Below are 127,737 nucleotides of genomic sequence, written 5' to 3' on the forward strand. Positions count from 1 at the left end.
AAAACAGACTTCCTGCTCTGAGGAACCGGAGCAGAACCACAGAACGTGGACCTGAACCAGTAACCTGCAGAACCAGACTAAGCCCTGTTCCGACTCGTCATCGTATCATCACTGAAGGGACAAGAACCCTGAGAGCAAACACGACACTACAAGCTCACTACAAGCTGCTTCTTATCAGATGCTTGGAGGAGCATTTTGTGGAATCTGGGTTGTGCCTTCATCGCACCGCCTTCCCTGAGGTCACGTTTCTACTGTTTAGCTGTTGCTAGCTCTGGTTCACCAGCGCTTACCTGCGCACAGCCAGGCCTCCGAGCAGCTTGTAGCGCAGAGACTCCGCCTGGGCGATGGCACACAGACCACGAGTGGCAACTTTCTCAGCATACAGCTGTCAGAGAGGAGAGAGGTCAGTCAAACACCTGCACGCTGCAATGAAAGCTACAGGCTGGGTCAGAGTGGGTCCTCCTGCGGCTGTAAATGAAACATTAATCCTCCTTGGGTCCATTTTTGGACATGCTACACACTAATGATGCCTCAACCCTTCTCAGACAAATGCCTCTGTGTCTTCATGTGAAACGGACTCCCTGCTCTGAGGAACTGGAGCAGAACCACAGAACGTGGGCCTGAACCAGTAACCCGCAGAATCAGAGTGAGTCCTGCTCTGTCTCGTCATCGTATCATCACTGAAGGGAGGACAAGCCTTTGAGCTCGCTTCACTTTAACAGACAGGAAGTCTCCATGTTAAACTCCACTGACACAATATTCAGTCCAATTCAGCGTGGACTGACGTTTTGCTTTAGATATCTGAGCAGCTCTTGCAGGGATATAAAAGGAGGGGTGATGAAAAGGTTTGACCAACATTTCAGGGGGGTGTCCTCACCTCCACGCTGCCCTCGGGGAAACCAAACCTCTTCTGGACCACAGCGGTCAGCTCTCTGATCCGACGGCCCTTCTCTCCCAGAACATTCTGGGTCCTAAAGACAGATTAAGACATGCAGGATTAAACGATGCTGCTGACCAGAAACTAAAAACTTCACTCATTTTGGTCATACGATGGCAGATCTGCAACTAACACTTATTTTCATTAGAGATGAATCTGACGGTTGTTTTCACGATGCTCGTGACAATTTCCCTGAAATGATCAATGAAGTCAAAGTCTAGACTTTCACCTTGTGGCCAGGATGATGATCTCTGTCCTGGTTGGAGTCACGCGCACCTCCACACCGGAGTAACCATCCTCTGCAAGCTCGCGAGTCAAGAACTCGTTCAGCTCAGCCTTGAAGATACCGTCTGAGACGAACTGAGAAGAGCACAGGGACAACAGTGATTATGACCAGAAGGAAAACATGGACGCTGCATTGTCAGGAGTATCAGCAGCACTGACAGTTAAACAGACAGATTATTTACAGAACTTCAGTTGGTGGTGGGTTGGAAGATGGCTGTCTTCTTTAATGGAGTCAATGAGCTGCAATTCATCACTTTAACAGCCACCCTGACACACTGCTCAGACCCGTTCCAATACTTCATTTCGATCTAGTGATGGCTGACCCGGTGTCTGGGTCAACTGTGCAGTTAGCCGACTTTACATGTGCAGTTTTTCCTTAAATTAGCACAAACACTGTAACCGCATGGCGAAATCTGTTTTCAGGTGTATTAATCTCCCATTCATCCAAACACGATGCTGCTGTCAGCCATTTACATCCATTCAAAATGAGCTGCACTGTCCAGCCATTAGATGGTTCCGTTAACGTTACGGACACATTAAACTGGACACACTTAAAGATATCTGTCGGTTAGCTCGTTAGCTGCCTTTCTGTCCCGTTCATGAAACAAACGCACCACTTTAACTCCACAAGACTTCAAACTACGTTTCAGAGGAGGAGAGTGAAGATAGTTCACACATTTAAAAGTCTGCTGTTATCGCTTCGCACACAACCGGACACAGTGTGAAATGAGTGCGGAGCTAACGTCCGAAAAACCTGGTTTACAGCTCACAGCCGGCTGCGGCGGACGTAGCCATGTTAGCTCGCCAAATGAGGAGGACGCGGCGCAGGTAGCATCTGGATTAATCCTCTCCGGACTGAAGGTGGACAAGCTCGATTCACACCGGGGCGAATACGATACGGCTGTATCCTAACCAACACGCCTCCATTTTTACTTAAATCAGTTGTCTATGCGTGTAAAACGGAGATAAACTCGTCCTCACCTTCCTCTTCTTTGAGATTGGCACCGCCATCTTTCGACAGGACGTAGACAGGAAAGGACCGCTGCCAGACGCGGAAATGTATTTATACCAAAAGGTCTAACTTCCGGTGACGTATTGTGAAGCAGCCGCTGGAAAAGGGTCCTTCACCCCATTTATACCTGGCATTAAAGTGATATTTGTTAATGGATACGTTATCCAGATAATAAAAGACCTTTCCTTTGTGTTTAACACCAGTTTTTTTTATTCGCTGTCCTGAGATCAGATCTCTGTCCTGCACAGCAAAACCTGCGCGTGAGTAATTTGAGGTGGCAGTCGGTTCCAGACTCCATTAGAAAATCACAGAGTTTTGTGAGTTATTGAGTTAGAGGAAAGTTTATGAATTTTGTGAAACGCAAACTGCGACAAATTCTTCTTTATTTGTTCGCTCTTGTAAATTCGGCAAACATTAAACTTAAGTTTTTCCTTTCTTTGTGTAGAAACAGTGTCAGTTTGTCCTGGTGTGTTGTAGTAGTGGTGTATAGGCTGACTACATTGAGAGAGGTGATAAAACTGTGCATGTGTTCTGGCATTCATGTGAGAGCCGGGCTGACTTTTTTGTACCTTCAGAGTGACTAATTTAGAAAATGGTTTAATTTCGGCTGATTTACCTTTCAATATAAGATAGGCTCACTGTTTGACCTCAGACCTCAGTAAATTGTAGTTTCTGCTGTTATATAACACTAGAGTTCAGTGGGGTCATTGTTTTGGGGCTTTAAAAAAGCATTAAAATATCACTACCACATCAATACATCTGCTTTTAGTAAACAGATGTCTGGTGATGCTTTACTGATTTTATCTTAGCCGCATCGTCACATGAAGCAGCAATTTGTGCAAAGAAAAACATGATGGAAATGATACCACTTTTTAGAACAAGATATAATAAGATTATAATACATTCTTAGTTTTAGGAGTTCGGGGTGGGGTTAAGCATGTAGTTGTGGTGGTTACTACATCATATGTGATGTCAATGAGGTCCACATCAAAGTACACAAATATGTGTTTGTTTGTGTGTTGGTGGCCTCAGGGTCAGCATGAGCTACTGGCTTGATCAATCCCTGCTGACGTGCTCAGAGCAGCACAAATCGCTAGCTGTGGTACACACACACACACACACACACACACACACCACCCCCAAATGTAGAAATCAACTGAACCAGACTCACCCCACCACCCCCCACCCCACCCCCCACCCCCTTCCATAGCCCATTAGATGTATTGATGATTCCACATCCAGTGTTTTTTTCCTCTAATTGGCTTATGCACAGCTGACCGGACAGTGATATCAATGAAGCCGGTGTACTCGGTGTTCAGAACAGGCTCTGTAATCCATGGAAATATGGACCGCTGCTCTCGGTATTCTTTCCAGCATCGATTCTCCCCCCGTTTCAGCAGCAGCACTCTGCTCTGCTGCTAAATCTCGCTCTCTCTCTGCCTCTGTTGTCCGAGGGATGACAGCGAATCTGCTTTAGTGTTGCTCACCTGCTTGTTCCAGCGTCAGCCTCTTAATCTGCAGGGATTCAGGTCACTGAGGGTCTCAGACATAACCAGGAAGTAGAGGTGCGAGGGAAGGATGAGGCCCTGGGTTCGCTCCAACAGGTCCAGATCAGTCCAGGTAAGACGTGTTTCTAATCTGTAATTCAGTCATGAATAAAATAAATCAGACATATATGAATGCAAATACTGAAGGATGTGAGTACCTGTGCTTTTAAGGCTTCTTTTTAGGGGTTTAAACTCTCAAATCAGATTTAAAATAAATATTTGTGTCTCTCTTCTTTGATTTCTCCTGATTTTCTCCACTGAGCTGATTAAGGCAAAAAACACCAAATGATCTCAAACTGGATGTAGAGTTTATGTTTCACTGAGGGTTTGCTGCCTAAAGGGCACAAGACATCAAATGATTCACAAATCAGTGCAACAAATGAATGAGGGTTCATGTTTACAAAACTGTGATGAATTAGAAAAGATATGAGACAGTTCAGGTGTTTGTTGTTCAGGTGTGTCTCGTCTGTAGCTGTGTATACGAGTTTCTCAGTCAGGAGGACCAAAGGAAATCTGTCCGACTTTCAGGCATTCTGTGGAGTTGATGGTGGAGAGGCAGAGGTTGAGATGCTGAAGACCATGCTGGTGGGTTTTAGGGCTGGAAGGAGGCTGTAAAAAAAAGCAGGAATGTGCATTTCCTGAAGAATATGAGAGATTCGACAGTTAAAGAGCAGCATGTTGTGTTTTACTAATGGCCACAAGGTGGGGCTGTTGCTGCCATGCTTCACTATGTCCTGCACATGATCTTGGAGAAATTGTTTATCAAGTTACATTTTTTTAAGTCAACAGAATAAACTTATAAAGTGTTCCACATTTGCAATGTGGTTCTAAGTGCGACTTTTTGAGATTTTATTTCTATCCAATAGTATTGAAGAGTTATAACCTGTTAAGTGTATCGGACCACGCCTTTAAAAGTTTGTCAACCAATGACAGATAAACAGAGAGTGATACCCAAAAACAACTTCTAAAAATGATATGATCTGAGTTTGCTGAAGATTAGATGAAAAAAGAAGCAAAAACATGTCTTTACCAAAAAAAATCCAAATTGCTGACAGACTTTGTTGCACAATGGACGTGGCCTGAGGAGCTAAGTAATCTGTGACCACGCTGTGTAAATCTTGTTTTTGATTCACCTCAGGGTTCATCAGTTATTAGCCTGTTAGCAATAACCTCAGGAACACCTTGAGGGAATTTCTTCAAATCTGGCACAAACGTTCACTCAGACTCGAGGATGAACTGATGAGATGTTTGTGGTCATAACTCAAGAATTCATTTCAATGACAAAATGTCACACAAATATCTCAGGACAAAATGATGAAGTGATGAGATTTTAGATCCAAAAGGTCCAAAACACTTTTTCAGCCATTATTCAGCAGAATAACTCAGGAACAGAAGGCAGGTTGTGGATGTATTTCACATTTCTGATTTGGTGACTCTAATCTTTGGCGTCCACCTTCAAACTGTCTGATTGTTCAGATCTTCTGTGCTGTCGGGTTGAACATGTGTGTGAAGAGTCCACGTTTTACAGTTTGGAGCTTCTGTGCAGCATCATCCACATTTGAAGCTTTGCCGTCCAGCAGAAGCTGATTGTTTGAGCTGATATTGATCTTCAGGTGATGGTCGTTGCTCCATGTGATGGAGCTGCTGAAGCTGCAAGGCCATAATTCTAGTTTAACATAAGCAAAATCAAATAAAAGTTCTGGGCTGCAGTGCAATCCAAAGCCGCCATTCTTACAGAGAAAGTGATCTTTTCAGACAGTAATAGATCAATATGTACAGAGGAGACAGGATGCGAGTGAAAAGCACCACAGAGGGAATACAAAGTGCAGCGTTGAATGCAGGTTGTCTTGATCTAATTATAATATGAGTCACTGAAGACTTGTTATATTAGAGCTTCAGGGAACAGTGTTATTATTTAAGGTCTTGATATCAGCCAAGGAATGCAAATGAGAGTGAGTGGCTGCTCTTTATACACTATTCCCTATTTCACATTTTGACCAAAGAAAGACACACATTTCTGTCACTTTGGGATGAGCCTTTATTTTCCTTGGTATTTTGGTGCATAGCAATAAACTTTGTGACAGAAATTAAAAAGTAAAGTACTGCAAAACTCAAGAATCATACATACAAAAACTGTGTAGAAATATGTCTGTTTTTAAATTAAAAAGAGCTGTACAATTGGATTCAATATGCAGCTTCTGAAGGAGGCAGATCCTGAAGTTATACACGAGTAATGGGCCCACCCAAGAATGAAATATTAAGAGTAATTGTAATGAAGGACTTGTTCATTTTAGTAGTTTAGTCACTGTGTTGGGTGGCAGGGATCTGCCAGTCAGAGGCTTTGTTATTGGTTTGCCTGCAGAAACTTGCAGGTCACCATGTTTGTTTAGTTGTAGTTAGCAGTGGAAAGTGTACGAGAGTAAAATGCATCTGATGCATACACTGAAAATAGTTTGCCATCCATCAGCCATCATAGTAGTACTAGTAGAAGCGTGTGATGTGTATTTCTGTGCGTGGAGGTGATGGTGTTAATGTGTTTGGTTTGAATCAGCTGTATAAGCATAAAGTCCACTGGCTGCATGCCAACACCTGCAATCGTAATGGTAAATCAGTGACTGCCATAGCGGAAACAAGTGCTCACATTTGTACTCCAAACGTCTTCGTGTACGCGCTGGGACACACTGATGTCATGATTATTATTGCAGTATATTGTAATGACAGCGCTCTCAGTCTAATGTGTGTTTTGCCTTGTAGTAGCAGTGACATGCTAATTAACAGCTTACCTTCTAGACTGAGTAATAGAGTCATGAGGTATGTTACTAGCATTGGTTAGCACTAGCCCTGTTTAATGCTTCCTGTTCACATTGTCATGTGTTTGTGTGCTAATGCTGTTTATTTTTGTGTTATTGTAGAAGCCCACACCTACCTGTTGTTATTAATAAACATTATTTTAAGATAACATACCTGCATTCTTACCAAGAGGTGTTTTAGTAGATCTTGATATGAGATCAAACCAACCAGTTTTTGTACATCTATGTGAAAATTAGCTGAAATTGTTTCTCTTTTGAGACCCACATCAGATTGCAATTTTCAATTCTGACCACTTGTGCTACCACTTCTGACATGAGTAAACCAAGGGTGCAAAAATATGCCTGAAGGCTAAAAGTATTTAGGGACCACCATAAGACCAACGTGCCATGCCCAAGATCAATGACCGCATAATAATAATAAGAAGAAGAAGAAGAAAAAGAAAAAGAAAAAGAAGAAGAAGAAGAAGAAGAAGAAGAAGAAGAAGAATAGAAAACTGACACTTTTTTCTCTCTTGAAATTGATAGATTTTAGCCGCCAGGGGGCAATAAAGATCTCTCAGGAGAAAGAAATACACCGTGTCTTTTTCCTGGAAATGAAATTTAAGATTTTGAAAATTAGTCCTTCGTTGCAGTTATGTGTATGTGGGGAAAATCTTCAGTTAATTGTGACTTTAATTCACAAGCAAATGTCAGTTACGACTTCGGAAAATCTGGAGACTGATTTCACGAGAAGAACGTGAAGGCAGCACGAGCGACAGGGGAGAGAAAAGGCGCGTGTGTGCGCGTGCGCGGCCCTGCCTATTCTTCCCGCTGACGTCCTCCGCCTCCCGTCACCGTGTTGTTCGGCAGGAGGAGGAGGGGGTTCCCGTTTTCTCTCGTCTTATTCACAGAAAAATTAAATGTTACGTCTCCGACTTACGGGACACAGGTCCTCACGTTCCGCCGCTGCTTCTCATCGACGCCGGCGACTTTTTACTCACCGCAGAAACACTTGGAACCAAGCCGAATGAGAGACGCTCAGGGCGGACTTGACTGAGAGGAAGGACCGAGACGGACCGAGAGGCTGCACATCCGCCGCTTTCTTTAATTCAGCCGCAGTTGGCCATTGATTCACGTCCCGAGGCTCCGAACCTCTCCTGTGATGTCGTCTGAGGCGGTTCCTGCTTCTGTTTCCGCGGCTCTTTCTCCGGGGGAGCCACCGATCTGACGTTTGTCACCCAGAAAATCTCATTAGCTGCCGGACAGGAAAACAGAAACTCCCTGTTTTTCTGAAGTCGACCCGCGGTGGTCGCAGGAGACCTCGGCTGTGTGTTTTTTTTATTATCCCGCATTAGTTGTTCCGGTGTTTGAGTTTTCTTTCCTTCCTCGTCAGAAGACGATGCAGCTGAAAGTGAAGCGCTGACCAGCGGGACTCTTTCATCAGCGGCCGGCCGGTGTCCACCGAAATGGTACGAAAGCGTCTGAGACGGATCGGGGGAAAGTGAAAAGCTGAGCGGGGGTGGGGGGTGGGGGGTCCAGTCTGGGCTGTTTTTTTCTTCAGTTGAGGCTGTTTTGGTACCAGAAACACCACGCAGACATGAGGTGGATGTAGCCGACCGGCTGGTTTTCTTCGTATCGTTTTAAGCTGCATCAATGACTCGGTGATCTGTGCTGCCTTCACGGACTGTGACAATGAGGATTGTATGAAAGTGAGGCTGTTTTTCTCCCGATGCTCAGAGCCTGGTGTGACTGACAAACAGGCTCATCTGGGGTGTTTTTTAACCCAGCGTGAACACAAACCCACCGCCCACTGCTTTCTTTTCTCCTGGACGGCGAAGCGCACTCAGGGACGAAGATGTCTTTACGCACGGCTCTACCCGGGAACGAGCGGAACCCGGACCATGTAAGTAGACCGTTAAAACACAGGGTGTCTGCCCGTCACCTCCAGCAGCGGCGGTAGGTTACCATTAGGTTTTATTGTTCTTTTGAAGAAAATGATAATAACCCACTCGAGCGTCAGGCCTGAGATTAGTCTGCCATGTGCAAAGAGCAGCTGCAATCAAGCAAAGCGACACAGACGCGATAATCCCCCCCCCCACCACCCCCCAGCTCATTTGGGACGGGTTGCAATTGGACACACAGGCTGGTCAGGATGGAGATGGAGAACATGGGCCGAGAGATGAGGGGCGGGGGGGGGGGGGGGGGGGGGGAGTGTGTGTGTGTGTGTGTGTGTGTGTGTGTGTGTGTGTGTGTGTTACATTGATTACGCACAGATTTAATCAATCAGCGAGTTGCCTAAAAATAAAAATCCCACCAGACTTTCACCTCCACCCCCTTACCCACCAGTGTCTCCAGTGCGCATGTTTGTCTCCCCCCAGCTGATCAATAATTAATGCATCTGATGCAAGGCCACCCAGCCCTTTCCGCACCCACCCTGCCCCGCACCTCTCCCTCCTCTCCATCCCTCCTTCTTTCCCTCCACTCCGTCACCTTCCTTGCGGCTCCTCACCTTCTCTGTCCCCCTCCACCCTGTCCACCCTGCTCTGTCCAGTTTCCCCTTTAATGAAACTATGTGAGAGGCAGCTCGGCGGGCAGCACAGTGTTGCTAAATGTGCTGTGTCAGGCTAGCCTGGGTCGCTCTGCTCGTGTTTTCCTGTGGCAGCCTCTGGGTTTGGGCAGACAGGACTCTGAGTGGAATGGCTTTTTGATGCATTTCACAGTTTTAATGTAAAGATTTTGTTTGGCGAGAGGTGAGACTGTCCATAATATCCCCGTGCAGCTGCACTGAGGATGCCCACCTTCATCTCAAGGGCACCTAGCTGACACCCACCCAGCAGCCTGTGTTTTTGAAGGGTGTGTCGTCACTTCTCCAATCCCTGCATGACTGATGTTTACTGTGTCCAGTGTGGCGTAAACGGCAGCTGGCAGTCGTGCTGATGAACAGCTTCAGTTATCTGCTTTCTTGGGTTTTGGCATTGATTTTTCACCAGTGTCGGCTGGAACAATCTTACCTAAATATAGACCTTCCTCACTGATCTGCTGTGTGACGATGACCTCCTGACTCCCGCTTTGTTCTAGTTTGGGGTTAATGTGGTGCCACCTTCAGAGGTGGAACCAGCAGGAATCTCGGTCTTCATATCTGAGCCTGTTGTGGACGGTTTAGACGCTTTTTGTCAGGCCACACCCAAGAGGTGACGCTGCATTCAGAGTGAGCCTTTCATCACAATAATGATCCAAACCAAAGTGCTCAGTCATGACAACAGGAGCCTCCATGAAGGACCAGTGTGCTGGACTCAGCGGCATCTTGTGGTGAGGTTGCAGATTGCAGTCGTCTGATCACTCCCCCCCTCCCTTTCTGAGCGTGTAGGAGGAACTACGGTAGCCTTCAGGTGACAAAAAAACGCTCTCTAGAGCCGCTGTTTGATGTGCTCCTTTAATATTTTCTGCTCACATTATGAGCAGGCTGTTTTTGGCCACATGTCATTTGGTGGTCCTCAGAGCAGCGGGCGCCTCTGGTGGCTCTTTTCCTCTTTACTATGAGCGGGAGTGATGAAACAGCTTCTGCTGAACACCAAATCAATGATTGCGCCTGTTAAACGCTTCATGCAGTTCAGTTTTTGGCAAAGGTTGCTTGTGGTCGAGCGCTGCTGTTACATATAACTGAAGAATCTCGTTATCAGTCACGTTAACACCTGCAGGAATAATCATCTGATCTGCCGTCGTCACTAATGTCACCATGTTTGGGTTCACCTGTGTTCTGGTTCACCTGTGTTCTGGTTTGAAACCATGTTGTGACCACGGTGGTATCTTATCTGAAGCGGTGGAGCGAATAAACGATGTGGCTGCGAGCTGGACGGCAGAGCGATGGCTGAGCTCGCTCAGTCACGAGCCACTCTTGTTAGCAACCTCACCAAGGCAACCACAGGGGGTCATCCAGACCCCACCGCCCCCCCTGAGGGCTGCTTGCGGCCTCTCAGTTCGTTTTCAACACTGGCACCAGCGTTGTGCTTCCTCTCGACATGAAGCTGTTTGGTTTTCATGATGGTGCACGTTATCAGTGGAAGCTGTAATGTAATTAAGAGGCTCACGTCTGATTTGAACCATTTTGATGAAAGAAACCACGCTGCTCTCAGCTTCAAACGGGACCGAGGACGTACATCACTCCTCCACGTCCATGATTAGCTTAAGAGCTAATCATGGACGTCTGTGACAAGAAACAAGCGATGTCTTCACCACGTGCTGATGTAGCTGCCTCGTCACGCTAACTTTAAAGCTAAATTTAGAGCTAAATGTCAGAAGTTTCCAAAACTTGTATTTGAAAATTCACTGTTTGATGTCTGAAGAAAGACGCAATAAAACGAAATCCAGCTGGTATTCAGCACATGACGTATGAATGTTGTACTCGTGTATTTTGCATGTAAAAGTGAAGGAGGCGTTTGGAGAGCGTCCTAAACACACTGTACCACCATTCGTCTCCTAATATTTGTCCTCCTGTGGCTTTGTCGTCGTCTTCTGAGCTCAGTTGTGGTTCAGTCATGGCGCTCGACACGACAGCCAAAGCGTCACGCCACAGTCCACAGTTTGCATCTTCATACCCTCCGTTGTCTCTCGTCTGTCTTCCTCCTCTCGTCTCAGACAAACAGATCTGTCCACACATCTACAAATCTCAGTCCACTCGCAGCCCTAAACGCCGATTTGGAGATTTTGTTTAACATGTTTGCAGGTTTCTGTGCACATCTTGATGCAGTTAAGCAGCTCTGCTCTCACATTTCTGGATCACATCAGCGTCTCAGTAGCAAACTGCTCTGCTCTTTTATGTATTTATCAAAAATGCAGGCCTGCCTCCACATTTGTCCCCATCTCCTCTACATCACTCATGTCCATCGACAGCCAGCTCATCACAGGTATTTTCCAGGTGTGTTTCCGATGGTGCAGAAGCTTGAGTGATGTCAGAACAGCTGATTCAGACTCTCATGAACCCTCTCCTGAGGCTACAGCTGTGAAAGTGAGCAGGAACGAATCCCTTCCTTCATGGCAAAGGACACAAATTGAACATAAACTTCAAAAATAGATTTAAGACAAGAACAACAAGAACCCGATACAGAAAAACAGCACAAAGTCCTCTTTTGAAGAAACGTTGAACCATGAATGAGTGAATGTATGAATGGAATTAGCGAGCGTCAGATTATTCAGGTCATGCATCTTGTGCCATATGTCACAGATGTTACGGAGCCTTTGTTTGGGAGCTTTAAGGGCTCAGTGTCCTCATCAGTTGAGGCTGACTTATTGATAAAAGGCTGCCATAAAAACGTTTCAAAAGTCTACCAGCGGCAGGGCTGGCGCAGGCAGGCTAGCTGGGCCAGGCTAGCTGGGCCAGGCTAGCTGGGCCAGGCTAGCTGGGCCAGGCTAGCTGGACCAGGCGAACCAGCAGGCCAGCTCATCCTGTTAGATCGAAGTCTGAACCAGCAGCAAACCAGGAGAACCAGTACGCAGCACTGCAGGTGTGTCTGGATCAGCCATGTGGAGCCGGTGTGCAGCCAAGCTAACGTTAACTAGCCTAAGCTAGTTTGCAGGCTTACAGGTGTCACACAGTCGTGGTCCAGGTGTACGCACACCTGAACCTAACCTGCATCTGTTAAAGGCCGGCCAGCGTTTGCATTCAGAGCGTGCAGTGATGAAGCTTTAACGTACAGTCAGTGATGGTCCTTACGAGTCAGCAGGTTTGATGTAGGCTGCTGTGCTGTGGGAGTGGGCAGAGTGTCATGCTCGGGGCTGGTCATGAGGTCTTCTGTGTGTGAGAGAAAAGGAAGTGTTCCAGTAGGTGTGGGTGAGTGCTTGTGTGCACTTGTACAGCTGTGTGTTCTCACAGAATAAAGTCAGCACGTCTTTCCGTGTGCCACCGCAGGGCAGGGCTTTCCTCCTCCCAACGCCAGCCCAACATTCACGAGCTCGCTGCCCTGACTTGTTACTCCCACCTCTGAAACCCCCGCCGGCGTTCGCTTCACCCCTGAACACACCACATACGTAAACAGCTCCAGGCTGCTAATCATCTGGTTCACTGAGGCCGGCTGAACCACATGTGATCTTTCTTCTTGGTCCAGCCTTTATTTCTGATAGAGCATCAGAGAGAGAGAAGCCATGCAGCCAACGGCCTCGCAAACATGGGGGCACGCTCCACCTGTGATCCACCGAGGCGCCCATGATCGCTGTAAAGTTAGGCGGGTTGATATAAAATGACATGTTGGCCACAATGCCCGCTGACGTGAGCTGTTCTGCACACTTTGCCAGCTTAACCCGGCTGAAATGTGTTTAGAGTTACGGTGCAACAGAAGCCCAAAGGTCGGAGAAGTAGGTCAGTTTTACGGCCGTTTCTGGCTTAATCTCTGGAGAGGTGATTGAGTTACCATCTGTTTAGCCTTAACGACCGCTACCGAGGTGCCCACAGGCAAGTTTCTGTGCTCTCGGCAGCTCCGGTGACTCTTCTTAGCGGCGACAGAGAGCAGATTGAGCTGTGAAGGAATGAAAGAGTGAACGTAAAGCAGGCCATTGCTGGGAAAAGAGCTTAAGAGATTTCGCAGACCTTCCTGTAAATGGCTTGCTCAACAGCGCGGCTCCGGCAGCTTTTTTAAGGGAAATTTAAGTATTTACTTTCCCTGCTCAGATTAGGATTCTTTGCTCAAGCGGCGTCTTACCTCCTCTCTGTTGTGTTTTGGCTTTGCTCTTTTAATGGCTTTTCCATCACGGCGCTCCTCCCTTCACCTGTGCATGCTTTCACTCCTCATAGCTGGATCTGAATCTGTCCCAGTAATATTAATTACTACTGTTGGAAATGTGACAGTGCTGTTCAGCAGAGTGAAGCATGTATATGTTGAATGTGTATTGTTGCATCAGTTATGAATGAGTAACAGACATTAAAAGGCATTTATGAAACATTACTTACTCTTTAACATACATTATGAATGAGGGGAATGTTGACGCTGTAAAATGAACGCCGGTGCACTCAGAATGAGCCTTAAATACGTTGGTGAATTGAAGACGAAGACTTTCCTGGAAGTCCTTTTGCAATCCGGTTTCAAACATTTGAGTAACCCAAGCAGCCGAGTGTGAAAATGAAAATCAGGAAGGTTCAAAAGGAAGGAACACGGTATCAGACACACGCCAAATCTAAATATTTGATGTCGTCAGCGTGAAGTGTTCCTGCCAGCTATTATCTAACTGTGGTGGAGAGGTTCGTCAGCAGGTGGCTGGTCGCAGGTTTTCTGGAGATCAGGCTGCCGTGTGAAGAATGACAGTTCCTGTTACCTGCCACACACACACACACACACACAGATACACACCATTACAGAATCAAACCGGCAGACGAGCATAAAGGACAGTCGCTCTGTTGTTTGCCATTTGTCGGCCTCTCAGGTGTCGGCTTACCGAGCTGCTGCTGTTTTACCTGCGCAGGTACAACATCTGCTCTCCCTGTTCGCTCGCGTCTGCAGTGTGAATGTCAGAATCTTGTCTGGTTGAAAAACAGTCGTTGTTTTCTCTGTTGATTTCATGAAGGATGTTTATTTTTTCCACTTGTTTCACGTAAACAACAGCGATGAATCCATATGATGCTTCCATGTGTTTGTCGGGGTTGTTTGTGCCTTTTGCTTCGTGTTTCGTGTTGTTTACTCTCAGCTGTGTGAGATAAAGATGCTGTCATGTGATCTGTGTGTGTGTGTGTGTGTGTGTGTGTGTGTGTGTGTGTGTGTGTGTGTGTGTGTGTGTGTGTGTGTTGTAATATCTGAGTCCTGTTATTGTGGTGTGCAGAGACAAACAGCCTCTGATGTGGTCTTTGTCACAGTGCTGGCTCTTTCTATTTGAGGACAGACTTTTGGACGTTTCGGTTTCGTTCGGAGGCTGAAGGCTCGTTGTAGGTGCTGCTGCCCGCTCTGTCACGACTTCCCCAAACGGTCTCAGCAGCTTCCTGCAGCAGACAGTCTGTAATCATCGTGAAAATCATCAGCACAGCCAGCTTGGTCAACGGTTCCCCTCAACATTTTTGGTTCAAACCAAAGAAATAAACGCACTTTTTCAAATACTGAGCCAAAAACTCCTGAATCCAACATTTAAATTCCTCATTTCAGCCAGTTGGTCAGTGGATTTGCACTAATCTTCATCCATGAAGCCAAAGCAAACATTAAATTTCATTCAGGACATGTTACTTCACAGATCAGGCCTTTGTTTTCACTAAAAAAAGCTTGTCGACACCCCCAAAGCTCGACTTTTCTGGCAAATTGCTTTGGTCATGAGGCAGAAACCTGATTATTGTGAGAGGCTGTGCAGACCTTGGACTGAAGTGAAAACAAAGACTGTGAGATGGGAGAACGTTAGAAAAGAGTAAAAATCCAAAAATCAAAGTCTAAAAACGGTCAGACAGCAGCGTCATGTGTCAGAGGCTGCTCGCTGTCTCGTTTCAGTAATATTTAGAACTGATGTATGAGCATCTTTCAGGGGAAATTATGGTGTAAAACTTTATTTTTGTAGTTTTGCTGCCACTCCTACCAATAATCACAGTGACTCATCAGCAGCATTGCTAAAAAGATGTCTGACAGGGCAAAGAGCACGACTGTACAGCTTTGAACCAAACCAGCGCGTCAGCCGAGCTTCAGGTGACCTGCTGTGAACGGTGGACTCGTGCACAACCCGTCCGATCGTCCGACCGCACGTTATTACAGCGGTAATCGTCCTGCATGAGACTACCGCCTCTGTTTGTGCAGACTTTTAGAGATGCATGTGAGAGCAGGCAGCGACACCGGCTGCAGGGAACAGATCATCACGGAGAGAAGAACCAGTGGATGCAGAGGCCGAAGCCGAGGAGTGACTCAGCGCTTTAATCCGCTGCTGTCGATCCAGACAGAATAAATCTGACCCTCGCTCGGCCCTGCAGCGAGTGATATGCTGAGTAATGTGGCACATCTCCAGAGGCAAACAGAAGGCGTTCGTGTGTGTGTTTACGTGTGTGTTTGCAGTCCCGCACTGTCCAGACTGAGGAATCCAGTTACACTTTACATACCGGGACCAGATAATGTCAGACTGGAGCACGAAGGCCTTTAACCCACAGTGACGGGTAGCCGTCCTCTTCAGCTTTGTGTCCTCTGGCTCGCGTTGGCTTTAATGCTCTGAGGTGCTCCAGACTGAATGTGGTCGAGGGTCTGAAATGAACACCTGCCAAGCCCCAAATGTGGGTAGATTTCCCGTTTGGCAAGTAAAGTCTCGTTAGTCAAAGTTCAATTAAAGCGTCAGTCAGAGAGCTGGCGATGAAGATGAAGGATGGCTTTCCTCTTGTCACTGTAACAGCTCCTTCTGCCTGACTCACTGAAGGAAGAACTGCTTATTTCACCACACAGTGTGCTGCCTGGTGAAAGCATGTTTTCCTTCACCCACAAACAGAAAGTCACAAAGATAGAAATGTAATTAATATCCAGCATGCAGCCGAAAGACTTCAGGATAATGGAGTAGTGTTTTGAGTGGCCGCCCTCCCCGGACACGCCCGTGAGTGTTGGAGCATGTTTTTTGACCTGAAGGCACTTTTGGTGATCCAGTTTTAATCCTCTCTCTCTCTCACACACACACACACACACTCTCACACACTCTCTCTTGTTAATGCTCGTCAGCAGTCATAATGGGGCTCCCCTGAAGAGTTGGAGCTTGTAACAGTGCTTATGATCTGTGCTGAAAGGAGTGAGGTCTGCTCATGACGTTGGTGCTTTTGAGCTGCAGAGCTTCACTCTCGCGACTTTTATGTGTCCCTGTGAATGATGATGGATCGTAACAGCTTACGGATTCATCGTAAGACGAGGCCCTGCGACGTCTGCGGTGCAGGAAACGCATCACAGAAATCAGAAAAGTTAAGTGTGACTGATATCCAGCACAGCGGCTAACAGGCGGTCAGTGGTCATCTTTTCGAACACATCCTTTACGTGGAGTGAAATGCTCTGTGAAAAGTCCAGATCGCACCGGCGTCGAGCGAAGCCAGACCGGAGCAGCTGGTGGAGCGGCGGCTCCAGGCGCTGACAGCCCGTCTGTCGTGGTCACTGACTGTTTTTCTGGCAGCTTCCTCTTCCTTCTCGGGCCTGCCAGGAAATGCGCGCCCAGTGTTGCGGCGCACATGTGACACGTCTGCTGTCATCGCTGTGACAGCTCAGTCCCCAGGACAGGAAGTGATGCAGGTTCAGTTCATGCAACTTCCTTCCGCTCTTGACACACACCCCTGATGGCTAGATGGGAGCAAGTGGCTTTGACTTTTAAAAAGGTGTAATTATTGGCTGCCATGTGCAGAAGGTGTAGAGACGCACTGTCTGTCCAAACACTGTCTGTCCTTCTGGTTTTCCTTTAGTAAGACGAAGCACAGTGCATTACCACAGACTGGAAGAAACTGTACGGACAACTCATGACATCAATGTAACAGGTTACGTAATTTAGCCAGCTGAGCCGCGAGGACAACGCCTCCTTTTCTTATTTTCAGCAGCGTTATCTCTTTGTCTCCTTCTGTTGTGTTGTGGAGACACTGTGTCTGCTGTGGCATGTGATGGAGGAGGTGTGTGTCAGGACACGCCAATCTGAGGCCACAAGGCCGAGCAGCAGGCCACAGCAGCTGCAGAAGGAAGAGGAAATTGGACTGCGTGTGTGTGTGTGTGTATGCATGTGTGTGTGCGTGTCTAAGGATCGTTCAAGTTTCCCCTGCTGGGGAGCAATGTCACACATCCTGTTTTTACCCAATACTAACCCACACTCGCTCAGATCCAGAGCTGCGTCCATCCAGGCTGCGGCAGCGGGACACCCCCTCAGGGCGTGGTCCATTGTCTGAGACATGTTTGTGTTCGTCACGCTGCGAGTCTTGACGTCGCTGTTGTCTCCCCTCCCTTCGCCGCTCCTTCGGCTTCTTTTAAAACCGGAAAGGGAAGAAAAATGTTTTACATTTATTCATGTGCCCAATCAGAGAGGTGACGTGGTGAATTCACGCTTGGTAGAGAAGCAGAAGATTATGGTGGATTTATGAAATTATATGCCTGAAGCACTTAAGATGAGCAGAATCACATTCAGTCAAAGAACTGGGAGAGTTTCCATTCATTCATTCATTCATTCATTCATTCATTCATTCAGTCATATGCACTTTTGTCCAGCTGTACGCACACACACAGCAGCACAGAGGAGGTAGCTGCTGTGCTGTGGAGCAGCATGTCTGGACCTGACGTGCTAATGTGCTAACATGCTAACGTGCACGCCGCCACATCACATTCACTCTTTCATACTGAGGAGGATGAATCATGTCTGTATATGTCACACATAAGATGGGACCAGATCGCTGATGCTAACAGACAGAATCCTCTTCTTCATCACCGCCTCCAGAGTCCAGCTCCTCCAATCACTGACGAGGCCTTCCTCACCAGCTGGCTGAGCTCGTTCACGTTTCTCTCGCACCCTGTCAGAAACATTTCATTACAAGCAGGACTGCTGCATTAGACTGCAGTAGCTTTAGCTCGCAGTCTACACCTCAGTGACCTCACTGGAGGTTTTTTAACAGGTTAATCTCTGAGCTGAGTTCGACGTGTCGACATGTTCGCTCGTGTTCAAAGAGGTGATGTAACCACGATAATGCCGCTGCTGTCGACAGGCTGATTGTTTTCTGATTCACGTCAAAGCCGTCCGACAGTCACGCTCCTGTTAGCGGCATTGTTGCTGAAATGACGTCAAGCTGTCGCTGCTGTGAGCCGCGCAGGAATGTGGACGACTGAACTTCCTGTGGACTGCGGTGAGATTCGTTCTTCAGATCGTAATGATGACATTCACGAGGAGGTCAGTGATCAGGATTACAAGTGCTGACTCATTCAGACAAAGACCTGGACTTCCTTCAGTTTATGAGGACAAGGTGCAGCTTGTGTGCTGAATGTGCAGATCACACACACACACACACACACACACACACACACACACACACACACACACACACACACACACACACACATCCAACCATCCATTATCTATATCAGATGTCACTCTACATGTATCTGGTGGAGGCTTTCATCCCCCCAGTTCCCACCCAAATACCTCTGCCTGCCCAGTATGCCGGCAGCAGAGACCCCATCACACACACACACACACACACACACACACACACACACACACACACACACACACAGAGGCCTCCTCCTGAATGAAACTGCATGATAATCAAAACGAGAAGGAGAATCGATGGACTGCGCGCCTTGAAAGGAGTGTGCTGGACGGGGGAGGGGAGATGGGGGGAGGGGGGGGCGGCATGGAGCTCCAAATGATGTGAGGTCGCTGTAAATGAAGATAGCAGTTCGAGACAAAAGGAGAGGGTGGGTCCAGGCAGGGAGAGGAGAATAGAGGGAAGGGGTGAGAATTGATTTATCTGGGGGATGGGATGAGCCCGGAGAGAGAGGGGAAGGGGTGAACACATGGGGGGAGGGTGACGAGGAGGTGGGAATGAAGGTGGTGGGAATAAACTGGAAAAGGAACATTTTCTGCAGGGTGGCTGTGAAACAACCAACCTCCTCAGTCTCTGAACGCTCACTTTAAGGCCCTGAATGCTGCTCCAGTGTTTGTTTTTGGTTTCAGTTTTGTTGCTTTGAGAGGTGAAAAGCTGGAAGATGAAGCAGATTCTGGTTGTTTTCTGGTGAACTGATTCACTTTGCAGTCTTTAATCACAGTTCTGATACTGTTGGCTGCAGAAAGCCAGAACGTTTTCCTGTAACTCATCAGCGACTCGAGTGTTTGTGTCACGCCGTGAGGCTGCAGACGCTGACTGCATCGTGCATGAAATGGACTCTTTCCTCGTCTTCTCTTCGTAGGTAAAAGCACGTTGATGCCGAGCTGATGGCTCACTCTGCTCAGCGGATATTTAGCTCAACCCTGTGATTCACGGGGCAGCGTTTTGGGTGAGATTCATGCTTTATCGCAAGTGTTTGGAGGTGGAAATGGACTGTGAGGATTATGACTAACGAGCTGGTTTCTCAAATGTGCGCCTGGTTGACGGATCGTCTCTCACAGTGGACGAGACATGACAGATTCATTACTGTTTGGCCTGGTTTCAACGATGAGGAGAGCTCATACAGAGGGTATGAGACGTTCAAGATCCCGAGCTGCACTCAAACGCACATTGTCATACTCTTGTTCCAGCTTCTTGAATCTCATGTTACACAATAATGTCCCTAAATGACCCTGAGGAAACAGGTCCAGGTACCTTCGACATCCCCTTGTTCACTTGTAATCTGACTCTGGGCCCCGATGCTTCCTGCTCGTTCTTGTTTCCCTGTTCCTCATGTCGCCTCTGCTCACCCTGGCCTGTTTCTGTGGGGGATTAGAGTTTGATGTTTATGCTGTGAGGTCTTACAGGGTTCAGGTCGGGTCAGGCTGAGGGTCTGAGACGACAAAAGCAAGCACATATTTAAGGACGTATGTCTTTTTGGGCGCTAGTGCGAATGTGCCTTTGTGGGAAATGTGCCTCTCCATGCATCCACATCCTGTCGACAGCTATGTCCTCTGAGCTTCAGCTTTCCTCGTTTGTCGCCGCCGTCCTGCTGCTCTCGGCGTCTCCGAGCAGCGAGGAGTTCACAGACAAACTGTTCAAGCTCAGCCGAAGCTGCAGAAGTTTTAAAACCTGAGTTGTCCGGCGTGCCAGCAGAGCGGCGGGCTGAATGTGAAGAATGCAAACTATGTCGGGTCAGGTGAGACTCAGAGGTGGCCCGGTCACTCTCGCTGTCCGCCTCTGGTTGTCTGGTACCAGGCTGCGTTCACATGACTCTGAACCCGAGTCAAGGTCACACGGTGTTGGTTAGCAGCTCTGACACGACATGAATGCACGTTCTGTTTTATGAAGACTGAATACTTAGTCCCTCTGGTGTCTCTCTCTGTCTCCACAGCATACCTCCCTGTCGGCCAGCCGCTCAGAGAAGGGTACCGGCTGGTCGAGCCGCTCGCTCGGCGCCCGATGTCGAAACTCCATCGCCTTGTGTTCAGACGAGCAGCCGCACATCGGAAACTACCGGCTGCTCAAAACCATCGGCAAGGGCAACTTCGCTAAAGTCAAGCTGGCGCGGCACATACTGACCGGCAAAGAGGTGAGTTTAGAGAGCGCAGGAAGAGACGATGCTCAGCACTGGACGTTCTTCCTCACTCCTGGGTAAACATGGCTGTGACTCAGCCCACAGATGGAGTTTTAAAGGGCTGTTTCATCGAGGTCAGAGCGTCTTCTGTCAGCCTTCACAGCCAGCCAGAGTCGAGGCCTCAGAGCCTTTAAAGGGAGGCAGCACGTGTTGCTGCTGCGTGGTGTGTTTCTGTGTGTCCCAGCACACTGTAGGCTTTCTTCTTGTGAAACCCTGACCTACATGAGCTGAGCCGATACCTCGATGAGGCTCAGGAGACTCTGTGTGTCTGCCGCTGGCTCCATCATGTGAGGGCTGTTGTGCTGCGCTCGTTTAAAGCAGAAGACGTCCACGCAGAGACGGTTTATGGCGGTAGTTTGACGCAGTCTTTGACCGGGTCACCTCCTGGTGGATGTTTGCTTCTGTAATCTTTACTCTAAAACATGTATATTATGAGCTGTTGGTGGTTTGTTTTCAAGCTTTCTCTGAGCTTTAATTAATGTTTTATTTTAATGCTCAGTTTGTACAGTCTGCACCAGTCGAAACAGCAGCAGCTTTATGAACTGAGTCGATGAATTGATTTAAAAACTTGATCAACTGTTTTGATAAATGAATGTTTGAAGTCAGTTTTCAAGCTAAAATACCAAACTTTTTACGTTTCTAACTTCTTAACTGTGAGGATTTGCTGCTGTATTAATTTAGGGTGAATTTGATTTACTTTGGTTGGACAAAACCAGATGTTTGAGCGCATCACATGAATTAATTGAGAAAATAATCTGCAGATTAATTGATAATGAGGTAATTAGCTGCATTATAATACAATACAGTACGATATGCCATGAATGGATACTACCTGAGATTCTGCCTTCAGTGTGGAGTAAACGTGGTTTCTTTTTCCTCTCAGGTTGCAATAAAGATCATTGATAAAACACAGCTCAACCCAACCAGCCTGCAGAAGGTGAGTGACCTGTTCCTGTGTGCATGTGATCTGTCTGACCCTGTTTGTCCTCTTATTTGAGGTTTTCTTAAGTTTGTCACTCTGAGATGACCCGTGCATGCAGCAGACCCTGAACTTTGACCTTTTGCTTTGTGAAGCTGCTACTGGCTGCAGGTGAGCAGCTGGAAAAGCTCTGCACGAGTTCAGGGACGCTTTGTTAAATGAGCTGGATGCTGTGGAAACGGTTTGTGTTGGATAAGAGGCTTATCCGTGCAGCTTTACGAGTGATTCAGACTTTTGTATAGTTTCATACAGACATTTGCTTTGTTTCAGCGTGATGTGCTCATCATTTGTGCACTCGGTCCTCTGGAATGAATCAGGTCAACGGCTCGGCGTGATCTGCGTCACTGTGCGCTGGTGTTGTGATATGTACCGTCATGTATTCACCACGCGTTGCGTTCACAGCCTTAATGAGATTAAGCTCTCTCCTGTCTGAACTTAGTCTGCTGTGGCTATTTGTGTGTGTGCGTGTGTGTTAATTGAGACTCAGCTAATGAAATAAAATTGAGCGACAGCGTTGCCTGCAGCCTGCGGACGTTCACTGTTTTCAAGCACATGAAGTTGCAGCGTTTTCCCGTCTGGGTGTGTTGGTGAAGTCTTCACCTCTGACTCGGGCGCTGCAGAGCGTCTTTGTTTCTCACACTTTCTTCTGCACTAGATCGCCGTCGTCTCCGCTCTTTGTCACTCAGACGTAGTTTTAAACTTGTGTATAGTCTGTGTGATAAAACTCTGTTCTCACAGTTTGTAAAGTGGCTCTTTGTTCAGCGGCGGCTCAGCTGACCAAACTCTGGCTTTGTGTGATTAGAAGTCTTCTTTATCATCACCTTGACTGTAACACGCTCTCACGTCATCCGCATCGATACCGTATCTCACACACACACACACACACACACACACACACACACACACACACACACACACACACACACACACACACACACACAGCCGCCCTATTGATGAGCGCTCAGCTGGTTAGCTAACAGTCTGGGTTTGGACTCTATTGATAACACAGAGTTGAGTTATCGATGGCGTCTGGCTCTGTGCAATAGTTGATTCACCAGCCTAGATACTGGCCAAGACAGCAGATTCATCTCTCTGCTGCTCAGATGTTAGCGTCCGTGGTTAACCATGGCTGCGTCTCTGCAGTGGACGCAGCCTGAGGAGTGCTAACAGATCTGTCGTGGTGCAGCCCTGTTTTTATTCCCTGTCCTGACGTTCTGTTTCAACTGCAGACATCATCAGAGAGCAGCATGAACGTGACGTTTCTTAGCTCATTCAAAGCAGGACGACACGTGGACGTTTGTAGCTCACGTGAGAAAATAAACACAGGAGGAAGAGGAAAGAAGACAGATGAAGAAAACAGTCAGATCACACCCAGCGGTGGTTGTGAAATCAACCTTTTAGGCAACTGCAGCTCTACTGTTATTGCATTTCAACCCAGTGTGCACTCAAGAAAAGATATGATCTGCTGCTGTGCAACATTGCAAATGACAAAGAATGAAAGCCAAAAGGCTGCACGTCAGTTTTCAGACAACCGTTGACAGACGGTGATCATTTCAGACAATGAGTCAGGATGTGTCATGAAGGACCATCGTCACGTCACGGGACACAGGACAGCTAAGTTTGTGCCAGTGTTATCACCACCTGATAAACTATTGGCTCTCTGTTTAACTGAGGTGAAGCTGTTTGTGTGTACGCTGTGTGTGCGGTTGATGGAGTGCTGAGCAGAGGTCGTGAGATTCACCGTTTTTCTCTGCTCACTTCAGTACGCCACGAATCCGCTCTTCAAATCGTTAAGCTAAGACCTTGGATTTAATGTGTGCGTGCGTGCGTGCGTGCGTGCGTGCGTGTCCTGCACCATGGTAGTGGTCTGCTGCTGCATAGCGCAGAGCTCGGCCTGCCAGTTGCATCCTGTCCTGTCAGCATTATTGTAGTTAGTGTAGGACTCTATGCATGCTGCCAGGTGACACTGTCTCTCTGTCTCTCTGTCGGTCTCACTGCCCGTCTTTCTGTCTTTGCAGCCTTTACTTTCTCTGCATCTACAAACTTCATTTCATTTCATTACACATCAGCTCGGTGGCTTTAAACTGCTCGCTCCCTCCAGATTTTTGGATTGTTGAAGACGTGAAAAGCGTCCGGCGTTAGCTGACGCTGAGGTGTATTTGTCCAACATTAATCAGACTTTTGTCTTTCATGGGAGATTGATTTATTGCTTCAGTGTACCTGATGGAAATGAGCATCATTTGCATTTTAATCTTCACACATTAATATTCAGAAGCTGTAGTATTCACAGCTGGTTGAAGGAGGCGTGCACACAGAACCTCGCTGCTTCCTCTTCTTCTTCCTCCCTCCATCCTGTTATGCCTCAGTCTATATTCTGTCATCTTCTCCCTTTTATTAGCTCTTTGTTTCACTCTCCTGACTGTAGCTCTAAGAGCCTCCTCTCTCTCCTCTCCCCCAGGCGTCGCAGTAGTAGGTCTACTGTAATCACAGCTGTACTCTCGTTTGTCTGCTGCACTATTTTAAGTCCCCTAAAACCATTTGGGGGACGGAGGAACTGTGAGGGTTTGGTCTTTTGGACAGTTCTGTGACACTGAGAGCAGAGCAGGGAAATGTGATCTTACAGCGCAGTTGTTGTGAGATGTCTCTGGTCTTAGATCTGAGTAGAAACCAGACATAAGCAGGTGTTCTTGTGTATAACCTTTATTTAACCAGGTAACCTGTTGTTGTCACACAACAGCAAATGAGCCACACGGTTCATGCAGGTGCACGCTGGGCCAGTATGACGAGAGCCGTCACTGGTTTCACTGGAATCCAACACGTGTCTCTATCTGAAGTGTACTCAGAGTGGACAAAACAAATGTCTTCTGCTGAAGAGCGTGTGGTGGACTGCATACTCTGCCAGTACTGAGCCGTTCTCCGCCCTTTGTAAACACTTTATGCTTGTTTACTTTGGGTGTTGATTGTCTTAGAAGTGAGTAAATAAATCCATTTTCTGTGCTGTTTGTAAGCAGAGGTCCTGAAGGCAGCAGGACAGTCACAGACGGTGGGACACGTTCGATGTCCACTGATTCTGAACGCTGGACTAAAAATATTCTGTTCTGTATTCTTCCCTGTTTGATATCAAGTCTTTTTATGCACTCCTGCCTGCCGTGTGCGTTGTTCGATAATCTACCAGATGATGCAGGCGCTGTCAGAAACCCGTTGTTACTTTGAGAGCAGGAGACTTTTGCAGGCCGCCGTCCAAATTTGTGTACATGCACAGAAGTTAAGTGTATATGTGTGTATGCAGGACAGTGTTTGGGCACCGTGCAGCGCTGTGAAGTCTGTTTTGTCCCCCGCCCAGGCCCCCTCAGCCGGGAGCTGAATTCCAGACAGGCAAACAAAAGGGGCGGTTGAGTGGTGGTGGAGTGGGGGTGGAGTGGGGGTGGAGTGGGGGTGCTGTAGGGGCTTTGGCACTGGAGCGGAGACCCTGAGAAAGACAAGATACAGAGCAGAACCGCAGAGAGCAGACAGTGTGTGTGTGTGTGCGTGCATGTGCACATGCAGGCCTACGTGTTCGATAACAGGCGGATAAACCGGCCGCCCGACACGCTCTCTGCTCTGCCTTTGTGTGCACGTGTAATGCCATTATCTGCGTTGCCATTGAACGCAGCATATTGTCCCTCTGTGGGTGTCTGTGCATAATCGTACTGTTGCTCCTCTGTGCATTGTTTGTTATTGTGCCAGAGTGTAAAGGGAATAATTAGACAATAAAGGAGCAAGAGGGTGGACAGAATGAATTTCCCACGAGCTCGTCTTCAAAGCGGCGTGGATAGAAGAAAGCAGCGTTTGCACCGCCATCGCCTTCACTGTCGTACCTGTGAAACCTGCATCTAACCCGGACCTGCAGGAGGCCGTGTAAACGGAAATAAAAACAAAATGCAACAGGGACGGGATGACCGGTGCTCTGCTAATAACGCCGTCTCCCTGTGCCGTCTTAAGCTGCACTTTACTTAAGTGTACTAGAAACAGTGTACTTGTCTTCAGTCCCTTGTAGTACTCTGTTAGTATACTTCAATGCTTCTCTTGGTATTCGCAGTAGTTGCCAGATGCTGACTTAAGCGGCATAAAATGCTTCTTCTCAGCCACAGTCAGTAATGGACTGTGTCTCATTCAGAGTTCACACACACACACACACACACACACACACACACACACACACACACACACACACACACACACACACACACACACACACACACACACAGAGGGTTATTCACAGCACTACTCTGATGTGGGAGTAGAGAGACTTCTGTGTGTTCCTTCGTCTCTCTCAGTCTGTCCCTCTTTGTCTTTCACTCTCTTCCCTCTTTCTCTGGATCGCTCTGATCTCGTGATTGGCTGCGGCCGATAACAGGAAGTGTGCTGCATGTCGTGTGTTTTGAGCTGCGTCCTGCAGTGGAGATGTGACCGGGCTGGATGTTTAAGCACATCAGCCAGGCGAGCGTGAGCAAAGCCTTTCAGCTTCACAGTTGTTTTCACGCTCCCTCTCTCTCTTTGTGTGTTTGTGTGAGCGAACTTGTGTCAGAAGAAGAGGAAAAACATGCACACATGGCGTAGATGAATAGGTCAAAGGTCAACAGACTGGCAGGCCAGACAGATGAATCAAACCCACACAGCACCGCTCTCAGCGCGACAAAGAGAAACGGGGAAAAGCAGTGGAGAGTGGCTCATTAAGTCTCTTTGTGTGAATCCTTGTAAAACGCAGTGAGAGCTCTGACTTGGCCGTCGATTCATAAGAAGAGGAAGAAAATTTTATAAACCTGAGAGTTTAAACACTGAATTTGATTAAAGGACCAGGATTTATTGGCATCTAGCAGTATCTGAATACCTCTGAAGAGCCAGTAATCAACACATTTCCCACATGGCAGCAGCTGTGTGTGTCCACGCATGCAGCTCCTTCATGAGCCTGCATTCCACGACTTCCCACAACCCCCCTCTCAGCACCAGGGAATACCTGCGTCGGCCTGAGTGAACCTATTCTGTCGGCTCACTGGACAAACCGCGATGAAAAATCACCGAATGCACCAAAAGGCTGATCAGATCCACAGCAACACATCGCAGCAGCTGAGGGTCGATTGGATCGTTGATCAATACCAGTGACTCAGCGATTTCCCGGCCAGCTGCTGAGGTTTGAGAGGAAGAGGTGAATGAAGAGGAGAGAGCGAGAGGAAGAGGAAGAGGGAGGTGAATGGGTGTGCAGGAGAGGGAGGAGAGGCTAAGCTGATAATTCTTCCTAAAGCTCAGATGAACAGCTGATGCACCATGCACTTAATTCAATTACACACCCCCCCAGTGGACTCGGGCGTGTGTGTGCGTTTGTCGGTGCAGCTTCCCATTTTAAGAGCACGAGTAGAAAAACTGACAGTGTGAAAGCCTCACCAGCACGGTGTCAGAGATAACAGATGGGGTCGCTGCAGCTGTGCACATCTGCCTTTTTACGTGACATCACATACCATCGTCGCACCTTTATTCGAACATCTTTTGAAGGAACACAAAGCTCACGTTTGGCTGTACAGTACGGCCGAATCCGTCAGCGAGGGAGTGTGTGTTTGCGTAGGCGAGCTGAACTGGTCTTTTTCCTCGGGGTCCACTGGATACCAGGAATCTGCCTCCGCCTGTGTGCAGGTTTTCACAGATCTCATACATGCAGCACCTCGGGCAGAGGTGCAGTTACGTCATCGTGAAAGTGAAAACACGCGTTCTCATGTGAGCTTCCTCTGCCATCGTCTGCTGGTCGCGCTGAGCCGCTGTCACGTCTGAAATGTGACTAATTCAGCTCAGTGCGGATGTGAAGCAGGACGTATGGAAGCACAGTCTGACTGTCGCACACATAATCTTTACAAGAGCCCAACGATCACTGACTTACTGTCAGAGATCAATCAGCTTGTTCATCTTCTAAGCGCCTCTTAACGTGCTGCTGAGCATGAAATCAAGCAGAGATAACAGATGAACGTTTGTGAGTGTGACATCACGGCTTCTTATTGAGCTGCAGAGAAATGAGAGATTTTACCGGACATAAGGACACGTAGCCAGAGGAAGACAGGGATTGTTTGTGGGTTTCACAGTGAATTTCTGCTTTTGTATTCTTGTTTCAAAAAAGACAAATGTGCAGTGAAACATGTCTCCTGATACAAACACTAACAGTCAGCTTCACTTCTCGCTGTGCGTCTCCTTTCTTACTTTCTTATCGTTTTGTTGTGTTTCCCTCCCTCTGTGCGCCTCCTCTCCTGTGCATTGTTCATTTGCTTCATTTTCTATTTCTGTTACAGGTTCCTGCTGACAAACCCTGCTTTATTTTTCTATCATGCACTCAGTGTACGCACACACACATTTCCCCTCCAGGGTCAGAAAGTCTCACTTTGTCACTAATAAACAAACCGAAACCACCAATCATGGATGCATGTCTTGACTGCATTTGTCCGTCCTCACAGAGGGTGTGTGGACCCTTAAACCAGACCAGTGTGTAATTACTTGGCAGAGTCACAAACTTTTACAGCATGTTTCATATATTTCACTTCATATTTTTCATTTCCGTGGGGAAATTATGGCTCAATTTACTGTAATTCCAGCCGTGTTAGAAACATCCCATAACCGCCCATCAGCTTTCCGCTGCGATGCATCTGGCCCTGGCACTTCCCTCTGTAATCTTCTAAAATGGGGTTCACAGACAAATACATTACTTTAATTAGACAGTGAGAGAGAGCGAGCGAGCGAGGCAGCGTCACAGTGACAGCATGAGGCAGCAGTCTGCAGCCAGTGATGGATGGGGGGGGGGGGGGGGCGCACTCAGGGGAGGAGGCCGAGTCAGCCGAGCACCAGTGAGACGCTGCCCCGGGTGGCCCCAGGTGTAGAGGCGGCCATAAGAGTGTGTGTGTGTGCGTGTGTGTGCGTGTGTGTGTGTGTGTGTGTGTGTGTGTGTGTGCGCGTGTGTGTGCGTGTATAAGATGGATGAAGGGGAAACGCTGTCTGTCTATGGATTGTATGAATTAACTGACACCTGATTCATTGAATGAATGAATGAATGAATGAATGAATGAATGAAGCTGTGAAAGGTCGAGCACTGAGAGAAGAAGAGTTTCTGCTTTAAAGCTGACTCACATGTTTGTGTACTTCATCACACTGTAGTACTGTTCACTGTGTCTCTGTGTATTTATTGTACTATACGTTCTTCATGACGACCGATGTGTAAATAAATGACAAACAAGTTAAATTCTACCAGAATCTCCAGCAGCACGACGTTCAAAGGAGTGAACATGAGTTTAACTTGAATGTGTCAGCGCACTGAGGTCCAGATAACGCTGCATTAATCGTTCGTTATTGTTTCGTGCCAGAGCGAGTCGTGTTTTCAGACACTTTAAGAAACCTTTGAATATTCTGTGTGACCTTTGTGTGACCTTTTCTCCTTTAAATGTTTTCCAGCTGTTTCGAGAGGTACGCATCATGAAAACTCTCAACCACCCCAACATCGGTGAGTTACACTCTGTGTGTGTGTGTGTGTGTGTGTGTGTGTGTGTGTGTGTGTGTGTGTGTGTGTGTGTGTGTGTGTGTGTGTGTGTGTGTGTGTGTGTGTGTGTGTGTTAACCTCTCTTCCTCTCTGTGTTACAGTTCAGCTGTTTGAGGTGATTGAGACCGAGAAGACTCTTTACCTGATTATGGAGTACGCCAGCGGAGGTGAGTGACACCCCCGCCGCCCCCACGACCCCCGTCACCACTGTCCATCTGAATGGTGGCAGTTAGATTGATTACTTGGACTGAACTGTACTCTGCAACCAGTGGACTAATTCATTTAGGGGGTAAAGGTTGAGTTCAGTCCTTTGTCTCCGTCTCATGAGTGAGACGTCCCATCTGTCCAATCACTTTGCTTTACTGCTCCGCTGTCTGGCTCTGTGCTCAGTGTTTCTCATGCTCTCTTCTATTTTTGCAGCTTCTCTGTTTTCCTTTGTTGTCTCGTCATGATCCCTTAGTCTCTCTCCGCTGCTCTCTCTGCATGTTGTGTTCGATGCCTAATAAGGCTGCAGCTCACCGGCCGACACGCTGCTCTGCTCAGCTCAACCTCGGACTCAAAATCGTTTTAGACTTGTGTGTGATGCAAGTGTTCAACACATGAGATGTCAAGCAGTTTGGGAATATCATGAATTTTGGACAGCAAAGGGTTTCATACGTGAACTGAACTGGATAGCAGAATTTAGCTGTTTCATTTTCTTTTTCTGAAGAATAAAACCACAAAGGAAAAACATTTGAGGACGTAGTTTTGGAAAGTTTTTTCATTCCCACACATGTCTACATATGCTTTTACTCTTTTCAGCTTTTTATTTTGAGATAGTACAGCTGTGAAGCTGAAAACAGACGTGAAAACAGGGAGAGGGAAAGGACGAGGCGCAGCAAAGGGCCCTGGGTCGGAGTCGAACCCGGAGGACTCGGCCTTGGTATAAGGGCTCATGCTCCACCAGGGCACCCGATCTGTGCACGCTCGACGCAGACCTGACTGGACTCATAACCCCTGCAGACTGTTTTGAGTGGCAGAGATTTAGAAGAACTTAAACACACATGGACATATACTGAGGCAGCAGTGCTGAGCACTTACAGCCCAGAGTATCAGTACATGGACTGCATTGTTCTAGTATTACCTACCACTAGCCAGCATTCAGCCATTCACACACACAATCACTGGTGTCTGAGCCCCTCACACACCAACTTGGGGTTCAGCATCTTGCTCAGGGATACTGCTCTTCCTCCTGTTTCACAGCTTCCTCTGTTTGTGCATGCAAGGTAAACTCTATTTAATTTTAAATCTTCATACTCTTCTTGCTTTTCCAGGCGAAGTGTTTGACTACCTCGTAGCTCATGGCAGAATGAAGGAGAAAGAGGCCAGAGCCAAGTTCAGACAGGTCAGCTCGATCTCATACCTCACCTCACCTCACCTCACCTGTCTGTCTGTCTGTCTGTCTGTCTGTCTGTCTGTCTGTCTGTCTGTCTGTCTGTCTGTCTGTCTGTCTGTCTGTCTGTCTGAAAGCTGCTGCTGTGTTCACGTTCCAGTGGAAAACGACATAACCTGCTTTTCCCGTTCATCACAAGGAGCTCCCAGTCAAGCTTCCTTCGACCTGTGAATCCAAACGTTAGAAGCCGTTATCTTCCTTTATTCGACGCTTTTCTTTTCTGTCTCTCCTCAGATTGTCTCAGCGGTGCACTACTGTCATCTGAAGAACATCGTTCACAGAGACTTGAAGGTGATTACGCAGTGTTAGAAGAACCTTCTCCAGATAACCAGAAATCCGTGACAGTAACTGTCTGTCTGTCATTAACACTTCTGAAACAGGCTGCATGTGTTGGTCTTGTGCATATTAATCAACCAGATATCTGTAACTCGGCACAATTTGTCATTCTCTGTGGCATCAAGACGGAGCTGAAAACAAATAATCTATTTCTCCACTGAGGTTTTCAGGAACAATATATGATCATAGTTTTCTGTATTTCTGCGTGTCTCACTGTCTGTTGTTTGGTGCAGGCGGAGAACTTGCTGTTAGACGCCGACTCCAACATCAAAATAGCCGACTTTGGCTTCAGTAACGAGTTCTCTGCGGGCAGTAAACTGGACACGTTCTGCGGCTCCCCGCCATACGCCGCCCCGGAGCTGTTCCAGGGGAAGAAGTACGACGGTCCAGAAGTGGACATCTGGAGCCTGGGTGTCATCCTGTACACGCTGGTCAGTGGGTCCTTGCCCTTTGACGGACAGAACCTGAAGGTGGGTGACGTGGAGGATATTTTATTCTATGAGAAATGTCACCTGAGGCGACTGAAAGGTTTTGGCTTACAGCAGCAAATACTGTTTTAGCTTAAACTCCTACAGCCGCACAGTGAAAACTAGTTTTAAATGTCTCCTCTCTCAGTATGCTTAAAATCAGAATTAAGCTAATTAGTATAGCTAACAAGTGCTTTCAAAATTGACGTACTGGTTTTCTAATTTAATCTGTTTAAAGAGCGTCTGTGGAGTTTTTCTGCAAACAAACCAAAGTTATGTTTGCATTCACAGTACGTGCTGAATGTATTTCTTTCCTCATAATTTTTTGAAGTACTTTAAATCCTGCATTGTTAACCAGCATGCAGTCGTCTTCTTCTGCCAATGTTGACCAGTGGTTTAGAACCTTAAATCACATAATGTGCATCACAACATGACAGACAGACAGTAAAGATCACTGATATTTAAATATGTCCTGAACCCAGTCGTTAATGGCTTCAGTGTCACTGCAGCAGAAACTCAGCGTGTGTCGTTGCCTGTTGGTCGTGTTCAGGAGCTGCGAGAGCGAGTGCTGAGGGGGAAATACCGCGTGCCCTTCTACATGTCTACAGACTGCGAGGGGATCCTCCGCCGCTTCCTGGTCCTCAACCCTTCAAAGCGCTGCTCGCTGGAGGTGAGGAGGAAACTGTACAGCTGCATGATGGGAAAGCACACGCTCAAAGCCTGTTCTGCACCACATGGGTCTACATGTGGAGCCGTGCAGTGCAGTCTGATGAACAGTCATATATCATTGCTCTCCATGTCCAATGTCTGTAAGGGGTCTTATGTTTCAAGGACAGCAGCAATGAATGAAAACAGAGGTGATGTGTCTCCAGCAGCTCTCGGTTGTCTTTGTCTCTGCTGTCCTGCTGTGTTTGTCAAGGCCTCTCTCTGCTTCTCCTCTCTCACCAGCAAATAATGAAAGATAAGTGGATGAATGTCGGCTTTGACGGCGAGGAGCTGAAGCCCCACACGGAGCCCGAGGAGGACTTTAACGACACCAGCCGCATTGGTGAGAAAGTCTTCGGCTCTCACCTTCTCACAGGGATTTAAAAAAATGGATTTAGTGAGATGTTTGAGGACGTGGAATCTGATTGGGCCATGTTCAAAGCTTCCATTATGGACACCTCACTTGACCAATTAGGATCCTCCATGTCATGTCTGCACCCGCCATCGAGAGTTTCATTGACAGGAAGTGCCCAGTTCTCTTCTCTCATATAAAGACTGAGCCAATTCTAACAATGAATTATTGGTGCTTTTGTGTAGCCAATGAAGTTTGAGAACAAGGATATGTGGGTAATTTACAGCCAGATCAAGCAATTCAGTGCAAATACAGATAAAGGTGCATAGGGTAGAAAAGATGAATATAATGAGTGGCCTAAATATAAACCTTCTACCCTTCAACAAATAAGGAAAACATAAGACCAGCCTGTCATTATTGAACAGAAGCTCAGCCTGCCTGGTTCCTGTGTAACGTGTCGCTTGCTTGTGAAATGACTTTCCAGATGTGATGGTTGGAATGGGCTTCACGAGAGACGAGGTCAGAGACTCGCTGGTCAGTCAGAAGTACAATGAGGTCATGGCCACGTACCTGCTGCTGGGACGCAAGACTGAGGTGAGCGTGTCCGCTCGCCTTTTTATTTGTTTGTTTGTTTATTTGCAGATCTTCCTCTGTCCTCCTTTAGGTAAGATTTAAATCTTTTTGTTGTCTGTGTCTGTCTGTCCCGCAGACGGAGGGCGGTGAGTCTCGGTCGGGCAGCAGTCTGAGTCTCGCCCGAGTCCGACCCAGCGCCATCACCAACGGAACCAGCAAACACACCACTTCCTCTGGTGCGGCTTCTTCCTCCTCTGGCCACAAGGCGCAGCGCAGCGCCTCCACCTACCACCGCCAGAGACGACACTCTGACTTCTGTAAGGCGGAACACCGAGATCAGTGACTCTGAAATGCTGAAATGTCACAGAAGTCTTCTTCACTGAGACTATTTCCCGTCTCTCAGGTGGTCCAGCAGTTCCAGGGTCGACACACCCCAAGAGGAGCCCCAGTGGTGTCGGTGAAGGGGCGGGGCTGAAGGAGGAGCGGCTGTCCATCCGCAAGACGAGTACCAACACCGCTGGCTCGCGTAGCATCCCAACCCCCTCCAGCCCCATGGTGAGCTCTGCTCACAACCCAAATAAAGCAGAGATACCCGACCGGCGCAAGGAAGTCAGCTCCACCACGGTACGCCTTTGTTTTGTGGGTGTGTGATGCGTCATCCAGTGGAAATGACCTGTCGCATGTAATCCCTTATCAATACAGCAGGTACAGATGGCACAGCCCTCACAGTCCTCCTAATCCCATTTCCTCAGATTACAGCACATAGAGGCGACACTGACACAGATATTATGGAGGCTGCAAACATGAGCATCCTCCACATGTCAGAGAAGAGCCGAACAGTAAAACACTTCCACACCTCGACACGAACAAACTGCAGAGGAGCATGGAGATTCTAGTTATCCAGTGAGATTATCATGAGACAGAAATGAAAGTTTAAAGAGTGTGAAGAGGTGAAGACGGCGCCCAGATTAACCTGAGATTAACCCTTTAATGTTCTGCACAGCAGACACTTGCAGAGCTCATCTGAGGTCGAGGAAGGAAATGTTGAATATTTGTAAGAAGTCTGAAGAAGGTGAAAACAGGTCGTTCGCTGCAGCTCTCCTTTCATTGTGTGATGTGGTGAACCGCGCTCTGCCTCCACATCAGACTAAAACGGGCCGTTTGACTTCAGTAATATTCATGTGGTTGTGGGTTTGTGATCCTCTGCAGAATAACATCCCTGCCAGCGCCATGACCCGAAGGAACACGTACGTGTGCACAGACCGATCCAGCACTGAGAGACACTCACTGCTGCAGAATGGCAAAGAAAACAGGTGAGAGGAGCCTAGGTGTGTGTGTGTGTGTGTGTGTGTGTGTGTGTGTGTGTGTGTGTGTGTGTGTGTGTGTGTGTGTGTGTGTGTGTGTGTGTGTGTGTGTGTGTGTGTGTGTGTGTGTGTGTGTGTGTGTGTGTGTGTTTACCTTTCACAGCATGCATGCGGACAAAAGCTAGCTCAGTTTGGGATGTGGAGATAGAAAGTTTAAAAACAGAGAGGCGAACACGAACACGATGAAATCAGCTTCACACAGTGACCTTGAATTGTCCTTCAGTCCAGTGTAGTTGTATATTCGTAGTGAGTGCGGTGTGAAAGCGTTGGTTAATAGAGACTGGTTCCACTGGTACAGTAGATAAAGGGCTTGTGTGTGTGTGTGTGTGTACAGCCAATATGAAGTGTCTGTTGTTGTGGCAGATGGTTGTCTGCCTGTCTAGTGTCAGAGCATGGCAGGCACCATCTCCTCTCTGTCTGTCTCTCTTTCTCACTTTCATTCTGGCTGACCTGTTTTCCATCCTTCTGTCTCTTCATCACTCTGTAATTCTGCCCTTCAGAGGGAGAACCACACAGTTCCTGCCCGTCTGACCTCCAGTCAGATGTGAGGGGTTGAGGGTTGATCGAGTGGAATAGAGACTGACTGGATCGAGTCCACTGAAAGCAGTGAAGAAAAATATGAATTCATTAGTGTGAAAATTATCCTTGGTAGAGTAAAGCTGCACAAAAAATATAACCAACCGTGATGCTTTATTAGATACCGGACAGAAAAAGGACAGAAAACATCATACGGAGCTCTGACTCACCGCTGGAAACACAGTAAATACGTTCAGGGAAAGTCCTGCACTGATTATAATCAGGAAAGAAAAATACAATATTTCCCTCTGAAATGTGGTGAAGTACAGGTAGAAAGTGGCATTAAAAGGAAAGACTCAGGAAAGTACTAGTATATAACTTTAGTAAATGTACCTCTGTTGACAACATAACCAACCGTACTACATCATCCTCTGGAGCCGCTTCCTTTAGTGACTTAACCTGGCGCCGATGAGGGACGGAGGTGAAGAGCGACAGGTGAAAGAGAGGGTGCGTGAGAGGAGGAGGAGAAAGGGGAGCCGAGCAGGAGCGAGCGGCGGGATGAAGGGAGGCCTGCACTGTGCCAGCGTGACCTTCCACTCGCCTCAGAGGCCTTGTCAATGTGATGCCATGCCAGAGTGGTTGATGGGAGAAACACGTGCGTGGACACACGGTCACATTTGGGAACGTATGTGAGGCTCGAGTCCCTGCGTTAAGCGCACAGATACACTCTGCACAGACGTTAATGTGTGATGGCGCTAACTGAAGTTCTTAATGTACCCTGACAGAGAAATGCTTGTTTAGGATTATTCGATTCAGATCATCTCTGTCACTGGAGAAGCGTCCTTATTGTTGGTTGTGGTGGTCATCTCAACCCTCATGCACCTAACTTGTCTGACCATCGCGCTGTAACACAAACAGTAGAAGAAGAAGAAGAAGAAGATCGGTAGTTTCTCTCGTCCTTTCTTTGCTTTTCTTCCCCGCTTCTGTTCCAGCTCACCCTCTCCTCTTCCTCCTCTCCTCTCTTCTTTCAGTCTTCATCTCTCCTCTCTCTCACGCCTCTTCACCCCTCTCCTTTGCGCCCCTCCCTCCTCCCCTGGTGTGCCCCCCCACAGTTAGCTGCAGTACGCAGCTCGTTCACATTGACATTAAATGATTTTGCGCTGCAGCGGCTGCTCCTCAACTTAACCCGTCTAATGGTGCGCTGCACTCGAGCCCTGTGTGTGGGTGTTATCTAGAGCGTATGAAAAGCAGCCTCAGGCCACCAGCCAGTCAGAGTCAGGGGTGAAGAGGTGTGCGTGTGTGCGCACGCACGCGCGTGTGTGTGTGTGACAGCCTGCTTTCTGGGGAACATTTTAGGCTAAAGAGCAGCTAATTGGGGATGAAAGTCGTGTCCCCAGCTGGGAAAAAGTTGACTTTTGCTCGGTTCAGGTTGGTGGTCATGGTTAGGGTGAACAGGAAGTCCATTTGATGTCCTGAAGTTGGTGTTAAACCTTAATTCAACTGGTTTGCTGTAAACATAAATGTGCTTTAAAGAGTAAGGCTGGTGACCGTCTTCACTTATTGCCTGCGAATCCAATGAAAACACAGAAAAAGCTACAATTGATCGTATTGACAAGTGTTGTGTGTTTGTTTGTTTATTCCTCTGTACGGTTGTTGTCCGAGCTTTGAGCTCTGTGATGTCTGGAATATGTGATTCTGAGTTGGTTTTCCTCCTCTTCCTCCCCCCTCCAGCTCCTTATCCCACCGCCTTCCCCCCGCCTCCCCGTCAACCCACAGCATTGCCGGCGCCTCTGGAGCCTCCTCCTCGTCCTCCACGCCCTCCTCCCGCCTCTCCAGGGGGTCCACAGTGAGGAGCACTTTCCACGGAGGGCAAATTAGAGACCGCAGGCCTCCCTCCCACGCCCCCCCCGCTTCCCCGACACCGTCCCACGATGCCAGCCCGCTGCCCCACGCCAGGACCCGGGCCACGACCAACCTCCTAAGCAAACTCACCTCCAAGCTGACTCGCAGGTAAGGGGAGAAGCTGGGAGAAGAAGGGGAGGAAAGAACGGGAGGTTTCTGTGTGGCTTCCAGCGACGGGTTAGCATAAAGAGGAAGAGCGTAGAGACGGATTAGAGACGACAAACGATCCTTTAACTCACGACTCATTCGGACATTTTCCATTATTTCCAAGGACTGTGTGTTTGATGATGACTGCTAAGCATCCAGATGTGGTGAAGCGACAGCAGGCGGCCCGTTTGTTCTAAAGCTGCACATGAAGATGGTTTAGCTAACCCTGCTGCCTCACTGTCTCTTCCTTCACCAGCACTAACCTACCAGCCTTCCTTCTCTAATGATGAATCTTTACAGGCCTCACTGTGTGTCCTCCTTCATCTCAGACCTGGGTCGAATCATTCCTCCTGTTTGTTAAACTGGAGGTCTGTTTTGTTTTGTTTTTCAATCCCACACCTGCCAACAGGTGAAGGATCTCCACCCCCATGCAGCCACTTTAGACAGTGGACATGCTTGTTATCATAGAAATAGATCAATCCCATAACCTTGTGTCATGGAGTGTGTTTACCTGATGCAGGTAACCCACCCAGGTGCTGCTTTAAGTGGCCTGTTTGACCCAGGTGTGCAGGTCAGGGGGACATACTGTACGTCTTCACAGTCATTTCTTCTGAGCTGCTTATTGTTGCTTTATCTGTTTGTTTCTTTCTTCGTTTGTTTGGTCCGTTTAACTACTTTTGCTTTCCTTACCGGTCACCTGCCAATCTTCTATCCTTCTTTTTCCTGAACGACAGAACACACGGTTTACTGTGTCTCTTCTTCCTGTCGTCTCTGTTGTCCTCCCCCTCACTGGCTTTCTCTGTCATTCGATGTCTCTCTGACTCTCTGCGGTTAATTTTCCTTTTTCCATTCCTCTTGCCCTCTCTTCATCTCCTTCTCTTCTTCCTCTCTCCTCCTAGGGTCACTCTTGACCCTTCTAAACGTCAGAGCTCAAACAAGTCCATGTCGGGCTGCACCCTCCCACAGGGGACAAAAACAGTTAGTAAGTCTTCCTTTCCCATGTTTTCTGGCTGCTTCTGTCTGCCTGACTGTCTGCCTGCTCGCCGGCGCCCCGTCATCCCCTCTGCCCCTCATTCATTGTCTGTCGCAGGTTGGAGTTTAGTTGTCCAAACATTGTCTGAGGCAAAGCTTCTCTACAGGCAGGAGTTCAGCTCAGCGTGTTTCTACCTGAAGCTTGAAGAGCGCGCTGTAAAAACATCTGATATCATGGTGGATTTTCTGCTTGTGGTTGACTCAGTAAGTTAAGTTTGTGGAGCGTGTCTGCAGGTCATGAGAAGAGCTGCAGCTAAAGTTTTGAATTGGATTTGTGTGGGAGACGATGCACATTTCAGACTAAATCTGGGATTCAAACATCAGACCTGTAGTGAACACAAAAAATAGGATTTAATGATTTTCAATTGGTTCATCCATCCATCCATTTTCTGCTACTTCATCCAGGTCCAGGTTTTGTTCAGTTAATTTGTTTATATCGTTAGGATTTATTGTTATATACGGCCTGAAAGAAATGCAGTCTAATAAATAATTCTGGGCCGTGAAACAGACATAAAACTTCACTCTGCGTGTTATTAAGAGCTCTTAAAAAGTATTGCAGAAGCTCAAGGTCAAGGTTCTTCATCACATTAATGCGATAAATGTGTCACATTGCAATATGACCATCTGAATATGCTGAAGGGTGAGTCGCCTCAGTATAAACAGATTACGATCATCTCGTGCTGAATAGAGCAGCGTCATCACGCTTACTCATGCTTTCTTATGCCAAGGCTTAATCCTGACCAAGGAGGAGTCTAAACGCTGGAGTCGAAGCTTGGAAACCAAGCTCTGGTCCAGTTTAAAGTCCAGTTTAAACCCACCTGTGACCAACACTCTCACCCAGAAAGCCGAGTTTGTGGGACTGTGACCATCAAAGTTTAACTTCCTGTCGAGCAGCTCGATCTCAAAGCATGTTTGTGACTAAAACTCTAATCAGCAGGTGTCTGTCTGTCTGTCTGTCTGTCTGTCTGTCTGTCTGTCTGTCTGTCTGTCTGGACTGCTTGTGTCTCTGCTGGCTGGTCTTTATGCTGTGTAGCGCTCCCTAGAGGCTGTAGGCGGCTCTGCACCGCTGTCTGCTTCCAACTAAACAGCTTTGTTTTGTGAAACAAAAACAGGTGAAGTTAGATTTTTGGGTGGTGGTGGGTGTTTTGAACATTAGCCTTCGGTGTAAAGGAGTCTGGTAGCTCATGTAGGCGATCACAGTCACACACACACACACACACACACTTATTTTCAGGATAAACAGCTCGATGACGATGTGTGTGTGTTTGTGTCCCGTGGAGTGTGTGAGTTTGTCTCAACTGTACTCGTCTGAGTCATGTAATCAACACCATATGTTTCCCCGTGCTGCTAACAAAGCAGCAGTCCTGCGGCAGGGCTGTGGGGTCCGGGACACTCAGGAAAGAGGGGGATGGGGCTTTATTAGCGTTTTATACGAGACAGAGGTCCAGAGCAAAGGATGAGAAAGACAAGAAGTGATCATAGACATCATGGCACCACTTTCACACACATCCAGACGTCCACTTTGAAGTTGTTCAGTGTTTGTTGTCGGTCCTGCAGAATCAGAGAGCAAAAGCTTCTTTCTCCAGCCGGCGTTTCACAGGAGGCAAACCCATCAGAGAGGTGACTGAAAACTGAAATATGAGCATATTGAAGGACAGCAGTCTTCATCATCTGCTCATCAGTTATCCTCACATTTAATCACTGACTCACTTTCAAACGCTGTAACATGTCAGAACAGGTTGAAAAATGGCCAATACAGTGGATCCAAGGGGACATTGTCTCATGTCTTGTTCTGTCTGACCAACAATCCAGAATCCCATATATTCAGTTTACAGTCATGGAAGATGAAGGACATGTTCTGAAATCAGAGAATTTGGGCATTTTTCCAACTAATCGATAATTCTTGACTGATTTGAGGTTAGATCGTGTCCCGTTTGTCCTCACATGGACAACACCGACAGTGTAAAGAGACTCGGTGGTAAATGTTCGGGCAGGTGAGCTATGAGTTTCATGGCAGCAGTACAGAACAGCGTGAGTCCTCCTGAGGAGCACATGCCTGTAAGAAGCAGCAGTCGTCCTGACTGACTGACCCAGCGTCACTGCCGTTTAAATCAGGATTAGTTATGTAACCAGGATTTATCCCTCTCTTAAACAGGGATCTTGCACAGCTCTCCCTCAAGATACAAGCAGATTGTCCTCTTACACTGCGTCTAGCTTCTCTCACAGCTTCTGCCTGCCTCATTTCTTCTTCTGCTCTCTCCCTCTGTCACTTTCTGCTCTTCTTTCTCTCGTTGGCTCAGTTTTGGGCCTCTGTGGCCCTCAGCCTTCATACAGGTTACACAGAAACTGTACAGTTTGTACACAGAGGGTAACAAACTCAGTCACTCATTACTCTTCATTCATAATACACTTAGCTGGATGTCTCCCACTGTTATTCTCCCACAAGGATGTGATGCCACTTGTCTCGCTCTTGGCATCAGTTTCCAGTCAAGAAGGTCATAATTTCCATAGGACACACTTAACTTAATTACAGAATACATGCATGCATTGATGCAAGATTTGGGACGTCTGCATGTGCTGTAAGAGAGGTGGCACATTAGACAGCTCCTCAGCCAGAGCCAGTTTCATTTTCACTGAAGAGAAATCTGTCAATGAAATCTCACTGCTCTCCTCCAGACCACCCCCAGTTCCTGGAATAGAGATAGGTTGCCAGGTTGGTGGGAAAGAAGCCCTCAGTCTACACACAGAAAATAGCAATAGCGGCCCCTGGTGGTCATGAGTGGGAGGCGCAGCATGCCGCCCCACACTCAGCAGTACCTGTTGGTAATCCAGAGTACGCTTCGGCTCCCCCGAGCCACACCCTGGCAGTGTGTGGCCTTTTAGTGCGCCATGTTCATGCATTAATCTGCTCTGAGTGCATATTAAATGCTCAGAAGAGGAAGAACCCACACGACTTTAAAGAAAGTACACGAAATGTATGATTGGATGTTAGTGACTGTATGAGTGCATGAATGAATGAATGGATGAAAGGTGTGCTGTGAGACTTCTGTGTGCTGCAGGAAAATCAGAAATAGAACAAAGCGAACAAACACAAAAGACACTGAGAAGAAGGAAAGTGGAAACTGACGAACATCAGTTTAATTACTGTGTCCAGACAGAGGCTCTTCAAAGGGTTTACTCTCTGTTTTGTGTCAATATATATTAGCAGTTTATGTAATTATGGGATCTGGTGATCTTAGCTAATTATCAGTAATTACGTTTTGAATTGAAACCACATATTCAATGTTTCACTCGCAGTTTTATTCTCAGACAATTTCCCACGTCATCGCGAAGGTGTAACGTAACAACACCTGAGGATCGGCAAACCAAATGAAACGGTCTGACACTTTCACAAAGCTGTGAAATGCAGACGCTCAGAGTGATCGAACGCTTGGCAGGTTTTAGAGTGTGGAGTGCGTCAGACACAGTCAGCAGGACTAATATCAGCTGATTCCAGGTCGGTTTGATTGGCGTGAGTCTGGTCAGGTCACGCCTTCCGGACAGACTCCGTGTCGTCTGCTGGGACGAGGCTCGCGCTCTGGATTCACTCCCTCTGCGTCTCTTTATCCCTCATTTGTTCCGTTGGTGGTTTTGTTGTTTCACATCCATCCAGTGTTGCGGTGCAGTGACTGTAGCTCGGTGATGATCCATCTGTGATTTGAAGATGAGTTGTCGTGTTCTGTGTTGTGATTGGTCGATGTGGATTGACTGTTATAGCCATGCTGCTAATTGATGCATTAAAACAGGAAGTGGGGGGTGGGTCAGCTGGGGGGCTTGGTGTGGAAAGACGACGGGCCGATTGATTCCTAACAGATACCTTTGTCTTCCTCTTGAGGGTCACAGACGAACCTGAGAGAATCAGCAGATCTCCGGTCACAAGGTGAGTACATGTCTACATTTTTCCAACCGGAGAGCAGCAGAGGAGTCATTTCATGTGTCAGCAGCATGACGAGCAGCCTGTTTTCCATCAGTTTACAGTGCACTCAGCACTGCTCAGTGCGAAAGCAGAGCCAAATCTCCTATTTTCAGTGTTTATGCTAAGCTAAGCCAACAGCTGCCGCCCCGACAAACAGCATATTTCTGTAAATCTCCGCCTGACTGCGACTCTGAAGGTGATTCAGTTGTAGCGCTTCAGTTTCAGGCTGTGCTCACACCGCATGTGGAAATGTTCTCATCCTTCATTCTCTCTCTTCATGTGGTGAGGGCTCATGGAAATACAATAAAATTGATGTGAAAGTGCTCGTACAGACAGCGAATGCACACCGTCTGCTCAGTTATCTAAATCCAGCCTCATGAAAGCAGACAGACTTCTCTTCTCTGTCCTCGAACCAACAGCTGATTAACATTAAGAACCAGGAACTGCTATAAACGCTCAAACTCAAACATTATTACTGTCATATCCTCCCCACGAGGCTGCAGAAGAGGAGGAATGAAAGAATAAAGAAGCAGATTATATATATTCAATTATTTGGCTGTTCAGTCTGTAAATACCTAAGATGCTTTGATTGGATCAAAGCTTTAACACACAGACTGTAACAGACATTAAGCATTAAAGCACACACACACATATTTCTCACTCACAGTCACTTATTATTGCCTTCATTTATGGGTTACATCCCAAAATATGTCTGAACAGTCGCAGCTAAAGTCTTTGTAAGGCTTGTGAGACCTCTGGATTAGAGTGAACATACTGTATTTTTTCAGTCATCAGTGTGTACTAAAGGTCTTGTTTACTTCCTCTCAGCTGCTTCAGCCCAGTCTCACTCTCAGATTAAAAGCAGCAGGTAAAGCAGCAGCAGCAGCAGCAGCAGGCTAACGTTAGCCCGCAGACTGTGGCGTGACCGTAGACGCTGAGCGTGACCCCTTGTGGTAGATGGTCCCTGTGGGTAGACCCCCGTTAAGTCAGTCGTTAAGACAGAAATCACTGATTTATGGATTTATCTATGTATTATGTCATTGATTATATACGTTCCATCACAGACTGTTTGCTTTGTGTTTCCCTTTGATGTTGTATTTAAGCTGTATAGTGTGAAAAACGAGTTTATGTGTCTGTGATGTAGGCAACTGTGTGGAAACGTAAAAATCCAATAATGTATGACACTAATCTCTCTCCCCCCGCCCCCCTCCCCTAACCTCCCATACATCCACATTCATACAACATCCATGCAACACATCCATCTCACTTATACCCATATATCCATTCCTTCCTTGTCCCCCCCACCCCTCCTGTAACATCCCATATCAAACCTTTGCTTTTCCTCCTCCTTCCTCTGTTTGCATCGCTCCTCCCCTCCCTCCCCCTCTAGTCGCCATCTATCTGGGCATCAGAAAGCGGCCGAGCCCCGGACCCCCCGATGCGGCTGGGATGTGAGGGTGCGGAGCCCCCGCGACCCGGCAGAGGTGGTGCTAGCGTTGCGTGAGGCGGCGCAGGGCTGCGGCTGCCAGGTCCACCTGGCCGGGCCTTTCCTCCTGTCCTGCACCCACGGAGCAGCCGGCGCCCGCGTGGCCTTCGAGGCCGAGGTCTGCCAGCTGCCCAGCGGGCTGGGCCAGAGCAGCGGCGTGAGGTTCAAGCGCCTGTGGGGGGCACCGTTAGCCTTTAGAGACATCGCCACCAAAGTGTCAAAGGAGCTGGAGCTCTGAGGGTGACAGGAGGCGGGGCAGAGTGATGATGGACAGGACAAGTTGATGAATGAGGAGGGGCGGCGAGGCAGAAACGACCGCCTCCTCTTTCTCCCCGGGCTCCACCTCATGTGACGTGGCTAGCGATGCCTTGCCTCCGCTAAAGACCCTCTTCTTCTGATGCCACCAATCACAGCCAGACAGACGGATGCGCAGACGCAGACAGGCCGCCATCGGCAGACTTATGATGACCCCTTGACCTTGGAGCTGTCAGAGACCTACGACCCCTGCTTAAAACACGCCACCACCTCCACACTGAGTCAAATGGTTGTTTTCTTTTTTCATGGTTTAATGTTTGATGGTAAGGATGGTGTGATGAGAAGGATGGAGATTTGTTGTTGTTGACATTGTTTTTCCTATTGTATCATATTTGTCATCATTCCTTTTTAAAGAGCTGCTATTTAAAGAAATGTTTTAATTTTTGTGTATTAAGTTTATTTTCTTTCTCTAAAGCTTTTAAAATGGGCAGAAGTTTGACGTCTGTTGTCGCTCTCAGAAGCAGACGTCACGTTGAAGAAGCGAGGGTGCAGTCTGACCTCCGACCCCTAGAGGGAGACATGCAGAAATGCAGACGTGACAGACAGTGAAGCATCGCAGCCTTTCTGCCCATCCATCGAGAATGCCCGTTTTACTGTTCAGTTGGGATTTTGATGTTTGTTTGTCCCATTTCTGGTCAGATGTCGGCTCTCCACCTGCTGTCCAGGTGAGCCGCTTACCGCCGAGCTGCCTGATGACCTGACCTGATCAGCTGAGCTTACGCTCTGCCCCTCACAAATACTCAGCTGATCCCAGCGTTTTGTCACCTGACGCCTTCATTAATGAGCAGAAGGCCTTTCTAAAACTTTCACATCATCACAACATCTTATTGGTTTAAAGTCAAATTTATTTCCAGCAAATGAAAAAACAGGATCTCAAACTGGAATCATGATTTCATTGAGTTTCTGATCTGACGTTGGATGTTTGCAGGAAAGAAATGGCCCAGATGACCACTCACATTCGACTGTTCTGTCCAAATTCTTCTTCTGGGATGGAAATTTCACGTAATATGATACGAAAAATCAAATGTCTATTCACAGTTTAAAAACTCGATCAAATGTGAAGCTAAAAAGCTTCTTCGTGTTGTTTTTGGTTCATTGTTGAAGTCAAGCAGCCACAGATTTCACTTCAGCTCTTAATGCCAGTGAAGGCATCATGTTTTCAGGCTTTTTTTTATTATAATTCTGATTTGATGTCTTCTTTCAAAACCACGTTTTCCACTTGTGATTACAGCAGCTCATACTGGTTTAGAGTAACGTGAAGTCTACAGACATGAAGTAGTTTTTCTGGTAACTCTGGCTTCACAGTGTCTCTGAACGCCATCACTTTCCTCAGATGTAGTGCAATACAGCCACAAAGCCAAGAATCGACACTTGAACGCGCATCGATTAACACTTAACGGGCTCCTTGTTGATTCTTTTCTTCAGTTTTGGTTTTGCTGATTTGTTGTTAAATTCATCGAGCACTTTTTTTTGCTTTTCAGCCGGGTTTGCGTTGTGCTGTACTGGCAGATATTTTAATGAACCTGTATTTTAATTTTGTGAATTCTTAAAAATCACGTTGTTTCACACGTTCAGAGCCCGCTGAAGTGACTAGTCGACATTCTGAATGTCTTTCTTTTCCTTCACTTGCGCCTCTTTCACTTCCCAAAGGGAAACCAGCCGAGGCGATGACGACCTCCATCAGGTTTTGTCAGATTTAACAGTTTTCTTTTGTCCAGTCTTGCATTTGTTTTTCACGTCTTAACCTTTTTTGATAGATAGGAACTGTAAGCTTTTCCCTCTGTCGACCAATCAGGCTGCAGCACTGCTGAGACATGTACGACTGTTGACCAAACAGGTCTGATTATGACTGTAAAAGGTGTATGACTGTTAATCAGACTCCTGCCTCATCGAGCCACCGTATAATGTCAGCGCATGCGGCATGAGCCAGTGTTTGAAGATGAGGATGTGACCTTCAGTGACCTTTGATTTCCCTTCCTAAAAACTCAGCTCATTACAAAACAAAGCGACCAACAGAGCACACCAAGTGCTGCGCTGACCACACACTGACACTGACGACTCCAAAATCAAAAGGTTGTGGTACGTCTGAAGTCTGCGGCGTCGAACGAGACGGACGCAGCAGACGCTGATCTTTACGGCCGTGAGGTCTGCAGGAGTTTATCTGTCGAATGGGAGATGTCAGCCGAGCAGGTATCCACCACTGTCTGAAAATGTGAAGCTGTGATGTAGGGCTAGACTGTGTGTGCGTGTGTGTGTGTGTGTGTGTGTGCGTGCGTGTGTGTGGGTACAGCTGGGCCTCACTCTCCGAACCTCTTCTGTAGATACAGCTAGGGCCACGCTTTCAGGCTGCAGTTCTGTTGTATAGTGTGTTTGAAGCTGTTGCTGTTATCGACATAACTTAACTTATGGGCTGAAATTACAGAAACGACTGACCTGCAATCCTGCATGTCTCCTAGGAAATAATGTGTGACACAAAATAAAGACTTTCAACCTCTTTTGTATTTTATGCTACTTTCTTTGTCTCAGATACGGATTTCATGTCTTTGTGGTGACGTCTCAGCGGTTTCTTTCTTATCATTGAATGCTTGTGTGTGTGCAGTGAGAGCTTTTTTTTTTTTTTTTGCACATGTTAAAATGTGCATATCAGTCGATCTGTTGTGAGCGGCTGCAGAAGAGCCGCTTGTGTTTCCACATTAAGAAAACATGAGAGAGAAGGTCTGATTGTTACATGGGGCATAATTTAATTGTCCTTTTATACTTTACAACCAAAAAAAAAATCTTTTGGTGTGTATACATAGCCATGAGCAGACTATGCATGGATTGATCCCAGGATGTTACAGAGAAGTTGGGGGGAACGATGATTTCAGTGATGGGAAGTGAGAAAGAGGAACCAAATACGAAGCAGGAAAGGAAAAGACAAATGAGGGTAAAATGAGTAAGAAAGAAAGGAGCAGAGAGAAAAGTGGAGTGTCTTCTTGATGGAAAGAAGTAAGCAGAAAGCAGCCAGTTGGCCGAAACCAGTAAAATAACTTTACAGCAAGGCTACCCGTTCATTTTTTTCTCATATAAAAAAACAAACACAGACAGTCACTCAGTCATTGGTTGTCTGTCCACTTTACTTCTGGGCGGGGATCATGCCGTCGATGGACTCTCCCTTCTCCAGCTTCTTCTCCATCTCGACCATCAGCTTGACACCGTCAACCACCAGCTGGACCTGCTCCACCTCAGAGGAGCCCAGACGGTCAGCGTTGGAGATGTCGAACACGCCGCCCACGGAGGCTGTGTCCACACCACCTGGAGGGGGAGAAGCAGGAGAAGCTGAGCCCCGTCCTCTCTGAGATACACCGGACGTCTTATCCCCACAGATCAGTGCAAATTCACACACAGACGGTAAGAGAGGGGGAAGACGGCAATGCTGCTGCGTACTAACTTTCCACCTTCTTTGAGATCCCTTTATCCGACTTTATTTGTTTCTGAGGTACCTGTGCCACGCTTCTGCAGACGCAGCCTGCCCAGGATCTCCTCGAACTTGGCGTGTGTGCTGAGCTTGGGCAGCTTGACGTGCACGCCACCGCGCAGGCCGGTTCCCAGGTTGGAGGGGCAGGTCAGGATGTAGCCCAGATGCTCGTTCCACATGAAGCCGTGGTTGTGCTTCTTGAAGATCTCCTCAATCTGAGCAGTGAGGAGGAAAGTTTTACAGCGTCATCGGGGGAACTGGCTCTGACTCATGTATGAACGAGATCAGCTGTGTTCATTGAAACTCTACATGCACGTTTTACCTTCTGCAGGCCAACGCAGAAGCGTCTGAAGACCTCCTTCATGTTGCCTCCCTTCTGCATGGAGATGACACGCAGGTGATCCTCCTCGTTCACCCAGACCAGGAAGGTCTTGTTGTCGTTGTGCCTGGAGAAAGAAAATCCAGCTCAGTTTCGCTTCATTTACACACAATCCACAATCCTGATCCACACTAAGGGGCAGTGTGTGCTGCAGCTGAACACACTGCGCTTTGGTATTTATGACACTGACAGATGTTTGAAAACTGGAATAATCAGGATTGGCATATTAGAGATTAGGAGAGAGAGACAGATGGTGGAAGTTTTAAGGGTTGGCTTGAGAAAGACAGATGTCTGATTTTAGCTCAGAGGGAGATGGTTTGTTTACTGACTGTGTTTGTTTTCATGTAGGCACACAAAATCTGCTTTTACAGTTAATTATAGCACATATCTGATCATCTTTGGGAAACCCCAAAAAGTCTAACATGTACTGGAATGTTTTATTTCACTTCCAGTCTGTGCGTCTCTCACCAGATGCCTCTGCCGTCGGGCCAGTCGCGGGCCATACCGGCACAGGTCAGCAGGGGGGACACGGGCTTGTCGAACAGGAAGTGATCAGCAATCAGCTGGTCCTGCTCGGCTTCGGTCATGCCTGTCAGGGGGTAGTACTTTCCCTTGAACTCGCCCTCCAGGCTGGCCAGAGCTGAGAGGAGAGAACCCAGGAAGGTGGACAGGTTGTCAGACTGAGCTCTCTACAGATGCACTGATTGATCGGCCTTATTGTCACGAGTTTGACGCTCACCCTCAATGGACAGCTTCTCAATGCCTCTGCGCTCTCCACGGCTGTTGTGGGGGGGCAGGGTGAATCCCTTGATGCTGCGGCCGGTACGAACACGGCTGGACAGCACGTAGTTGGGGTCCAGGTCATCACCACCCTGAGCGAGGAAGTAAAACACACCAGACACGTTATCACGGTATTGAAGCCATAATCTCTGATCTGCAAACTGAATCTTACATAGTGGACGGTTTATTTATAGAATAGCTTGTTGCTTCAGAAGATGAATTAAATAATGTGTCAGTATTTTGGGAGAATGTCCAGCTAGTAATCTTAACCTTGAATTGATGTGGTGCTAAACGTAACCTGCGGTTTATTTGTTGTGCACGCTCACTAACAGACCAGCTTCCTTCCATCTTTAAGATGCGCTGATCTAAATCAACACTGTCTCTCCTCACCTTCAGGTTCTCGAAGTTCAGGTCGGTCTTGTGCTTGTCGGTGGGCTTGTATCCACCGTGACGGTCGGAGATGATGGGGTCCAGCAGATCCTTGAAGACCTCATAGGACTCCTCATCACCAGCAACGCAGCCCACAGTCATGATGAAGGGGTGACCTTGGGAACAAGAGGGAAGATGAGGATGAGGATGTATGTTTGTGGGGGATACTGATAGTGTTTTTGTGCTCCTGTTGTGTTGACTATGAGGTCCTCTTGTCCTGCTCCTGAACCACTGTGTCATGAGGACTTTTCAGACATAACTATTTACTGAGTAGAGCAGAAAACTTGCCAGACATTTCGCCTTAAGCCCATAAAAACTTCTGCTTCACCTTATGATGGATGCTAGCATTGTTAGCTTTAGCAGCGATCCATAATCATAACTCATGTTTCACGACATGCGGCGTTTGCCTCTGTTCATTTATGTCGCCTCAAACCTCTCTTTGCTGCTCTGTGTTCATCTCTATGCTGACGACTTGCTCCTTCTTACCAGGGTTGTCAACACCAGTCTGGATGACGTCATCCAAGGTGAAGCCACTGGGGGTGGACTTGCTCCTCAGCTTGCCGTAGATCTCCTTGGTCAGCACCTACAGCAGATGACACCAGTGCAGGTCAGTCAGATGTTTTCAGTTTCAGTTTTCAGTTGTTTTCAGTATTCTGTCATGCTTACGTAAAAATCAGTGTCAAAATGCAACGTCATGCTGAAAGTGACTGCTGTCTGTTTGGGGTGTGTGCTCTGGGCGTGTGGTCGAGGGCAGACATGTCAGAAGAGGATCTGTACCTTGGACATGTGGTTGTTGTGCTTGCTAAGATCGGGGAACTCCTCTTCCAGGGAGAACTTCATCTTGTAGTCGTTGTGGCAGTTCTTTGCCATGGCTGCGGTTCTTACTCTGTCTGAGGAGAGATGAGAAGAAGAGGAGGGGGTCGTTATTTCTCACAGTCTGAAACAACCTGAGGGCCAACGTCACGATCTGATCAATACCGTTTCTGTTTTCTGGCACTTCTCCAAGTTTTTCAAGCGTCTTGTCTATGAATCCTCTGGTGAGGACGAGACACCTTCTCATTCTGTCTCTGTTGTCTTCCTCTGCTGTCTACATGCTTTCCTGCCCGTCTGACTGTCTCACCACCTGTCTTCCCCTCACAGTGCAGATTATAAATAGTGTGGCTGTGCCCCCTCTTGTCCTCCACCCCTCCCTCTCTGTGGAGAGCTGCAGTTTCCAGGACATTAAGATGAATGAACTCAGATTAATGCAAACCTGGTGGCCGAGCTGTGATACATCGGTAGCAGAGAAAGTGCTTTGATAACAGAGGCAAGAAGACCTTTAAAGACTGAACAGCACAAAAATGTTGATGTTTAAAACTACAAATGGTCAATCTAATGATATTCGAGCTTGAATTGAACTGAAAAAGCTTGGTTTATTCCTCCCCAGCACTCAGACATCTCAAATTCATGACCTAATACTTAAATAGAAATGACTCAAATACAGATTTCTAAACTCTGCAGCTGCAGAATCAGTCAGAATAGACTCGTGGCATCAAGAATAGATTTACAGCCACCTTCACAAGCCGATCTCTCTCTCTGTCAGAGGTCAAAACTCCTTCAGTTGCCTGGGGTGTAGTTGATTGATGACACCTGGTACACTGAAAGGTCAAAGCATTGCATGCCTTTTAGATGGCTCCACAAGTTCCATGACCAAATCAAGCGCTCCTGAACTACTCAGTCACATCTGAAGTCTGCCCTGCAAGCGTCAGCAACAGCTGATAGATAGTCACAAGTGTTTCAGGGACACTACACTGCTGTATGCTTAGCTAACCCTTTCTCAGCAGACTAGTAGAAACCAAGAGCATCAAGTCTCTCAAAGAAAGTCTCACTACAGAGCGCACACATAGTTTCCATGTCCGAAAAATCTGCCCAAAGCTTTAGAGGAATCCAAGACAAAAATGAGCGAAGAGGAGAAGTTTTCATGGCTCCAGAGTTCACCAATGGAGGAGTCTGTCTGACAGATTTTTGGTTAAAAAATGGTTTTGTCAGGGAGAGTTTTTGTCCATATTTGTATGGAAAAATCACCACAGTCATTCCCATGGGTTTCTAAGAAGACTGACTAAAGTATTGTTTTCTTTTTTACCTGCTTAGGAGAAAAGAAAGGGGTAAAAGATCCCGGGATCAGGTCCTCTCCACCAAATGTAGGGGTTGCCCAACTCTGCCAGGGGATGGACTTAAGCATTTATACCCAGACCTCTGTCCCTATTGGCTGACTAGACTTGGGGTCCCCTCGTTTGATTGGTCGCAGGGGGTCTTCTGTGCCCGGGCGAGTTTCTAAAAGGCAAAAATGAACATCACACAACACTCGAGACGAGAGACAAGACAACAGCTGCAGCTGCTCGGTCCAACCTTTCGTCTTCTGCCTGCTCGTAGCTGCGTGGTAGGAGCTGCAGGACAGGACGGGGTGGACGGACAAAAGCACATGCGTCCTCAGACATTTATACATAAGATGCATGCACATGTCATAACTGGACGTCGTGCGATGAAAGAAATATTTCAGCATAGCTATAGTACACACGTCCAGCACGCACCGTGGGGAAAATGAGACTGAATGCAAACTAAAAGGAACATGAAAGTTTTCGCATTCTTGTAATTTTCATTGTGATTACATAAACCCACCTCACCCCCCCGCCCCCCCGCTGTCTCAGCTTCCTCAGGTTTAAAAGACATGAACTCATTCTGTTCCTTATAATTAAAGAAATATGTTGTTAATTCTCATAAAAATATTCACGTATCGTCTTTGCTGTGATTTAAATAGCATCGCTTCCAGGGGAGAGGGTGACAGTGTGCAGCTTTATTTTGATGAGGGTTTCACCTGCTGTCACCTGCTCAGGTGGCTCTGATGCTTCAGACACTGAATCTCTCCTCAGTGTTTCATAAGTGTCCCCGCTGAGTCGATCAACAGAGCGGCTGCACTTTTGTCTGGCATCATACGGACCAGCTAAAATAACCGCTTTGTCTCAGATTACATCATCGTAATATGGGAGATTACAGATTGGATTACACTGAGCTGTGGCCCTCACACCTACCAATTTGCTAAGTGGAGATGTCTGCGTGTGTGAGTTTAAGATATGTGTTAGTGCCGCCTGTGTTAATGTCATGCAGTGATGCATAGTGACAGGCTGTCTAAACTTCAGACATTTGGCCTGTTGGACGAGGAGAAATGTCAATTCTGGCATCTTTTGTATCTTCAATCGAAGCATGTGAGTTTGTAAATTCACAGTTTTCTCTGCAGGTTTTCAGTCATGTGATTCATTGATCACATTATATATCCAGTATCCTCAGTTTTGGGTTTGAAGAGCTTTGTGTCCAGTGCAAAAGGCCAAAACTCAAGTGAGAGTTGTACTCAGAGTCAGATCTGACTGTAAAACCTCGAGTCCAGCTCTGTGCGACACGAGTGCCAGCACCATTACCCCCCTCTGGTAATGTGATAGGCCTCCATAATCTACCCGCCGACAGATGTTAAATCATGAACACATCATGTGACACAGTAGAAATTGCAGGAGGCGCACTGTGACGCAGACAGCAGCCTCACATATGATTCAGGTTTCCCCGAAACACAACAGAAAGTAGAGGTCAGATTCAGTTTCTGCACATTTAATCACAGTGTTTCATAACGACTCATTCAGGATTTTTTTAGATGGAGATCAAATAGAAGAGACTGAAAACATTTCTTAGAAAACTGGAGCTTTTAAACATCCATTACCCCCTCAACATGTTGAGTGCAGCAGTGTGACCTGATGGCTGTTAGCGCACACATGCAGTATTTTTCTTTATTGTTGTACATTTCTGCATTGCAGACATTGAAGTGTTTTGTCCTTGTTTTGCTTAGCCCTTTGCAACGGTAATTGTGAGCAGCTCGTTATTCATAAATATATCATTAAGGTCTTTTTTAGCAGAAATGCTGGTGTTAAGGCTTAAATCTGATGGGGATCTGGGTGGAGAAAGCGCATACAGGACAGAACTTGTATTTCTAGGTGTGTGTGCAGGTAAAATTGGGCGTTGGCTTGAAAACAAGAGTAGCAAAACATCAAGATTTCCCAAAACATGCAAGATTAAAAAAGCCATCAGGATCACTGTGTCACCTGTTTAATGATCCACAGGTGTCGTTTCATTGCTCAGCTCTCCGCTCTGCTCTGCTCTACACCTGTTGGATGTTCCTCAACGTTACTTAAGATATGTGAACAACTTATTACGTGTTCACATGCACGCAGCACATACTGACACACAGCACACATCCTGCAGGTGTGTGTGTGTGTGTGTGTGTGTATTTATGGCTGTATCCATCCTGTAACTGCAGATCTGCAGATGACTGTTGTGTTCATGCGTGTCGGGATTTAGAGCCACTCTGAGTCTCAGCTCCTTTGCTCTAATTCAACACTCGAGCTCCAGTTTCACAGCTGTGGCCCGACTGTCCACTGCCACGAAATCCAAATTAGTCTCTCCATGTTGCTGCATGTTCCACATTGAACACACTCACATATGCATGAACATGCAAACACACACACCTACTCTTCATCATAAGAATGAGTCAGAGAGTGTGCACAGAATGACAGAAGCAGCCGCGTTCACAGAACCTGTCATTAGGGACCAACTGTAAAATCTCATTAATGATCACAAGAAAGTAAAAACCATGAAGATGAAAAATGTCTGAATAAACTCTGTTTTACTTCTAAAAGTTGAGTTTTACCCTCCACTGCATCCTTTACCCACAATCCCCCATCAGTGGCTCTCAAAGGTCATGCTGACTGACGTGTGATATGTGCTGTGTGTGTCTTCTGCCCATTCAGACCAGTTAGTTCTGTTGCTTGTATGCCACTGTGGCGCAGATCCAGCATCCCAGTTTAGACTGTCATTCAATCCCCCAGCACTCCCACCCACGCACACCCATACCACCCCCCCCAACAGCCCCAGAACCCTGCAGCTGCCCCGGGGAAACAGGCACCAAGGACAGTTATGTAACAGGAACACAGTGTGAATCATTTCTAATGATTCTATCTGAGTGGGCACAAAATCAGATGCTTCAACGCTCATCAGGACTTACTAAAGACTTGAAACTGTTTTAGTTTTCTGGTGTGTGTGTGAGGACGTGTCGTTAGAAGAGGTGTGAAGTAGTCCTGATCCACATTAGGCAGCAAGACGAGGGAGGAACTGGTTTACGTGTCACATAAGAGACTGCAGAGCTGCCGCAGTTTGTTTATGTGCATTTGCAAACGTGCGCACGTCCATCCATGCAGACATGACACTGGACTGTCAATGTGTCCACCACAGAGTAGATAAATGTATGTTTCTGTTCATGTGTTTTGAATGTGTGTAAAGAAGCATACACACATGCAGGATAGTTTTGCAGAACTGAAGAACACACAAACAAACTGCTGTTGTTATTTATTTGTGTTTGTGTTTCAGTGCTGTTTTTTTAAGTTATGCATCCTGATTCCTAGATGGCATTTTAAGACAGCAGGAGTCATTGAGACACACACACACACACACACACACACACACACACACACACACACACACACACACACACACACACACACACACACACACACACACAGAGTCACTCACACACCTTTCGTGCGTTCTGTTAGCAGATTCTTGTTCACAGCGAAGGCCTGGGGGAGCAGTCGAGGGTCTCATGCATTCACACATTCACACATTGGGGTTGCCAGGAACAACTGGCAGTCCTGTTCGCTGACGGCTTCCACTAATGCACATTTGTAGTGTTTCTGTTGACATTACCCAGCATCTTATTGCTCTGGAGTTTGTCCTTGTGCTTCCTGTACTGAGAGTGAAATGGAGTTATAAGAAAATCGAGGTGTTTTCCTGAACTTCAGATGTTTTTTGGTGTTATTTATCATGACGCTAGCTTCAAAGACTTAACTCATGTTGATATAAAATCACCTTCAACCCCACATCTGAACTCAGGGGGAGGTGTTTCTCTTATGAAAGCTCTCAGGGAGCAGCAGCAGCAGCCTTCATGCCTTCTTTGGATTCCTCAGATTTGACCTGGACTGAGGTCAGAATGTATTTCAGACAAGTCCTGAAGCGAAGCTGAAAAGAGCATGTTAACAGTGTGAGGAGCCCACGAATAGAGGCAGGCATTTGTAAGAAGACTGCATGTTCGGTCTGTCACACGGTGAAGAAGGAGTGATGATGGTTTGGCCAATGAGACGTGAGGAACAACACTGAACCAATGACAGGCGGTGAAAGAGCTTCAGGTTTTGTGCAGACTCTTTTCTGTGGTTGGTTGCAGCTTTATCTCCTCATCATGTTTATACTGTCTAAGTGATTTACCAAATCTGCTGTGGAGGAAACATAATTGCTGCCTGGCTTATCAGGGTGGATCGCTGGACGTACCTGTGCTGACTCACCTGTAGAAATTTTGATTTTATGCCTCAAACTCTGTTTATAGATGTCGGGAAGTTTTACTGTGCATTCAGCCTTTTGTGGCTCCAAATGCAGCTACGTGAAACAGATGAATTACCTCAAGTGATGTCACTTGAGGCTGAAGACTGTAAATTTGAGAATGGAAAAAAAAATCTGAGTGCTGAATTAGAAAGAGTGGAGCTCACCAGACCTCTGAAGCCTGTTCCTCACCTCTGAGTTGCATTGTGGGTAATGTAGGCACCGTGTTTTGACCATAGTGAGTCCAGTGCTTTAGTGCCAGTGTAGAAAAACATACTAAATGTTTGGAGCGTGTTTTGTGGAGGTGATGGCGGCGAGCTCACAGTGAAACATGATCCACCTGAGTAACTCTGGAGGGGGAGGCGGACATGCGCCGGGCGGTGAACTGTGGATTTCTATCTTTAGTGCGGCCTCACCAGGTCCCCCGATCTCCAATACCAGTTCTCCCGATCGAATTGCATCGACTCAGCTATCAGTCTGTCTGTCTCTCCGTCCATCTCTCCGTCCATTCATCTGTTCATCCACCTTCACTTGACCACACTGATGAAGTTGGGATTTGATCCATGATGAGCAGTGCAGACATGCACGTTACACCTGGGATTCACTCACATTATTTTTTTGATGCGTAAACAACTTCATGTGTCGTGCCTTCACTTCTATCACAGCGCAGAGCTGAAAAGTAGTTCCATTAAAGAAAATCAGCTCATGTTTATCAAGAAGCTCCTCAGAAACGCTGCAGACACAGACTGACGTCACTTAAAGCTGCTCTGTTCGGCTTTTGCTTCAAAAAATGAAGCAAAAGCAACACACAGCGACAAAACTGTGCACTCTGTGTGTGTGCATGTGCATGTGCATGTGTGTGCGTGTGTGTGCATGTACGTGTGCGCCATTGTTCCCATTCATTTCATTCTACGTGTCATTTCTAATTTCACATCATTGGGACACTGGCACAGACAGCTGTAATGTTTTAACTCTGTGTGTGTGTGTGTGTGTGTGTGTGTGTGTGTGTGTGTGTGTGTGTGTGTGTGTGCACTGACATATCGCACATTTGTGTTAGTTGTTGTTAGTTGTGTTGTTTTTTTTAACTAATATCCATGCAGATGTTTATGCACACATCTGTCTGTCTAATGTAATTTAACATGTGTTTATGTGCACATGTGTGTCTGCAGGGTACCTTCGTTCCTTCCTGTTGTCAGCAGCAGTGTTGTGTTGCCAGTGTGAAGTCCCTCCGCCTGTCTCATCTCAGCATTGATCTGTGCTTAGCAGCTTCTACCCAACACACACACACACACACACACACACACACACACACACACACACACACACACACACACACACAGATAAATGATTAAGGATGCACCGTCATGATGGGCTTATTTTTAGTGTTGACATTGTAATGATAGACAGTGCTGCTGATGTGTCCTCAGAGTGGGACGCAGCAGCTCTGTGAGGTGCTGTCTCATTCGTCTGTGTGTGTGTGTGTGTGTGTGTGTGTGTGTGTGTGTGTGTGTGTGTGTGTGTGTGTGTTGTGTAAAAAAGATTAGCTTCAGATGACGCAGTAAGGTATCATCACAAAAAATCAGTAAGTGATTAGAAATAAGAAATTAAACATCTCGAAGTGTTTTCAGACATTTTTAAATGAGTAATAAAAAGAAGAATAAGAGTCAAAACAGCAGTTTGCATTGACTCGAGTCCATAATGAGAGAATAATACTTCACTTAAGGAGAAAGGCTTAGCAGTCATGATGAAGGTCGGGGGGCTTTATGAGGAGATTTAGAGGACTGAACTGATTTAACGAGGCCCAGCTTTTCACTCAGGGGTCTTTATGTCGGCTTTGTCTCCTTGGTTTGGACAATCTCATTGCAGTGTTGGACATTAGAGAACAATCAGCAGAATAAACGAGGGTCAGTCCAGCTCTTCGTTTCACTCAAACACAACAGCTGTGGTCTGAGGACTCCAGCCAGAAGTCAAGAAAGGGATTAGAAATATTTCCCCGACCACACATGAACAAATAAAGTGGTTTCTATTTTCTGCAGCTGGGTGAGAGGGTGAGGAGAGGGTGAACTCTGACCCGCAGAGCTTTATGGGAAATCTGTGGCGTCCCTTTAAGCAAAGCATTCACACTGATGCTGTCAAACGGAGGACGTGTCTTCTCTTCATAGATCCCTCAAATAAACACCCTGTGTTTGTGTACACTGTGTTCATTCAGTCTGAATCTCTCTTCAATCCTGGCCTCATATTGGCCATAATGTGTCCACAGCGCTAAAAACTGAAATGTGAAACTGTCAAATTCATCATGTTTTTATCAGATAGTTCCTGATTTCAGTCACGATTTTACCAGTTTTAGTCTCTATGTTGGTTTAAAGCGTGAGGGGTTTGTGTTGAATGTAAAAAGTGTGTAGAAGAACATTTATATTTCTGTTTCTCAAAGCACAGAATAAAAAGTGTTGAGCAGTTTCTAGAGCTGAATGTATAATTCATTTACAGCCGTTTAACTCTACAACTAACAACATCACAGTCAAACAGTTCTGTATTTTTTAATTACTATGCATCAGCTTCTCCCCTCATGAAACACGTAGACCTGAAATCACTTTCCCATAATCCTCCTCTCCCTTCTCTGGTCGCTGCAGTGCCTCAGCGGTGTACAATCAGGACTAAAAGACTCAGTTTGGGTGAAGAGTTTCAGCTGCCAGCAGTCCTTCAGGGGGTTAAGATGAATCTAAGTGACTGTTTACACTTTGAATTATCATTAATGATAATCAGTATTTAATATCTGAGTCTTATTGCTGGCAGATTTTTGATGACGTTTCACTGGTAACCCTTCATCCTGCTGTCCGTTAATTAAAGTATTCAACACTGATTAGCTGTGTCACAAACCACTACGTACGACTTCTCGTTCAGTCTCAAAAGACCAAAATCATTTAGTTTTATTATCAAACGAAGACCATTTTGAAGCCAGTGATCTGATTTATCAAATTCTGTGTTGTTTTCTCTTTCTTATCAGATCATTTCTGATTTAAAATCTAATTTTGTTACGACATTGAACACCACGTAGAGCTCAGGCTTCTTCTATCACATAAGAAAAATGAGTTTTTTGTAGAAATCATGTTCAGAAAAAACGTTAATTGCCTCCTCTTCATGTTTCCTGTTCAGACATCACCCGAGAGCCGGTGTCATGTTCAACCTGCTCTGAGCTGTGACTTTTTCAAACTTAACTAGAACCTGATCACTGACCCCGACGCCAGCGCTGACCCCTCTGGGTGAATATGTGGCGAGCAGCAGGTATTGGAGGGTTGTTAGCAGGAAGCGCAGAGGCCTGGAGGAGCTTCCCCGGGGGCCGGTGGCCTTATATGGCCGGGCCCTGCCGGCATGGCCGCCGCGGTCAGTTGCTGGTGGTTCTCTGCTACCTGACAGCTGAGCCGTCAATCAACCTGCTCGTATAGCTGTCACACACAGGCACATGCAGGAGACACACACACACACACACACACACACACACACACACACACACACACACACACACACACACACACACACACACACACACACACACACACACACACACACACTCTCCTGATGAAGGTAACAGTAGCTCCCTCTAGTTTTAGTTCTGTGCACACCAGCTCCATGACTGAAAGGATGAAGAGGGAAAAAGCGCCATCTACAGAAACCAACAGAGGCATGGATGGACTGAAACGGCCCACTGGGACGAGGCCTGAGCGGGACGCATTCAGATCATGTACTCGAGTAAAAGTAGTGAATACCATACAACTGAAAATACCCCAAAATGTACAGCTGAATACACTGAAAGAGGTACAAGTCAAATGAAATGTTGTGTCACTGTTTGTTTGTTTTATTGATCATTAATATTAATGCATCAACCTGTGAACAGCTCTTTCATTTTAATTTAAAGGTGGTGGAGCTGTTTAGAATTACTTTGTTTATTGTTGGGTAGTAAAATCTGGAACAATACAGCATGTTTTTACAGATTTATCATGTTTTATATGTAGAATATAATCTTAAAAACAACTCCAGCTCTCAGATTAAAGTAGATCTTCTTCTGAAATATAGTGGAGTAATAATATGGAGTGAAATAAAAAAAAATACTCAAAACAAAATGCAAAGTACTTCAAAACTTCAAAAGTACTTGAGTACTGAACTGCCCACTGACCAAATCTGAGAGAGTAACTCACAAACTATCATTGATTATCTGTCATTGATAATCATCAATTATCTATCATAAATTATCTGTTATTAACAATCTGTTATTAATTCTCTGTCATTGATTATCCCTCATTGATCACGCCTCATTGATTATCATCAATTATCTGTCATTGATTATCTATTACTGATTATCCCTCACTGATCATCTGTCATACTCGTGTCTCCTGCAGGCAGTTCATCTCTCTGACAGATAGGTGGCCTTGTCCCAGACAGGACATCACGGCCAGCCCCGGTGCCGCGGTGCATGGTGGGAAATATGGGATCAGGTAAGCTCCTCAGCTGCGTCAAGCGATACACGCATAACGGGACAAATACAGGAAACCACGAGACTTTGTCTTCAGAATAAAAGCACTGTTTTCATATAATTTTAAGGCGATAGACTTGTTGAGTTCTACTTAAATTTAACGTTTCTGTCCTCATACAGGCCTCTGCAGTCAGCCACAGATCAAATACTCATGTGTACCATTCCTGGAATTTAGAAAATATTTATAATATTTGGATTAGGTGCAAAAATGAAGCCTTTTCACAAATGGGCGTCACGTTTTTTAATAAAATGCATGAATATTGTGCTCCATGTGTTTATACTTTTACTTTGAAGGACATAACCGGAAGTTGAACTAGCTGTTTTGACTGCTGATGAATACGGGAGGAGCTGACAGCCGAGGAGGCAGCAGGTGAATCATTTACAGCTTCTAGTTTCTACAGTCTCACCTGTTCACCGTGAAATAAACAGACAGACAGGCTGAGCGGAAATGTTTCGCGGTAAATGACCGTTTCCGGTTTCCAAATAAAAACAATAACACTCGCTGCTGGTGGACAGACTGACGCTGCCACGCGGAGCCGGGACTTAGCAGGTAGGCTATAAATAACTTTTGTGGATGTGAGGTGAAGCCTGCGTGTTTGTGCGTGTGTTTACATCCAGTCAGAAGATTTTCCTCTGTTTGGGAACCACCTGTGTGCTGCAGCCGCAGGTGTTTCACCTGAAGTAACGCGGACGTGTCGTCACTGAACCTGCCGAGACGTTCGCGTACATTGAAATTTGCATAAAAGTCCATTTTTTCCTGAGGCCTGCTGCGCCGCCCAGAGGCTGAGAGCAGCTCGCTTTCCTTCAGCCTGACACTTCATTTCCCCTCACAAGCTGGAAGAGACCGAAGCATCGACATCGTTAAGCTTTGACCGAAAATCTGCGTCTCTGCCACAGAAATATATTTAGCTGCGCATTTGTGACAAATCCAAACCAGCAGAATCAACGTATGCAAAGCGCTCAGGCTGCTGCTCTTAAGATAGCATGAAATAAGGTCCCTTCATTGATCTCCACTGAGGAAATACAGTAGTGACTGATTCTGCTAATAGTATTTGTACCTCTTCTACAGGTAATATTACTGCTATTATGACATTACTGCCACTACAGCCCTGATTCCAAAGTTTGGACGCTGTGTAAAACAAATAAAACACAAACACGTTGGGAAAGTTGTGAAATGCTCCAAAAACACCTGTTTGGATCGTTCCACAGGTAAACACAGGTAGGCTCATTGTTAACAGGTGAGAGGATCATGATTGGGTGAGAAAGCGAGGATGGAGTGAGGTTCACCACTTTGTGAACACATGAGTGGATGAAGGAGATGAACACATGAACTCAGAGAGACTTCAAAAAACTGTTGTCAGTGAACACAGTTTGTTTGGAAATGATTGACTTTGTTTTTTACCTTTTACATGACCTCTCTTCTACTACACGTTACTATAATGACTTCTTCTATTCATGTGGACCCTTTGTGCTGTTCCCAGGTCAGCCGTTGTGAGAGGAGGAACCTCGAAGTCGCAGCCATGTTGTCGGCGGAGGAGATTCTGTGCAGCACGCAGCAGGTGATCGCCGGGCTGGAGGCGCTGAGAGGAGAGAACCGCGGTCTGCTGCAGAGCCTGCAGGAGGCGCCGGAGAGCCAGCCGGCGCCAGAGAGCGGCAGCGTGGAGCAGGAGAAGAGCGGCATCGTCCGCCAGCTGCTGGAGAGGATCGAGCTCGGGCTGAGCGAGGCACAGGTACGACCCCGAGAGCAGGACGAGTGGCGCTAATGAGACCAGAGGGAAGAAAGGTCAAAGGTCACTGTGGCCTCACATCACACGTTTTTGGCCGTGACTCAAGAATTCATTAATTATGATAATTTCACACAAATGTCTCAGAGGACAAAATGATGGTGTTTTATCTCCAAAAGGTCAAAGGTCAGCCTCACTGTGACGTCATAATGTCGTGCAGAAACACCTCTGGCTGTTGTTCAGCAGCGTCACTCACATGTTTCACGTTTGGTTTTCATGCTTCACTGTTTTGGCTCATCTTCATCGCTCTTCGTCTGTTCGGCTGATGTTTGATCTTAAGTTTTAATTAAAGCTCTACATGTTGACGTGCGCCGTGTTTCTCTGTCCCTCCAGGTGATGATGGCGCTGTCGGCTCATCTGGGTTCACTGGAGGCGGAGAAGCAGAAGCTGCGCGCTCAGGTGAGTTTCTGCAGGAAATGTAAAAAAAAAAAAGAGGAGTAACCGAGGAGGTGAAGAGGAGATCCTCCTTCACGTCATTTCACCATTTCTCCCTCTTTCTTCTCCCCGTTTCTATTTTCCTCCCATGTCTTCCTCCTCTTCCTCCACTGTCTTTCCTTTCCTCGCTCCTTTCTCCTACATCCTATTTCCTCCTCCCTCACCCTTCCTCACCTCCTCCTCCTCCTCCTCAGGTGCGTCGGCTCTGTCAGGAGAACCAGTGGCTGAGGGACGAGCTGGCTGGTGCTCAGCAGCGGCTGCAGGACAGGGAGCAGGAGGTGGTGACCCTGGAGGAGCAGAACAAACACCTGCAGTTCATGTCGTCCATACGCAAATACGACCAGGAGGAGCCGCAGCTGGTGAGGAGGCGCACGCAAACACTGACGTGTGTGTGTGTGTGTGTGTGTGTGTGTGTGTGTGTGTGTGTGTGTGTGTGTGTGTGTGTGTGTGTGTGTGTGTGTGTGTGTTCAGGAAGTGTGTGCTGTCGCTCTGGTGCTCCAGCAGGTCGCACGCGGTCGGTTTATCTCCATGAAGCTGCAGAGTTGGTCTGAACTCCACCATCGTTCCATCTTTGTAGTATCAGCTCCAACACATTTGTTTCTCCCTTCAGGACGACAAAGACACCTCCTCCACCAAGGAGTCTCTGGATGATCTGTTTCCCACTGAGGATGAGGAGCAGTCACAGAGTAAGGCTGTGCCGTGTGAATTTATTTATTTACATGTGAATTTATTCCAAGCGTGTTGTTTAATGGAGGCGTGCAGCTGACGAGCAGAACGTTCACGCTGTGGACCAGAGCTTCACTCCACAGATGATCTGAGTGGTTCTGCTGCTCGTGACTTTGAGTCATGACTCTTCACACACAGCGAAGACAATTCAAGCTCTGATGTCAGATTTTAGCATCTGCCGTCACATGCAGTGATGATGAGTTTGTGGCCTGTGAGGGACAATCAGCTTCAGGCGAGAACATCGCGATGTCTTCGTCTGCAGAGAGGAAACTGACAAAGCTTTGAAAAAGAACTTGAACCTGTTTCGCTGAACAGATCTGATGTCACTCACTCATGTTAATGACTCGTCTGTGTTGGTGCTCAGTGTCTCAGCCTCACCACAGCAGTGCAGCAGCTGCAGCTCAGCAGGGCGGCTACGAGATTCCCGCCCGCCTTCGAACGCTCCACAACCTGGTCATCCAGTACGCGTCGCAGGGACGGTACGAGGTCGCCGTCCCGCTCTGCAAACAGGCTTTGGAAGACCTGGAGAAGTCCTCAGGCCACACCCACCCAGATGTGGCCACCATGCTGAATATACTGGCGCTGGTGTACAGGTGAGGCCGGTCACAAAGGCAGCATATCAGCACCACAGAAAACATGACTCTTTGAAGTTTCATCTGAGGTTTTCCTCCACAGAGACCAGAACAAATACAAAGAGGCAGCCAACCTGCTGAACGACGCGCTGGCCATCAGGGAGAAGACTCTCGGGATGGACCATCCGGCTGTGAGTCACCTCCTTTTCATAAAGAGCTTTGAGCCGCGTTGTTGCCGCCGCCCATCCGTTACATAAAGGATCACACTGTGTACACTGTGTGTGTTTGTGTGTGTGTGTTTGCACAGGTGGCAGCGACGCTCAACAACCTGGCGGTGCTTTATGGGAAAAGAGGAAAATACAAGGAGGCAGAGCCGCTGTGTAAAAGAGCTCTGGAGATCAGAGAGAAAGTGAGAAAACACACACGTTTCCATCACTTCTGAGGTCCTTCAGGGTTCACACAGGTCACTGTTTCTACTGCTGCACAGCAAACCTCAACACCGAGTCCCTCATTCAGTTTAAACACCAAGTTTATTCACTGAATCCTGAATAAAGCCCCTCTGAAAGGAGGGAAGTCACTCATTCCAGCCCTTCTTCTGCGTCCAGGTGTTTCTACTGTTGATTTTGCTCGTTCTCAGCTTTGCCATCGTTACAGAAAGACTGCTGTCGTGCTCACGGTGTCGTGTCTGAACGCCCCCTCAGGTTCTGGGCACGGACCACCCAGACGTGGCCAAGCAGCTGAACAACCTGGCTCTGCTGTGTCAGAACCAGGGCAAGTACCAGGAGGTGGAGCAGTACTACGAGCGCGCTCTGCACATCTACCAGAGCAAGCTGGGACCGGACGACGCCAACGTGGCCAAGACCAAGAACAACCTGGTGAGAGGCAGCCGAGACGAGCCGAGTCTCCAAACTGAGACCATGAATGCGAAAACCGCCCACGTGTGCTTTGCTTTCCTCAAGCCTTCTCCTTCTGTCTCAGGCGTCCTGCTATCTGAAGCAGGGGAAATACCGACAGGCTGAAGCTCTTTATAAAGAGATCCTGACCAGAGCGCACGAAAAGGAGTTTGGCTCTGTAGAAGGTAAAACAGCCGCTGATCCGTTTATTACAGGTCCACCACCACAGGCTGTGTCTCCTTACTGTTTCATTTAAGAGCCTGAGTCCTGGTTTTATAGTTAGTCCTTCATTTTTATTCATTATGAAGACATTTACAGTGAGTACACGACTGAAAACTGTCCTCCAGCGTTCTCCTGTGGATCCTCTCTGAACCAGCTCTGGGCTGCAGACTGTGCTTCAGTGTTGGGATGCTCTGAGAGGCGGCTTGTTTCATCATTCTGTCCCTCTGTCCGTCCTCCAGGCGACGGGCGGCCCAGCTGGGCCGGTGCCGAGGACGGCGGCTCTGGACAGGACGGACTCAGCACCCTGAAGCGCAGCGGCTCCTTCACCAAACTCAGAGAGTCGATACGGCGAAGCAGCGAGAAACTGGTCCGCAAGCTGAGAGGAGTCGGAATGGAGGAGACAACCCAGAGGAATGCTGGGTAATATCCTGCCACTGAGGGTCTAACTGGAGCTGGATCAGTCAGTCTGAGCCTGTTTGTGTTAAAGAACGTCATGTCTCTTCACGTCATGTCTCTGATTTCTGTCCCGTCTTCAGGATGAAGAGGGCGAACTCTCTGAACGTGCTGAACGTTGGAGCCAGAGACAGCGAGGACGGCGTCCAGGTGAGGACACTGATGACAGTCAGTCATGTGTTCAGAGCTGAACTCTTAAATGTCTTAAATGTTTTCTTCCCAGCAGCAGCGTTTAGATTCCCTTCACTGAAACACGGGACTGTCAAAGACTCGACCACAGATGTCAGCGATTAGCTGAAGCCGAATGTTGGCGTTACTCAACGAGGCGACCAAATGATGAACTTTATAAAGAAACCAAACGTGCTGCTTTCGTCCCACAGTTCCATCCTAACACTGACACGCTTTAGCTTCAGCTGTGACGTCCAATCACAGACCTCTGACGCTTTAACCTCCGCTGTGTTTGTTTCCTCAGCCGAGCCGTCTGACGGACGCTCGAGGCCTGAGCTCCAGCACGCAGAGCCTGACGAGACGAGGGTCAGTGGGCGGGACCAGCTAACACACGCACGCACACACACACACACACACACACACACACGCACACACACGCACGCACACACACACACACACACACACACACACACACACACACACACTGCTCTGTCCGTAGAGTCCTCTCGAGGAAAACTGAGACTTTGTCAAAACGTCCCTCTTTGGAAAAAGTAGTAAAGTGATATTTTGTGTTTTGTGAACCTTTGAGGAAACGTCACGGCTGCTTCATGGTGTCTGGTGAGGACACGTGTCTCCATGAAGTGGTGAGAAAGGTGTGGTTCACACATCGACGTTGCACTAGAACGTTTCCTTCCTGTTTGCTTGAATTGATTATCATTCCTTCCTGGATTCAGCTCCAGCGTCCTGATGACAAAGTGAACTTCTACTGACGGCAGCATTGAAGAAAACCAAGTTTTCACACTGTTGTGACGTTAAATCAAGCGACCTCGTCATCAGCAGGTTAACAAACATTCCTCTGTCTTCGACATGTGAGGCGTCTCCTCATGCTAACGTGTATGGCAAGACAACTCTGCCAGAAACACCACATTCAGTCATGTGTCACCTTTATTAAGGCAAAAAAATGCTGTTTTTTCAGATTTCGCAGCTTTTCTTTCGCCGTAATGTGCAAAAAATGCGCCGCTTTTCAGGCTGCAATGAAGTCCTTCAAGAGCTTTCTAGTATGATAATGATCTCCACCCTTCTGCGGCCAATCGCTGATCAGGACAAGCAGAACAAAGCAGTTCAGCTCAGATCTCCTTTGTGGCAAAGTTTGTCCAAACCTACCTTGTAGTTTCTCGCAGGTTAATATTTTGGCTGATAGGCAGGAAAATATCCCATAAATTAACTTTGTCGTTATTTTAAATTAAATTAAATTAAATTCCTCTTCCATGCATCGTTTCATGTTTATTTATTTTTTTGGTTCATACTTGTGTCTTGTTGATTTTAACTGGTTTAGTCCCTGGGGAATGAGGTGAAGCAGTGGTACAGTGGGTAGAGTAATAAAGGTGAAAGGATGTGGTGTTTTTCTGGCAGAGTTGGCTTGCCGTACACGTGCCCTCTGTAGGCACATTTCCGTTAACAAACACTGGAGTTACTTAAGGTTTTACGTCTGTAGAGATGAAGCGGGCACACGGATGTTCACTTATTTACATGACGATCAAAATGTAAATGTTACATTTGGTTTACGAGGGAGACGTTCAGGACGTTATTTAATGTGTTTTGCCTTTAAAATGTTCGTCATTGATTTTAATTTCATGTTGTCAAAGCTACGAGAAACACAGGAGTGTTGACTTCAGCTGTTCTACAGTTTGTAATGTTTGTACTTCCACATGATGAGAAGAAGGACCAACTCTTTAAACTTTGACGTGGACCATCCGGAAACAGGCGACAGCAGCGCGACAACAGAAACGCACGTCTGAGTTAAAGACGGATATTTTTATTTACGGTTTCCTTTAACAGCCAGTCGAGTCGATGTTGCTCTGGTGACTTTCAGCCAGTCTGGACTGAACTTAGAGTTGTACCATTTCCTCCCAGCTGCTCTGCAGGCGTGGACACAGCACACGGTCGCGTCCTACCACAGACTGAACGCTCACAAAGAGGCGACATCTAGACGAGTGTGTGTTAAACATGGACGCAAAGAGCCAAAAGCAGCTTTACGAGGTCAGAGGCGTCTGAGCCGGCTGACTCCTTCATCTTCTAACATCTACGCTTATTCACTGAATGCCTGAAATCAACAGCTCGCTGTTAGGAGTAGTAATAGTTTTGTTTACTTCAGACACACAGACTCGTCACCGCTTCCTGTTTGTGGATTCAGTTTAAAATGACTCAGATAAATGTGACACTAAGAAATCCTGAATCCCTGAAAACAACCATTTATTCTTTGGACTCACTTCCATCTTTTTTTTTTTGCGTTTATCCTGTTTTTTGTTCATGGTGGAGAGCATGACTGTACGTTTGCTGTGGTAGAAGGTCGCTGCTGTTTGTCGTTTGAAAGGGCTGAAAGTTAGTGACTGTAGACGCTGCAGTTTGTTCATGTAGGAGCTGGAGGACTCGTCTCTGACGCTGTTTATTCTGCTAAATATGGATGTTTGTATTTTATATTTGAGCTGAAATAAATAACACTAAGACTTTAACGTCCTTTCAGTGTGTGTTGTTTGCTCAGATGTGTGTGTGTCGTGGCTTTAAAGGTCAGATTTCCTTTTGTATGATGTGTTTGTGTATTGTGTCTGTCAGGGATGAGAGCACTCTAAAAGAAACTCAACACAAATAAACGGTTAAATACAAATATTTATATTCCACCTTCCTGGTTGAACACAGACAAATATAAAAGGACTGTCCAGCTGCAGAGGAAACCATGTGGGATCACTGCAGTCCATGCAACATGTCGACCCGTCAAACGTTCGGACCAGCTCCACAAAAACTGCCAAATCCTGAATCAGTTGGACAAAAAACTGAACTTTTGTGCCTTTAATGAGGCTCAAACTGGCCGATATCCAGTCAGGAATCCTTACTGGAACCAGAGCTGGGCCTACGTGAGACTGAATCCTTTTCAATCCACAGAAACAAACCGCTTCTTAGAAGAAATTCAGTTTCTAGTTTTGTTTTTTGATAATAAACTACGTCACACCTGCTGTCAGACTCAGTTCTAACCATCACAGCAATGGCGTCATCGTAACGCCGTCATGGGCGTGGTGGCGACACTATGCAGCGTACGTCACCTTCAGGTCTGATGAGCAATCTGAGTGATTTTCTGCAGCATCTCCTCCGACTCCAGCTGCTCCAGAGTCAGCAGAGACAGACCCAGCTGGTCCTCCTGCAGACAGACAGGCAGGCAGGCAGGCAGGCAGGCAGGCAGGCAGGCAGGCAGGCAGACAGACAGACAGACAGACAGACAGACAGACAGACAGACAGACAGACAGACAGACAGGCAGGTTAGCAGACAGGTAAACAGATGCTGAGTAGAGTCGTCACAGACCGCTGACGGTCTGAGGATCTCTGGTTAATCCTCCTGTTCACTGTGCAGCTTCAAACTTTCTCACTATTCTCTTCATTTGATCTCACCCAGCTCAAAAACCTGAATGTTCATGAAGGACGTGAGACTTGCTGCCTGGGATGACAGTAACTTCATGTCCTTTCTGGACTTTTCATCTCATGATCATGAAATATTTCTTCTGAGATCACAAGAAAACTGCTGACTCGACTAAATATGCTGGAAAGACAACACTCTGAAGGACCTTTAAGCTTTTATTGGCAGGTGCGAGCGTACCTGTCTGAAAGGCTGAGCCATCTGCCGCAGGAAGTGCTTGGACAGCTGGACGGCCTCGTCCACGGTCAGGTTCAGGCTGCCGTCATTGATGTGCTCCTGAATCCAGCGAGGAAGTTTCCCACGTTTGTCGGCTCGGGCATAACGCTGAGGACAGAGGACACACCGTCAAATCAGACGACCGGCTGTGCAGCGAAGGTGAAGCTGAGGAACCGTGTTGAGCTTACAGGCCAGCTGTTCTACGGCAGGACCAAAGGGTCATTCAGACACACACCTTGTCAGCAAAAATCATGAGTCCGTAGTCAGTCTTTCCTCTGATGGCTCGGCCCACGCACTGAGCCGCGTGACGCATGGCGTCGAACGTCAGGAAGTCGTTCTCTCTGATCTGAAAGTGATCCCGAAGGTACTCCAGACGAGCCTGAGACGTGAGAGCCAGGAGGGAGAAAAGAGCCATGAGCAGAGCGCCGACAGTAAGACTGAGAGGTCAGAGTGACGAGGAGACGAAGAGGACGAATGGGACGAAGAGGACGAAGAGGATGAAGAGGGCGAAGAGGATGAAGGAGACAAAGAGGACGAAGGAGAAGAAGGAGACGAAGAGGATGAAGGAGACGAAGAGGACGAGGGGGACGAAGACAATGAAGAGGGCGAAGGAGACAGAGAGGGCGAATGGGACGAAGAGGATGTGAGATTTATGAACATGAAGAAGATTCATGGGAGCGTCTGTGCTCGTTTAGGGTCTGCTCAGAGACAGATGTGGAACAAAAGACTGTTCCTCGAATCGATAATCACATCTTAGATGAGCTAATAAATGAAATCATCTTCAGTCAAACACATTATTCATGCTGTTAATTAAATAATCGTACATCATCAGTGATTCACGGCCTGCAGATGATCAAATAAACTCTGTCAGCAGATGTTCGGGTACACACAGCTGGAACTAATGAAGACAACAGTGGCATAAATCCTCCTTTCATGGAGGGTTTTGTTGAAACTGCTTCAGTCTTTCTTATTTAAGCTGCTCTTTATTCACAGAAACGAGTGACAGCCCAGTTTTTAACCAGGTGTCCCTAATAAACTGGCAGCTTTATGTGTTCAGTATGTCTGGTCCACTTTGGTCTTTGTTCTGTCCTGTGGCTGACAGTGAAGACGTTTTCTGTCTGAAATCATTCACTCCTTCACTTCTCTTCAGTTTATTCTGCAGTGAGCAGCACGCTGACGTCACACCCCCTCCTCCGTGGGGGTGTCAGAGGCCAGCTGCGGTGCGTTCGTGGTGAGATGAGTTCTGGTTCTGACCTTCAGGATGCGGCTCTGCGTGTAGACGTACGGCACCCCGAACATGATGACCGCTCGGCCAAAGTGATGCACTGGACACAAAACACAACACAACCCAATCATTACGCTGAAAACTGGACACGCCCACACACACCTGACCCCCCCACAGGAAGCGTCACCATCACTCACCGAAATCTATTCCTTCAGAGACCTTCCCTCTGGCCACCGAGAGGAGGATGGCGCCTCTGCCGTTCTCACAAGCCTGAGGAGCAGAGACAGAGAGGTCAGAGGTCAAACGGTTTGCTCGTGCCGTCCTGCTAACGCTAACAACAGCCACAGGTGTGAAGCACCATGGCAGCTCTGACGATCACAATCATCCAATCAGCTCTGACCTCCTGGTACTTCTCCAGCGCCATGCTGGTCTCTGCAGCGTCCGGGGTCTCGATGAAGATCAGCTTGTTTCTCTGGATGTTCTCCAGGATTCCCTGCGCACACACACACACACACACACACACACACACACACACACACACACACACACACACACACACACACACACACACACACACACACACACACACACACACACACACACACACACACACACACACACACACACACACACACACACACACACCTGTGAGCGGAGACTCGTTCATGTGCAGAGAGATAAAAAATAAATAAATATACTGCACACACAGCCTCCCTGTCTGTGTGTGTGCATGTGCGTGTGTGTGTGTGTGTGTGTGTGTGTGTGTGTGTGTGTGTGTGTGTGTGTGTGTGTGTGTGTGTGTGTGTGTGTGTGTGTGCGTGTCCACACTCTGACCTGTTCGTACCACGATGCCACAATGTTCTCCATGTAGACGTAGCTGGTGAAAAACGCCACGATGCCGTCGGGGACGATGGCCGACATCTCGAGGAGGAGGTTGCCATAGTTACGAATCACAGCTGGAAACAAAGAAAGAGAAAAGGGACGTCCTGATGAAGAAGCAGAGAAACGGCGTGTTCACACATTCATGTGCTCATGAATAACGACGGACCGAAGTCTTCTCTGGTCTCAAACTTGGAGCTCAGCGCCACCTGATCGTTGCCCCGGCCGACAATCTGAGGAGGAGAAAGACGAAACACGGTGAGATGAAGGACGTCTGCACGCGATGAAGGACGAGTGTCTGAGCTACACACCAGAGGACAGAGGCAGGTCCTCGCCAGTGTCATGGTGAACGACGCCATGGTGACCGGGCGGAAGTCGAGGATTCTGGGATAGATGTCGAGTGGGGAGAGCGTCTGAGGAGGTGGAACAGGAGGAGGTGAAGGAAAGACAGCGTCAAGGCGGCAAGCTGACAATGAACATGTCAAAGATTACGAGAAGACTGGAGGATCAGATTTAAGAAGCTCGTGAGTCTAACTCCACGTCCTCGGGACTGAAAACGAAATGTTGGGCCTTGATTACAGCGCCACCATCTGACCGACTGGGCTCACAGAAAAATAAAGCAGCACAAAGGAGACAGAGGTCTGAACCCTGGACTCACCCCCGAGGTGATGATGACTGACTGAAACCTCTGGAAGACGGGTTTGATGGCGATGGACGGGTCCATGCAGCTGAGAGACGAACAGAGACAGAAACAAAGATCAGTTTTCATCTCACAGGCTTCGTCCTGCGGCCGCTGCGATCAGCTGTCAGAGCTGAGATCCGAGCAGACGTCTAACAGCTGCTGGTCAAGGCTCGCCGAGGCTCGTCAGGCTGGTCGAGGCTCGCCGAGGCTCGCCGAGGCTGGCCGAGGCTCGCCAAGGCTCGTCAGGCTGGCCGAGGCTCGTCAGGCTGGCCGAGGCTCGTCGAGGCTGGCCGAGGCTGGCCGAGGCTCGCCGAGGCTGGCCGAGGCTCGCCGAGGCTCGTCAGGCTGGCCGAGGCTCGCCGAGGCTCGTCGAGGCTCGTCAGGCTGGCCGAGGCTCGCCGAGGCTCGTCGAGGCTCGTCAGGCTGGCCGAGGCTCGTCAGGCTGTGCAGCTGAAGCGTTTGTGAAGCTCCTGCGCTGAAGTCTGTGCCGCTGATCAAACACCTCAGAACGACCTTTAGGTTCAAAGGTTTTGTGTCTCTCTCACCTGAAGTGCAGCACGGGGTTGGCGATGGTTGGAGTTCTGTCTTCAAAAGGCTCGATGATGATGGTGAAGCCTGCAGGCAGAGAGAGGAGGATGAAGATCAGATAAGACGAGGCAGACTCCTGAGCGAACGGCGCGTGCTTCAGGTGTGCACAGGTGCTTTGGGACCTTGGCTGTAGGTGCTGACCAGGGTGGCAAAGTTAGAGATGAGCGTAACAGCTGAGAAATCTGCGATGTCGGCGATCTCCAGAGTTCGGAGCAACGACTGTAAGCGCTCGGCACAAAACCTGGAGACACGGAGGGAGGGTCAAAGGTCAAGAAGAAGCGAACACTGAGCACACGATCCTCCCTGACCGAAGCCTCTGTCACTGACCTGAGGGGCTTGCGGTCGATGCAGACTTTGTCGAAGATGTCTTTGAGGAACTGCGGCGTGCTCTCCTGCACCACGTGCTGGACCCTCAGACGGGACTTCAGATACTCCAGGAAACGTCTCAGGAAACCGACAAAGTGCTCTGCTGTGCGAATGGTCCCGGGGACGGCCTCTGAGAGGAGACGACACACAAAAACGGGCGTCTTCAAACTCTCTGAAGACTCAGTTTTATGTTTGTTTGGCTGAAATGTCTAAAGGATGAAGAGGAGTCCTGCTGACGGCACCTTGAAGAATCTCATCTGGTAAGACAGGATTCGAGAGGTAGACGTCCGTCTCTCTGGCCACACTGGCTTCCTTCAGCCCCTCCACCAGTCGCCTGTACTCCTCCTTCAGTTTAGCAGCGTCTGTCTCCTTTATTCTGTCAGGAGACGCCACAGGAAGAGGAAGCTGACGGCGATATCGAGGACCAGGTTGAAATAAAAATGGTGGATTTGTGTAACGTGATCAACAAGGAAACAATGACTTCCATCATTTCTCTTTTTAACTGACAGGAAATGACATCACTAAGAACTCTCTCGTGGCGTGGGAGGAGCTGAGCTGAGTTCGATGGTTCAGCCCGCCTGCCGACCTCGGCCTGCCTCTTACTTGTGAATGGTGTTCTGAAGTGTGTCCACGTTGTTGTGGCAGCGGTCGAGCGTTCGTCTCGTGATGTTCACACTCATGGAGTCGATACACACATTATCTGAGGAGGACGGGAAAGAGACGGGAGAATGTTGCTTCTTTATTGGCAGACTGAGATAAAGTGATCTTTACAGCTTCACTCGTATGTGCATGAAAAGCTTCACGACTAAAACGCCAACGATGATGATGAATCCATGTGACTGCACTCAGGTCACCTCCTCACCGATATTATGAGCCTCATCAAACACCACGACGGACTTCTTGGCCAGCTCTTTGGACACCAGGTCGGCTATCTTGGGGTCCAGCAGGTAATGGTAGCTGTACACCACAATGTTAGCGTGAAGGATCTGAGAGGGACGGAGACAGGAGAGACAAAACAGGACGAGCTCAGAGATCCGACGCCGGGCTTCATGACGCAGCTTCACACATCAGTATCGCACGTCGTGCATCATACCGAGTAGCGCGCCAGATAGTACGGACACCAGCCTTTCCTCCTGCCGAAGTCTTTCAGGTCGTCCAGGTTGTAGATGCCAGCAGGAAGAGGCACCTGTCGGCCGACGGCATCGAACTCCTGCACACACAGAACAGAAGGTGGTAAACGCTGCTGACACTGAACACCTTTGAGTTTGACACAACGAGCTCTTTGAGTCACAGAAAACAGACCTAAACCAACAGAACAGCCCTTCAGCATACTGCCACCATCAGAACAACCTTCACAACCTTCATCCCACATTTTCTACATCCTGGTCTGTGGATGCGTTCAGGCGACCTCTTACCTCGAAGAAGCGACACGCGGGCAGGTTGGGGTCGCTGTGGCGTTGAGCACGAATGTACGATGCAGTCAGGCTGTGACACTTCCCATCAACCTCCTTACCGAAGCGCAGAGAGCTCACCTGCACAGAAGCAGACGGTCCTGGTTACAGCAGACAGACATTTACACACAGACCTTTAAATGGCGTGTTCATGCGAGCTCCTGATTGGTCCTGGACGGCAGCTGTTTCTACCTCTGGGTGGATGCAGAGGTTTTTTCTGGAGGAAAGGGCCAAAGCCAGGAAGTTGTTGCTCTCTCCAGTCTGCTTGGAATAAAACTCCATCAACTTCCTGAGCTCCTCCACCACCTAAACAGACAGGGATGAAATATAAAAGACGAGATTTAACGTTTTGTGAAGTTTTTCTGAAGTGTTCTTTTAACTTTACAGCATCTGAGACGTTTATGTCCTTTCATGACACCTTTCATCAGCTTGTGCAGTGTGACGTTATCAGACACTGACTCACCTTCTCGATCTCAGGAACCGTTCTGGAGCAGTATATTAGTTTGGTCACTTCCAAAGGAAACATCTGAGAGAGAGAGACCCCACACATTAATGTGTTCATAGACGCTGGCTGATGAGGAGCCGCAGTGGCCTGAAAACACAAGACATCATGCGAACACTCACTAATCATAAACTCACCCTTTGGTAGGCGACGATGAGGGACAGCAGAGAGATGGTCTTCCCTGTTCCTGAAGGCATCTCCAGGACTCCATGACCCTGATCAGAGTACACACACACACACACACACACACACACACACACACACACACACACACACACACACACACACAGAGAGTGACCTCTAGTCTGAGTGAAGGCAGCACCTGTATTAACATGTGCATGATACCATTGTCAGGTGTGACAGTGTTATGGTCGCCTGCGTCCTGTACAATAGACTGAGAGACACCAACACCGCCCACCTTAGCGTCCAGCGTCCTCTTCAGCTCCAGCATGTAGGAGTACTGCTCAGGGTAAATGTAGTCATACGGAAAATACACCAGCAGACCGTCGATGTTGAGCCTGGAATCAGACAGCAGTGAGTTCACACAGCAGAGGCTACCTGTTTCTATTAGCAATGATGCTAACTTCGTGTAGCAGCTACATCGCTACAAAGTGGACATACTGAACGAAGCGCGAGCAGCTCAGCTAACGTGGACACCCCACAGCAAACTACACCAACACACAGACGAACGAGTGTCTTTTTAAAGATGAGCTGGATGAGCTGCAGGGAAAGCTTTCATGTTACCTTAGCTAACTTATCTCAGTTAGCATAAGTACCGTTAGACTTAATGCAAACAAGCTAGCACGAACAACACACAATGCCTGCATGAGTAGTTTATTTCCTGTCCGTGTTGATAGAAGTACTTACTTCATTTTGTAAAACGTGTAGCAGCCGTTCCCCTTATCTGTCAGTCACTTTTGGTCCTTTTGAATTAACCATTGATAACTTTGGTGTCGAGTAAAAACACCAAACACACTGCAGACGCTTCTTCTTCTTCTTCTGATTTGTGGCAGTTTCCGGTCGCTGGCATGCGCATTACCGCCTTCCGTGGTGTGAATAATTGATCACTTGAATCGTTATTTCTACAGATAAACCTGTTGCGTGGACCTGAATAACTACCTTTTTATCACGGAGAGGTTGACTCGGATCGTCTTCTCCGATCATAATATTGCCAATCACAGCGCGTATATTTACACCTTTGTCGATTTTAAAAGGTTTATTTTGACCGCCTTCACCGGAAGTCATAGTATGCTATCATGTCTGTTTTGACGATAGCTGATAGTTAGGTTGCTATTCCCAAATGTAGCCGCTAGAGGGCACGATGTTGTAGACATGCCCGGTAAACTGCCAGGCAGCTTCACCCATAGACAAAATACAATATACTATAATAATATAATATGACGTATATTATGTCTATGGATTCAGTAAGAGGAATGTCCGCATTTGAGAGGAAAACCTGATACCTATGAAAAACACAACTTTCTAACTTTATGCACTGGTTTAGGCGAAAGTACCACCATGGGGCAATGAGTCTGATTAATTTCCTGCCTAGGACACCGGGCCTCGTGGATTACAGTACTTAAACTTATCTGATTTTGGTGAAATTGGATTATATTTTAGTGAGAACATTTTCTGCTTTTCCCCATGATGTCCTCCGGCCGCTCTGCCTCAACTCTCGGTGAAAATCCGTTTCCTGATGACAAACAGCTTTGCTTGTTGCTAAAATAACTGCTAGCTGCCTCTAAGTGTGTTACTGCCTCCCCAGTGGTAACAATATGGAACTGCAAGACATTAAGTTAGTAAAAATAGCGTCACTTCTAATACTTCCAGTGAGAATTTTCAAAATAAAATGTGCCAGTTTGACCCCAGGTGGGGAGGAGTAAGAGAAATCGCCGCAGTTGATAAAAAAAAATCACCTGATACCGAACAAGAACTTTACAACTTTATTCACTGGTTTTGGCGAAAGTAACTATATGTGTCACTGAATTTGATGAATTTACTGCCTGGCAAGACCAAATACACATGAATTAGGCTGGAAAAATGATAGATGATGAAGGGAGACTGGCCTCACCGATTACTGTAGAAAAACACAATTGGTTTTTGGTGTATCTGGATCATATTCTATCAAGAATGATTTCTGTTTTTTATGTGGAATGTATGAATGTTTACTGCCCTCCAGTGGCCACAGTCTGGAAACTACAGCACTTTACATTAGTAAAAACAACGTCACTCTATTACTTCCAGGTAACACTTTCAAAATAAAGTGACGGCATGGAAGTGGCCAGAAGCCATCTCAGAAGTGATTATTCTCACGTGGCCCCTTTCATTTCCGCCGACTGTCAGGTGTGACACTCGGCGCTACCCGCTCAGATGACAAATAGAGGAATCTAATATGTTAGTGGTAATTTATACTGAAGGTGATTTTTGGTGGTTGAGGAGCTCGGAACTGCTACCTGGAATGCCCTCATCGATCACGTCGTCCTCGCCGTAATCGAACTCGATTCACCCGGAAGTGGTAGTACGCTATATAGCTGTATTGACGTAATTTTACTAAATTCCCAGATTGCAGTTCAGAGTGTGGCCACTGGAGGGCAACAAATCCTCATAGATCTAATGGTAATATAATTATTTTACTGCCCTCTGCTGGTCACAGCGAGAACGGCAACGCCTTAAATTAGTCAAGTCGGTGTCATTACATACAGTATACATTATAGATGGTTGCCATTGATTGTTTTCAAAATAAAGAAACATAATTAGTCTTTTATTATCAAGCACAATTATGTCTGCACTTGTGTGTTTCATGTGAACACAGAAGTTTTGAGATTATTAAGCCTGTCTTTAAAATCTCAATACAAAGTGTTTCTGTGTGAAGGATTGTCCACGAAGCCTCAGTTTTCTTTATAGGAATGTTTTATTCTTACATTTACAGTGACATATATACAGCATACATGACATTTGAATAATAGGCTACTGTGATGATGTAGACAGTGAATGTTAGGGAGGCCGACGGTGAGCCACAACATGGAAGAAGAGTGTTTCCAAAAGACCAATATTCAAATATGACCTAGAAAGCAGCACCTTCCACTTAAAGCATCTCATGAGTTGAACTACAAGAACAAGTTTCCTCAGTTTCCCTCTGAAAGGTCAGAGCTGCTGCTCTGGACGGCAGGTAGAGACCATTTCAGCCGACGTCTTCAGTGAATTCAGTTCTTCACATTTCATCTGGCATCGAAGCATTACAGTAAACGAGTGAAGATATTCAGTCTCCTGACACTGAATGAGGACAGAATATGGCCTTCAGCATGAAACTATTTATGTTTGTAGTTCTGCTTAGATCGACTGAGAATGTGTCCTTTTAATTGTGCAGAAATGTTCATCTGAAGCTGTAAGACGTGAACTCGGTCTGTGACTGAGTCCGGCTGCTCGTGGATTCTGGTCACAGCTGCTGCTTTCTCCCCTTTTCTCTGGGTCAGTCTGCAGACGAGTTTGTCTGACTCAGCTGGAAATGTGTTAACCATTAACGAGCAGGAAACTCTCAGCTCAGTCAGATGGTGTGACAGTGTGTCGTGGCTGGAGTTTGTCCAGAGAAATGAGGGACGTGTCCTTCAGTTTAAATATTTGATTCTTCAGTTCAGCTTTGAAAAAGGCTCCTCAGGACCCGCCTGTTGCCTCGGCTGTTGTCATGTTGGGCAGCATCGTCCTGCTGCCCCCTCTTCTCTTAAGTCTCTAAACAGCTGGAAACACAGTGTCAAGTCTTCTTGAAAAGACATTTTGGTGCAGTCCTCCAAGCCGTGTCCTCCTTTAGTGTCTTTACAGAGTTTTTAAGGATTCATTAAACCATGTATAAAAACATGTGTGCATCACATGAATCTGTCCGTCCTCACAGCTCACAGCGGTTGTCCTCGGTCTTGTAGCGGTCCATGATACTCAGGACGTCCTCCAGGATGGACGGGCCCAGATCCAGGTCTAAACCCGCCATAGAGTCTGAGCGCTGCACAGCAGATGAGGCTGTGAGAGCGGCCGGCTGGAAGGCAGCGCAGGGCGACTCGCTGCGCTCGCTCCGCAGATCCTCGTTGCTCAGGCCGGCGTCGGAGTCCAGGCTGAGGCCCCGGCGGACGTCCAGGGGCCCGCAGGTTTCGGACATGGAGTCCTCAGAGGAGATCTCCGAGAAGGAGCCAGAGGAGGGGACGAACCGGCGGAGGGTAGGGGACAGCGAGATGTCGCGGCAGGGCTCTGACGCCAAACGGCCCACCATGCCGTTCTCAAAGAGCGCCAGAGTCGGGTGGTGCCGGCTGTGGTCGGCGCTGTGACCGTTGGCCTGCTTGTGGCTCGTCTCTGTGGGATGCTGATGGTGGTGGAAGTGGTTTTGCTGGGGAGGCAGGGAAGGAGGGGAGGGGTCGTCCAGGTGGAGGCGTGGGGGTTTGGGTGGAGCCTGTTCGTGGGCGATGAACACAGGCATGGAGATGGTGGTCTTCAGCAGGCCGCTGGGGGAGTGCTGATAATGGTAGCCGTTGTAGGCGTAGCTGCGTGAGTCGTGTTTGGCGGCGTAGCCGTCGTCCAGGCGTCTCTCCACGCTGTGCGAGCGCGAGTGTCCGTTCTGCGTCCGGCTCAGCGACGGCAGCATGTTCATCTTCCCCTGGAGGAATCCCACGTCTCCGAACATGTCGCCTTCGCCTTCGGGCCCCACGTGGGCGCTGTGGCGCACGTCGCCCAGCGGCGGGCTGATCATGTCACCTGAGAGGACGTCACGCAGCTTCAGCTTCTTTCCCTTCTTGGGAGTTGTAGTTTTTAAGTACATCGGCGTCTTCGCTGGCATTTTGCTTTGACAGGTGGAGGTGAGGCGATTCAGACAAAGCTCTGTTTACTGGAGAGGAGAGGTTCGTCCCCTCAGCTCCACTCCCCAGGCGGAGCAGGACGCTCTTTAGGTTGGAGCAGAAAGTGAAGCTGAATCCAGAGCAGACTCACTCGATCAGAAGCTCTTCCTGCTTCTCCAGGTGAGCGTCAGTATTTAGGTCAGTCAGCGGCGCCGGCGGCCTCACGCTGACATGTGACTCTGAGGAGGAAGACCTCGACCTCAGCTCAGCTCCCTCAGCTCAGCTCCCACACACAGGAAAGCCACATCCCAGCGTCCTCTCCTCTTCCAGACGGGATGAAGGGATGAAGAGCGGGATCTCTGGCAGCCTCGCCGTCTGCTGTCGGCTCACGTCCTCACAACCTTCAGGAATGTGACATCAAAACGCCGGAGATCTGTGAGGAGAAACAAGAGAGGAGTCAAAGAGATGAAGGGAGGAGGGGGAGGAAAAGCCAGGGAGATAGATGGGGTGAGGGGGAAGGGAGGAGGCAGGAGCGGGGGAGAGAGGAATGAAGGCGGGAGGAGATTTACGAGCTTCTTCTCAGAGAGCCGCGGGACACATGACGGAAAACACTCCAAGAATCCGAGTGTTTGCTCTGAGGGTCTGCCTCCCCGAAGACCCTCGGCTGAGCGTTCAGAGCTTTTATCACCGCCACATCTCACAGCCTCTTTCCTGACACAAACACGGTGAATCATGGGATGCCACGCCTGAGGGCTCTGTGATCTTCTGAGCCGTCACTGTGGAATTTCTCCCTTTAACGTAAACAAGTGTTTGTGTTCAGAGTTCAGAGGTTTGGTCATGAAAACAACTCGACAAACACCCAAAAGAAGAATGACTCGATTTCTAAAACCATGAATCGTACATGAAGTTTCTGTGGGAGGAGATCCACTGAGGATCCTGACCTGCACACCGACACGCTGAGCGTTTGTCTGCGGTGAGTCTTCTGCACACAACGTGAATGTTCCTCTGAAGACAGAAACGGGCTGAAGTCAGAGACGTTTTCCAGCTTCAGAAAGACGGAAAACCAATCGAGTCCAACTCTCACGGACAAAACAAGTTACCTAAAAAGAGCAAAGAAGTCCTGACGGGAACAGTCGTGTTTTTCATGGCAGCGGTCGCTGGATCGCAGCTCGTGTTCGTATTATCAAAGAGTCGATGAGTTATTGAAAAAATGAAGGAGGTTCGGCCGTTTTTGGTGTTTGGAGTGTTTATATTAGACGAAGAGGCCGTCCTTCATCAGCAGAGCGGTGATGATGTGATGTTTACATCTCAGGTGTTTTTCAGGCTTTTAACCAAACTGACTTCACAACAGACACAAGAGGAAGCAGAAGTTTTAACCTGATTAACCTGTTCAGGTGTTCTGAGGACGTGTTCGAACCTGAGGAGGTCTGACTGTCCTGGATGAAGACATTCTCCTCATCACAGACGATATCAACACCAGGAAGCTCAGTTTCTGATAAATCCACCAGAGACACGTGACCACTGCGACCAAAACGCAGCCGCTGGACGCTCTGTGACACTGTCTGTCCACACTCAGCAGGCTGCTGTTAGCATTTAGCTCAAAGCTAAGCGTGCAGCTCCACAGAGCTGCTAGCATGGCTGCAGACGCTTCATCTCACTTCAGATGATGTTTATACTGACGGGTCGATAATCTGTAACAGTTCATCATATTCTCTAATCTGAAGTCTTAATCTGTCAGACAATAATATTTCCATCTGAATTTCACTGAAAAACTAGAAAATGAAGGTTAAGATCAGAGACGGATCATGTGGATAAGATGAAGGTCGGTTAAAGACAGAAACAGACGAGTCCATTAAAACTAAATAAAACAAATGACTCAAACTCTGACGTCTGAGGACGAGAGGACAAGAGGACGAGAGGACAAGTGTCTGCTCTGAAGCTTCAGACTGCAGACTGAGTGACACCATGATCACAACGACGCAAACACACAGAAAAATGATGCCAACACACCAGAACCAGACAGAACTGGTTCAGTCCAGCTGGACTCTTTCTTCCTTTAAAGGAACACTTCGTCCACATGAGGAGAATTAAGTCAGAAATCTGCGTCTGTGGAAACCTGCAGGACGACCGACCTCAGGCCTTCATCGCTCCTCTTCCTCCTGAAACAACAGACGTCACGTCTCACTGATCTGGAGGCCAAAGATCTTCAGCTGCTCAGCTGAGAAATGCCACAGAGGTCCCGAAACAGCAGAGATGGATCCGTTCACTGATGGTCGACTAACTTCCCTGTTTCATCTCATTAAAAACTGCCATGAAGTTTCACAGACAAAATGATTCATTGATTCATTGAAAAAACTGAGGAAATGTCTTAGTTTTCCATGAAAGACAGATGATATGAGGACGCCTGGAAAAGGAGTCAAACACACAGTTTAATCTGAGTTCACACACATTTCTTCAGTGTTTTCTGGTAAATGTTTGTGCCAGAGATGAAGAATTGTTGGACCTTTTTCCCTGTAGCACCACCTCTACCATCACTGCCCTTAACCCTAAAAGCTCCCTCTCACTAAATGTCCCCTCTGTCCCATAAAAATCCAATTCTTCGCGCCTTCCGGTCGTCACGTGTTAAACGCTGATCACAGATCGGATCTTTCGCTGCTGCTGATGCAATCAGCCCCATGAGGCTGATCTGACATCTGTTTCTGCTGTTTGTCTCCTCTGCAGAGACAGAGAACCAGTGAGTCCTCTCTGTGGACAAACGCGTCCAGAGGAAGACGCCTGAGCGCGCGGCGGCTCCGCTGCTTCCACTCTTCGGTCTCCTGCGTCACGCGTAATTGCGCACAGCAGGCCAGCGTCACCAAAAAGCCTTTTGCTCGTCTGCTCATCCGTTTGTTTCCACCGCATCAGGAAAGATCATATCGGCTCTCATCTGGCTCACTGGATTACTCATCTGACAGCAGGTTTTAGGGTCGCAGCTCTGACAGACAGACAGTGAGTCTGAGCGCAGAGGCTGAAGATGACAGACAGTAACTTCTCTTCCTCTTCCTCCGTGTGTGTTATGTAACTGCAGCTCTGAGATCACCTCGGTTGGCTGACTGGTACCAGTGGAACAAATCTGTCTTTCCACACACACACACACACACACACACACACACACACACACACACACACACACACACACACACACACACACACACACACACACACACACACACACACACTAGTACAGATGAAGGCTGCTGCTCTGATTGGCTGTGATGAAACGCTCAGTATCGACCCTCATTCTTCATCAAACAGCTGCTTGTCAGACGAGGATCTTCTCTTCATAATTAATGCCGCCTCATTCTTCTGCGCGCTGAGATCAAATCAGAGGAGTCTGCAGAGTCTGCAGCTCGCACTGTGTCACAGAGCAGCGGGACACTGGCGCCCTGCCGACTGCTGTGACCTCCTGCCTCTGGCAGCAGTGAGCGGTTTATTCCTGGAGGGCTGCAGTGACTTCAGCAGCCGGAGTCACTGGATACGTTTTGAATTGTGTAATATTCCTCATCTCTGCTCTGCTCCGTCCTGCCTTCGAGTTGAAGGAAGAACCAGGACGCACCACATCTGACCGCTTCTGTAACGCTTAATCTGCTTAGAAATTAGATCAGCATAACCCAGATTAGGTGTGATTCTCCATTATAGTCTGAGGAACAATGAGGACTGCGGGATAAAACAAAGCTCCTCACGTAGGAGCTGAAGTCACCTGTGAGGCCAGAGAAACCTCGCGCTGCCTCCTTTCATGAAAACCTGACATCGTTATTGAGTTAAAGTAAGAAAAATCAATTAAATTTGGTTGGTGGATTAAAATAAAGTTTTTTCTCGCTCCATTCTGTCTGTTTGACAAACTGCGCACGTTGGAGGCAAAGGGAGTGTCTGAGGCAGCGCGAGGGAGGCTGTAACAGCTTCTGCGATGACAATAAAACGTCCAATCGTCACTTTTCTGCTTTTTCTGAGTAACACAACAACAAACAGAGAGTCTGTTCAACAGGTAGAGAGCGAGCACCGAGCCCGTCTGAAGGCGTGAGCGAGCTCCACAGAAGAGTCCGAAAACACAGATTTCAGGTGATATTTACCTGCAGACGCGCTGCTCCGTTTCTCTCTCACAGGTAAAATCAGTCGGTTAATCAGTGGAGACGATCCACAGACACGAGCCTCCGCGCGCGCAGGTAAACCTCTTACTGACGAGCTTTAGAGCTTCTGGACGGAGAAAGTAAAGGGGGACCGGCTGCTGGCCGAGGAGCCGTCAAGCTGCTGGAATGAGCACGAACAACATCCGGTTAAGAGTTTCAAAGTCAAATCTGTGAACGTTTCATGACGGCAGTATTGAGGGGGGAGGGGTCACGGTCCATCTACTGGGGGAGACATTTTCATTTAAAAATAATTTATTTATTTTAATAGGACAGGATACAAAGTTAATGCTCTGTATGTTTTTATATTTCCTTTTTCGCCACTTATATGAAAACGGTGATATTAAATTACATTTATTGAAAGTCTTATACATTATTATAAACCAGAGAGTGTGTGTAAAAGCCATTAGGTCACAATAGATAAATATATTAAGGATCCATTATATCAAAATGGAAAATCCAACAATAGTTTCACTACTCTGAACTTCTGTTGTCCGGCGTCAAACAGGCTGGTAGGCTGAGGAGACAACTTTCCAATTTAGAAATAGAGAATAAAACCTAATTCCATAGATGTCTGAAATGGAAATAACGGCAGGTGTGTTAAACTGCCAAATCTAAACATGTGTTTTATTTTAAAAGGGAAGGAAGACTGAACTTCCGGTAGTCCTTTGGTCGACACTCACTGGTTTGACGCAGCAGACCCCTGAGTAAAAAGAGCAGTTTAACAGGTGTTTGAGTCGGTCTGTGATGGTCAGACCACCAGGCGGGCTCTGATGAAGAGTTTAAGGACAGGTGAGACCAAGTTATTGATCACATTCACCATCAAAGACGAGAAAACCTCTGAGACACTGTGGCCATGACGCAGCACCTCCAGCAGCCTCTTGATCAGCTGTGTGTGAAGCCTTAAATGATCAAAGGTGAAAAGGTGTGAAGTAATGTCAGATTAAAGCAGATTCATGGTTTTCTTTGTTTTAGGTGCGCTAAGGCCGACGCTGCTTCGAGCCTTCTTCTCTGCTTTGAAGGCGGCTGTAAGTGAACCTGATAAGTCCTGGTGTTCTGTCCACCTGTCCACCTGTCCACCTGTCTGACCGTTCATCTGCCTTTGAATGATTGTAGGTGTGCATTTGAAAAGCCAGTCTGCAGAGTGCAGTTTGTTTAAAGCTGCACGAGTTCAGCACCAATCAGAAAGTGAGTCTGAGCGATGACGCTGTGCAGGAAAGTCAAGAAACATTTCAGGCTCAGAGTGACTGAAAACACGATGTGATACACAGTTCAGTCTCAGACCAGTTTCACTGTCTCTCCGTCATGTCCCTTTGGACAGGAGTGTGCTTTGCAGCTCACTGCAGCTTTGAATCTGGTGTTTGTCTGAAGTCAGCAGCAGCAGCAGCAGCAGCAGCAGCAGCTGAGTCCATCAAATACAATATTAAGCTTGTTTTCTCCACAGAGCTGTAAAGTCTGTTACGGGGAATAATTAGACGTATAAATGGGCCTTCAGATTTTTACTGTTGGCTCAGTGGAGACCTGCCGGAGCGTATTCTGGTGGCCTCAGCAGGGTTGGCACTGAGCATAATTACGGCGAGGTAACGAGGATTTAACGAATAGAGAATGCAGACGTTTGCTGTTCGTGGGTCAGACTGCAGACACGTCTTGTTTACAGCTCCTGCGGGACGCCTGCAAAACAAATTAAACCCGTTCCCTCTTCACTCATCTGCTGGTGTGTGCTTTGTGGCCGTCTGTGAGGGAGGTGGGCGTCTTTTCCACTGAAGCAGCATCACACGATAACACTGCACACGAGCAGAGCAACACGACACGGGACCTTTGGGCTGAGGGGCTTTCACAGCTTCACCTACTTCTCCTTGGACTCGGGGTCCTGCAGCACACATGAAAGATGACCCTCAAAGTTTAATTCTAGTGGAATTTCCTTAAAACGAGACAAATATAAAGAGAACACACACTCTCTGTCCCCGTATCACTGACTCTGTCTGAGGGCGACTGGAATGTGTAAACTAGATAAGAAGTGAATCTCTAAAAGATGTGGTTATACACACACACCCACACACACACACACACACACAAACACACACACACACACCCACACACACACACACACACACACACACACAAACACACACACACACACACACACACACACACACACACACACACACACACACACACACACACAGATATGACATCATCTAAGTAAATCAAGATGTAATCAGTGCAGTATGGGGTGGGTCCACATGAGGATCCATGATGATCTCTCTCTAATACACACACACACACACACACACACACACACACACACACACACACACACACACACACACGCACACACACTCCAGTAGGCCCCATGGCGAGGCTCCAGCCCCCCCAGGTGTAGCCCCATGCTAAGACCCCCAGAGAGGCTGGTGTTTCTCCAGCTCTGAGAGACAAAGTGGGGTGTGTGTGTGTGTGTGTGTGTGTGTGTGTGTGTGTGTGTGTGTGTGTGTGTGTGTGTGTGTGTGTGTGTACTCTGACAGATTACCAGCCCGCGGTCCCTCAAGGTCACCGAAAAGTTGTGCCTGAACAAAAAGAAGCAGAGAATCAAAGATGGAGGAGAAAGGAAGGCTGACCGGAGGACGGGAAGAGATTCTGTAACATGGCACCGTCTCGTTGGACAGGACTGCAGCCACAGCCCATCTGTCCTCGCTCACTGTAAGGTCTTATGCAACAGGCTGACTCAGCCAGGTGGGAAGACTGTCCCCACGAGACACGCAGTCTCACAGATTTCACAAAAGGCTGAGTAAAAGTTCGCTTCTGCTGAATCACTTCCATCTCCTTCCCGTCCTGCTGCTTTAAACGTGTTGACAGACTCAGTCATTTAAGAGGTCGTGTCATTTACTTTCCCAAAGTTCAGGATTACATTCAGTGTTTAAATCTTTAGATGCTGACGATGTTACCTGAGACGAAACAAAGAACGATCTGTGAGGGACACGAGGATTCCTGTTAGCTGACAGAAGATGATGACTGACTGAAGCTCTGTGTCAGGGTTCATGCTGCTCATTGGTTTTTGGTAAAGAGTTTCATTGTGTTGTGATCCCATGCGTCACCACTGGATTAAGATGAAGCCTAATGTTGTTGTCTGCATAAATCTGACTTGAAGACCTGAAAAATTCCTTGGCCTCAATAGTCCTGACCCACATAACGCCCGGCGCTCGGTGGCTCCGGGTGAACGTGGGTTTCCATTTCCGAGCAGCCAAAGTCACGAGCGACACACAACTGTGACACAGAGTGATCTCATCGCCAGGAATTCTGGGAATCTGTGAGTAAACGAGTCTTCATGTGTTTCCACTTAGTCCGCTGTGATTGAGGCAAACTGCAGAGCCTCAGGGGTGATAGGCTGGAGAGAGAAGAGGGAGGGGAAAAAGAGGAAAAGAAAAGGCAGAAAGCGAGAAAGGAGAAAGAAAAAATGTTTTAACGAGCATTCTGCTCGTGTTTCCAGCTTGTATCTGGCACAGAGACACACAGCTAACAGCAACCAGAGAGAGAAGCATGGAGAAGACAAGAGAGGCCCCCAGATCAGACAGGAAGTGCTTTCCAGCTGTTTTCTTGCATTAGAGGGACATCCTGCAGCATGAAGCCCCCCCCCCCGCTGACTTCTGACCTACAGTCATCCCTCTTTCCAGCATCTGAATTAAGAAGAGCCCCATTTCAAAATGAAATGTTCATTAATGTTAATTATTACTCATTTCTTGTCCAAGCTGCACTGTGGTGACATCTAACAATCTCTGCCTGAGTTACATCCACAGACAACATTTCTTCAAGTGAATGAAGCACTGCAGTCATGCTCTGCCCCGCAGGGAGGTGGTCTGAGTGGATGGGCCTGAACAACGTCCAGGATTTGGACAGTGAACTGTGGTTTGCATCCTGAGTCCCTCGTGGTTTCAGGCCTGTGGTTACAGCCGGTGAAGATCACCCTGTAAACCTCACCTTCGTGTGGCCGGTCTGAGTCTGCTCTCGACGTCTTTTGGCCTTGTTTAAAAAAAACTTTGACCAGAGATCCAGTTTGAGGTTTTAGACTTGAAGGATGAAGAGTAACCGGCTGGTTTGCTGATCTGTATGCATACAAACATGACCAGAACGACGTCTAACAACGCTGCAGCTGCTACGAACACATATTGCATTGTGAGATCAGATAATTAAATACGTTGTCAGTGAATACGATGTTCAATATCAACAGTTTGACCTGCAGAGATGTTAATTAACTCCCCGTTATAGAAATAGAAAACTGGGAAACATTCCATTTCTTTGCAAACATATTTGCTCTTTAGTTGTGTATAAATCTGATTTCTAGGAGACATTTAAAGCTCGATCCTAAAGTGCTCAAACAAATCTGTTCATGCAGGTTTAAGAAGGACATTCAGGCCTTAATTACATTCAGATTGTGACGATTGTGTTTTCTTGAACGTCTGCGTATTTTCTATCAGACTAAAATTCTGATTCTTAAAGAAATGAAGCATTTGAATAATACATTTCCATTTCTGACATTTTTTTCTTTGCACCATCCTTTGGTGACTTGGTTGAAATCAGCCAGCTCAGTCTTCCCAGCTTTGACCCCTGAGGGACACCGTAGTGGCTGATCCGCTGCTGGTTCTCCTCACACACTGACGCTGTGAACGCAGCGCAGCTCTTAGATTTTCCAGCAGTGTTTTCCAGAGAGCGAGCGGGCGGGTTGGAAAGCAAAACAATGAATGATGTAAGAGGAGCGAGGGCAAAAAAACACAGGACACCGTAAATGTGTCAGCCCAGCCTCAAAATACTGAGCGATTAGCATCAACGCTTCACAGAAACACACACAGCAGCACTCCCTCGACTGCAGAGTGCTGTTAAATCACAGAGCAAGAACACATGAAGTGCACCTTCTCCACACACACACACACACACACACACACACACAGATGCACAGATGCACAGTATCAACATGTTGAACCAGCTCCCTCTCCCTCCCTCCTCCTCCTCCTCACACGGGGCCAGTCCTCCCGCCTCTCTGGCCTCCTTCCGTTCCCACAATCCTCCCCTTCTCTCCCCTGGCCTCCCTGCATTTCTCTCCCCCCCGTCAAGGCTCAGGGGTCGTCCGGAGGGTCAGAGCTGCTGCCCGCTTGGAACAAACACACCGAAATAGACAAAGGCAGAGAAAGAGAGGAAGGGATGGTCACCTCTTTACTTATGGCCGAGCCTGAGTCAAGCTGGGACACCGTGTGCATACGTGTGTCCATGTTTTTAAATCTTTAGAGAGGAGTAGATTGTTGGAAAGTGTGGACATTTTGTCCACACCTCTTTTGCACAAGACTGTTTGAGGGCTAAAGCAACAGTACGGCATGTTGAAATATGCTAATTCATCTTCCTGCAGAGAGGCTCAGCTCCGGGGGAGCATGGCATGAATCCCCCCACCAGCACCTTTAAAGCTCATTAATGAACATGAATGTCTCGTTGCTTAAAAACAGCCTGATGCTAAGCTAAGTTACACACATGAGAGTGGCATCAAAGCGTAAGTGCAATCCCAAAATGACGAACTTTTCCTTGAAGGCCTGGTTTAGAGTTTAAGGTCAGTTAGTGTCAGGGTGAGGGTCTGTATGGAGGGTGGTGCACAAACACACAAACACAGTGTGTGTTTGTGTTTGTGTGTGTGTGTCTGACTGACAGAATAGAGCTGGGAAGCTGCATGGCTAAACTGCAAGGCAAACAAATACTGGACTCATGCCTCATTGATGTTGGAAAGCTTCCAGCAGGGCTAAGGTGCATTTGTGTGTGTGTGTGGGTGTGAGCGACAATTTGTGTGTGTTGTGTTTGTGTGTGTGCATATTTGTTTTTTGACAACAGTGGGAAACTTGGCAGATAGAGGACTTAAAACTCTCAGCAAATTTTATCTCGGTGAAACATCAGGACGGAGGAGGAGTGTGTTTATGTGTGTGTGTTAGCTAACGTGTGTGTGTGTGTGTGTGTGTGTGTGTGTGTGTCTGTGTGACATTGAGAATAAGAAGTGTGTATCTCCATTCTTAAATAACACCCAAGAGAGGTGAGTTCAAAATCCGGTGCCAATGTTTACTTCAGCACTGAGTAGTGTGTGTGTGTGTGTGTGTGTGTGTGTGTGTGTGTGTGTGTGTGTGTGTGTGTGTGTGTGTGTGTGTGTGTGTGTGTGTGTGTGTGTGTGCGTGCGTGCTTGTGTTTCGTAACATGCCAGCCGTGACCAGTTTTAAATTTGTCCCGTGGATTGGTTCAGTCCGCTCCACAACAGGAAGTGAAGATGTTGATGTTGGACTCTCTGGGAACAGAGACGGCGAGGCCTGACACACCACCACAAGCTGTTTCCACGTCACTGCAAATCCTTCCCCCGAGTTCAACAAAACTTCTCAACCGAAACTCATCAGTTAGAAAGATTAGACGGCTCACGTTTCTGGTTATACTGCTCTCGTCTGAGTTCACAAAGGATTTCCCACCGGGTTTGTGTTCCTGTTCCTTTCAGAAATGTGAGTCAACAGTATTATCAATGAGCAGGCTGAATAATAATACCAATAATAATACCATTGGGATGGTGTGGGGCGCGTTAGCTGTGCCAGGCCACGCTAACATGTAAAAAACAAACAATGTTTGGATCCAGAGGAATTTCTGACGTCTCACTTAGCTTCAGGAACAACAGAGGTGTCACGAAACAACAGAAGTAACATCCAAAATGAATTTAATATTAACACAAAAAAGCTGAATCAGAATCAACTGAATCAGCTAATTAAGAAGACCTACAGTGTGCAGCCTTGCTAGCAGCTCTGTGAGGCTGTACGCAGACACAGCGGTGCTTTGAGCTACGTTAGCATACTAACATGCTTACAGAGGAAAATGCTAAAATCCTCATGTTTTTGGGTATAATGTTTACCACCGTCACTATCTGGACAAATGAAAGTTTTGACAAAGCTATTAATTTACATTAAAAATGTGATGGCCCTCCAAAGATGTTGTCAGATTTAGCTTAGAGTGTCCTTGGCTAACATCATCCTCACAGTTTTTATAGATTTGGGGTTAAATTTAATTTCTTCAATATGAATAAATAAATCACAAATGTTCATTCTTCAGACAGTCTGGAGCTGCACCGAGCATGCTCTGTTGATTGCAGCTGTGTAAATAAACAGCATGAACACCAGCACCGCAGCCCCATAAAACCTCTCAAGTTCCACTCACCAGATGTTTAATAAGCTGACTTCATAGAGAGGGCAACATCAGAACAAAAACAAGTTATGCAACTGTAATTATTACTGACCCATCAAAAGCAAGTGGTGCAACAGCAGCAGCAGACAGAGAAGGAGCGTGTTGTGCAGATGTTTGCATAGTTTCTGACATATTCTGCAGCATTTCAGCAGGTTTCATCAGTTCAGGCCTTGAATGACATTCACTTTCAAATCATGGAGGATTACATAAAAGGAAAGACTTCAGCGTTCTTCAGCACAACATCAGGTTTCCTTTGTGTTTGACAGGAAGGCACAGCATTGTTTAGTTTGTTGGTGAAGTGATCCATCAAGGAGGAGAAATGGGCTCGTCCCACTCTGACCAATATGGAGCATGAAAAGGAAAACAGGAGGAGATACGGAAAGAATTTGTTTTGATGAGGGAGGACAGTGACCATCAAACCACGAGTGGAACACGCAGACCTGCACTGCAGTAACCTCAGTGCAAGCAGAGAGAAAGGAAAGGAGAAGAGAGGGACAGGGAAGGAAATGTAAAGAAAGGAAAGGAGGAGTCTTCCCAGGACGAGAGCAGAGATGGCTGGAGTCCTTTCAGCAGGCACAGGAAGCTGTGTGTGTGTGTGTGTGTGCGCGTGTGTGTGTGGGCCAAGGCCGCATGGGAACTGCAGACCTGACAGTCCGTGACTCTTAGCATGACATGACACACAAAGCACGCACACACACACATTTACAAAGAGGAAAAGAAGTGACCACATGTGGAACTTCTTGACTGCCTCAGTTTGCTCTCGTTATCAGTGATAATTAAAGACGTTAAACCCTTTTCCATGGTCTCCGTCCTCTCTGCTTCAGTGTGGCATTTTGGGTCCTGTATTCTGTGTTTTAACAGCAGACTGATAAAACATGCAGCGTTTGGGCGTTTGCACTGCAGTGTTCATGTAACCAGTGATGAGCTGCATGAAACAGCATGAGCTTAAACAAATGGTTTGTCCAGTTTGGACTTCAGTGTCAATCTGCATGCTCACCAAAGCTGTTTATCTGAGTATGAAACATGCCAACGCACTGCTTAGTTTGATTGGGGAAGACTGATCTGAGATGTACATTTACTGTAAATGAGACGACAACAAGAACACACACACACCCACACACACAGTCATCCATGCAGACACAAACGCTGCACTGTGTGAGGGCTCATACACACTTATAGGAATACACTCATATACTCGCGCACACACACACAGGCACCATAAGCATGTGGCTACCACAAAGGCTGCTGTCACATGTTGAGCAGATACATACCAACACAGTGATGTCAGTTTGTTCATGCTGACCTCAGACTGCTGATCTATTCATCAGAAACTCTGCAGCTGAAGGCCACAGTGAACACAGGCAGCTCTTTTTTCTGTCCGAGCCTCTCGTGGTCAGTAAACTCAGATTTCTGTCTCTCAAACAGCCAAAACTCACTTGTTCTCTAGATCCTCTGGTGAAATGCGAGGCTCTGGGAAACTGCATTAACGTCTTATATAAAGTGTAAGCGTGGCTGCACAAGTGCAGCTCTAAGAACTGTTTGCATGCCACATTTCACTCAAGATGAACGTTTATCGCTCTTTTCACGGTCGGACGTCTCATCTTATCTACACCTGGAGATTACAGCTGAGCAACGGCTGACCCTGAGGTGTCTGCAGACTGTTCTGAGATCAGATTTTACTCTCACGAGGACATAATCATTGCAGACAAGAGGTTATGAAAACAAGCTGCAGGACTGTATGTATGTAACAGCAGAGAGGACGAGCTGGAAACACCTGAATGTTACTGACTGCAATATCTGGCCAGGTTTGTCCATGAGCCGAATCCTGGCTCACCTTCAGCTTTTCTGACTGACAGCATCAAACTGAGGGTTATGTTGGCAGCCATTTATTCTTTATCAAACGAAGTGGCTGACAGGAGATTACATTTCGTCCCCGTTAGCAGAATAAAGGTTTCCTGTCGCTGTTACTCTTGCTTCATCCTGTAAAAGTAGAGGAACATATCACTTTCTCCACTGCTCACTTCACATGTTTAATGATGTAACTTTGAGGCTCACTGAAATACATAACTGAACAATTCGGGTTACAGATGGAAACACTTTGTGTGTTTCTCAACTGAGCATATTCCAAAATATGGACGAGGTCTAACCTTCAGCAAATCCTGTGTTTTAAAAGACCTGTCGACTAATTTGGAAATATCAGCTGGTTCCAATTTTGTGTCTTTGTTGGGAGTCATGATTGTAATTATATACATGTACTTTTAATTATGCTGCAACTGTAACTCTTAATGGAAACTGTGAGCTCAAACCTCAGAATCATCATGGGGTCACATGGTGTGTGAACATTAGATTATTTGATTCATCTGGTCTCTTATATCCTTACAATTTAAATTTAAACTCACAGCTTCATCATAGAGATCTCACGGGTCCAGTGCTCATTTCAGACTGGATACAGGTTTTAATGTCATTCCATTTAAAATGCTAATTAGGTTAGATGACGGCTAAACAGCAAACATCTGCGGTCAGTGTCCTGCTGATAAACACGTGTGTGTGTGGTGTGATGTCAGCTCCAGCACACACAGTTCCTACTCGACTAAACAGAAAGATAACGCAGCCCAATTATTCTGTAGATATCATCCAACATGGAATCAGTGTCGGTGTTTTAGCGAGACTCAGTGTGAGGCGGATGGTGCAGGTTCACAGGATCTGGATCTGGTCTGGATGTCATTTCACAGCTTTTCTGCTCGACTGTCTCCAGCATAATGAGACAAAGACAGAGGGAGGACTTTACATTCATGCATGTTTGGCTTTAGACAGACTCTCTTATCTGGAGCAACTTGCAACAAACAAGTCACAGAGACAGACAGACTCCCAGACTGGACAGCGGCGTGGGCGCTGGGGAGAAAACTAACAGGAAGACAGTGTGTTCTTTGCTTTTATTTTCTGTTTGACGCACATGACGGCATACGCTGAGCTGTTGCTCTTTCATTGTTTCTTAGCAAAGAAGGTCTTTAATGGTAATTATCTGTCCCCTGGGTGGAATAAATCCCCATTATTTCCCAAACCCCGGCGTCCTCCTCTCTGTTAATTGCAGCATGTGGGAACTTTCTGCAGTATTATGACATCCATGAAGCAGTGAGTGACTCCCATGAGACAGACCGCCTCAAACGAGCAGAGAGAGACACAACACATCCCTGAATGGAGAGCGAACGTTCAGCGCTCGCACACGGCGCCCCCACAACTGCAGAGACAGCACTGCAGCTGACAGGCCGCCAATCTCCAAATCCCAGCCGAAGACGTCCTCTAAGAGGATCAGATCTTCTATATATACACTCACCGCAGGTAGCGTCCCTGAACAGGCAGCTAAGCAGATTACTGATAAAAGATACAGTGAACACACGGCTCGTCAGTGAACTGTGGGGAAACACCAGGAGTGGGACATATAAAACATGGGCCCAGTAACATTTCTAAATCATTACACCGTGATGGCAGTAAGACAGACGACAGTAGGGAGGCGACAGGAAATGAAGGGAGACAGAGAAGAGGAAGGACATGCAACAACGGTCCCACTTGCTCTATGTGCTTTTCAATTGTCTCATACTAATGCGTCATGAAAATAACGATGGTATGCCATTTATAAGGCACCTTTGACCAAAATATTGTTAAGTATTGTGATGACGTATTTAAGCATGTTGTAAAGTCAAGCGTTAGTGATTCAGAATCCCATATTAAACGTGGTTATACAGTAAATCTCTACAGTCATGCTGCGCTGTGTGAAAGCTTCCAGTCAACGGTCTCATATGACACACTTCCACTGAACTGATGGTTGCACCGTGCAGGAATCCACCTGGCTGAATTACAAATGTAAAGGATTTGTCTGTCTGTCTGTCTGTCTGTCTCAGGGAACCACAGTGGGAAAGAAAATGATTCATGCAGCAGGTACAGTGTGTGGTAAGCCCTGCCCACTCTGCGATGACCTCATCTTGCATCACTCATTGGCTGTTCTGACATGCAGGCGAGTTTCTAGATGCGGCTAGATGGATGTGTGCCTAATAAAGTGGCAGCTCAGTGCGCGTGTGATAGGAAACCTTTGAGGTGCTGGATGAATGGTTTGCCTTCCTGGAGCCAGCGCTGCAGGATGGGAGGGGAACAGGAAGTGAGTCACTGGAGGATCGTTGCAAACCAGGAAACGGGCTGCGTGCTGCTCGGGTGCTGATCCAAATCCACAGAGGCCGAGCTGAGAGCCGCACGGCTTCAATGAGCGACGGCCTAAGAATAGCATGGAACAATGTCAGGAGAGCTGACAGCAACACGCCTGCTCGAGAAAAACGACGGGATTAAGGATTGATTGTGGGTCAAAGGTCATTTTCAAATAACTGATGATTTAACTGAGGAACCAGACGGACGGGATGACAGAACGACAACACGAGGGAAAGAAAATGTAAACAGTCACAGGAAACTAAGGTCAACTCAGTGGCCACAGCCTCAACCCAGCCTCAATCAGCTGTCCTGATAGACGAAACCCCGCCCGTCTGCTTCTCTCAGGAGCTTAAAATAAGCATCAGTGGTTCTCTGCAAGATGTGGATTCAGAAAACAGGAGGAAATAACACCACAGAAAAACAAACGGCGTATTTTAAAGGACAAAATCAAGCGAAGTGTTTCCATTTAGCCTGCTGTGATGACAGACACGGCGGCCTTCACATCGTTAGCTGTTTCTACTGTTGATGGCCGGCATCATTAACCAGATCGTTAGCCTCACTGGCACCACCATGAGGCCGTGAGACTCACCACACACCACAAAATAAAATTGCTAAAATAAAATAATAAATAAAACTGAAGAAATGAACCAATAAAACAGAGAAAAGAGAGTTTGAACTGGTTGATCATTTATCAACTTTATTTAAATACTTCGACAACCTCACCTACAGTGTACAGTTAGAAAACTCCACTCCCTCAAAGACAGGATACTGGTCAGATTTACATCGCACAAAAAAAAACTAACTTATAAAACAAGAAAGCCATAAAGGAAAGAACAAATCAACAAGAACTTTCACACTTGCTGTAGCTGAAACTAGCCTTTTCATGACCTGGCAGGAGGGAGCCGTCGAGAATTTTTTGTTAGTCTGAAGCTTTGTACAGAAAACCAAATAAAAAAAATAGGCCTCTCTCCTCTCTTCACACTGCTGCAGGCTGCCTACATCCCACTGAGGTGAGCAGTAATCACAGATTCCTGACATATAAAATGGTTCAGTTCAAAAATGTCAAGTGAGGAAGTATATTTACCCAAGTATAAAAAAATAAATTAAAATGATCAACATTTATACACAAGATGGTCAACAATCCTGACAGCTGTTGTACAATCTTAACCTTCTGGAAGTCAAAAACTTCGATCCTCGACACGCTTAAAGATCTTCAAACAAGCCTGGCGATGAGATCACCGGCGTTTCAGGCAAAAAGGGAACGACCTGCATAAGCTGCACTAACTCCTGACTTCATTCACAGTAAGGGGCGAAACTAGGGAGGGAGATTCTGGAGAAAACGGTGAAAAAAACAACTGTGAAACCATCCCAATTGATCATTTCCATCAATGAAGTGTGCACTTCTTCTGCTGCAAACCTGAGAGAGAAACCACGTTCAGTCTGTGTGAATGTTTTTTGTTCAGATCTGACCTTTGAATGGTGCTTCTCTTTACGCAGAGCTCACACTGACAGCAGAGGGTGCATCTGCACAGACCAATGCAAGATCCAGGCAGGAATTAAAGTTTAGGTCCAAGTCTAGTTTATGATTGTCACACTGTCACCAACCACTAAAGCCGAAAGCTTCTAGAGTGATGCCATAAGGCTGCCAATGAACTCCATCCCACCAACCTCTGCAGACACCTGCGTCCTGTCCTGGAAGTCTTCTCTCCATTCTTAACAGTCCATAAAAACAAAATAAGTAAAAGCTCAAGGCTAGATGGTGAGCTGTGTCAGCCAATCAAAGATCAAGGTGAAGAAAAGGATGAAATTTAACCAAGCAAGGCTGACCGAACCTTACGTCTACCTTAAAGCTCCAGAACCTGACGTTTATGAAGGGGAGGCTCTCCTTTTTCACAAACCAGCAAAACAAAATGTTCATGTGAAAACTGTGTAAATGAGGGAAAAAGTAACAACTGTGGTTTTAGTGGTTAGAGAGGCAGAACAGAAAGGTCACAGGTCACTTCCTGCACCAACAAAGTTACCTGTTTTGGGTAACAGCCAAACACCTGAAATGAAACAGTATATGAACAGCTGGAGGAGCTACAGACATTAAAAACATTATTACAGCCCTCAGAGGACACAAACTGACAGTGCAAAGAAGTAGAAAAATAAATACTAAAAAATAAAGAAGCAGAATAGAGATCTCAGTTCGGGTGTGTGTGACGAGGTGAGTCATAATGACAAAACTGAACATTTTCCACAGGACAGAGGACAGTGAATGCAAAGGCAGCGACATAGAAAATCACCAATGGGCAACCGTATTCCAGGACTTGCCTCAGTGCTGTTCATTGATCACAAAAACACTGCAAATAAGCAATATTTTGTTGGGAAAAAATGAGATGTGTCCCGTCTCTTCAGCACAGTCAACTTTAACTGCCCAAATTTACAAAAGAAGTGAGCAGAGGAGCTGAAATCAAGGGGATAATGAAAGAAAGAAGATGTTGTCTAAATAACTGTTTTCATTAAGCATCGAGATGAAGAGAATACATTTATTTATACATCAATAAGTCTGTTTAAAATAGAGCTTTAGAGATTTAACTTTAAACCCTTCCCATAACCCACGAGTCTTTTATAGAATCTGAATCTGCAACACTGGGGTAAAGTGTGTGCGTGTGTGTGTGTGTGTGTGTGTGTGTGTGTGTGTGTGTGTGTGTGTGTGTGTGTGTGTGTGTGTGTGTGTGTGTGTGTGTGTGTGACATCTTTTTGTTCACAAAGGTTTGTCTTCTTAACCAGTCTTACAGGAATTTGCCTCAGTGCGCTTTTCTCTTTCGTTTCTCTTTCACTGATCTGCTCAGTGTCCAAAAATGTTAAAACAAGCCAATGGTCACCCACATGATGGGGGGGGGGGGGGTCACTGGCAGAAGGGGGAGGCTGTGGGGTCAAAGCCTTTGAAAACCTCCTTCAGAGAGGCATTGTCCTGCTCTGTGGCTGCCTGGTCAGGCTGCACCGGGCTGTTGCCTCCAAAGGGGCTACTCGTCCCGCCGGGCTTGGTCGCCTGCTTCACCACGCCAAATAGAGAGGACACTGGTAGGTTGTGGACACCGGCGGGCCCCTGATCTGCAGCGGCTCCAGGAGCACCCTGACCCCCAGCTGCTGCTGCCCCGGCTGCAGTGGACCCACCCTGGGCCGCGGAATTAGGCGAGGGTGCGGGTTTGGGCCGAGGCCTGTTGTAGCTGTTGTATCGATCGGTCCCTTGCTCTCCACTTTTCTCCGGCTCTGGTTGGTCCAACGCAGACTTCCGAACAAACAGGGGCTCCTTGGACTTGGGTTTACCCGTTGTGGGTTCACTGGGTTTAGACTCTGTGCTGGTTGAGTTGGGGGAGTTGTTCGAGCCGCTGCTGGTACCAGGGCTGCCTGGTTTGTTAGTCCGAGGGTCATACAGACTGATGCAGCTCAGCACACTGGCTCCCCCTGGTGACCCAGCTCCCACACCGCACCCTGCCCCACCTGAGGAGAGCAGCCTTGGGTCGTAGGGGGCAATGGTAGGAGGGGAGGAGCCAGTTGTTGTTGCTGGAGAGGGAGAGGAGACAGAAGGAGGCGCGGGATCTGATGGTTGCTTCAGTGCTGACTTCTGAGGCTGGAGACGGGGGTCTGTAGGGCCTTTGCGGGCCACTCGGGGGTCAACAGGCTTTTCTGCAGGTGCAGGGGGCATGGGAGGAGGGGTACCCAGTAGAGACACAGGGGCATTAGGGGTCGGTAAGAGAGGAGGTGAGGGGGTCTGGGACGGGCTGGAGTTGACAGTCTTGAGGATGCGAGACAGCAGCTCAAAGTCTGGGAGCGAGGAGCTGGAGGAAGAGGGAGCAGGGGGGTCCGAAGAGGGTGGAGGCTGTACAGGGGGAGGCTGTGTGTGAGGGAGCGATGTGTGTAGCAGCTGCTGAGCCCGGGACAGACGTGGGTCTATGGTGGGGACAGGAGGGATGCCTGGTGGAAGTGGAAGGAGGTCCTGCTTGGGGATAGGGAGCGGAAGGAGATCTTCAGGTGACCAGGTGATGGTTTTGGAGAAGGCTGGCATGTGGAGAAGGATGTCCTTCTTAATGTGGCTGAACTGCTGCAGCTGGGAGCGTGGGTCCCTCAGGGCCATACCCATGAGCGGGTCCAGAGGAATCGGCACTGGCTTGTCCCGTAGAACCCGCTCTGTCTCCTCCTCTTCCACTGCCGGGGTTGTCAGCGGCGGGGGCTTGTAGACTAGAGGAGGCTCTATTTTAGGAGCAGGAGGCGAAAGGGAGGTGGATCCGGCTGAGGCAGCAGCAGTTAGCCGGGCTAACCTGGGGTCTACAGGTGGTCCAGAGGAAGATGGAGCAGGCACGGAGTGGGTGGAGTCGGAAATTTGTGGCGAATCAGCAGCACGTGCCAGCCGTGGGTCCCGAGCCAAGCGGGGGTCTGCGGGCCGAGCCGGAGCGCTGGCAGGGGAGGCCTTCTGGAGGCGAGGGTCGCTCGGGGGGGCGTCAGACTTTTGAGGAGCCTGGGTCTGCTGACGGAGCGTTTTCAGGATGGAGGTCACACTACCACCACCGTCCTCATCCTCACTGGAGTACCAGTTCCCTGAGTCACCTAAGACAGAAGGACAGAGATGTTTGGGAGTTCATAGCTTGTTTAAATGAAAAAATCCCAAATACATAAACTTTACAGCCAACGTTCATTATTTTGTTTTTGTTTTCTGTTGCATGTTATCAGTGTGAAATGAACAAAACACTCTGCAGATGCTTTTCCTCTACCTTCAGTGTCTCGACTCTTTTCTGCCCCTCCCTCAGCCATCCTGCGAGCTCTTTCCTCTTCTTCCTGCTGCTTCTGTTGGATCCTCATGAACAGGACGCGCTGTGCTGGAGGCAGGAAGTCAGGCACAGAAATCCCGCCCTGATTGGCTGACACTCCGTTAGCAGAGTCGTCTTGTCCACCTGACTGATTACCAAACTTCCCTGTTCCTCCTCTCTCGTCCATGCCAGCAAATCCCTGGTAGCTGTCGCCTGAGAGGGAACAGTGAGTTCTCTCATCAGTACAGAAACTTTTCAACAATCACCTACAAAATAATTAACTCATCTTAATTATTCAGTCTGCTTACTAAAACTCACTCTCACCTTCTTGCACCACTCCCTCCATATTCATACCATCCTGCTGATTGAAGAAGTTATTGAAGAAGTTTCCCCCACCCTGAGGAGGACCTGGAGGCATAGCACCTCCATGTGGAGGGCCGTCACCAGGTGCAAATCCTCCCATCATGGGTGGTCCGCCAGGGCCCATGTTAGGGGGTCCCTGGTTCATCCCAAGGTTGGGGCCCATGTTCTGCATGTCAGGGGACATCATGCCTGGAGGGGGAGGGAAGCAGGGGGGAGGGGCACCAGGGGCGCCTTGGGGACCGGGTGCAGCAGCCTGAGCCTGGTTGCCAGTGGGAGTCTGGCCCCTGATAGAGAAGGAAGAGGAGGAGTTAGGATTCAGGGCCGATCTCGAAGGGAGAAATAAGAGAGAAGAGAAACTTCACAGTAAATCTACAGCATTTTAAAAGAGGGTGATTGCATGAGCAATAAGTTCTTGAAGGTAAATGAGGACAAAACTGAAACAAAAAGAAATGCTGTTTGAAAATGTAGTGAAATGAACTCCCTGGATGACATAACCCTTCTATTATTCAGAGGACGTATGAAAAAAATGACTGCAATCACACACATGGTGTGTCTGTGGGACAGATAAGTTGGGGGTCTGTGGCCTATCGTATCTGTGTAGATGAGGTCAATAAAAATCCAAATTTTTGATGATGGTATCTGAAGAGCTGGTACTACTAGAGAACATTACAAAACTATAAATGTAGAGTGCTTCGTGCTTCCACCTTTTACATGAACTGTGATTCTTTAATTAGTTGTTGGCGACATGAATCCTCAGGCACCTTGTCACTGCTGCCATCCTTGGCACAGGAGCAAGCTAAACATGTTCAGGGGCACCTTTCAAGCCTACAGGGCAGGTGGAAGTATTCACCAGTCCGAAGACAGAGCCTCTGTGGGTTATTATATCTGGTACGTCTTTGTCACTCTGACACAGAAGGATCAGATATGAACAGAAAAAGATTCTCTTTCGTTCTTGATGTTTTCTGATCTCTCACCTGACGGCCAGTTTCTGAGCCAGCTGTCCTGTCGGCTGAACTTTAATCTCAAATAATGAGGGGATCTTCTTCCCTGCACCGCCTCCCCCTCCACCACAAGGAGGTGGGGGGCCCATGTGAGGAGGAGGTCCTGTGGGATTTGGGAGCCCGCCTTGGAAGGGACTTCCTTCAGGGACATGGACAGGGGGACCCGCACAGGGGTTAATCCCGGGTACAGGCCCTGGTACGGGGGGACCTTTGCTGGGATTGGGCCCATGGTTAGGTCCGGGAAGACCCCCAAAGTCACCCGCCGCAGGCCCGCCAAAATCCCCAGGCACTGCATTGGTGTCGACAGAAACAGGACGAGGAGGGGTGGGGAGGAGGCCAACTCCAGGAGGCGGTTTGGGGAGAGGATTGATCCCCTGCTTCTTCAGCTCCTCCACCTCCTTCTCATCCTCAGCTCCAGCCTCTGCGTCCTCTGCCAGCATCTGGAGGACGTCGTCACAAAGACATTCACTGATAAGTTTATGGGAAATATTTTCTCTTTCATAAATCAAACTGTGTCTGTGTGTGAACTTAAAAAAAGTTCATCCTGTAAACTCTAGAATCGATCACGCTACATTTCACGTGATCTTAGATATCTAAAGGAGCGGAGCGTTCGTACCTTGTTGAGCAGCTCCTGGGTGTCATCGTTGAGGGCATCATGGGAGAACATGCACTCGTCACCATTGACACAGTTCCCTGTGGTGTGGAACAGCTTACAGGGGAATTCACGTAGCATGGGAGTCAAGGAGAGACACGGACAAAGACAAAGGACAGAAAACTAACAGACCACATGTCCTGGACGTCCTCGTTTGAATTCTGAGATAAATGAAAACCTATCACACTTTCAGTTAGGTTGAATTAGCATGATGTAGCTTTAGCTGGCTTCACTCTTTAATCATCTCTACTCAGAAACAGACGAACAAGTTCACATCAGTATACCCAGAATCCCCTTGCACCAATAAGTGTCTCTGTGCGGTCAGCAGTAAAGGATATCATGCATGTAAGGACAGTGGTCGGCTCGGGCACAAAACCCAGTGATGTAGAACTTGCACAGCTCCTTCTTCTTGGGCAGCTCGATGTCGTGGCTGAAGTTGCAGTGGTCCCCCTGATGAGGAAAAGGGCCATAATGAAATCTGTGAGTCTGGGGGCTCATGGCTGAAGTGCACATCTGGCACTACTTTGTTACGGAGTCCCGCCTTCACACTCTGCACGCTGTTATTGGCTGGGGGCTACTGGCATATACATGATTTCCCTGGTGTGGGATCAATAGAGTGATGTCTTATCTGATAAGAGAACATTAGTGCTGTCTCACCCAGGTGCACCTCCCCTCGATGTAGTATTTGCAGATGGCCTTTCCTTTCTTATCGTGGTGCTTTTCGTTCTGATTCCTCCTCCCGAGCCCTGGTCCATCGCCTCCTCCACCTCCATCCTGGAATACAGACACACAAATCAACACATACACAGAAAGAAAAGCACAGAGTGTCAAACAATAAATAAGTGAGAGAGGAATCTGATCATTTTACTCCTCCAGTCTGACAAATATAGAGTTTGAGTTTGCCCTGAGGGAGCCCGACTTTGCTTTTTTTCCATTTGCATTTGATAATCAGATTTGTTTCAATTACAGCACGAGGACACTGAATGACAGAAGCCTCACCCCATTGTCCATGTCTCCGTTGTTGTCGTCGTCCATCCCCATGTCGCCTCTTCCTCTCCCGCGATTTCGACCCCTTCCTCCTCTGAGCATACCACGGCCTCCTTTACCCCTCCCTCGTCCGCGGCCGCCTTTACCTCCTGGAGCAGGAATGGAAGACAGACAACACTGTCAGGTCCAGGTTTCAAAGTAAGAGCTGTCAACGATTTGTCCTGCGTGACACCATCACAGCCCGTGTTTGCTCTAAACTGTGTGTCCATTTCTTCAAACCAAAATCAAACACACCTGCACAACCACCCGTCGTCCAAACTCACCTCTGCCTCGGTCTTTGGACTTCTTGTACTGATTGAGTTCCTTTGAGTAGTCATCGTAGTCATCCTCGCCCATGTTGTCATAGTCATCATCTCCATACTGTCAGGACAGATTTCACATGTCACTTCAATGAAGCTTCACAGAACAGAACTCAGCATCAGCTTGGAATTAGAAGCAAAGCAGCCTGTTTTACACATGATGTGTAAACAGTTAAATATCCGTTAAACAACACTGAGACAGGCTCTGAGAGATGGTGGCTGTCAGTCGTCCAGTCAGCAGCATTTCCAAAGGTCTCAGTGATGAGGACGGTGGATGTAAACTTAGTGAAAATGTCTGTGTGGATGTAGACTCAGCGCTGAACTAAAAGCTTTCGCTGCGAATGATAAATCTCACCTCCATCTCATCTCCATATCCGTCTCCATCGTCATTGTCACCTCCCATCTTTCCTCCTCCACCTCGCCCTCCTCCTCTTCCTCTGCTTCCGCCTCTCCCCCTTCTCCCTCCTCTCATTCCTCCACGACCTCTCTGGTTCTTCATACGACCTTTGCCCCCTGCAAAGACACAAAGACAAAGAGAAGTAAAACAAGAGTCAGCTGAAGAGGCAGATAAGTCTGAGGAATTTGGATTGATAAGAAACTTTTGGCAAATAATCTCCTTCGTCTGTCCACAACTGAGCAAATAAGACCGAACAGTAAACCAGCGAGCATGTGACGATGAATCTGCCACCAAGCTCCTGAACAGTGGCTCATTGTTGGAAAAGCCAGTTTACTTTCCTAAAGATCAGTGAAAAGTTTTAGTGCAAACTTAAAAAAAACATGACACAGTTTCAAAGTATAATATTGTGCATAAATAAAATAAATACACGCTTCTGCCATTTGAGTTGAGGCCCTTTATCTGCTGTGTTTAGTCTGAGTGAGAGCTGGAATCTCAGCTGGGCAAATACTTCACATGCAGCAGAATATGGAAGCAAACCAACAGCCTGAAGCGAACCGCCGTGAACCCACCTCGACCGCTGCGGCCGCCTCCCCCCTCCTTGGCTTTGCGGTACTGGTTGAGCTCCTTGGTGAAGTCGTCATAGTCTTCTTCGCCCATGTCCTCCTCTTCCTCTCCCTCAAAGTCATCTTCATAGTCATCATAGCCTCCGTAGCTCTGCTTCTCCATCTTCATGTAGCTGCCTTTCTTTGAGCCACCATAGCCCCCGTGAGACTGCAGGCGGGTAAACACATGAGGTCATTTTAGAATTACTGAAGATTGATTTATCTGGAATATTTTACTTAAAAATCATCTGATTAAGGTTCATTTGTCAAGATTTGAATGCAGGCGTGGTGACCTGTGCTTCTTTAGACTTACAGGAGGGGGGTACTGCGGACTGTACTCTCTGTACTTCCTCTTCTCACTGGGACTGTAGTCGGAGTCGTCGCTGAAGTCCGAGTGGTCGTCATCAGAGGACGCATGCCGCTGAGAGAGGAGCACACACACATTCAGAGAAGAAGAGGTGGAAATAAACTGACATCTGTTTTCTACCTGTCAACGTTTCTTACTTTGTGTTTGGATTTGCGTTTCTTCTTCGACCTCCTCTTCTCCCTTTCTCGCTCCTTCTCCTTCTTCCTCTTTCTCTTGCGGCGGTGGGCTCTCTCGTCGTCTGAATTGCTGCTGGCGTGAAGCTCCTTTCCTCGCCGGGGCCTTTCCCCGGGACCTTCCCCTCCCGCTTCACCTCCTCCGCCTGCTTCGTCGCCCGCATCTCCGCCTCCTCCTGCTGCGGACATTCCTCCACCCATCTCCTCTTCCTCCACATCTCCTCCATCATCTTCCAGCTCACCCTCCTCCAGCTCACCATCCTCTGGCCTGTAAAGAATGCACATGAAGACAGTTTACATATGTCTTTTCTCACGGGCCGTGAATGAATCCGCCAAGCACCTCACAGGTTCCAATAATCATAAAAAACCTGAGAAAAACTAAATATGGACATTTAGTGGTTTGTCTTCAGTGTCACAGAGAAACACCATGAAGAACGAGTACAGAGGATTCAGGGTTTAAACCTTACCGAGCGCCACTGAGCTGCAATATTTGCATTTGTGGAGGTCAAAAAAGGGTTTACAAGAGTAATCTTGATATTTAACCACTGACTGAGCCCCTGAGGCATTATTTGGGCTGAAACGGGAGTCAGGTTGTAAATATTGTGACATTTAATGTGGGAAAAAAAGGCTTTTAACTGCTACAGTAAAGAAATAAAAAGAATGACGGTTAAAATTACAGCCTTGGGCCCATTTCCAGTCCTCTGAATGTTCCCCTTGTAGCACATATTCCTCTCTGTCATGGAGATTTCTAACACTTACAGCACAACCAGCCTATTTATTTTGTTTTTTAAGAGAAAACCCGGCACAGCGTTGGAAGGACAAACGCAGGTTTGATTTGATGTCGGGGGAACAAAATCAACAGTGTGCGCGCCTGTGACTCTGCCAGGTGTATTTATACAGCCATTGGACTTCTCACAGATGTTTGCCAGCTCGAAGCACTCGTGAACACATCAGGACTTCACATGTGAATCCCCTTCAGCACCAGCAAAACATGAAATCAACAAAACTTTTTTTCTGCTGCACAAGCCACCAAATCTAAACAAGCATCATATTTAATTATGCTTCTGTGTTCTGATATAAACCAGCACGAGCTGGGCCTCGGGTGCACCCATACACACACACCCCCTGCCCAAAACACTCGTGGCTGGGGGGAATTACTGACGTGCTGTTACTGTGGTCAGCTGTCAGGGCCGGACCCTCACTTGAGACAATGTGAGCAAAGCCATAAGATCCTAATTACATGGATCACATGACGGCCTCGTCCTGCAGCACTGGCGGCTGTGGAGAGGTTTTTATTGGAGGGTGGGTCAAAAAGCTGAACCGCAAGAGCAAGAGAAAGGTAACACATACAGTTTAAGTCCAACACATGGATGCTTTGATAGTGAACTGATAACAGTAGCATGTCGTGTGTTTACTGAGTGTCAGTTTCATCAAAGCACAAGATCCCAACCAAATATTGACTGTACCTATTCCTGACGCAGCGTGAATACTCATTGTTCTGTCTGCCAATTTCACTGGCAAGGATGTGATAAGATTTATGGCACAGGCTAAGGGAGGGGTCAAATTTTAGTATCAACGAAGACACAGATTTGAAAAGATGTATGAGCCACTCCCTGTTTGAATAATTAGCCCTGGCTCTCCAACAAAGGCCCAGCGTAGGCTGAGTCCTGTCTGCAGCAGGCTGGTAGTGAGACCAGAGGCCACGCTGATGTGAACACCATTCCACTTTTCCACTTGACCACTGCATTACAATATCTGACTGCTCAATGGCTAGTTTTAGCCTGTGAAGAGCATACAGTGAACCGAGACAAAGCAGGTGGGGAGTACAGCCAACCTGCCTTCAGGCGAAATGTCAGCTGCACTGTATGTGTACACTGCACCCCAGCACATCGTCAGCACACCAGCCTCCTCTGAGCAGAGCTCAACAACCAGCCTGAACAATCTGTCCGGATTCACCAACAACATGTTCATCTGCAGAGCGAGACGGCCATGAGTCATTCAGGAACTTGTGTCCAGCTAACGAAGCTACCAGAGGACCCTACTCATCTACTTCATCCCTGGAACAAAACAAAAACTAAGTCTGAAGTACACAAATTTGTATTTTTGGACAGAAAATACTGCGTTACTGTAGGAAAGTCCTACCAGAAACATGAAAATAGTCACTCCGTTACTTTAACCTTCTTTCCTCTGTCACTATTTGCAAAACAGCCTCAAAAATGTGAAGAGATGCAGATTAAGCTGTGTTTTTGGCTGTACTGTTTCAATACAAACGTTCAGTATCAGACACCTACAACCCGAATGCGTTTTACCTCAAAGTAATTTAATACGTTGCTCTCTCGCTGCCTCACGTACTTTGCTTACCAGTTCTCTGTCCTATCGCCTCTGAATACAAACAACACAAACAGGAGCATCATCAACAGCAAAGTCACTCCTCTTCCTCTCTACTGGCATGTGCTATGAAGACCCTGACAGAGTGGGACACACGACCCGTCACAAGGAAAACTCTGCAGACTCGCTGCAGGGCTCCTGTCATTGCACGGGGATTTGGCTGCATCATGGAAGCAGGTTGTTGTGAAAAGGGAGCGGCTGGGAGTCACTGTGGGCCGAAGCTGACGGCCTGTCTGGCCTGCAGAGACACCATACACACACATCACCTGCTGCCAACAATGTGCCACTTTGGAGATAAAAAAAAAACTTTCAGTGCAAACTACATCCAGACTTTTCTATGCTCAGGTCAGCTCAGCATGAGCTTAAGAGTTAATGTAGTTTAAGTCTACCAATGCAAACATAGGCTTCCCAGACCTGTGAGGAGAAAGGCTGTTATTTACTTAATACGCTATTGATTAGACTCTGCCCGAGCACAAATATACTGCTGACAACTATGTGCAGTAAAATCCAGGTCTGTGCAGTATCTGTCATCCATGTACACTACGCCACACAAGTTTCCTTATATAACCACCATCACTTTGCCAAAGTGATGGTAAAATTCCTCCACACACCCTCAGCAGACAACTGTGAGAAGATCTGAAAGTTCAACAGAGCACATGATTATTCTTGTCCATTCAGGATGACTGACTCCAAGGATTTACCATGCATTATGGTACATCATTAGCTCAGTGGATGAGTCCACAACTTAATTAATTCTATAAGCAAAGGGCCATGATTAAAATGGGGAATACTTACTGTGACAGGTTTTCTTCACATTTTGCCCTCAAAACCATTGAAAAGGTTTTCCCTGACCTTTGAGGGACACTACAGGGGTCTGTGATACTTGGAAGTGGGACCAACTGGGTAACATACAGCAGATTTGCCAACTGGGGACTGTGGAAGAAGGGAACTTTGTGTTTGACTTGAAACTCTGCTGGGATGCTTTGCAGACGTTTTATACATTTTGGGACTTTGTGGGTGTTTGGGTCGAGTCAGTGTGGGTACGACTGGGAATAAAAATGATGTTAGACAAATATCCATAACCAACAAGCTGCATTAACGCGGTTAAGTTGGGACACGTTACAAAACGGATTCGTCGATACTTCAAAAACTCAATGTTGTGCATTTAGTAAATATTCAAGACTTCGGGGGAAGAAATCTCAATCGTCTCAGGGTGTTCGGGAACAAAAATAAGCTTTCTTACGAGTGTTTTTTTAGGTAGAAACACGACGATTCGAGTACAATTTTTAGTGCGTAGAGCTAAGAGCCAAGTTGCTTCGTGCTGGCTGTAACGTTGCGTTTACGCCAACTGACCGCATAGATTTGTACGGATTATAGAATCATCTAATAGCCTAAACTGATCGAATAACATTCATCAAATTGCTCTGACAGTGTTAGTCAACGCTAGTTTTAATTCCATGATGTAGCGATTGTAAATATAAACGAATAGCACATTCACGAAAACCAATAGCCATTAGCTTAGCCTCTCTCTTGCCAATTGTACTTGGTCACATTAACCAACAAGCTAATGTTGCTAAGTTAGCCTGAAAACAGGCCCACCGTTAGCAAAGTACATTTGGATTGTTTTTTGGCACCAGCGGCATTACAATAATTGTCACACCCACACAATTAATTGAATTAACGTAAATTAGTTAACTTTTCTGAACAATGTTCAAATATTTAACCGATGCTTTATAACCAGTGAATTGGCTAGAATGACGGTGAAACTGGGGCTGATCAGCCGTTTCGACCTCGTCTCTTTCCCCTCACACAAATTATCTTGAAGTCGATTAATCGTTGGTTGTGGTAACCTCATAAAATTAAGGGAATAACGTTATCCCAGGTGCTATTTGGCCTCCCAGTTGGCGTCGTCGTGTCAACATGGCGTTCTTTACCTCTGTACTCGTTTTCCAGAAAAGGCGAGTTTAATCCCTCTGACAGAAAAAGAAAAAGAAACCCCGGGCTTTTTGTGTAAAAGCACAGGACAAATAAATAATTTCATTTAAATATGACTGTAGAATTACTCGACCTTTCGTCAGTCAGGAGACTGTTGTGTTCGTGGTTGGTAGTTGGGGAGTTTGGATGGACAGTCATGCTTTCCACAGCCATTTCCTCTAACGTTAGCTAACGTTACATTGAGGTGCAAAAAATTACAACTCGACACTGGAATCTACTGGCTTATGCGTCACTTCACTAGGATCTACTTGTTTTTGGTTTTAGGAAGAGTTTCTGTTCATAGTAGGCAATTCTCCACTACAGTTGTAAGAGAAATATGATGAAAGTGAGTCCTGACGTTCTCCGTCCTACTGTAGCGATGTGAAATGACGACTGATAAAATTAAAATGGCCGACTGTCTTCTCCTAGGAGAAAGGGGCGGGTGTCTCCGAGAATGACATCATGACGAATAACGTTCTTGTAGCGCGTCTCACGGAAATTACCGACTGGGTAACGCGGAGGGTAAATTAAACCCCCGAATTTGACTCGCAGGTGCGCACGAAGACCTAATCGTGATCACACTGTATATAGCTATATAGTTACAACGTAATTAGGCCTGATTTTCATGTAAATCGACCCCTCTAATACGAGATTCGTTTGACGAGACACCAGTTGTTTACCAAATAAACTTATGTTGTTGGGTGTGTGGTCTTCTATATGTAAAAATAAGTCAAATGAACAAATTCAACAGGACTGAGCAAACTTCATGTCAGGTTAGACATCCTGGCCAAATCAACCCTCTGTAAGGGGTTATGCTGAAATACATATGCAGGTTTGCTTTTAGGACTTCAGTGAATAGGTACCTCTCTTATAAAATGCTATAGTTACGTTAATTTGGCATGCCGGGGAATGAGAATTTGGGGAAAAGACTACATAACCCAAAAATACAAAAGCAAAAATGGGACCTTATTGACAGATTTATAGGGTAAACAAATGTGTCATACTAGGTTTGAGCTGTTGTAACAGGAAATATACACACATGCTGGCCAAGGCAGTGTCCTGTACTCCTGACCAAATACAATCTGCTGCCAAGACGGGACCCATGTAAAGTAGGTGGGTACCCTAAATCGAATTTTACAGCTATTTATCAAAAAAACATCAACTGTTCATTTAGCTGTCAGAGCTTGATTTATTATCTGACGGCAAATGACAAGCACCTTGAAAAAAAAATGGCTGTGAAATTGTTCGTAAAAGACAATACCCAGGGCATCATGTACCCTCGCATCAGCCGTGGCGCTCGTTCATGCCCTAAACTATGTGTTTTAAACAGTCAATGGATGAAGGTAACAGTTGCAGAATAAAAAATATCAGATTAATACCTGGATTTTAAAGTTACAGTGGAGCACGTATTGGTCGATTCTTGAATTACAAGCCAGTAACAGCGACCTAGCCTCTTTAGGATTGACTCGAGGCCCTGTAAACAACAATAGCATAACTTAAAAAACTAATACGATGACAAATAAATGGCTAATACAAAAAATCAATGAAGAAATCATCAAATCATAAAGCTTTCATAAATCAATAGCGAAAATAAAAAAAAGAGAAAACGTCTATTGTTTCCTCTGGTGACGTCATCATTCCGCGCCTAAGCGGGACCGTCGCCGTATTTGAAACATTTACATCTGCAGCGACATAAAAGAAGGCTACTTTACGCCTTATTTCCCGTGTTTAGCACGAATTGAAATGATCGATATGATTGAGAAGGAGGACCCGGTCATCAGCGAGGAGGAGGCGGCGCAGTACGACCGCCAGATCCGATTGTGGGGCCTAGATGCCCAGAAGAGGTCAGTTAGCTCGCCAGGCTAATCGACAGCAGGAGGTGTGCATTGTCGCACTCTTGCTGCACCGGTTTTGACCAAAGTGTTAAACAAGTTTTTTTCCCCCCATTTGCAAGCAGTTTGGATATGTTAATTATTGGATTAGGCACAGTATCCATACGTGTATCGGTCGGTATCTTTGGATTGACCTCATATTGTCTGTAGTCCTGCGGGGTTTTACAGCCGCCTGGATTTTTTTTTCTCAAACTGAGGTGAAGTGAGAAAGAGGCCAGTGGTTGACTGAGTTTCCCCATCACGAAAGGGAAAGTTGCAAGCAAGTTAACAAACAGTAGACTCGCTTTAACACACACACACACACACGGAGTGCAATAAAGCAGATTGTGATTCTGATTGCATGTTTGTGTATAAAAAACATACATGGTCTCTGTAATGCATGTGGTGGTAGAGCGTTTCATATAGAGGTTAATCTGCTGATTTGTTAGAAACACAGACCATACAGCACAAACTCCCATTCAAAAACACACACGAAGAAGTACTTGAGCAGATTTGTTGTCTGCGTGTTTGCTTTACAGGTTGCGAGGGTCCCGTGTGCTCCTGGTGGGTTTAGGTGGTCTGGGAGCAGAAGTGGCCAAGAACTTAATCCTGGCTGGAGTTAAAGGACTCACTATGCTGGATCATGAACAGGTACACATGCTCAGGTGTTTTTCCTGTCCTCATCCGAGCACGAGCGCGTACACACTGGACGTCTGCTTCAAAATATAAAATCTTTGTTTTCAGCCATCAAATAAACGTCTACATGATGCATTCAGGGCCCATAAATATAATCAAATAGTAGATGGCAACTTTACTCTTTGCAGTTCTACGTGTGTCCACTAGATGGCGCCTGTGTCTTAGCAGCCAGAGGCACCAAACCACATACTGGACGTTTTATTGTGATAACTTTGCAATAACTGCTTTCTTCTGGCTTCATGTCACGTTTTGAAATGGAATTTAATTTTATAGCATCACCCTCTTTGTCCCTGTCCTATGACACAATAGATACACTTTTAAAGAAAGAAACAGAATTTCCAGGAGAGGTAAATATCCATTGGATGCACAGTGTGAATGATCTCCGGCTAAATTTCAGCGTGTCGAGTGTGAGGGCCTGGTGCAGCACAGTCCTCACCCTGCTCTGCTTTCCCTGTTTGTGTCGGCCAGGTGTCCGAGGAGTCATGTCGAGCTCAGTTCCTGGTTCCGGTGACGGCTCAGGGGAAGAACCGAGCCCAGGCCTCGCTGGAGCGAGCGCAGAACCTCAACCCGATGGTGGAGGTCCACGCAGACCCCGGGAGAGTCGAGGACAAACCAGATGACTTCTTTCTGCAGTTTGATGCGGTGAGGAGAAATCAAAGTTTATTCTGGACCGTTGTGTTCAAACATACTACGAACTAAAAGATTTAAGAGGGAAGCTGAATGATTTCTCTTAAAAGTACAGTGAGTCTGTCTTTTCTTGGAACATATTCAATTCAGTTCAATATACCTTTATTTGTCCCGCAACCGCAAGGCGAAATTCCAAATTAAGGTGTTATTAAAGAAATAATCCACTCTGAGCACTTAAGATAAGTGAAAAATGTTTGTCAGTGATCCTCCTCACATTCTCTCTGCTGTACGATGTGTTTTTCTAACTGTCCATGTGGCGTCACCGTCCGGTTACTCGTTTCCAGTCCGTTATTCTGCTTCTGCTTCATTCTCCACCTTATTGCAGTGTTTTCTTGCAGACTGTTTTATTGTGCTCACCTTGCTTTTCCCTCTCCAAAAGCTCTGTAAAGTGAGTCTCGTGTCACTCAGTCTGACCACTGGATGTAGCCTGCAGACCACACCATACATGAAGCTGGAGGTGAAGTGCTGTCACTGCAGTAATGAGCTTAACTTTGCTCTTCAGGTGGCGTTAATGATTGAATTTTGTCTTTCTTCCCCCTGGTTTGTGATGTAAGTCGCCTCTCTAGGGGTCGTAATCTCTAGGTTAGATGATGAAAGTTGCTGCACAGGCGGCTGTGCCTCCGTCTGGACGTCAGTTTTATCGCTGCTGAACGGAAGAAGGGAGTTAAAGAGTCAGATAAAGAGCAGATTTGTCCCCCCTCCGTTGTGTCTGAATGTCGGCAGTTTTTCTCCCTCTGGGGGAGCTAAGTGAAGGTCAGGAGGAGGGAGAGTGGTACGGGAGGAAGACAGAGGAGGATGGAAGTAGGACAGAGTGAAGGGATGGGGGAGATGTTAGTGGGACGGAGGGAGGGAGGGAGGATGAAAGGGTTGGAGAAGAGAAGGCGGGACAACTGAAGAAGCTTGAGATAAAGTTGAAAATGGGGAAAAGGGGGGGGGTCTCTCTCGTTCTGCTGCAGACCGCTTTTATCTGCTTCCACGGATGTACCCGTGTGTGGCTCAGCGGGAAGATGGAGGGCGATTAAAGCGGCGAGGCTGGAGCGTGGTCGGTTTTCATATGAGAGGCCTCATTACTGAGCACGATGGAGAAACCCTCACGCTGTCCATCTGGACTGCAGTCAGCCGAGCCGCTGCTGACGCTGTCGCAAAATACCACATGAATAACATGACGACAGGCATGACGACAGCCTTCACGGCTTCTGACAGAACGTCCAGGCTTCTTCTGCTTCTCCTCTCTGTTTCTCTGGAATGGATTTGTTGTGGTGAAACAGCTCAGCTTTCCTCTTCTCCTTCCATCACTTCCTTGTTTTTCTGGTGCTGTAATCACGCTCCTGCTCCGGGTCAAATAATGCTCACGAATCATTGGTGGGAGGGAAAAAGGTGTCTGTTAATGGCTGATGTGCATCCAGCAGCCTGTAAGAGGGGTCTCCCCCCCCCCTTTTAAGACTTTAAGATGAGAGCATGTGTGTGACTGGTCAGATAGAAGGTCGCACACGTCCTCACTGGGAGCTCTGGTCCTTGACCCTGGTCTGCCTGCTGCTGCGAGGCTGATGGCATCAGTCTTATCAGCGAGCTGAGGGTGTTTTGGGTGTGCTGGACTGGGTCCGCAGGATAAGGTGGACCCAGCCCGCCGTTCAGTTGTTTACAGTCAGAAATCAGCCCATCCTGCTTTTACCCTGGTACACTGTGTCACTGACGCCTCAGCCCTGCGTGGCTGTTTACTCAGGGAGGTGAACCGTCTGCTGAAGGTGTGTCTCAGTCAGTTTGGCAGCTGACCATCATTCAGTCACTTAATGTTCCTCCAAGAGCTGAGAAGACCTGACACATGTCTGTCTGTGCTTTGGAGATTAAATGAAGACAATGTTATCGTTTGATATTTTCTGTTATTGCGAGCAGTTTGAGTGTTAATGGAAACGAGCCAATAATGGCACAAAAACAAAACGGCTTGAGGAGGAGAAGGTGCCCAACAGACCAAGACTGTGGGAGTTCAGTTTCAGAGACACGAGGTGCCAAGAGGTGGCTGGAGAACATGCAAATGTGCAAACAGTGAAGGAGTGTTTCCAGCTGCCCGTCGCGCAGAGCCGTGGATGTCAGACATTTAACAAAAAAGACCAGATGAGATGTCCTTTTTTAAAACCAGTGAAGGCTCATCAGGAAGGAGCCTCACAAACACTGTTTGCTTCCCAATCTGTGTTGGATTAAATCCTTTTTTGAACAATACATGAATGTCCTTGGATCCTCAGTCACAGAGGCTGGACATATTAATACCACACACATTCAGGTGCTTCTCTGAAAGCGATCGATCAGATCACCCTCCGACCTGCCGGCAGCCCTCTGACCGGCCTCCCTGTGCTTCTTCTCCCTCAGGTGTGTCTGACAGGCTGCTCCAGAGACCTGATGGTGCGGGTCGACCAGCTCTGCTCTCAGCGCAACATCAAGGTCTTCTGTGGGGACGTCCACGGTTACTACGGCAACATGTTCTGCAACCTGGGACAGGAGCACCACTACGTTGAGTGAGTGTGAGCTGCTTTAGAGCGCTGCAGTAGAAAAATAGCAGGCGAAGGTTAATCCTGTGGCATCCAGTGCCCAAGAAGGGCCCCAAAAACAGACACGGGGGGAGGTCTACAACACCACGTATCCCCACAGTGCTGCCAGCTCACCCCTTCCCAAGATTCTTAACAACTATTCACATTTGGCCTCATGTGACAAGAAGCCTCTTGGATGAGAGGCAAACAGTTTTCAGGTTTGGCCTCCGTGTTGCACCAGAGTGCAGAGATTAGTCCCAGAAAGCGTCTTGTCTCGTATCAAAGGTGGAGGTGTCGCTCAGCTGTGCGCTGTAGTGTTGGTACAGCCTTTAGCTCACTGATGCTAACAGTTTATGACGTTACATACAGACACTGAAAGACACGTTTTCAGTGAAAGCGTGTGTTTAAATATTATCACGCTTCTTAAAAGTGATGTTAAAATTTCAAAACGTGGTCACAGAGCAGCCTCAGCTTCTGACATGAGGAACTGTGACTGTTAGAAATAAAAACAGAGCAGTCACAAACTGTTGAGCTGAAACATGAAGTATATTGAGTTTATCCTGTTTTACATCAGAAAGGATTCGCAGTTTATCACATTCTGTTTATTTATGTTTTTTTCAGCTGCACAATTATTTACGAGCTCGATTTATGATGGACTGTTGAGCGTTGTGCTTCCTGATGATGTCGGAAATCTTTCTCTTCACTCTCTTTAAAGGGAGAAACCAAAGCTGGTGAAACCAGCTGAAAACTCCAACGACGGTCCAGAAGTGAAGAAAGCCAGAATCGACCCCAACGAGACCACCATGGTGAAAAAGGTAGATGAGACGAGCCAGGTGGTTTTATTCTCCCGCCTGGTGTGCAGAGCCACCACATGTGAAGATGTGTTTTCAGGACAGACAGATGGACGCCAGCAGGCTGGCTGGTGAAAAACATGGCTGCCTGTAGGCTGGAGCAAGTTTAGATTAATGATCACAAATACAGTGAAATCCAAATCTGTGGCTTCATCCAGTCAAATGAGCAGCAGACAAATGAGGAGAGAATGAATGAACCCACCACTGCTTCACCTAGTCTGTTTTTCACCTCTCACCAATCAGACGGCCAGTTTCTGCTCCCTGAAGGAGGCTCTGGAGGTGGACTGGACGAGCGAGAAGGCCAAAGCGGGTCTGAAGCGGACTCCAGTGGACTACTTCCTGCTTCAGGGTACTGAGAGCCGAACGTCTGAAGTATAAGTACACGGTTTGCATGTAGATGTGGAAACTGATGCTTCCTCCGTGACTTATGTCAGAAATAATAACTGATTTTCAGATGTTTAAGATCCTTTGAGCTCGGACAGCTGCTGATGGACACTGGTTTATGTTTGCATTTTAAACAGTTTAGTGAAAATAGAGTCAGCACAGACGACGATGAGGAGGATAATGAACCGCTGCAACTCGAGAAAGCTGATTTTCTAAAAGATAAGATATACCTTTATTAGTCCCACAGTGGGGGAATTTCAGGTATTACAGCAGCAAAAGTGGATAGCAAACATAGAGGGCATCAGTAAAAAGGACATTAAATATCAAACCAAACAATATAAACAAGGAATAATGAATATGAACAAACAGTAGTGATGTGGTGGAAACAGTGTGATTGTTCAGCTCTTTAGGGGTGATGACTTCGAACTGGTGGCAACGTAATCTTTAAATGTAATGTCTAATCATTTTTACACCATGAAATTACAAAAGAGATTTAATCTTTTAAAGCTTTAATGAGGAATTCATATTTGTAGTGAAACTAACATTTTTTAAAACGATATTTTCTGTTTGACACAGCTCCGAGCTGAATCAGCCGGAGAGGCCTTCTGATGTCTCTGTGCAGGAGGCGAGACGCAGCGCAGAATTTCCGTACAGAGAATTGATCAAATACAACAAAGAATCCTGAAAGGGCTAAAAAAGTTTAGAAATCTGAAACTGAAAATGCGTAGGATCCCTGCAGCGAGACTGAAACACGTAGCATGAACATGCAAAGTCACTGCCTGTCATTTAGCCTGTAATGATCATCGCACGGGACGGAAAATCACGTCCCAACAGTTTGACAAATGTCCCCCTAAGACAAAGAGTTGGACGTCCGCCTGCACCAAGAAGTGAAGTGAACAAATACGTTCAGTTTTTGTAAAATTCAGTCAGCGATTTGATGGAAAAACGAATGTTGTTCCGCTGAGTTTCACCTGAATAATCTGACCTGTGTAGGAAGCGCCAGCCCAAAGGAACGTTCTGACCTGACCTAAAGTAAATCTGACACGTCCTTCCTGTTTTTCGGGTTATTTACGGGCTCTGGTGACCCTCTCTGTAGACTTGTTATTGTCCCTCTCTGTCACCTGGTCCTGCTCCACCACCACACGCGACATGCTACTTTCCATCACAGGCTGTCCATGGCCAGTCATGTGCACTGAGCGTAGAGCAGAGAACAGCCCGACTCCCACTCTGCATGACAACAAGCACACGAGGACAGGAAGCAGCCAGAACATGGCTGCACTTTACAAAAACTGGTTTCTGTGCAGAAATGTAGAAGATGAAGAAGATTCAGCTCCACTTCTGCACGATGCAAAGATCAGACATAGTGAAGGAAACAAAGCTCTGCTGCATGTTCAGCTCTCACACAGAGCTCATCCCACGCCTCATTAAACACACAAAAACAACAGCACAGCACTCAACAGGGTCTAAGTCACAAAGATCCTTCCACATTTCTAAAGTTAAGAACTAAAGCGGTTTAGAATAACAACATTATTACAGACAGATCATGTTTAAAGCAGCCAGGCAGCGTAAGTCATAGACAGACGTGAAGGATGACTGAAGTCAGGTGTGAGGACTGAAGGTGTGCATGAACGCACCTCGATGTCTTTCATATGTGAGGACAGGAAGACAGAGAGGACGTGTTGGCTTCATGTGTGTTGAGTGTGTTTCTGGCCTTTTCCTCACGGCAGAGCTCCCTGAAACGAGCATCGCGACGCCGTCATGTGATGGTGGGCGTCTGGTGAATTAGTTTACTAAACATCTCATTTGGCTGCTTAATTTTAGCCGTCATGGGCTCTGGTCTAATAACCCCCCACTCTGAAACCCACCTCCCCGCTGCAGCCTCGCCCTGGCTCCAGTCCGATGCGTTCAGGCTAATATCAGAGTGGAAACACCGCCTGGTTGTTGTTTTTTATTGAGTGAACGCGAGGCAGGAGGCCATGTTATGATCCCTTCGTTGTTTCTATAATTGGAGCTAGCGGTTGTTGTTTTGGGCGAGCGATGAGGAAGTGGCTCTTCCTCTGTTACAACTGCTTCCTGTCTCACGAGGAACAGTCGGGTGAGCAGAGCGGCGGATACGTGTGTGTGTGTGTGTGTGTCTGTGTGTGTGTGTGTGTGTGTGTGTTATCATCTGTATCTCATCTGTGTAATTAGCTCTTTTGATATGTTGGCAGACAAGAGAAACGTGTGTTTGGACGAAGCAGAGGCAGAGGACGATGAAGATGAAGAATGAAATGTGTCCTGCTGAGAGCTGCTGTGTGAGCGTCTCTGTGCAGATGTTTCTTAATATGTGGAAAAAGATCTCGTCTGCTGTATTTGACCTTCAGGCAGGTTTCGGTGTAAAGGTCCATCTTGAATACTTCCCTCCCCCTGAAGCCGAGTCACTGGCACACGCAGGTTTATAGATGCTATCTACGTTCCATCCACGTGCACGTTATTATCTGCTGTTATGAAATTCAGCTCTGATTTCCTGCCCGGAGGCCGTCTGTGATGCCAGACTCTAACTTTCTTCTCGCAGAGCCTGGCTGATAAAGAGCAGAGCTGAGGTGTGAAAATGACTCGGTGTGTGTTTGGTGTGCCACGCTGGTGGAAATGGCCGTGGGAGGATTTGACTTCCTCATGTGGTTTAAGTTAATGGACGAACAGGAAGCGCGGGGGCGAGGTGTCGATGCGTGCATCTGTGTGCTGCAGTTGGAAAAGTCAGTTGCTGTGTGAAATACTGCTCGCCACCAAATAAAGTGCTCGATTTCTAATCCTTCGCCAGGCCCTCAGCCGGCTCTCCGGCACAGGAAACGCTCTAATACCTGCTTAGCGTACACGCACAGGTGTACGCAGGCGTTGATGTGTGCGTGCGTGCGTGCGTGCGTGCGTGCGTGCGTGCGCGCTCTTAATTTGATGTGGGGAAGCGTGGGCCACATCGGATGAAATGGTTGATGGTTTATCCTGTTTCAAAGGGAGCAGCAGGCGAGATGAGATGTTGTCTTTCCATGAGGTGATAGTTCAGCGTGGAGGTCTCATGAAAGCGTGATGAAATTAGAAATGGCAGCAGTGAAATAGATAAATGGAACATATTGCTTTAAACGCTTTAAACTTGTTTCCAGCTCGTCAACCGCCGCTCACGTTCCTCCTGCTTCCTGCTTCTCCCTCTTCTGTCTTCCCTCCGTCTCCTCAGTTCTGTTGAAGTTCCGCACAGACAAAGGTCGTGACCCCGACCCAAAATCCTTTGCTGAAGACAGTCAGCTGCTGAGACAGATCCGTGATGACGTCCTTGTGGCCTTGGCGGTGAGCGCCGACCTTCTGAGCGATGACTTCATCAGGTATGAAGCGTCCTCACCTGTCTTTAATTCAACACGAGATCCTGAAACAGCAAGATGCTCCAGGATTTAGCCACAGCCGCCCACACATAACACTGATCTCGACATCTTTTCACCTGCACGTCACCAAAACAACACCATTTCTGACTGTGATCAAACATCCTGCTTTAGTCCGACCCCGCCGCTGCAGGAACGGCGGCGTCGCCAGACAGCGCGACGCGTGACTCAGCTGGCAGAGACGCGGCGCTCCAGACGGACTTTTTTTTCTGGAGCCTGTAACCTTCTCGGCCTGTCAGCTGCTGAACATCACACGTTCTGTTTAGTCACTGAGCTGCGTGTCTCCTTGTACTGTTTGTCCTCAGCTACTGCTTCTCTGAGATGTCTCCAGTGTGCGCTGTGGTGGGAGGAGTCCTGGGACAGGAAGTTGTCAAGGTGAGCATCAGAAAGCAGCACAGGAATGTCGTAAGTTGGGGAAACGCTCTGAATGTGTTCATGTCCTCGGCTGTGACGTCGGACAGTCCTCCAGCGCTGTGGTCGATGTTGAGGACGGCCGGTCCGTCAGCTGACAGGTGGCCGCTCGGCCGGTTTCTGGGTCGGCTTCAGGAAAGCGGCAGCGACTCGTCTGTGTGTCGAAGTGATTTTAACTGTGACCACGGCGAAGCGCAGTGTGACGCTGGCAGCAGCCTCTCAGAAGGAGGAAAGATGTCTGTCCTCCAGGGGACAGCTTAATAAAGCCAGCGATGTCAGCATAAAGGACGAGGATGGCAGGAAGTCCAGTGAAAACATGGCTGCACTAACACATGCTGTGCTTCTACAGTGACTGAGCGGCTGCTTATTTTCTTGATCAGTCGATATCTGGAGATCGTGAGTTGATGCTTTCGTCTTGAAAACTGGCTTTGTTAACGGGATAATCGACCTGTTATCGTTTATCTTTGTGCTCAGTGTTAGTCAGAGGTCAGGACTGCGTGCCAGCATGCATAGATCCTGATTTAAGAAATTAAAACCCTTTATTGATCGGTGCATCAGCCGTACTTCAGGCTGAAGCTGCTGAAGACCTCGAGCGACACGTTACGCCTCATGTTTTACCACCAAGTGTGTCCCTTTGAATTTAGGGACTTTGTGTTTTCTGGACTTCAGCCAGAAGCCTTTTCAGCCTTTTGTTGAAACATAATAACTAAAAGTCTTTACGTTCGATTGTTTTCGTCTGTCCTGTCGTACGTTAAGCTCCTTCCTCTCCTCTGATTGGATGCACAGACTCGATGGTGACTGAGGTCGTTAGAAACATTAAGATTTGTCTCGCAGATCAAAACAGAATCATTTTTTAATGACACACAAACACGCAGAAGGTTTTTTTCAGCACGACCTGATTAAGATTTCACATCCAGCACTGTTACATAAGAGTTTGGTCTGAGCCGTGACCTCAGGCTGAGGTGTGTGTGTGTGTGTGTGTGTGTGTGTGTGTGTGTGTGTGTGTGTGTGTGTGTGTGTGTGTGTGTGTGTGTGTGTGTGTGTGCGCGTGCGCGCGCGCGCGCGTCTTTATGATGAAACCTGCTGTAACTGGCCGCCTGCGTCTGGCCGGGTGAGTCTGACTGATTTCAATCAGAAAACTGAAGTCACGTCGTGGACTGAACCGCTGCGACACACAGGCCGCCGTGGGTGTGTGTGCTGTAGGAAAACAGCAAACTGGCACTGAAAGTGTTCTTTCTGGTCATACTGGTTGGTCGTTTTTGCTTAGTCACCGTTACGATTAAAACGTTTTGTGGCATTGAAGAGTCGTCGCTGTCTGACTGGTTACTGGAAGCTGAAGAGGTCAAAAACCCTCATACTGGCTTTGCTGTCCAGACTGACTTCCTGTCTGTCCCTCCAGGCTCTGTCCCAAAGAGACGCTCCTCACCGGAACTTCTTCTTCTTCGACGGTCGTAAAGGCAGCGGCGTGGTGGACTACTTCGGACCCAAATAAACACCTGTCTCACCTGTGCAGCGGACAGTTTCCCACGCAGACAAGTCCAGCGAACGTCTGTCCTTTCGTTAGTTTGTGCAGATTATTTATACCAGTACTTGTTCCACTTTTCATAAAACTCATCTGTTTCATTTTTGGCATTTGGTCTCAAAGTTCACTGTGGATTTTTTTTTTACATTTCCTAATAAAACATTTAGTAAAATGATTGTGCCTCAGGTCAAAATTATTATGCTGCATTCATGTGCTGCTCGGGAATTTTACCATCCAGGAGCTCAGCTGTGATGTTGCATCAACAAGCTGTTTCCTGCAGAGAAGCACAAATAAAACTCATTAACTTTATTTTCGATTATCATCATTACATGTATATTTGTTTAGAATGCTTAATATACCATCTGATGTGAAGTTACCTTGATTTCACTCTAGTGTATTTCAGATTATGCAATGCTGGAAATTAAGATCCAACACAGGAAATGTTATGGTTTCAGTCCATCAAACTCTGAATCTCAGTCGTGCTAAAAAACCAATCAGAGTCTGAGCAGCAGTTGGCATCAGAGTCTGAAGGGAAAGACGTTCTGCAGAATGACTGTATTTGGTCATGACTTCTCACCGCCTGGCAGGTGACTCATCAGCCCAAACATGGCTGCATGGTGTCTGAGCGACGCCGTGGCAGAGTAATAAAAAAGGGCGGGAAGCGTTCGAATGAGCCTCGGGACAAACGAAGCATTTCCTGCCTTCTTCCTCCCAAATAAGGCAACAACAACAACAGAGCATCACGGGGGAAATCCAGCAGCATGGTCTCGTGCCTGACCTCAGCCCCTGGGAGACGTGGGTGGTTGAACCTGTTTAACCTGCCAGGCCCGTGAAACCTGAACTGCAGAGACGTGCCTAACCATAGATGGAAAAAATGACACTTATTGTGATGCAGTTTAAACTCTGCGAGCGCTGACAGCTGCATGTCTGCAGCAGCAGCAGATACTCTGAACGCAGCACGTTCATTCTGTTTACAACAAGTTCAATTCACATCGAAATCCAGCAGAATTTACAGCGTAAACATGTTTCAGTGTCATGTAACATCAAACATCTCGGCAGTTTTCATCAGTAATACACGGAAAGTGCCTGCAGCAGTCAAACGTAACGGTTGGTTTGAGGTGAAACAGGCTGAAGGTTTAAAGGTTGCTGCAGAAATTTCTCCTCGTGTGAGTTTTGTGGTGAGCGGTGACGTAATCGTTTCCACATTTCAGGCGTTGTGGCTTTGGTACGGTGAATCCCAGCAGAGTGTTCCAGCATCTCACTGTCAGAGTCCACGCTGGTGTCCATCGACCAAAGAGTCCCCTGAGGACGCTCAGGACACAACCTGGACTTCACACTGACCTTCCTTTGGATCTCAAAACAGGGAACTGAAATTTGAAGTGAGTTAATTTGTGATTTGGACTTTTGAATGAGCAGATATCTAAAATGAAGTTGATCATAGTTTGTTGTGTGAAGCCACGATGACATCCTCTACGGGAACAGACTGCAAGAAAATAAAGACGGACCTGCTGCTGCGCGCCATCTTTGTCCATGTTTGACACTTCACAACAGTTTTTACTGCATTAATCAGTCCACCAAATGATAAATGTACCAAAACTGATATTCTATCGTAAAGTATTTCCTCCACTTGTGATGCTTTTGGCTGAAATATGTGACCATTACTTGAATGATAGGACTGGGTCCTGCAGAGTGATTGAGAGTAAAAGAATAAAGCTTGAAGGCTGTGTGGGAAATAAAAAACAGACGTATGTATGAAGTACACTTTTGGGTGGCGGTGTGTTTACTGCAGAGCAGCAAAACAAGCCTTGAACTGAAAGCAGAGGGACGATTAGGCCGCTGCTCTTTTCCTGAGATTAAGAAAGGAGATTAATTATGCAACGTCCCTTTAAGCTCATTCTGCCCCTTTAATTAAAGCAGAACTCTTATCTGTCCACACACACATTCCCTGCAGTCGTCACACGCCCTCCATGCTGACTCCACCACGCTTTGTCTGTCTCGTCCCTTTCTTCTTCTCTTGTTTTTCTCTCTTTCCTGTTCTCTCTCTCTCTCAAAGACGATGTCCCTACCGTGGGGTCACTCTCTCTGTTTTGCCTCTACGTAGCAGCAAAGACCAAGTGCCTGTTGTTGCAACCAATCAGATGCCTGATTCTGCTCTGAGGGCCGCGTGATTGGCTGATTCTGCAGAGGACTTTAAGTGAGGATGTCTGGTCCCAATGCTGCCTGTTGACTCAGTAACAGACAAATGTGTGTGTGTGTGTGTGTGTGTGTGTGTGTGTGTGTGTGTGTTCTCTTTCCTCATAGACTGCTGAATTCTTGCCTTTGTTAATTATGTGAAGATTAGCAGGGCTACACTAACAGTCATTAATAGTTAATCTGATGTATTTCTTGATTCACTGATTATCACTTTTTCTTAAAAGTCTCCAGAAATCATGAAAAATGTTAAAATTTTCATCCTTAAATAGCTTGTTGTGCTCGACTAACCTCCTCCACTACCTTCACAGATGAGCCAAAGGCATCACAGCGTCTCAGACGGGGCGTTCAGACAGTTTACACTCTCTGTACTGTTTGTCTGTCCACTTGTTTCTGGAGACATTTTGTATTTAGATTATGTTAGATTAGATTAGCTCCGTCTATCCTGCACAAAAGAACACATAACAGAATCCAGTGAGGTCGACAAAATGCTTCATAAAGAGAAAAATGAATGTCTGAAGTCACCAGGCTTGTGTCTGAGTATGGACTCACTGACACACTAAAACACGCTGAACACACCTGTGAGCACATGTTGGTTCTCTTGAAGCCAGCAGTGATACTGCGTCCCTGTCCATTGTCCCAGTTCAAGTGGAGCTGTCACGTTCCAATAAAGTTATTCAAATCTGTGCATCACTCAGGACGTACTGTGTTTCTGTGCAGAACACTTTCTAATGCTAAAGGGAGCGAGAAGAAGAATTCAGCTGAGGACAGCGGGCCGGAGGAAGCAGTAAACCTCAGCAGCATCGATGGAAAAGACTTTAGAAAAGTCCCATCACGGCCAGTGCTGAGTACAGAAAGACTGTTCATTTGTCTGGAGCCACATCATCAAGTCAGGCTGTCACCAAGACCCCGAGGACAATGAGGGTAATTATTCAGCTGAAGCCATGAAAAGTGTCCAAGGAAGAAGACGTTTCACAGAGCTCCAACATGTTTGTGATGTTTGTGACTGACTCCAGAGCTGTGTTCATGTCGACGCCGCAGACAGAGAGGTAAAGACCTTGGACCTGGAGAAGGACAACCTGCCAGCTGAAAGGACACCTGACTTATTCTGTCCACCTGGAGTTCTGTTTACGACCCACCTGGACCTTTAGCCCTGTTTGTTTTCAATGTGAGGCACATTAAGTACCATGTATAAGACATACAGGAGCTTTTCTGTTTTTACATAAAAATCCACCAGACAATAAAAAAAAAAAACAGTTATTGATTAATGTGGAAACTCAGGACTCCTGGTCCTCCTGATAAACTCCTGCTGTGCTCATGGAGTCGACGTGATGTGAGTCAGATCTGAGTGCTCAGTGTCTGTTATGAAGAACATTCAATTCAACCTTTATTTTAACTTGGAAATACATTGAGGTAGAGACCTCATTTCCAATGTAGCCGAGTAAAACAATAAACAAAAGCAGATAAATGAAAGCAACGACAATGAATAAAAACAGTAAAAATGTATATAATAACACACATAGCGACACTGCGTCCACTCCACAGCTCTGGGGTTATTCGAGGCGTCTTTAAAGCATCAAAACATGCTCTGGATAAGTGTTTTGATGCAGGTCTGTTACCAGATTGTCATGGTGACCATCACTGTAAACACTTGTGGTGCGTGTGTGTGTGTGTGTGTGCGTCTGTGTGTGTGTGTGTGTGTGTGTGTGTGTGTGTGTGTGTGTGTGTGTGTGTGCGCGCGCAGTGAGGGTCTTGACCTCGTCTCTGTTAATCTGTGGTGCTCTCCAGATGTGACGGAGACCGCAGCAGCGTCTGTCCATCCCCTGTCACGCATGCTCCGCCCGCACAGCCGACAACATCTGCTGCTCCACATTCCATCAAGCTGCCGTCCTCGCCCGTCCTCGTCCGTCCCGCCAGCGCTGTGACATCCCATAATGAGATTCCTCAGTGTGAAGTGGTGGCACAAAAGGCTCAGAGCCGGTCACCGCAGAGGATAAATCACTGCGTCCCTCTGCGGTGGAAGGAGTTACCCAACGAGACATAAACAGAATCCCTGTCTGTCTCTGAGGGTCCCCTGACGTCCCCCCTTGTCCTCTCTGGGTCTTTGCTTCAGGTTCACGTACCTGCAGCCTTGTGGCACACATCAGTGGTGGAGGAAGTATTCAGGATTGTTACTCAAGTAACAGTAGTATTACCACAATGTAAAAGTACTGTACACTGTAAACTGTACATAAACGTAAAGGCAGGACGTTCACTGCTCAGTTTTAACTACTTGTATAAACTGTTGGGTAATTTAATTTATAACAAAGCATCATATTTTATTAGCACTTATGTTTTGTATGCAAAAATCAATATGATTAAGTAACTAGTAAGAGAAGCTGTCAGATAAATGTAGTAAATGTAATTTCCCTTTGAAAAGCAGCTGAGAGTCAGTAGAAAGTAGCTCAAATGTGTATTAAAGTACAGTACAGTATAGTAGTATGTGAAGTATTTGCTGCATCCACACCACAGAGCAAATATAGTTCTTCTTATCTTTATTGTATAAAAAAGAAAAAAGTACAAAATTCATGTTGAAAGTTTACAATAGAAAAAAGTTGAAAAACAGCAAATACACACTGCATGATGGGACAGCGAGCGGCGCTGTGGGAGGGGGGCGAGCCCTGAACCAGAACCAGGAAGTGAGCGACTGTGGCGTTCGCAGGCTGAATGGCTGAAGTACTTACAGGTGACTTTTACACCTCACATGACGACAGCGTGGCTAAAAGCGCTGCGAGCACACTGATCTAAACATCCAGCGGTCGACACGCGTCCGCCACGCCGGCACGGTCAGCTCCCCGCTTCGCGTCAGCTGAACATCTTTATACATCAAGGCTTTCAAAAACAAAAAAACGAGGCCCAGTGCTTTAAAACATACAAACCAGTGCAGCTAAGGCCGAGTGAGAGCGGAGTAACATGCAGGACAGAAGAAAACTTCCCTGTTTAATGTGATTTTAAGCTCGACAGCTCGAAGGCGGTCCACATTTCAGTCGAATGCTTCCTGAAACAGAAAAGATTTTTAGCACGCGTGGCACCACATGCAGCTCCGCGCTGTCCAAACACAAGCCGACAGTTTTCTAATTAAATTTCCATCAGGAGGACGCAGCTGATTTTCAGTGAAAGGGACTTCAGCTCAGTCAGTATTGCAAACGGTCCTGGATGCCTGATTCCATCGTCTTTGTGCTTTAAATATGAGAGAGGGAGAATAAATCTGTCATCTGACGCACACTGAAAGCCAACACACCACCGTCTGATTCTCATGTCACATAACTGCATCTTGTTTTCCACTGATGCTTTAAAAAAGGACAGAAAGGACACGTCGTTCTGCTTCTGTAGCTGGAATATGAGTGAAGCTGCGGATGTTAATAAAACCATTGTACCGTTTTTAATGAGCCAACAAGTTATTTTACAACAAGCAGTGGAAGAGAGGTACCAGTCTCCAAAGCTGACCGCAGTAAAATTCATTTATTTGAGCTTTTCGACGTGATGCGTTCACTTTCAGTGCGTATATTCTGACAGCTGTCGCTCCAAAAGTACAACTTCATTCATAGTTTTGATCAGGAATGTAAGAAAAAATAAATATTACATAACTTTAAAAAATGATACCAAACAGGAAAAAAGCTACAGAAAGGCTACATTTCAAAATAAATTATGCTCTTTAATATGAGCAATTAACATTTTCTCCCAAACTACAATGAAAATAATCGCACATCTGAAGGGTTAATTTTACAAACACCAAACACTTTTCATTCAAAAGATCCAAATCATAGTTTTCTTTACTTCAAATCCACTGGATTTAAATTCAAACTCCGCTCAGAAATACAAGAAGACCTCCCGAACACAGCGAGCTCCCACTTTGATGAGCGCTTTCATTTTCGCATCAGTTCGATTCATCTCGCAAGAGAGTATTTACAAATGATCAAGTAACCATAAACACTGTCGACGCAGAGACCCGCCGTGTGTGTGAGCGGCGTGGAGGCATGTACAGCGGCAGTGTGCGTGTGTGCGTGTGTGTGTGTGCGTGCGCTCGGTGAGGGAACTTAAGCCATGCTGAAGCTGCATCATTTGACTGTAATGCAAACGACACTCGAGTTTGACTGCGAACAAAGCACTTAAAGAGCAGGTGTGTGTGTGTGTGTGTGTGTGTGTGTGTGTGTGTGTGTGTGTGTGTGTGTGTGTGTGTGTGTGTGTGTGTGTGAGTGTG

General features: G+C 47.1%; 9 protein-coding genes and 2 non-coding genes across 14 annotated transcripts in view; 3 read left to right on the forward strand and 8 right to left on the reverse strand.

The window, feature by feature from the left end:
• Window positions 1-117, reverse strand: part of LOC139336985 (small nucleolar RNA SNORD15) — a 150-nt gene extending 33 nt beyond the window's left edge. Inside the window, exon 1 of the small nucleolar RNA XR_011602515.1 lies at window positions 1-117. This exon is cut by the window's left edge and continues 33 nt beyond it. This is a non-coding gene — a small nucleolar RNA (small nucleolar RNA SNORD15).
• rps3 (ribosomal protein S3) overlaps window positions 1-2,260 on the reverse strand; it is a 4,131-nt gene extending 1,871 nt beyond the window's left edge. The window contains exons 1-4 of the mRNA XM_070971202.1: window positions 2,204-2,260; window positions 1,167-1,297; window positions 878-971; window positions 291-385 (exon numbers count right to left, since the gene is read on the reverse strand). Of these exons, the coding sequence (XP_070827303.1) occupies window positions 291-385; window positions 878-971; window positions 1,167-1,297; window positions 2,204-2,233 (350 nt within the window). The 5' untranslated portion in view covers window positions 2,234-2,260. The remainder of the gene's footprint in view (window positions 1-290; window positions 386-877; window positions 972-1,166; window positions 1,298-2,203) is intronic.
• Window positions 537-686, reverse strand: LOC139336987 (small nucleolar RNA SNORD15). The gene has a single exon (XR_011602516.1). It is a non-coding gene; the product is annotated as a small nucleolar RNA SNORD15 (small nucleolar RNA).
• A 5,168-nt stretch (window positions 2,261-7,428) lies between the features above and the next one.
• On the forward strand, window positions 7,429-46,336 carry mark4b (MAP/microtubule affinity-regulating kinase 4b). 4 transcript variants are annotated; one of them, XM_070970139.1, is made up of 18 exons: window positions 7,429-8,473; window positions 20,493-20,690; window positions 21,619-21,672; window positions 29,176-29,224; window positions 29,362-29,427; window positions 30,574-30,644; window positions 30,927-30,983; window positions 31,262-31,498; window positions 32,046-32,165; window positions 32,444-32,543; window positions 33,037-33,146; window positions 33,262-33,442; window positions 33,529-33,749; window positions 34,335-34,438; window positions 36,737-37,015; window positions 37,954-38,036; window positions 41,969-42,005; window positions 43,432-46,336. In XM_070970139.1, the coding sequence occupies exons 1-18, from the start codon at window positions 8,426-8,428 to the stop codon at window positions 43,763-43,765; spliced, it is 2,349 nt and encodes a 782-aa protein (XP_070826240.1). In that variant the 5' UTR covers window positions 7,429-8,425; the 3' UTR covers window positions 43,766-46,336. The 4 variants fall into 4 exon arrangements, with proteins under 4 accessions (XP_070826240.1, XP_070826243.1, XP_070826242.1 ...); XM_070970142.1 differs by having other exon boundaries at window positions 7,906-8,473; window positions 41,961-42,005; window positions 43,432-43,629; XM_070970141.1 differs by lacking the exon at window positions 37,954-38,036 and having other exon boundaries at window positions 7,906-8,473; window positions 41,961-42,005.
• A 241-nt stretch (window positions 46,337-46,577) lies between these two features.
• Window positions 46,578-51,062, reverse strand: ckmb (creatine kinase, muscle b). The gene is made up of 9 exons (XM_070970827.1): window positions 51,010-51,062; window positions 49,665-49,777; window positions 49,374-49,470; window positions 48,849-49,003; window positions 48,418-48,550; window positions 48,147-48,318; window positions 47,622-47,745; window positions 47,325-47,514; window positions 46,578-47,136 (listed from the first exon to the last, which is right to left on the reverse strand). The coding sequence occupies exons 2-9, from the start codon at window positions 49,755-49,757 to the stop codon at window positions 46,958-46,960; spliced, it is 1,143 nt and encodes a 380-aa protein (XP_070826928.1). The 5' UTR covers window positions 49,758-49,777; window positions 51,010-51,062; the 3' UTR covers window positions 46,578-46,957.
• Window positions 51,063-60,166: 9,104 nt separating this feature from the next.
• On the forward strand, window positions 60,167-67,626 carry klc3 (kinesin light chain 3). Its single transcript, XM_070971036.1, has 13 exons — window positions 60,167-60,412; window positions 61,344-61,592; window positions 61,980-62,045; window positions 62,276-62,440; window positions 62,692-62,767; window positions 63,172-63,400; window positions 63,483-63,570; window positions 63,687-63,788; window positions 64,081-64,254; window positions 64,358-64,457; window positions 64,734-64,914; window positions 65,031-65,097; window positions 65,420-67,626. Exons 2-13 carry the CDS (start codon window positions 61,383-61,385, stop codon window positions 65,501-65,503), a joined length of 1,542 nt encoding a protein of 513 aa, XP_070827137.1. The 5' UTR covers window positions 60,167-60,412; window positions 61,344-61,382; the 3' UTR covers window positions 65,504-67,626.
• Window positions 67,627-67,763: 137 nt separating this feature from the next.
• Window positions 67,764-75,508, reverse strand: ercc2 (excision repair cross-complementation group 2). The gene is made up of 23 exons (XM_070970199.1): window positions 75,358-75,508; window positions 74,909-75,008; window positions 74,628-74,705; window positions 74,452-74,514; window positions 74,181-74,294; window positions 73,953-74,069; window positions 73,631-73,747; window positions 73,400-73,523; window positions 73,141-73,237; window positions 72,780-72,913; window positions 72,499-72,667; window positions 72,294-72,412; window positions 72,129-72,198; window positions 71,560-71,629; window positions 71,213-71,314; window positions 71,071-71,134; window positions 70,857-70,978; window positions 70,423-70,515; window positions 70,220-70,292; window positions 70,052-70,122; window positions 69,033-69,176; window positions 68,762-68,905; window positions 67,764-68,308 (listed from the first exon to the last, which is right to left on the reverse strand). The coding sequence occupies exons 1-23, from the start codon at window positions 75,360-75,362 to the stop codon at window positions 68,216-68,218; spliced, it is 2,283 nt and encodes a 760-aa protein (XP_070826300.1). The 5' UTR covers window positions 75,363-75,508; the 3' UTR covers window positions 67,764-68,215.
• A 1,882-nt stretch (window positions 75,509-77,390) lies between these two features.
• On the reverse strand, window positions 77,391-83,539 carry LOC139336942 (cdc42 effector protein 2). Its single transcript, XM_070971261.1, has 2 exons — window positions 83,414-83,539; window positions 77,391-79,737 (listed from the first exon to the last, which is right to left on the reverse strand). The coding sequence occupies exon 2, from the start codon at window positions 79,304-79,306 to the stop codon at window positions 78,371-78,373; it is 936 nt and encodes a 311-aa protein (XP_070827362.1). The 5' UTR covers window positions 79,307-79,737; window positions 83,414-83,539; the 3' UTR covers window positions 77,391-78,370.
• A 12,043-nt stretch (window positions 83,540-95,582) lies between these two features.
• Window positions 95,583-109,337, reverse strand: zc3h4 (zinc finger CCCH-type containing 4). Its single transcript, XM_070970332.1, has 14 exons — window positions 109,051-109,337; window positions 104,559-104,862; window positions 104,368-104,475; window positions 104,022-104,223; window positions 103,411-103,568; window positions 103,020-103,116; window positions 102,709-102,845; window positions 102,367-102,483; window positions 102,048-102,159; window positions 101,674-101,783; window positions 101,031-101,497; window positions 100,018-100,340; window positions 99,658-99,906; window positions 95,583-99,493 (listed from the first exon to the last, which is right to left on the reverse strand). Exons 1-14 carry the CDS (start codon window positions 109,128-109,130, stop codon window positions 97,794-97,796), a joined length of 4,164 nt encoding a protein of 1,387 aa, XP_070826433.1. The 5' UTR covers window positions 109,131-109,337; the 3' UTR covers window positions 95,583-97,793.
• A 1,259-nt stretch (window positions 109,338-110,596) lies between these two features.
• Window positions 110,597-121,482, forward strand: sae1 (SUMO1 activating enzyme subunit 1). Its single transcript, XM_070970144.1, has 9 exons — window positions 110,597-110,800; window positions 111,367-111,478; window positions 111,992-112,165; window positions 114,575-114,720; window positions 115,448-115,547; window positions 115,827-115,932; window positions 119,176-119,320; window positions 119,680-119,749; window positions 121,185-121,482. The coding sequence occupies exons 1-9, from the start codon at window positions 110,700-110,702 to the stop codon at window positions 121,275-121,277; spliced, it is 1,047 nt and encodes a 348-aa protein (XP_070826245.1). The 5' UTR covers window positions 110,597-110,699; the 3' UTR covers window positions 121,278-121,482.
• A 4,533-nt stretch (window positions 121,483-126,015) lies between these two features.
• The window catches only part of bbc3 (BCL2 binding component 3), a 10,127-nt gene continuing 8,405 nt past the window's right edge, over window positions 126,016-127,737 (reverse strand). The window contains exon 4 of the mRNA XM_070969653.1: window positions 126,016-127,737. This exon is cut by the window's right edge and continues 909 nt beyond it. The gene's annotated coding sequence lies outside the window, so the exon portion shown is untranslated.

The sequence above is a fragment of the Chaetodon trifascialis genome, chromosome 9 (assembly GCF_039877785.1).
Source record: "Chaetodon trifascialis isolate fChaTrf1 chromosome 9, fChaTrf1.hap1, whole genome shotgun sequence".
NCBI lineage: Eukaryota > Metazoa > Chordata > Actinopteri > Chaetodontiformes > Chaetodontidae > Chaetodon > Chaetodon trifascialis.

Bases quoted from the DNA above. Each gene is read 5' to 3' on its own strand.
- zc3h4 (XM_070970332.1), bottom strand. From the start codon at position 109,130: ATGGCTGTGGAAAGCATGACTGTCCATCCAAACTCCCCAACTACCAAC. The intron at 104,224-104,367 runs GTAAGTCTAAAG...ACCCGCCTGCAG, and splicing joins GTCCGCAGTACCCCCCTCCT to TCTCACGGGGGCTATGGTGG. The intron at 102,160-102,366 runs GTGAGACAGCAC...TTTCCTCATCAG, and splicing joins TCGAGGGGAGGTGCACCTGG to GGGGACCACTGCAACTTCAG.
- ercc2 (XM_070970199.1), bottom strand. The intron at 71,135-71,212 runs GTGTGTAGCTCA...TCTCCTCCTCAG, and splicing joins GGACCTGCCTCTGTCCTCTG to ATTGTCGGCCGGGGCAACGA. The intron at 70,516-70,856 runs GTCAGAGTGTGG...GTGTGTGCGCAG, and splicing joins TGGCATCGTGGTACGAACAG to GGAATCCTGGAGAACATCCA.
- LOC139336942 (XM_070971261.1), bottom strand. From the start codon at position 79,306: ATGCCAGCGAAGACGCCGATGTACTTAAAAACTACAACTCCCAAGAAG.
- sae1 (XM_070970144.1), top strand. From the start codon at position 110,700: ATGATCGATATGATTGAGAAGGAGGACCCGGTCATCAGCGAGGAGGAG. The intron at 114,721-115,447 runs GTGAGTGTGAGC...CTCTCTTTAAAG, and splicing joins CAGGAGCACCACTACGTTGA to GGAGAAACCAAAGCTGGTGA. The intron at 115,933-119,175 runs GTACTGAGAGCC...CCGTCTCCTCAG, and splicing joins GGACTACTTCCTGCTTCAGG to TTCTGTTGAAGTTCCGCACA.
- mark4b (XM_070970139.1), top strand. From the start codon at position 8,426: ATGTCTTTACGCACGGCTCTACCCGGGAACGAGCGGAACCCGGACCAT. The intron at 29,428-30,573 runs GTGAGTGACACC...TTGCTTTTCCAG, and splicing joins TATGGAGTACGCCAGCGGAG to GCGAAGTGTTTGACTACCTC. The intron at 33,750-34,334 runs GTACGCCTTTGT...GATCCTCTGCAG, and splicing joins AGGAAGTCAGCTCCACCACG to AATAACATCCCTGCCAGCGC.
- ckmb (XM_070970827.1), bottom strand. From the start codon at position 49,757: ATGGCAAAGAACTGCCACAACGACTACAAGATGAAGTTCTCCCTGGAA. The intron at 49,004-49,373 runs GTAAGAAGGAGC...CTTGTTCCCAAG, and splicing joins GACTGGTGTTGACAACCCTG to GTCACCCCTTCATCATGACT. The intron at 47,515-47,621 runs GTAAAACGTGCA...CTCACTGCTCAG, and splicing joins TCTGCGTTGGCCTGCAGAAG to ATTGAGGAGATCTTCAAGAA.
- klc3 (XM_070971036.1), top strand. From the start codon at position 61,383: ATGTTGTCGGCGGAGGAGATTCTGTGCAGCACGCAGCAGGTGATCGCC. The intron at 62,046-62,275 runs GTGAGTTTCTGC...CCTCCTCCTCAG, and splicing joins AGCAGAAGCTGCGCGCTCAG to GTGCGTCGGCTCTGTCAGGA. The intron at 63,571-63,686 runs GTGAGTCACCTC...GTGTTTGCACAG, and splicing joins TCGGGATGGACCATCCGGCT to GTGGCAGCGACGCTCAACAA.